The following is a 144,179-nucleotide window of genomic DNA, read 5'->3' as shown; positions in this document are numbered from 1 at the left end:
CCTAGAAATGCCAGGGAAACCTTACACATCGAGTCTCAACAGTAAGGCTGCCCAAACTAGACTCAAACAAGGAAAATACCAGCAGACACGCTAATGTGGAACAAAGGACTACAGGTAACTAAGGAGTGCTGAGTGGGAGAACTCAATGAGGTCATATATATATTTGGTACAGAATTTTATATTAACTGGGTACTAAATATATCAATTGATGGTTGTCCAACACTAAATGATCATTCCTAGAAAATCACAAACATATAAGTAACATTATACCTATGAGTAGGTTGTTGTATTCATATGTTCAGGAACACACACACCAGCAATTTTTTAAAAAGAGGCTACAAATTTGAGAGAGAGCAAGAGGGGATATATGAAAGGGCTTGAATAGAGAAAAAGGAAGGAGATAATTTAATTGTATTATAATCTCAACAAACGATGTGTATGTGTGTATTTTTTTGTTTGTTTTTTTCAAGACATTTCTCTATATAGCTCTGGCTGTCCTAGAGCTCTCTATAGGCCAGGCTGGCCTTGAACTCAGAGATCTACCTGCCTCTGCCTCCAGAGTACCAGGATTAAAGGCATGTTCTAGCACTGCTCAGCTCAAAAATTTTTTTCTAAAATAATTATTATAATATATATTATTAATATTATTTTCTAAAATATTATTTCTATTATATTATTTTCAAAATAGGGAAAGAACCCTCAAAACAATACTAGACTATGGTTTTTAAAAATAATTTGTTTTTATTTTATGTGCATTGTGATTTGCCTGCATGCATGTCTGTGAGAGGGTGGTAGATCTTGGAGTTATGGACTGGCCACATGTGGGTGCTGGGAATTGGATCCTGGTCCTCTGGAAGAGCAGTTAGTACTCTTAACCACTGACTGACTCATCTCTCCAGCCTCCTATACTATGATCTAATAGAACTGTGGAATCTCTCATTTCCTTTTCTGTCAGAGTCAAGAGTCTAGCTACCAGCTTAGGCTGGCTGTGAACTCTAAGCACCCTGCTCAGCTTCCCAGTCTTGCTTCTTTGATCTAAAACCAATCGCTCAAACCAAGCATAGTGGCACAAATCTTTAATCCCAGCACACAGAGGCAGAGGCAGGCAGATCTCTGTAAATTCCAGGACAGCTTGGCCTACATAGTTAAGTTCCAGGCAGCTAGAGCTACATAGTGAGACCCTATCTCCAGAAAAACAAACAAACAAACAAACAAACAAAATAATTCATTACATTTCTAAGTCAGACTATTCAGAAAGACTGTTAAATATGCTTCTATACTTTAATTTAGACTTAGATTTCTTAGTGTCTAATCCCTAAGTACTTAGTAAGTAAACAGTAATTTCTTATCTAAAAAAGGGCAGGGGAGAGACAACTCAAATTATTTTGGGGTATTATAACTTTGTTTTAAGAATTTGTTGGAACTGCTGGGCAGTGGTGGCGCATGTGGGAGGTGGAGGCAGGTGGATTTCTGAGTTCGAGGCCAGCCTGGTCTACAGAGTGAGTTCCAGGACAGCCAGAGCTATACAGAGAAACACACACATACAAAAACAAAAACAAATTTGTTGGAAATAGCAGAGTCCTGAAAACCCACATAGTGGTTGAAAGAATAATATGTAAAAATGTTTGACCCACAGAAAGACTCCAACCTTAAGAACAGTGAAGACATTCAGTTTCCCAACAACAAAGCATTTGGAGCAACTTACCACCTGGATAAGGAATTCCACTGGAAAGCCTCCTAACGTCTCCGTGTCAGAGCCAGAAACTTTACTTCTCCAAGGTGACTGCCCCAGTAAAGGATCGCCATCCTGAGAGTCAGAAGGAATCATCTAATCACTGACTGTGTCTTTAAAGGGAACGTTATGTTTAATAAAATTACATTAAAAACCAGTAATGAAGAAACTATTTTCAGAATTGGAGAAATTATTTGCTTATTTTAATATCTGTCAATCAGTTCAACATAATATTGGTAGCTCAAGTCCTGAAGTAGCTGTAATGTGTGCTACATGAGCACACAGTGTGTATACATTCCTGAAGGCGTGTCTATATTACTTACTGTAATTGGTGACTGGAGAGGAGGGGTATAATGTAACCGTGGGGGGGTCATAAAAAACCGAGAAGGCCGCTGTTTTTGTCCAAAGGCAGAGATTGGCATTGTCTCATGAGGCTCATTACTCTTTGAAAGAAGAGAATAATCCATAAAACTTAAGAGAATTTATAAGCATTATACATCAACTTAAAATATAGCAGTCCAGATTGCAGTTATAGTCTTAATTTTCTCTATTTATTTAGAAGTCTATAGGGTCTTTCACATTCGAGGCAAGCACTCATTGAGCTGTATCTCCAGCAGCTATTTATTTATTTATTTATTTATTTATTTATTTATTTATTTATTTATAGAGAGTGTAAGACTGGGGCGGTAACTCAGTGGTTTAGCGATCACTAACCCTGGATTCAATCCAAATCAAGGTACACTTACAAATGCGAGCGTGACCATGTACATGCACATTCATGAATGCACACATAATTTCCACATTACAGAATCAAGACTGATGGGCAACTCAGCAGGTTAATGTGTATTAGAACATTAAAAGACTTAGACTCTAGCCTTCATGTGATTCATAAACAAACAAAACCAAAACCCAGCTTTAGAGCTTTGAATAAGTTAATGACTACTGTGGCAATTTTATCATGCAAACAGTGAAGGTGTTGGGCTGCCCAGTGGGCACAGGCACCCGCACCACACCTGAAGACCTGAGGTCAGCTCTGAGGCGTCACTTGGTAGAAGAGAACTGACCACTTGTACTCTGACCTCCAAACAGGTGTTGTGATCTTCATGTGCGTGAGCATATCTAGGGTGCACACGCACACACACACACATGCACACGCACGAACATGGTGGTGCACACCTCTGATGCCAGCACTTGGGAGGCAGAGGCAGGCAGATCTCTGAGTCTGAGGCCAGCCTGGTCTACAAAGTGAGTTCCAGGACAGCCAGGGCTACACAGAGAAACTTTGTCTTAAAACCCCCCGCACCCCCAAAAGTAATTTTAAAAAGTGAAAGTACTGATTCTACATAAATTTGAGAATAAAACAGGAGAAAAATACTGAAGTCCAAGAGGTTACTTCCTATTTTAAATTGAGGGCTGACTATAACTAACCAGATGGCTAGGATGAAAATGTGTAGGGTCCAGATGATTTCATCAGAAACAATCCTTCTGTTCGCTCCAGCACTGCACAGCTGAAGCACAGGAAGGGAGGGACCCTAGCTTTGGAAATGAGACTTAAGGACAGCTCCTCTCCGGGATCTGAGTTTACAGGGATCTAGTTTACAGGGTTGGGAAATCCTAAGGATCTCTTCTTTGAATTGAAATCTTCTCTCATAAAAGACAATTTAAAGAAAATTGTAAAATAATTAAAAAGCATAAACTACAAATATACTATAAGACATCTTAGTTAAGTTTAGTAAAATATTACTCACAAGAACTTCATAGTCAGGAATGGTGTGAGTCCCAAGGCCTGTCCTATCGAAAGTTACTCTGTAAGTAGCATTAAGAGTGTCCACTGCATCTATCTGACCAGTAAACAGGCCATCGTGAATGCCACGTAACCGCGCTGGAAAGAGAAACAGGGGTTATATTTAGGACACACAAACACTTGTCAAATAAAACCATCCTCAGCAGACAGCTTAAACCCTAAAAAATACAGGGCTACTGTCTACTAGTTTTAACCTGACTATGTACTTTCTTTTAGGTTTAGAGAATTAATAGTTTAAATGAAAACAAAATTGAAGTGATGATTCTTTTTTTTTTTTTTTTTTTATTTTATTAATATATGTAAGTACACTGTAGCTGTCTTCAGACACTCCAGAAGAGGGAGTCAGATCTTGTTGCGGATGGTTGTGAGCCACCATGTGGTTGCTGGGATTTGAACTCTGGACCTTCGGAAGAGCAGTCGGGTGCTCTTACCCATTGAGCCATCTCACCAGCCCGAAGTGATGATTCTTAACTTGGCACATAAATGAAATCATATAGCTACCAAACAGACTAAAGAAAGGTAAGATTGCCATTTAGAGTATAAACTCCTAAAAAACTAGCAAAAAGCCTTTGGATATCATACTTTGAAAAAAAAAAAGATTTATTTATTATTATACATAAGTACACTGTAGCTATCTTCAGACGCACCAGAAGAGGGCGTCAGATCCCATTACAGGTGGTTGTGAGCCACCACGTGGTTGCTGGGATTTGAACTCAGGACCTTTGCAAGAGCAGCTGGTGCTCTTAACCACTGAGCCATCTTGCCAGCCCAACATCACACTTTTAAGCAACATATTAGAAGTAGTTTATTTTCAGCTTTAAACAGGTCTCATGTACATCCCAGGCTACAACACAGAGAAGCATAACCTTGACCTTCTGATCCTCCTGTCTGCGTTTGTATGTCACTATCTAACTCCAGTCTGAAGGGACAGCATATGTGAAAATCGTAAGAACAGGAGCACTGAAGTTAAAATTCCCAGTAAGCTACATTTCTAGCCCTTTTCTATTTTGAGGCAAGGTCCTGCAATGTAGATAGGCCATGCTGGCCTTAGCTTCCCGTGGAGCTGGGATAATGGGCCTTTGCCACTTTGCCTGACTGCTTTAGTTCATACTGTAGTAGATACTATTGAATTAATATATATATTTTAATGTACTTATTCTTATGTGTATGAGTGTTTGCCTACATGCATGCATGTGTGCTACATGCATGATCTGTGCCCTCATAGACTAGAAATGAGTATCAGATCCCCCTGGAACAGGTTGTGAGCCCCTGTGCAGGTGCTGGGAACCGACCCCAGAACCTCTGCAAAAGCTGCAAGTCCTCTGAACCTGAGCCATCGCTCAGGCCACTAATATTTCTTCCCTCTAGCGACTGCTGCAGAGGCAGTTATGCTTCCTAAGTGTAGAGTCGACGCCATCTGGGTTACATGAAGATACTCACAACTAAGCTTGTTTTTGCTTACCTGTAACTTTGGTTCCAATAACCAGGGGTAGAGGGATTTCATCGGGGAGATCTTTGAACTGTGAAACATCTGCAACTTTCCTTTGTTGTAACAGCCTGATTTTCTGCCGCTTCTGTTTTAAGGCTGATCTCTCTTCCTCAAAAAATGCAGAAGAACATCTAGAATAAATTACAAATATCATATAAACTAAGCCAGGCCAGGCTAACATTACACTACACACCTGTAATTCAAACACAAGTACTAGAAATACAGCAAATTATGTTGGAAGTGTACGATCAGATACATTTGAGGGGTCAGAGTGATGACTCAGCAGCTAAAGCACTCCCTGTGCAGGCAAGACTGGAGCTTGGGCCCTGGAACCTATGTAAATGCTAGACAGCCAGGGAAGCCTGCCTTTGATTGTAGCCTAAGAAGCCTGAGAGGGGCACCTACAGCAAACTAGGTGAGCTCTCAAGAATAAGGGACAGCTGGGTGTGGTGGTGGTGCCTTTAACTCGGGCATGCTGAGGCAGCAGGATCTATGTGAGCTCAAAGCCAGCCTGGTTTAAACTGAGTTCCAGAACAGCCAAAGCTACTACTGTTGTTCGAGACCCTGCCTCGAACAACAGTAACAAAGCCAGAATAAGGTCAGATGAGGAAGATGCCTCTCCATACCTCCACACATGCACAGATAGATTCATGGAGAAAAGATGAGCCCAGCTGCCAAGCCTGGGTTTAATCCCTACTGCGCACAGGTAGAAGGAACATTCAACCCCTAAGATGTTCTCTGATCTCCACACCCATACTCAAATAAGTGTAATAAAAAGACAAGACCTTTTTCAACGCGTATTGTATCTAAGCCATACCCCACAGCACAATGAGGACCACAGTTCACCAATTGTTCTTTACGTTGCTCCCGCTTTTATAACTCCACTATTCAAGCAACCACTAAGTTAATTCATTTTATAGGCTCTTTTCTGCCCTCTGTCTACAATAAGTTGCAGATGTTTTTGACATTTTTTTAAATTTAGGGCCACAAAAAAATCATTTTTATAAAGTAAAATTTATTAAGATTTCCTTTGATCCCTCCTAGTTCTAGAACCTACTAGAATTTAACATTTTCAACTCAATATCATACATTAGATGCTACCTAAAACTATGTTCTACATGGCATCTAAAACTCATCTTTCCTAGGAGTTTCACTGCTTCATTTTTAAAAATTGAACATGTGTATTCATGTTTTGTCTAATGTGTGTATATACACTACGTGCAGGCCTGACGCCTATGGAGGGCAGAAGAGGACATCGATTCCCTGGCACTGGAGCTACAGGTGGACACGAGCCAGCATGTAGGTGCTAGGAATGGAACTTGAGTCCTCTGTGAAAGCAGCAAGAACTCTTAATACTTGAGTCACCTCTCCAGCCCTACTGTTTTATTCTTAAAAAATTTTAAAACCTCCAATCCCTTTTCAATTTTTCTTTAGATTGTCGTTCGTAGTGCCAATCTCTATAATAAATCAACTCTCTATCTCCTCCATATAACTGGGAAGCATCTGCTAAATCCCTAGATAGATGTGATCTGTCTTTTTTCCTTCATTTATTTTTCCAACTACATGCCGTTGCCACACCATTTTAATTGTGGTTACTTAAGAACCTGTGTTCCGGCTCTTGCACTGTTACTGTTTATGTAACATGCACCACATGTGTGCCTGGTCCTCCAGAGGGCAGAAGGAGATATGAGCCCCTGAAAATGGAGTTACAGATGACTGTGAGCCACCATGTGGGTACTGGGAATCAAACTCAGGACCTCTGGCAGAGCAGCCGATGCTCTTGACTGCTGAACCACCTCTCCAACCCCATGTACTGTTAATCTTAGTGACTATTTTAATACTTTAGCTGATACCTGATAAAATTGTTCTTCATTTGTTTTTTCAGACTTTCTCTACTTGATTTCTCCCCTAGCAAATAAAAATTTGAGGGGAGGGGGATTGGAGAAGAGGAGTCAAGGTTATCACTATGTCATTTCTGCTGGCCTGGAACTCACTATATAATTCACGCTAGCCTTGAACTTAGAGGTACCAAGTCTTCCTTCTCCAGGTCACGTGGTCCCCATACGTGTTCACATGGACCACGTTTACTATGAAGTTCCTTCCTGACAGCTTTCCCTTCCCCTCCCTTTTTATACTCTAGCTAAATACAATTTCACCACTGACTCTTAAACATTTTTTTTACATTATTTATTTGAGTGTGTGTGCATGTCCAGAGGCAGCATTTTCACAGGTGTGCAAGTGAAAATCAGAGCACAGCTTGTAGAGGTCTCTTTGCTCCTTCCACCATCTGGGTCCCTGGGGCTGAAGTCAGGATTGGCAGCAAAGTCCTAACCTGCTGTACTGGCTAGTTTTGTGTCAACTTGACACAGCTGGAGTTACCACAGAGAAAGGAGCTTCAGTTGAGGAAATGCCTCCATGAGATCCAACTGTAAGGCATTTTCTCAATTAGTGATCAAGGGGGAAAGGCCCCTTGTGGGTGATGCCATCTCTGGGCTGGTAGTCTTGGTTCTATAAGAGAGCAGGTTGAACAAGCCAAGGGAAGCAAGCCAGTAAAGAACATCCCTCCATGGCCTCTGCATCAGCTCCTGCTTCCTGACCTGCTTGAGTTCCAGTCCTGACTTCCTTGGTGATGAACAGCAATGTGGAAGTGTGAGCTGAATCAACCCTTTCCTCCCCAACTTGCTTCTTGGTCATGATGTTTGTGTAGGAACAGAAACCCTTACTAAGACACCTGCTGAGCTATCTTCCAGGCCTGCACCAACTGAGTTTTTTTAAGTGTGCGTGTGTGTGTGTGTGTGTGTGTGTGTGTGTGTGTATATATATACACAAACACCATATATGTGTTGTGTCTAAGGAATCCAGAAGAGGAGGTGTCACATCCTCTGGAACTGGAATTATAGACTGCTGTAAGCTGCCATGTGTGCCCTGGGAACAAAATCTGGGTCTTTTTTAAGTGTTCTTCACCACTGAACCATCTCTCCAATCCTCAAATGACTTCTAAAGTTAGGGTATTTCTAAGTTTATTGTATTAATAATCTGTATTATAACTTGACTTCCTTAAGAAAAAAAAACATTTTTTTTTTTTTTGCAAAAGACTTCAAGCTATTGTCTATATGTATGAACTTCTTAAAGAATAAAAACATATGTTAAAGGGGGTGGGATGAGATAGTTCAGCAAGTAAAGTGGCTGGCCATCAGGTGAGTCTGAGCCCCGGGCTTTACATGGTGGAAGGAGATAACTGAAGCCAACTCCCATGTATTGTCACACAAAGTAAATAAATGTGAAAAATAAACACAAGACTTTATAACATTTTCCAAGACAATTAAAAATATTTTAGGGGGTTGACTAGGGAGTGTAGCTCAGTCAGTAGAGTTCCTGACCAGCAAGCACAAATTCCTGAATTTGACTTGTAGCGCTGAACTAATAAAATTGAGTACAGTATCTCATACCTGTAATCCCAACACTTAGAAGGCAGAGGCAGGATGGTGAGAAGTTCAAGATAACCTCTTGTTATACAAACCAGTTTGAGTATGAGGCCAGCCTGAGATACTTGAAACTGTGCCAGACAGACAGACAGACAGAATGAGTTGGTTGGGAGGGGAATGGACAGAAAGGACATAGGTAATTAAAAACAATAGCACAGGGACTAGAGAAATAAAATTTAAAAATATTAAAATAATAAATCCTTAAAACGATGTTAGAAATCTATAATCTGAAAAAAAAATGAAATTGTGTATTTTAGTCTAACAACACAAAGCACCTACATTACAGTTAACTAAAATATAATCAATTATTCTGAAGTTATATTTTGATACTAGTTCTTTGAAGATTTAAAAAGTCAAGTGAGGGGCTGGAGAGATGGCTCAGTGGTTAAGAGCACTGACTGCTCTTCCAGAGTTCCTGAGTTCAATTCCCAGCAACCACATGGTGGCTCACAACCATCTGTAATGGGATCTGATGCCCTCTTCTGGTGTGTCTGAAGACAGCTACAGTGTACTCATATACATAAAAGAAATAATTATTTAAAAAAAAATAAAATCAAGGTGAAGGGCATGTGGTAGAGGATATCTTCAATCCTAGCACTTGGGAGGCAGAGGCTGGTGGATCTCTGTATGTTCAAGGCCAGCCTAGTCTGTATAGTGAGTTCCAGGCAAGCCATACACAGTAAGATACACAGTAAGAATAGTCTTAAAACACACACACACACACACACACACACACACACACACACCCCAATATCACTAGTCAAGGCAGTAATGATACCATCAACTACCTGTTAACTTCAAACAAAACAAAACAAAACAAACTTACCTCCGAGGTTTTCCCATCAGTCTCCTGATTTTTCCCCATTCTACTCTTGTTAATTTTCTTGTTTTCAAATTAGGAAAGGATTCCTTTAGGCATACACAAAAGTCATTATCTCCTTCAAAAAGTGGCCTGAAAAACAGAATGGTTTTATGATTTTATTAATACTTAATGTATTACTAAATAAAGTAAAAAGTACACTTCCAAAGCTGGGCACAGTGATGCCTGCCTTAGTTCCAACCTTTAGGAAGAAGAGGCAGCAGAGCTAAACATCCAAGGCCAGCTTCGGCTACATTCCTATTTGTAGCCACATAGTAACAAAGCAAGTTAGAGATGAACCTGGATTACAAGAAACACTGTCCCAAAAAACAAAAACAAATTACACATTCTGATTTTTCACATCTTACTAATCACAATGTGTCAAACTTTCCCTTCTAAAACACAATCATACCTTGGTGAAATTCAAAGGGCTGAAAAAAGATACTTGGTATATGAAATACTTAAAATGCTAAATTACTCTGCAATCAGTCTAGGTTGGAGGTCCACCTGGGACTATCCTCTGGCTCTGGCATTACATCTGACAATATTAGCTACAAAGTATCTTTGCCCCAAAGGAAAAGCCATCACCAAGGAGTCGAGACTCCTCTTTGGGATTAACCAAGTTTTAGAACCCCTGAGAACTCTATAGAGGGTTGGTGACTCCCAAAATGATTCAATCACACTAAGACACTATGAAAATTCTCTTAAGACCATTAAAATTTTTTACTCATGAGTTTGAGGAATGAAAAGTCCAGTGTTAACAATGATACATAAAGTGACTGTCCATGAACTTCACAAACTTCTGAGCAAGCAACTGTTTACGGAGGATAGAAGGGAAGTACAGAAAAATAAACAACTAAGCACCACCAATAGCTAGCTCAGGAGAGAGATTAGAATCAGAGATGTTCTTCAGCCAATCTCTATGGGCCATTCAAGATTCCTGTAAAGTGTCTAAATACTAGCTGTAAATGAAAAGATGACACTCTGAAAAATAATTTGTCTATTTCTCTATATTTATAAAACAAATCTCACTTCCTGAGAGTAATTGTGCTTTGATTTAGGGTATCTTCATTCTATAGCAGTTGCTAGTTATAATACAGAAACTATGCTTTCATTTAAAACTTTTCAGAATGTGTAACTTCTTACAGGGGCAGGAAAAGGAGAGAGAAAACTGTAACAGAAATAGGAATTAATTAAACTGGAATAAGAAATAGAAAAATAAACGCTTGATTTGGTATGGTGGCATATACCTGTGTAGTCAGCTACTTGGGGGACTAGACAAGAGATCAGTTGAAGCCATGAAGGGAGGCAGAGGCAGGCAGATCTCCAGCCTGATCTACAGAGCTAGTTTCAGGCCAATCAGAGCTACTAAAAAAATAAAAATGAATAAATGAATAAATAAATAATAAAAAGGATCATTTGCACTGTTCTTGCACAGGGCCTGGGTTCAGCTCCCAGTCATGCAGCAGCTCATAACTGCCTATAACTCCAGTTCCAGGGGATCCTACAGCCTGGCTTCTGTGGGCACCTATACACATGTGGCATACATAAAGCCATGCAGATAGGCATACATATATGTAATAAATAAAAATAAATCTTTAATAAAAAAAAAGAGCCAGGAAACCTAGGGTAGAAAAAAGTCAATGTCTCCTGATGCTATGCTGCTATATTCATAAACTGGTGCCTAGCCCAATCATCAGAGAGACTTCCTCCAGCAGCTGATGGGAGCAGCTATGGAAACCTACAGCTAAACATGAGGTGGACAGATAGCCCAAGTTGGAGATCTCCATCAGGTCCCTCTCTTTGGAGCTTGGAGAACCCTGTGGAAGAGGGGGAGGAAGAACTGTGGAAACCAGAAGGGTGGAGAACACTAGAAGAATGCTGCCCACACAATCAAGCAAGCAGGGCTCAGAGGGGCTTACAGAGACTGAACGGACAATCATGGAGGCTCCATGGTCTGTGCTAGGTCGTCTGCATTTATTAGAGTTGTTAGCTTAAGATTTTTGTTGGACTCCTAATAGTAGGAGTGTGGGTACCTCTAACTCTTTTGCCTGCTCCTGAAACCCTTTTCTTCCTACTGGGGTTCCCTCGACCAGCCTTGCTATGAGGGTACGGGCCTAGTTTTATTGCAACTTGTTATGCTATGTTTGGCTGATATCCCTGGGAGGCCTGCTCTTTTCTGAAGGGAAATGGAGAAGAGTGGGAACTGAGAGGAGAGGAGGGAAGGGACACTGTGACTAGAATGAATTAAATGAGGGAAGAATAAAAATTTAAAAAGAGAGATTTACAGAAGAGGTGACAGCTTATAACATTTGAAAAAGTTAATTTTCATTTGGAGCCATACTGATGATACATCCAAGCACTGATACCTACTTGTCTATGTTTGAGTAGAACCACTCATATATGCACCACTTATGTGCTTTGGGAAGCTTGAGTAGGTTCCGTAATCGAAAACCAATCTTCTGTGATGCTTTCTTATCTGGTGTTGACATCGTTGCTGTAAATTTCTATATTAAAAAAATTGAAATATAGCATTAGATAAAAATGAACAATTACGCTGGGCGGTGGTGGCGCACGCACGACTTTAATCCCAGCACTTGGGAGGCAGAGGCAGGCGAATTTCTGAGTTCAAGGCCAGCCTGGTCTACAAATTGAGTTCCAGGACTGCCAGGGCTACACAGAGAAACCCTGTCTCGAAAAAACAAACAAAAAAAACCAAAATAAAACAAAAAAACCAACACAATAAAAAGAACAATTACAATACTGAATGCATGTATAAAGAGATAGGGCATATTTAAGTGCTCAAAAGACTCAATAACAGTCAACATGGAATTTGTTATCAAGCAAACCTCCCAATTAACAAAGTTAAAATCTCAGTCTGGCAATGTGGCTCAATGATGACATAAGTCCATAGGTCATGCATGGTGGAAAGAGAGCGCTGACTCTCACAAGTTGTACACACACACACATGCACACACACGAGCTAATACACACACTAATACAACACACTAAATTTATTTTTTTTAAAAAGCTAAAGCCTCAAGTTTTATACTCTAAACAGGAAGGGAACTACTTGCCTCCACTCTGAACTATAATATAATTTTAGTTTACATATACAGGAAAAAAAAAGACCCAAGTGATTTCTAGACTTTGGGGGGGGGGGTCACAAAAAAAAAAAAACAGTAAGGACTTTACGTGTTTGGGGTATAGTTCAGTGTTGGAGTGCCTGTCTGGGTTTTATTCCTACCAACAAACCAAACAACAAAAATCATCAAAACACTCTTGAAAAGATCAAGAGAACATATATGCACATGCAAGCACACAGCAGACCATATACAGTAGAAACAGAGAGCACTTTACTATATAGCAGTACTAGACAGTGTTTGCCTGCAATCCCAGCACCTGGGCAGAAGCAGGAGGACTGCTCAAGTTCAGTGCCAGCATGGTCTACACAGGCAGGAGAGGGAAGTAGAGAGGGCTCAAAAACTGCAAGACAGTTTTTAAAAAAAAGTCAGTGCAACACAGTAGAATTCACGGCAGGAATGCCAGGATGACTCAATTGGGAAGCTCATGATTATTAATAAAGCAAAGCAAGAAAGACATATGATTGCTTCCACTGATCATTCTGAGAGTGCATGAGTCAAGGTCAGACTGCACAACATAGTGAGGGTATGACACAGTGAAGATACCTGTCTACCAGAAGAATAAAACAAAACCTGGCTGGGCAGTGGTGGTGCACGACTTTAATCCCAGCACTTGGGAGGCAGAGGCAGGCGGATTTCTGAGTTCGAGGCCAGCCTGGTCTACAGAGTGAGTTCCAGAACAGCCAGGGCTACACACAAAACCCCACAACCCTTAACACAATAGAAAGAGATGACAAAATGACTCGTAGGGGAAAAACACCAAGAATTAAACAACAGAGCTAACTGGGCACTTAGAATAAATTCAAAGGCTTTGCATGTGTATTGGAGCACCCATGCTCAAAAGCATGGGAGCCAGAGGCAGGTGTCAGGCTCTTCCTTGAGTGCTCTCCACTTTTAGAGGCGGGGTCTCTCATTGAGCCCAGATCCCAGACTGGCTAACTGGCTGGCCAGGCACACACTGCCATACCCAGGCTTTCATGTAGGTGCTGGGGATACTCAAACTCAGGGACTCATGCTTACATGACAAGCACTCCACTGAGCCATTTCCCCACAGCCCCACGCCCCCATTAGAGTTTTCAATTTTAAGTCTAACTGTTATTAGAAAAGGGCCAGCAAAGTGGCTTCTAATGACAATTTTGGAACAAACAAACAAACACAGAAATACTATGTTTCATTTTAATCCCAGGCATGGATACAGGGCTACTTCAGACTGTCCATGGCAGCTGTCTATAATTTGCCTCATGCTCTGGTGGAGGCAGATTTTGCCAGCAGCAGATAATTTCTGTAATTGTGTGACATTTGAAATTTTGGGGACTTTTCAAAGGGTATATAAATGCTAGGGCCCTAAGAGGCAGGGTGGGTTGTTGATTGTTGTTGGAGAAGGGTGGAAGAAAGAACCTATAGAATAACCAATGTCAGCTACAATGGCCCACTGGGTAAAGAAACCTCTTGCTAAGCCTCACAACCTGAGTTCAATCCCTAGGACCCACACGGTGGAAGAAAAGAACCAATTCATTCAAGTTGTTCTCTGATCACCACACAGTCAGTATGGCAGGTGCACACACGCACTTATGCATGCACACACACATACACACAAACACAGATAGGTAGATGGAGAGGTCATGGGGATAGATAACTCTGGCTGTCCTGGCACTCACTATGGAGACCAGGCTGGCCTCCAACTCCAGAGGTCAGCCTACCTCTGCCTCCCAAGTCCTGGGATTAAAGGCATGAGCTGCTACACCTGGCAAGTTTGTTTTCCTCATAAAAATACCACAAACACACACATTTATAAAAAGGAAAAGAAAACTACAAAATAAATTATCTATTCCTATAGACACATAAAGTTCTGTTTTGAGCTGTTTCTGAGACAGGACCTTGCTATATGAGCCTGGGTGGCCTACAACTTCTGTATAGATCAGGCTGGCCTTGATCTCATTACAGTCCTTCTGCCTATATCTTTCCAAGTCATTGGGTAGCAGGCATGAAATGTATAAATGCGTTAATTTTCTTAACGTTTAAAGTTAACTTATTTGCTTATCATGTGTGGGAAAGGAAATGTATAGAACTCAGAAGTCAACTGAAGGGATCTGGTTCACCATGCCAGGTGACCCTAAGGACTGAACTCAGGGAGTCAGGCCTGGTGCCTTGCCTGCTTAGCAATCTCACTGGCTCCAACATGTAAAGTTTTAAAAGTATATTTAAAAAGATAATCAAACTAATCACAGGGTCTCCCTAACTGGGTGAGAAAAGGAGAATAGTGAATTAGGGTCAAAGTAGATTTTTCATCCTTTTGGTTTTTTTCCATTATAAACTTGTGTGTGAATGCACCTAACCCTTGAGAAACTTGAGGCCCCAGGGATGGGGAGGTCTGGCAGGGTATGGGGTGTGGAGACATTCTCTTGAAGACAGGGGAGAAGGAATGGGATACGGAACTATTAGATAGAGGGCAGAACGGGAAGGGGTAACAATTGGACCGTTAAAAGAAAAAAAAAGATTTATAATAAAACAAGACGTGTGCATGCGCGCGTGTGCACGTGAGAAAGAGAGAGACAGATAAAGAGTCTCAATATATAACTATGGCTAACCAAACTGCTAAATAGATGAGGCTCGTCTTGAACCCACAGAGATCTACTTGCCTTTCTTCCCCAAGTGCTAAAATTAAATTCATGCCACTGCACTGCTCTAATTCTTTATTTTAGAAAGCACGTGTATCTACAGACTAGCTGCAGAGACAGCAGAGAACTTCCAGACGCTCGTCCAGCTTTCCCCATGAGACCCTGTCAGGTACCCAGCAGGTATCTGTCAGAGTCACTACAGTGCCAGTGCTTGGTTTGGATTCACTTGTGTTTTTCACTCATGTCCTTTTCTGTTCTAGAATTTAAGATAAAACACTGTAGTTAGAAAGTTAACTTTTTTGTTGTTTTAAGAGAGAGGGAGAAGCCGGGTGTGGTGGCGCATGCCTTTAATCCCAGCACTCGGGAGGCAGAGGCAGGTGGATCTCTGAGTTCAAGGCCAGCCTGGTCTACAAAGTGAGTTCCAGGACAGCCAAGGCTATACAGAGAAACTCTGTCTCAAAAAAAAAAAAAAAAAAAAAGAGAGAGAGGGAGAAAATAACCTCTATAGCCCTAAGTAGCTTTGAACCTGTGGCAAGTTTCCTACTTCAGCCTCCCGAGTATTGGGAGCTCAGGGATCTGGGTGGCACCACACTAACCTTAGAAAATTAATTTTTTAACGTAAAACTAAAAATATTCTAGAGCTATTTATTTGTACTGTGCACGTGTGTATGATGTTTATGTCAGTTATGCTACATGTTTGGCGGTCAGAGGACAGTTTTCAGTAGTCAATTCTCTCCTTCCATGTGAGAGCCCAGGAGCTGAACTACTCAGCTCGCCAGGCTTGTGTGGCAGGTACATTTATCTGCTGAGCCACTCACTGGCCTGAAAATACTCTAATCATAAAAACTGCTGTTCCTTTCTGTTTTGTTTTTCCAGTGAGGTTTCTGTATAGTCATGTCTGTCCTGGAACTTGAGCTATAGACCAGGGTGGCCTTGAACTCAGAGATCTGACTGCCTCTACCTCCAGAGTGCTAGGATTAAAAGTGTGAGCCACCATGACCAGCTAGAGCTGTCACTTTCTATGGAGTTAGCTATACATATTTTTAAATAGACCAATGGGTCTCTGTATATGTATAATATATATCTGATAATATAAAGCATGTCTGATTATTGAAAGTATATCAAGATCTTTGATTGTGATATATTCAGACTGTTAGTGGAAATAAATTATTATAAATCTTACATACAGATTAAATAGAATGTTCCAAATTTTAAATGTAAATATTTTTGTTACATCAGTTATTCTTCTAAGGTTTATTCCAAAATCAGGAGAAATGTTCTAAACAAAAATGTTCTAATTTTGTAATGATGAACATATAACTATGCACATATTGCAAACCACTAATATATACACTTTGCTTTATGTTCTTATACTGCTGGGGATCCAACCTCGGGCCTTAGGCCGACTATGCAAGAGCCCTAAAACTAAGCTATGCCCCTAGCCCTTTAAAATGTAGACTTTAATTACGTAAATTGCATAGTATGTGGATTATGCATCAATAAAACTGATTTATTTAAGTAACAATTTTTTTTTAAAGAAAGCAAGACACTAGACACAGGCTGCCTACCATTTAAGTATCAGCCTTCATCTACTAGCTCTGTGACCTTGAGTAAGGTAATTTAACTTCTCCATATCTGTTCCTTCACCTGCAAAATGGGAGTAATATAATAGTAATCTATTTCATAAAGACTGTTGAAAGTTAAATCAAAGTAATACACATGAAATACCTAGGACAGCACCTGATACATAGTGAACAGTCAATAAATGTTAGATCTTTAATAATTTGCCAGCTGTGCATTGTGGTCTTTAAGTAAACATACAGACAAGCTGGGCTTGGTGACAGAAGGACTTGCCCGGATATACAATATCCTGGGTTCAGTTCTCAGCACCAGAAAACAAAGGCAAAAACCTGCCCATCAACACCAATAATGAAATCCAGACAGACTGAAATGAGGATTTAGAGGCTATGACTACACGGGGAAAGGAATACGCCCCATCACATAAATGACACTGATAAACTAGGGCTGTTCTGGGGCTGGAGTGATGGCTCAGCAGTTGAGAGCACTTGTTGCTCTTCTAAAGGACCCAAGTTCAATTCCCAGCACCCACATGGCAGTTCACAGCTGTCTATAACTCCAGTTCTGGGGGATCCAGACACATATGCAGGCAGAACACCCATGCACATAAAATAGTAAAACCAAAAACTAGAGCTGTTACAACTAAGGAAGAGAAACTTGGGCATAAGAATTGTTCACCTATCTGAGGATGTTTGTCCTGTGTTCTTTGTTTTAACTGCTCAGAAATAGAGACTGTAATCAGTCCTAGGAAATGTGCCTGGAAAGCAGGTATGGTGAGAGTTGGGTCAGGATGGCTCCAGTCATAAAGACTAAACTTGTTATATTTGCAACTCATTCAGACTATTATAGCAACACAGCCTAACAAATCATATTTAACTAGCGTTTAAAATCCATTTGACATTGTGTCCAACAACTACCAAATCAACACACTGCATTTTACTTTCAATGAAATCAGGGTTTACTGTGCTTCTCAGGTACTTGTGTACATTAGTTCTTGATGCTTTAAAAGTTCAGGATGCACGCTGTTCATTCCATGGACCATGGTATTTTACCATTATAATCATCTAAGAAAGTTGGTCATGGTGGTGCACACCTATAATCCTAGTACTTGGGAGTCTGAAGCAAGGAAGATCGAGTCCGAGGCCGGCCTGGACTAAATGATAAGCTCTCAGCCAACCAAACTCTGACCAAATCTCTGGTCTCAATACTCAGGAAATTTTTGATAGGGTAGACTGCAGATCACACCTCACTTGATAAATAAACCACCTCAACTTTAATTCACTGTATTGAAAAATCTTATACAATGCTTTAGGGAAAACAATAAACAGATAATAAAAAGTTATATCAAGTTATAAAGTTGGTATGAAAAAAACTACATAATTATTAAAGGTCATATTTTCTTATCTAACTTTCATTCCTTTATTACACGCCCACTGTGACTTTAAATTTTTAAGTTACATTTGTTTACTTTCTCTGTGTGTGTGTGTGTGTGTGTGTGTGTGTGTGTGTGTGTGTGTTGGCTAGAGGACAACCTGCAGGTGTCACTTCTCTTCTACCATTTGAGTTCCAGGTATAGAACTCAGGTTATCTGGATAAGCCAGACTGAGGTGGGGCAGCCTTTTATCCCAGCCTTTTATGCCTGAGGAGGCAGGGGCATCTGAGTTCAAGGTCAGCCTGGTCTACAGAGCTAGTTCCCATGGCAGTCAGGGATACACAGAGAAACCCTGTCTCGAAATAAATAAATAAATAGATAAATAAAGGATACATTCAACAAAAATAAAACAACTCAATGGTAGAGTACTTGCCTAGTATATATGGCACCATAGGTTTGATCCACAGAAACCTATAAATTAAACATTTATAGCACCTCTCCCCAGAAAACAATAAATTAAAAATACAAAGAAGAAAATCCTGTTTCATCCTGCACTGTCTCCTCTTCTGGGTAGTCTTCATTATACTTTATTTGGTAAAGTTAAATATTTCCCCTCACTTATTTCCACACAAAACTCAAAACTGAATACACATCACCAGGTCTATTTCATTTAACCTCTACTCCCTTTGTGCTTACAGAATCATGACTGGCTTCCTACCTAGTTTCATGTCAACCAACAAAACATTGAATTTTCTAAGTTAGTAAAAATAATTGCAGAGCAGCAATACTGACTTAAAGAATGCTGTTCAAAATGTAACAGAACGAGTATGAACTTCAGCACACGGCACAATCCCTCATATCCTTCACATGAGATAAACTTTAATACACACACCTGTGGGATCATTGCCACTCTCTGGTTTCTTTTAGGTGACTTTGTATTTATTTGTCTGTCATCTTCATCAGAAAAGAGTCGACTTCTTTTTGAATTTCTGAAAGGCTATAATAAAAAAAATTTTTTTTATTTAATGAGTGTTTCCCATTTTTGTCCATCTGGAAAACACAGCTAGATTATCAGCAATGTACAGGAGTGACAGAAAGCACACAAAACCAAATGTAAACACCTTGGAATTAGCAAAGTGATTAAACAGAGATTTCTGCAGTGATAATCAACGGAAAACTGCAACACTGGCAGCCTTGCATGGTGAAGATAGGAAAATATGTTCTGGAAATTCCAGTTTATATTATGTTGGTTAATATTAAGTGGCTATTACACGATGTCTACTCCAGAGGGCTGGGCTAGAAAGAACATTAAATCACTTGAGAAAAGTATGCCTAAACGACTTTAGTATTATACTAGATCTGATATCAAAGGTTACCAAATTTGTAACTGCACATAAAAAAATCCATGATATATATGAGATAACTGATATCTTTAGAACTAAAAAAACCTGTAGATATCAAAGGTATATAACCCTATCCCAGCACTCAGGAGTCAGTGGTAGAGGTAAGCATATCTCTTTGAGTTAGAGCCAATATGGTTTACATAGTAAGTTCCAGGCCTGTCAGGTCTACACAATGAGATTGTCTGTAAAAAAAAAAATCATGGGCTGGTGAGATGGCTCAGTGGGTAAGAGCACCCGACTGTTCTTCCGAAGGTCCAGAGTTCAAATCCCAGCAACCACATGGTGGCTCACAGCCATCTGTAAAAAGATCTGACGCCCTCTTCTGGAGTGTCTGAAGACAGCTACAGTGTACTTACATATAATAAATAAATAAATCTAAAAAAAAAAAAATCATAACAATAAAACATATGTGTGTCTGCATGTGCATTACGAATACTTCATGGTGACCAGATAATCTGGTTACAGATAATTTACCTAAATAAGATCAAATACTGCTCAATGACACATTAAAATGAAAATACCTACAGTTGTTTTTTTTTTTTTTTTTTTGTATGTGAATTTATCCACCACAAGCATACAGTTCAGCAAGGATTCTCTAGCACGCAGGAGCTCTCCTTACCATTTCTACAGCAGGGCCCGCATTCCTGCCTTTCCAAACAGGAGTTTTCTGTAAAGAACTGTACTTTTCATTCCATGTGTTAGATAAACTTCCCTCTGTAATGAATAATTAATACTGATAAAAAATTTAAGATTAGCTCACAAATTTTATATCAGGAACACTAACCCTTTAGTAGTAAACATATGAAATCTATATTAATGTGAAAAGTTACAATGTGACCGTAGTAATTCCAGTTTACTAGAAACAAACCAACACTATCTCAGGCCAGAGAGATGGCTTAGGGGAAAGGCACTTGCAGAGAAACCGATGAGCTGAGTCTAGTTCACTCCCTAGTAGCCACAGGGGAAGGAGACAAGTGACTCCTGAAAGCTGTCCCCTGGCCTCCATTAAGCACTCCAGAACACACATCCACACTCAGCAGCACACTCACACAACACATTTTCATTTCATCTCATTAATTTACTTGATATACATGGGTGTGTTGCTGCCTGTGCATCTGAGCACCGCATGACTGCCTGGCACCTGCAGAGGCCAGAAAAGGTGGTGGTGGTCAGATCCTCTGCAACAGGAGCTACAGGCGGTTGTTGAGCTGTCACGTGGGTACTGGGAACTGAACCTGGGTCCTCTGGAAGAGCACTTGGAGTGCTCTTGACCACTGAGCCATCTCTCCAGCCCCACACAATTACATCTTTAAAACATTAAAAACACAAAAACCACAAAAACTTCACTTATTCTTTTAATAAAATGATAGAGCAATGCATCTTAAATACTGCGTTTCTATACAGAACATACAGGTTTTTGTTTTGGATGTAGGTTTTTAGTAATTCTTCTATTCTGTTAAGAATGATTTCTTTTTTTTTTTTTTTTTTTAATTCTAACTGAAAGTAGGACAATGGAAAATAAAAACTAAAAACCTCTAATTCTGAATCTAGAGGACATTTCTTCTGTGTTTGCTTTCTGAGACATGACCTCACTGTTTCCCTGGGTGGCCTGGGATTCACTGTGGAACTCAGGCTGTCTTTGAACCTGGGGCGATCTTTCTGCAGCTCTGCTCCCAAGTGATGGGGTGTAGCACATGCTACACACCGAGCTGCTTAAAGGACATTTCTAAATGACCTTTGCTTCACTATGTGAAACACAACATAGGACAGTTAATATAGTATGGGTGGTGGTGTGCACACTCCTATAGCCCAGACTGACCTCAAATTCACATCAATGCCCTGCCTTAGCCTCCACAACAGCTGGGACTACAGGCGTGGGCCACTATGCTTAGCTGTTTCTCTTAATTCAAAGAAATGACTTTGGAGTTTTTCGAAAACCAAAAAAAATCCTATCAATTAAATGATTAGACATATGAAATACAGAATAAGTTTAAGTTTTGTAAAGAATCATGTTTAAATACAGACATATGTTTAAATGTAGATACAATAAAACAAGATTAGTATATACACACACACGATGGTTCTTATTTTTCTTATAATTTGCTTACCAGCATTCTCTAATTTTTTTCTCTAAGAAATGTTAGTTTGAGCAGGTGTGGTGGTATTCTGTAATTCTAACACTAGAAAGCCTGAGACAGGATTAGTAGTTCAAGGCAAACCTTGGCCACATAGGGATCTAAGGTCAATCTAGGTTACACAAGATTATGTCTCAAAAGCCAAAATACTTAAGAAGCCCACTATTGTGGTGCATTCTTGTCAATTTAGTACTTGGGAGGCAGAGGCAAGATTACCAAAGTTTGAGGCCTGTCTGGTCTATGTACTGAGTTTCAGGCCAGCCAGCACTACATAAGAGACCCTGTCTCAAAAACAAACCACAAACATCTAAGTTAGATGGAGGCTGAGGCAGGAACTTTCTTAGTTCCAGGCTGCTACCACTACCTCCTCCTTTTTTTAGAAATATCTCACTCTTAGAGTTCAGAGAACATGTGATATTCCTTTTTTCAATTACTTTTTTTTTACAGTCCAGTTGTTACTCACCCCCCACCTCCCCTCGAATTATGCAATATTCTTAAAAGATAATTCTTTTTAAAAAAAAAACCCAAAAAACCAGCAACACTGATGTAAGCTCAGCATAGGTTTCTTGACTGTTCAGTGTTTTTACAGCAACAATACTGAGCTGAGAGCGGAAGCAAGCACTCCACAGCTGAGCTCCACTCCAGTTCTGGTTAAGGTAGTCTTTAAATGAGGCACAGTGACTTTCAACAGGAAGCAGAGGCAGGTGGATCTCTCTGAGTTCTAGGCCAGTCTGGTCTACACAGTGAGTTGCAAGCCATCTCAAAAAATAAAAACAAAGGAAGATATACTTTCATTGATAATTTTAGAAAATTAAAATTTGAGAAATATTAAATTACTAGCAAATAAAGATGAATTTTCTTCTAAAAGCATATGAATTTAAAATTATCAGTGAAAAGTAAATACAAGATACAATGAGTTACAAATAACAGAAGAAAGAGAAAAAATATTCAAATTGTGATACATATCTAGAAAGGCATAATTCTTACCTTTTAAACTGACAAGGGCTTTTGCTGAAGAGCCTGAAAGTAAAAATAAAACAAATCAGCGAGGTATGGTGGTGCACGACATTACAGGTGGGGTCTCTGTGAGTTCCAGGCCACCCTGGTCTACATAGTAAGTTCCAGGCCAGTCAATGCTACACAGCGAGACCTTGTCTCAAAAAACAAAAAAACAAAAACCAACAAGCAAACTAATCCAAATCAATAAATATTTTCATAATCAAGGTTGGAGGAATAGAACTTGGCTTGGGTAGAAAGGTGCTCCATCCAGGTAGTCTGAGCAGCGTTGGGTCTGATAGGGTGGCTGGATATGCAAAGGAAGCGGCAGCAGCAGCAGCGGCGGCTCAAGTCTGTAGCTCAGCATGAGAGAGGCACATGCTGAGTCCCACTACAGCCGGCCCTGTCTGGGAAAGGAAAGGAATACACAGCCTGGTGATCAAGGAAGGACTGCAGAGGCCCGGCAGGCCTGTGGAGGTTGTGACAGCAGTTAGAAATTATTCTAAGAGACAAAAATGTAGGGAAAAAAAAAAAGAGCACAGTCAGATTGTCATTGTGCCTCTTCATCCAAAAGTACTCTAGCACTGGAGGGAAAGAGAAAGAAAACTCACTATTGGAACAAAAATCAGAAGAGGTAACAGAATAAACAGAAAATAAACATGATCAGAGACTGTCAGAGCTGAAAAGTTCCTTGAAAGTCCTGAATAGAGATATTTACAATGCTTAAAGATCTATTCAGGAAGCTGGACAGTGGTGTTGCACACCTTTAATCCCAGCACGTGGGAGGCAGAGGCAGGTAGATCTCTGATTTTGAGGCTAGCCTGGTCTACAGAGTGAGTTCCAGGACAGTCAGGGCCACACAGAAAACCTTGTCTTGAAAACAAACAAAAACAAACAAACAAAAAACATACAGGAAAATAGGTTCCTGAACACCCAAGGAGGGATAGCATAAATGTAGAGGGAGTCACTAGATAAAGCTCTTCATTGGATCTGTGGCAGGTAACCCACTGAGATACAGAGCTACAGGGTGGCTTGACAGCGAAGGGAAGTACAAGAGTGGGGGAAGTACAAGACTCAATAGGGAAAAGAATTTTTGAAGTCTAGTGTTCAAAGACCATAAAATCATGGGTAAGAGAATAGGGGGAGAAAGCCATAAGGGGTAAGGAGCACTTGCCTATTATGTTAAACCACTAGTAACACAAAATAAATAAAATTTCTACTAGAAAGCTTCAAATAAAATATAACCAAGAAATAGTAAGGTAGACTGGAAATATAGCCAAGATACCAAGGAAAATACAGTTCATTCCAGGAAAACGTGGGTATATACTAAGTGCTGTCTGCAGGGTAGTTCTTGCTCAGGCAACAGAGACCCCACAGCAATGTGCCAAAGTCCATGTTTTCCTGGAGCTTCTGCTCTAGTTAGGAGGGCAGGGAAACAAGTACGAGCCAGTGCTGACAACCTATGGAAAATGTGAACAGGATGACAATGGAGCATGAGAGGAAAGACACTCATGAATCCGCTTCTCTGAGCGGTCACTTGAAAAGGGTCTGAGAGAGGGGTGTAAGTTACAAGGGCACCCGTCTATTCCACAAAGGCCACGTGGCGCTCAGACCTTGCAGATTCTGATTTACTACCTTTAACTCCTTGCACCTTTTCTGGAGGCAGTACAGTGATCAGGAAGGATGACTCTGCAGCTAAAAATGTGCACTGTTCCTGCAGAAGAACCAAGTTCAATCCCCTCACCTATGTTGGGCAGCTCAGAACCATCTGTAACTCCAGCTCCAGGGGCATTTGAAGCCTCTGGCCTCTTCAAGCACCTACACTCACATGCATATACCATGGATATAATAATTAAAATAACTCTTTAAAAAGACAGCATAGGTTCTAGAACATCGAGGCTGGCTACTGTTTAGACCTTGGCTCTGCTACTTCCTTGCTATGTTATTTCCCACAAAGTACCTCGACTCCCTGTGCTGCTGCTTCTTCATGTGTGAAAGGAGAGTAAAGAGATATAAGCACAAATGCTTAGAACAGTATATACAACACATGGCTAATTTTCAGACGGGCTCACATTACATTAACTGACCAAATTACCCATCTGTTTAAACATATGAATTTACAGGCAGGTGAACATGGTTAAATTAGAATCCTGCTCTAACCAGTTCCACTTTGTCAACATTCAACCAGTATTTACTGACTGCTTGCTCTCCATAAGCACTGTTACAGCTGAGGTCCCCACCAAAGCCTCCAGCTCAGAGAGTTTGTATCCTAGTGGAAAGAGACGTACAACAAATAACTCCATGAGACAGTAATTATACCTCATGACAGTTACGACATAAACAGGAGTCAGGGAAGCTTCCAAGGAAACAACATCTGAAAAGAATTAGCCATGAAATCAAGAAGAAAAACCTCCCTCCCCCACCACAGGTGGAGTGTCACAACATGGAGACCAGGCAGAAGAAACCTAGCCAAAAAATAAAAGCCCTGAGAAATTAGTTCAAATTGAATTGTAACAGGGTTAATGGCATTGTGCTTGGGGGAGAGAGGTGTAGAGAGAGGAAAGCAGGGTTGTGCTTAGACTGGGAATGCAGGCGTGCTCCTAGTTCCTTCTGAATGACGGTGACAGGACTATCTGACTAAATGACTTCACGTAGGGAAAATTGATTTTGCTCAGGTTTTCAGAGGGTTCACTCACTTCATCATTGTATGGAAGGTATGGAAAAGCAGAACTGACAAGATGGCCAGGAAGAGGAGAAAAGGGAATACAGAAGATGCTAGGGTACCACAAAACTACCACGACCCCACTGACCTATTTTCTCCAGGGAGGCCCCACTCCCTACCTTCCACCACCTCCAACAATGCTATCGTATGACTATGAATCCACAAGAGAGGAATCCACTTATTAGGTCAGAACCTCATGACCTAAATGTTTTTGGAGGTATGTTCAAGGATACACCAGGTGTGCTTTGCTGATCTCCTAGGTATTTCTCAATGCAATCAAGCTATCAAAATTAACCATCACCACAGGCATGAGGAAAAACATAAGTGGCTCAGCTCTGGTGGGCTGCTGACCAACAACCGTGTGACTGCAGGTGAGACAGCCCTGAGAAGTCACAAGATTGTATGGAAAACTTCAAGAAGATGTGTACTCGTCAGAGGACAAAAAATAAGCAGAGACTCTTCCATTGGGGGCTAGAGAGAAGGCTCAGCAGTTCAGAGCACCTTTTGCTCTTGCAGAAGCCTGGAGTTTGGTTCCTAACACCCATGCTGGGTGGCCCACAAATGCCTGTAACTCCATCTCCAGAGGCATCAATGCCTCTGGCCTTTATATGTACCCTTCATACATGCACAGAACCACATGCAGACAGACACATAATACACATAATAGAACATACACATAATAGAAAAATAACAAAAATGTATTTTTAAAAAATCTCAACATGATATTCTAAAGAATAAGCAGAAGTTAACTGGAAGTGAGGGGAGGGGGACAGCCTAGAGAACAGCATATGCCTGTAGCACAGAGAATGAAAACAGTCCAATTAACTCAGAGAGAATGAGAGGAGAGGTACACAATAAACGGGGAAGTGGGAGTAGCCAGGAAACATGCTTGGGCCTTAGGAAAAAAAACCTTTAGCTACTAAAAAGTTTTAAACAGGGATGGCTGGGACCGATGGCACACACCTGCAATCCTAGCAATCAAGAAGCAGAGCAGAATTGCTGCGTGTTCAAGATCAGCATGGTCTACAATCTGAGAGTCTGGCTAGCCAGGGATAGACATGGAGACCCTGCCTTGAGGATTACAAGGTAAGAGGAGGAAGACGTTTCTGCTCTGAAAGGATCCCTTTGGCCCACTCTGGGAGGCAGTGGGTTACTAAAATGGTAACCACCTGGGCTAGGTGATTGTAAAAAGTAAGAATTGAGACACATCCAGAAGGTAAACTCCAGGACTTAGTGAATGTATAAATACGGGAAGTAGGAGGAAAGCAAAGATAACTAGGTTTCTGCTCCATCACACAGATACACAATGTAACTGTTCATTAAGACAGTGGTGGCACACGCCTTTAATCCCAGCACTCAGGAGGCAGAGGCAGGCGGATTTCTGAGTTCGAGGCCAGCCTGGTCTACAGAGTGAGTTCCAGGACAGCCAGGGCTACACAGAGAAACCCTGTCTCAAAAACAAAAAAAAGACTGGGACTCCTGGAACCTAGCACTGTGTGCTAGGGTGGAATTCTGAGATAAATTCTGAAATAATTCTTAAGTTTGATGATCCCTCTGCAACATCTAAGAGATGTAAAATAGCAAGAGTTCAAGAACAAGAGCTTAGAGCTAAGATTGTGCTCACGTAAAAATCATGTACTTACATCAACCGAAATGAAGATCAAATGTACGGAAAGCAAACGGGACTGTGCGTGAGTGAGTGCAGGCGTGCGTGAGTACATGCATGTGTATTTCTTTTTTTATACACCTAGTTACAGTAAATACTCAGGAAATGATAACTTTTATAATTGATGTTACAGGAGCTATTAGCTAATATACTACATAGCTCCCTTAACTAAACTGGGGGGAAAAATACAAAAAAATTAGTGTTTTTTCAAATCACACTGAAATTACTTTCTCTTTCCAAGATCATGCTCCATCTTATTAGTAATATTACTCCAAATTCAGTTCCATTTTAGTCAAATTTTTAAGTCTATTTGTGTCATTGCTAACAAATCAAAATTACAATTCTTGCTTTTGACAAACCGGTAGTTTAGCTAAAAAAAGACACACACACACCCTTCCCCAAGTCCCAGAGACATTGCATGGTAGTATCAACAATTAGGTTATACATAGTGTAACAGTGTAGCTAATATCTGAACCTCAATGTAAACCCTAAGTTTGTACAAAGAACAAGTAAGAAAATCCTTCTCCTAAAGGTATGCTCACAGACACATCTAGAGGTGTGCTTTGCTGATCTCCTAGGTATTTCTCAATGCAATCAAGCTATCAAAATTAACCATCACCACAGGCATGAGGAAAAGCCTAAGTGGCTCAGCTCTGGTGGGCTGCTGACCAACAACCGTGTGACTGCAGGTGAGACAGCCCTGAGAAGTCACAGAGCGTACCCATTACAGATGATGAAACATTTTACAGTACAGCCCAGGCTGGCCTCCAACTTAAGAGTTAGCCTTTTGTCTTAGCTCACATGTGTTAGGTTAACACACGTCACGGTGCCCAGCTTAAGAAAAAAAATCTCTTCAGATGGCAGGTAACATTCTACTTACTTGAATTATCTATATTTTCAAGCATCGTAAATATCAATCAACCATATTCTCCAAACAAGAACGATAAACTTAGGGATATTCTATAGATAATGCCTTATCAATACAGTAATCACTAGCTATTTAAATATAAGTCAAGATTAAATAGAAATAAAAGAGCAGCACCTGAGCCATCTAGTCACAGGTGACTACCGGTTGCTCACTGCACACTAGAAAAGTGACATCTCCATCCACCATCGAGAACGTTCTTTTGAGACTTAGCACTGGTCTAAATCAAAATTAAAACACAAACATTCTGAATACTGGCAACCTGAACTTCTGACTTAACAATATAAGAAATACACGATATCAAAGAAAACAGAATTAAGAGTTATCTCTCTTTTAAAGGCATATTTGCGTTGCCCACAGATACATCTTACAGAGTTCGAGTTTTTTCTTTGCTTTTGAAACGGGTTTCTCTGACCTGACTTCCTGTTGGGGCACACCAAATGGTTAAAAAACAAAACCACTACTTTATTTGTCATAAAAATGATACAATCGTTCTAAATACAGATTGCTCAGTTTGGAGGTTTGTTTGTTTGTTTGTTTTCCAAGACAGGATTTCTCTGTGTAGCCTTGGCTGTCCTGGAGCTTGGTATGTAGACTGGGTGGGCCTCGAACTCGGAGATCCACCTGCCTCTTCCTACCGAGTGCTGAGATTAAAGATGTGCGCCACCACACCTGCGAACCTTTCGTTGACCAAGGGCTACAAATACACACCACAGAGTACGTGTTGCTTCAAGACCATTTTGTAACTAAAATGCCTTTTAATAATGTGTGCAATATGAAAATTACAAAATTGTTCCCTTGTCCTTAGGTCGCAGAGTAGCTGGCTTTACTGTCTGCGGACAGGTGAACATCCGTCTCAGAGGTTGTGAGTATAGAAGGAGAAGTGAGGCAGTGAACAGGGGTGGGTGTCAGGCAGAATAACATACTTATATGGGCTGCGGTGCTCACATCCGTGTGTAATGCCCACCCCACAGTCTAGAGACACATCCACTCAGGAGGGAGACTGGGAATGGGGCTACCTCGGCACTGTATCCCGGCTGGATCATCTCCGGAAAGGTCCAGGGCCACCTGTAGTCCCAGGGGAAGGGGCCAAGCCTGTGTGACACGGAAGAAAACACTTCCAGGATGGACGCGGGGGGTCGGGGGGAGCGATCACAAGTGCCTGCAGAAGCAGGAGCCGTCAGAGGATCAGATCGGAGGCCCGGGGCACCAAGAGGGGCTGTGTCCCCGGTGCCCAGCCCGAGCCCTCCCGGCCCCCGGCCGGCGAGTTACATAACCGGGCGGGCGAGGAGGACGGCGCCCGCAACTGGGGGGCCGCTCTTCGCCCACCCCGGCCGGCGACAGCAGTCGCTCCGGGAGAGCAGCCGCCGACTCCGTCAGGACAGGCTGGACTCCCGGGCTTTCGGTTTCCGGCGCTGGCGCTCGCACAACCCCAGAAACAGACACACAAGACACCATAACAAAGGCGGCGACGCGGCGGCAGCGCCTGAGGAGGAAGGCCGGGGACTGCGGTGGGCTGGCGGCCATCCCACCTGCCCGGCAACCGGACTCGGCCGGTGCGACCCCGGGACGGGCAACCGGCGGGAAGGAGGGCTGCTCTGAGACGCTACTTACTCTCGTCAGGCAACTGGTCGAGCTCCGCCATCTTGAACGAGCCGCGCCGCTTTTTCAAAGGCTGCCCGCCCCGGTGCATTGTGGGGCGGAGACTGTCTGCGAGGGAGGTTCGAATGAGGAGCTCGCGGCCCGCGGCGCCTGCTCCCGCCAGGCCGTCCGGCTCCGCCCGAGCCCGGCGGGAGGGGGCCTCGGGGCCTCGCCCGCACCCCGGGCCGGGCCCGGAGGAGGACAGGGGACGCCTCGCCGAGAGGCCCGGTAGGGCCGAGCGCGGGGGGCGCGGCGCCAGCACCGATGCGCCCGCCCGCGCCGCCCCCCTCGCCTGCGCTCGCTCCCGGCGCGCGGCCCGCGCTGCGGCTGCGGGAACTGCAGGCCGGTTCCCGAGGGGAGCGGGACGCAGGCCCGGGCCGGTGGCGCGGCGGACGAGACCTGGGTTCCTGGTCGCTTGGCACGGAGGGGGCTCTGCCCAAAGTAACGTGGACTCGGCTCCCCAGATCGCGTTTCTCCGGCGCCCCGGCCCCTGCCCTTCCCCCCCACCGAGTGCCCGGGCCGCGGCGTCCGCTTCGCCTGCAGGTCACGGACGCGGGGTCCGGGCGGCCCGGGCCGGAACCTGAGCTGCGAGCGGCCGGGACGAGACCTTGAGAGGTCACCAAGTTGGTGTAGGCCGAGGGCTAGTGAACTGTCCTGCTTTCTTTCTCTAATGCGCTCCACCCGAGACCGGTAGTGAGCTGGGAGCCTCACAGTGACTAAGGATGCTTGGGGAAGACACAAGTGACACTAGCCAAGTGTAATGAAACTGGATGGGGATTCCTCCCTTGCTGAAAGAAGCCGGGAAAGATTTCACGGTTCCCATCTGTAACACTTTCTAGTATTTAAACCACGGTGGCTTTTCAACTACTATTTTTACAAGCGTGGTTGATCTCCGGGGTGGGTCTATTCTCCAGGGATTTATGAGGAGGGGGTAGTCGGCGAATGGAGAATTTAAAACAAAACAAAAACGAGTGGATGAGTGACTTCCACAAACTAAAAAGTTTAAAGATGGTTCAGTGAGGTGAGAGCAGATCTAGACAGGCCAGCCCAGGCTAAGTTGGGCTTGGTAAAAAGAATAAAGCGAGGTCTTAAGTAGTACGAAGGGCAGGCTTTCATTTCTTTTCTAGAACACATTCAAGAATGTGAGGCACAGGTTGGAGAAAGACAAGATGAGACTCTTGGGCGAGCAATAGAGTGGAAGACTTCAGGCTCAGGAAAAGGGCAGCAGGCTGTGAAAGTTAAGGGTGCAACTTGGGCTGCTACTTGTATCAGTCCCAGGCAAGCTTAATACTTGTGCTTCAACTTCTCCTCAGTAAAATGCAGGCAAAAATTCCACTCTTGCTTAATGAGTGGAAAGAACTTATAATGGCTCCTTGCAGCCAGCTGTTTGCTGCTACAGCCTCCAGTTTATAGACAGTAGGGAGTACCGCTGAATCTGGGGTGGAGGGAGGGGCAGGATGGAAAATCCACCTTTCGAGAGGTGAGGGGAAAGACTAGTGCGAGCAAGAGAAGCACATGGGTGCTGGCCCTTCTGGGCCCAGGGTAAGTGGGGGAGGAGGTGGGCGGGAAGTAAAACGTTGTAACAAAGTAACCTAGCCTTCTGAGAGAATCTAACCCCCCCTGAGCCTTCTGAACACATTCAGACCAGCCTGCCTCGTAACAGGAAACTGGTCCTGCTTGGGACTTGGGTGTCTTCATCAATTTGAAAATGAGATCGGGCATAATTTAACTCTCTGAGAATAAAAGAGCAGCAATCAACATGGAGGAAGCTGAGAGAGAAGAGAGAGGCAAGAATGGTGAAACCTAGTAGACAGGTGTTGTCAGATCAGAGCAAGTCAGATTTTACTCAGAGGCAGTTTTCATACATTTTTCACTACCTTGGTTTCTCTCTAATGTAACAGCATGTGTTAATCCATTTATGCTTCTGAGACAAGGTACCTTGTGACTTGCTTGGTAATTACTAAATGACAGACATTTATTATGGTTCTGGATTCTGGCAATGTCCGGTGGTTGTGATGAGGGCCGCTTTCTCCTTCCATGATGGGTATCTTGCTGTTATGTCTCCCGGGGTGAAGGATGCGTTCTCTTCCCGAGATGGAAGAGCATGAGTGTCCCTTCATACTGAGACCTGCTGCTGGGTAGAAGAGACAGACAGCTGAGCTGCCAGGAGGATGTGAATCCCATTTGGGAGGGTCAGAGCTTCTTAATACTGTTGCATGACAGATTAAACTTCAATATGAGTTTTGAAGGAGACACCGTGATTCTACCCATAGCAACAGAAACCATAGGATAAGTTTCCTTCATTTGTATATTCCAATTTAGGATGACACGATTTTGTAAGTTATCTTGTTTGCTTTAAAACACACTTTGGGCTTGGTGGTATACTCCTTTAATCCCAGTACCCCATGTTGTGTAGCTGTTTCCTGAAATAAAACCTTCCGTTTTGGAGGGAAATTTCTTTCTTTCTTTCTTTCTTTTTTCTCTTTCTTTCTTTCTTTCTTTCTTTCTTTCTTTCTTTCTTTCTTTCTTTCTTTCTTTCAAAAAAGGTTTATTTATTATGTGTAAGTACACTGTAGCTGTTTTCAGACACACCAGAAGAGGTCATCCATTCTCATTACAGGTGGTTGTGAGCCACCATGCGGTTGCTGGGATTTGAACTTGGGACCTTCAGAAGAGCACTGAATGCTTTTAACCACTGAGCCATCTCTCCAGACCCAGGAAATTTCTTAAGATGTTTTCAGGGAAGTGAAACAAGATACACTATGGGAAGGAGAAATACTGCAGGAAATCTCCTTAAGGAAACTAACAATTCAAAACCGTTTCAGGAAGTTCCTGAAACAGACTAGATTCATTAGACCCCTCTCTCCCCCAAGAGTATGTAAAGTGTAAGGACTTGTGAGAGTCACTTTCAGCTAAGCCCTGGTACCTGGAAGAAGCAGGGATAAGTCCAGGAGAAGCAGGCGAGCCAAAGCAGTGTGGAAGCAAAGACCTGCTGAACTGTAGAAGACACAGACACTGAGCTGCCAGGAAGAGGCTCAGACCAACTGAACCATTTGGAAAGGACTCAGCAACCTGTTGGGTTGCCTGCAGACTGCAGTCTGCTGTAGTTTCTAGCTTTCACAAGTTGTCACCCATGTGGGGGTCACCTTTAGTGATGCAGCTGTTTTTGAGTCATTTCAGCTCCTATAACCCAGGAACTTACTGGTTCACAAAGTTGGACTTTGGTGCTATCATGCTTTGGTCTGTAATTGATTCCCTGTTTGGGGTGAAAAGAGTTTGTTCACCCCCTCCCCAGGAAAGTCTGCCACACAATACTAGGTAGGTAAAGACAGGCAGATCTTTGTCAGTTTGAGTTCCAGGCCAGCCATGGCCACACAATGAGACTCTGTAAGAACACTAAGTCATTAAAAAACAAAATCACGGGCTGATGAGATGGCTCAGTGGGTAAGAGCACCCAACTGCTCTTTCAAAGGTCCTGAGTTCAAATCCCAGCAACAACATGGTGGCTCACAACCATCCATAACGAGATCTGACTCCCTCTTCTGGAGTGTCTGAAGACAGCTACAGTGTACTTACATATGATAAATATTTTTTTAAAAAAATCACCTAGATAAAGGTATTGTGATTCCCTGGCTTTTCTATTCTTAGAATCACAAAAACAAACATGAAGACACACACACACACCAATTTACCATAAAACTGACATGCTTGCTGCCAAACCTAATGACTTTAGTCTGATCCCTGGTACCCACATAGTGGAAAAGAGAAGTAACCACAACAAGTCCTCTGAAGGGCACAAAGTAAAATTTCATTTACCAAGTATACATGCATAGATTAACCGAGAACAAAAGGTACACGTGTTAATGGTGACTACCTCTAGATAGTAGCATAGTGAATGGTTTTTCTCTATAGCTGTATATGTAGCTTTTCAATAGATTTAGCTTTAGAATATAAACAAGCATGACAACATGGTGTATCTTAGCCAGGTGTGCTGGCATATACCTGTAATCCTAGCACTTGACAAGTATCAGAAGCTCAAGGCCCACCTTCGCAGTAAGTTTACAGTTAGCTAAGCCTCCTGAGCCCCTCTCCAGCAACAAAAGGGGCCAGGGCTAAGAGTAGATAGTGTTCTCAAGATAATCAGAGTCTCCCTGTATCCTTATCAATTCACAAATGTCTGTAACTACAGTTCCAAGGACATTGACACACTCTTGTGGCCTCAAAGGTGTCGGGACTCTTGCACTACCCTCACACATATGCTTAATTAAAAATCAACAACACTGGGTGTGGTGGTACACACCTTCCCAGTACTGGCAGGTAGGAAGCAGAGGCAGACAGATCTCTGAGTTTTAGGATAACCTGGTCTACATAATGAGACCCTGACTCAAAACAACAACAACAAAAACTAATTTATCTATGGAATGGAATCATCCAAAAAAGAAATAAAGAAATTTACTGATGAACACCACAATGTGGATGAACTTTTAAAACCTGCTCAACAAGCCGGGCGTGGTGGCGCACGCCTTTAATCCCAGCACTCAGGAGGCGGATTTCTGAGTTCAAGGCCAGCCTGGTCTACAAAGTGAGTTCCAGGACAGCCAGGGCTACACAGAGAAACCCTGTCTCATGGAAAAAACAAACAAACAAAAACCTGCTCATCGAAAGAAGCCTGTCTGAAAAGAACAAATTGTGTGATTCTATCCTTGGGAAATGTCCAGAGTTGTCAAATCTATAAAAAGAGAAGAGATTAGACGAGTCCGGCAGCTGGGAGGCTTGAGTGGGAAATGAGTAACCAGTCAAGGGTTCAGGATTTCTTTTGGGTGTGATGAAGGTTCTAAGACTGCAGTGGTGGCTGCATAGCTGCACCTCTGCTAAAACCATGTAGAAAACAACATGTGAATTACATATGTGTGAACTAGATGGTAATAAAACTGCTACAGGGAAAGCCCTGTTTTCCTATTTTGTTAATCAGCTTTCTGTCTCTCTAAACAAATCTCTAAAATAATCAACTTATAAAGGAAAAAGGCTCACAGGTTTGGAAGTTTTGGTCCATGATGGGGTGACCCCATGGCTTTGTATCTATGGTGAAACAGCACATAGATAGGAGGATGCTACAATAAGGCACTCATCTCAAGGCAGAAGAGAGAATGAGGTGGGGACTGAGACCCTACAAATCCCTTCTAGGACAAACCCCACCTTCCTAAGTTGTTGGAATTCTCAACCTTCCTAATGCTTCGACTCTTTAGTACAGTTCCTTGGGTTGTGACTCTCCAACCGTAAAATTATTTTCATCACTACTTCGTAACTAATTTCGTTACTGTTATGAATCATGATGTAAATATCTGTGTTTTCTGATGGTCTTAGGTGATCGTGTGAAAGGGCCATTCAGCCCTTGAGGGGTTGAGACCCACAGGTTGAGAACCTCTGCTATATTGCAGTCTTGAAGATCAAGCCTTTAACAAGTGGACCTTCCGGAAATATTTGAGATCCAGTGGAACAGACCTTTGTATCAAATTTCCTCTCTGAACCAAAGATAATAGGCCAAAGAGATGCTCTGCTGGGCCTTGTGTGTTGGCAGGCTGACATCAAACTGCTCCCTCTCCCACCTGTCTCCTCCATTAAACGTCTCAAAATTCTGAAAACCTTGCTACAGTGAGAAGCTGCTTTTCTCGCTGGACCCAAGCGGCTGCAGGAGAAGGAAACTGGGTCCCTAACAGATGTATTCTTTTTATGATTATGATTCCAAGAATGCTGGTAAGGTGACTCAGCAGGTAAATGAGGTTGTCAGGCCTCAAAACCTGATCACCGAAGTTCCATCCCTAGGACCCGTATGGTGGTGGACAGAACAACTCCCACAGGCTGTCCTCTTTTCTCTGTAGAGTGCTGTGGCACACAAGCACAGGTGCATGTTATTAATGCAGTCGATAAATTAATTAAAAAATGGCTCTAGGAGATCATCAGATATCTAAAGAAAGAAAGGGGGAGGGAGGGAGGGAGGAAGAGAGTGAGAAAGAGAGAATTCTATCTCCACAACTTACACCACAGCTCTCACCCCAGACATAAACACCAGCTCACACCACAACTCACACTCCAGTCATAAACTCCAGCTCCCGCCGGGCGTGGTGGCGCACGCCTTTAATCCCAGCACTCGGGAGGCAGAGGCAGGCGGATTTCTGAGTTCGAAGCCAGCCTGGTCTACAAAGTGAGCTCCAGGACAGCCAGGGCTATACAGAGAAACCCTGTCTTGAAAAACCAAAAAAAAAAAAAAAAAAAAAAAAAAAAAAAAAAACACCAAAAAACAAAAAAAAAACTCCAGCTCCCTCCTGCTCTTTCCTATGTCCTGCTTGTGCCCTAACTTGTTCCCAACTTGTGCCCTAACTAAGTGCTTTTTTCTATGACACTCCTTCTAAAACCATTATTCTTAGTAAAATTTACTGGTGCACCTTGGTTACTTATGGAACCTTTTATTTTCCCATCTTTGTAATGAAGCCAAGACAGGGAAGAATAACACTTCCTCAAAGGAATAACAGCAGCCTCTTTTCCCAGGATATCCCATGCTAGGTTACTCTATATGAGAGGGTCTAGAAGGACAGCCTCACCTCACACAGCAACTGAGTCAATTTCTAAACGCACTGAAGAGCGTCAGGGAAGAGAGCACACCAAGACAGGCACCCAAGGCAAAGTCTTCATCCAAACAAGACCGGACACTTCAACATGGTGGACTTGACCCCATCAAGGTGTTCCTGGATGCATATGTATGTATCTGTGGTGTGTATGGCTCATGTATTTGGACACTTGGCCCCTCACTTACTGCACCATTTTAGGAGACTGCAGAACCTTCAGGAGGTAAGATGGAGCTGGAAGAAGTGGGTTCATAGAGAATGGGTCTTTGTGCTTACATTTCTACCCCACTTCCGGCCCAGTCTTTCCCTCTGCTCCTTCTCCCCCAAGGTGTGAGGAGTCTTCAGCCACATCCTCCTTCTGCCATGACTGGCGAGAACTTTGCTATGCTTTCCCAGCCATTGATGGGCTGTACCCTCAATCCTTCCTCCCCAAGCTGCTTCTTATCCAATAGTGGTCATAACAAAGAAAAAAGTATCTTATAAAGAAACATGAACTGGATCGTCACTGACATGGTAGTGCAAGCCTTTAATCTCAGCACTCTGGAGGCAGAGGTGATAGGATCTCTAAGTTTGAGGCCAATCAGGTCTACAAAATAAGTTCCAGGATGGTCAGGGCTACATAGAGAGACCCTGTATCAAAAAGAAAGAAGAAAAAAGAGAGTCGGATAGTCATGGAGCCAGCAAGAAGGCTCAGCCTTTAAAGGTGCTTGCTGCCAATTCTGTCCTGGGACCCATTCAGAGGAAGAAGAGAACTGTCTCCCCAAGTTGTCCTACCTCCACATGTGTGCTATGGCATCTACACATGTACACATTCACAATATAAATAAATAAATAAATAAATAAATAAATAAATAAAATCTTTCTCTGTCTCTCTCTCTCTCCCTCCCCCTCTCTTGAGTGTTTCAAGACAGTGTTTCTCTGTGTAGCCTTGGCTGTCCTAGAGTTCACTCTGTAGACCAGGTGTCTTAGGGTTTCCATTGCTGTGAAGACACACTGTGAACAAAACAACTCTTATAAAGGAAAACATTTAATCAAGGCTGGCTTACAGTTTCAGAGGTTTAATCCATTATCATTATGTCGAGAAGCATGGTGGCATACAGGCAGACATGGTGCTGGAGAAGGAGCTGAGAGTTCTATATCTTGATCCAAAGGCAGCAAAAGGAGACTGTGTATCACACTGGATGTAGCTTAAACAAATATAAGACTCCAAAGCCTGTCTCCATAGTGACACACTTCCCCTAACAAGGTCACACTCCAACAAGGCCACACCTCCTAGTAATGCTACTCCTTATGGGTCAAGCATTCAAACATAGGAGTCTATGATAGCCATACCTATTCAGGTCACCACAGCAGGCTGGCCTCAAACTCAGAGATCCTCGTGCCTCTGCCTCCAAAGCACTGAGATTAAAGGAGTGTACCACTACCACCTAGCTATAGTTTCTCCTTCTCCTCCTCCTCCAGTTATTTTTATTTTATGTACATTGGTGTTTTGCCTGCATGTATGTCTGTCTGAGGGCATCAGATCCCCTGGAACTGGAGTTAGATAGTTTTGAGCTGCCATGTGGGAACTGAACCTGAGTCTTTGGGAAGAGCAATCACCACCCCTAACTGCCTAGCCATCACTGCAGCCTTACAGTCTCTTCTTAATCCTAGTATTTGAAGCAATTATCCAGTGATTGTCTGACATTGTTCATTGGAAACCTACTATAGGGCAGGTACTAGGGCTGTAAAATCCCAAGTGAAATAGCACCTTCCCTTCATAGCCCAATTGAGACAGACATACTCTATGGGCAATTATAGTATTGCTCTAGGCTGAGGACCAGATGCCATAGCAGCATACAATAGGTGATATGAGGGAAGAAAATTATTTCTCTGGGTCTGTGGTAGAGTGTGTGCTTGGCATGTACAAAATGGTAGTTTGAATCCTATCACCAGGGGGAAAAGAAATAACTTTTCTCAGGCCTCTCCGGGATCCTGGCTGAAGCTCCCTGGAACACAAGAGTCCCTTCTCTGAGAAAGACAGATTAATAACAAGAAAGAGAAATGTATTTACGTTTAATATAATACAGAAGTCTTCATAAGGAAATGAAGACCCAGGGAAACAGGTAGCCATGTAGATTTTAAGTGGGGTTTGATGGAGAAGAGGACCAACAGGAAAAAATAGGATTGGATTAAACAGTTATGACCTAATCATATTCTAAGTGGGGGATTCTCATAGCTGTTGTGTTCAGACTCCTGTTGGGGTCCCCTTGTCTTCAGAGATGAGAATACACCTTTCCTGTAGGGATAGGGAAACTCTTTCTAGAATAGAAGTCTTGTCATCAGCGTCAGGGTGAAGGGTTAGGAGAGGTGAGGAGGTTTCTGTGATGTTCTCAAATGCCAATGGTGTCCTATTTGGGGCATAACATGACCTGACGCCATTAGCAGCAGGGGAAGGACAGTAACACTCTCTAGAGACGTGGTCTGAACCTGAGTCACGAAGGACAAGTAGAAGGGACCAGGAGGAAACAAAGACGTTCCTGGCAGAGGGTGACATGCAAAGGCCCACATGTACACACACATGTATGTGTTCGTGCACACATGTGTGTGTGGAGGCCAGAGGGCCACCTCCAGCGTCCTTTCTTGGTAGGTGAAACCCACCTCGGTGTTTTTCTTTTCTTTTTGGGACAGAGTCTCTCAATGGCCTGTACCTCAATGATTAGGCAACCCTGATTGGCCACAAGCTCCAGGAATCCACTTGTCTCCGCCTCTCCAGCGCTGGGATCATAAGTGCCACCATGATCAGCTTTCTTCCTTTTTATAGTGGGTTCTGGGAATCGCACTCAGGTCCTCAGGCTTGTGAGGCAGTCACTTAATTGACTGAGCCAGGGTCTCATGTAGCACAGGCTTGGCCTTGAACACCTGGCACCCTTCCTTCCCCTCTACTCCCCAGGACTTGGATTAATGGGCACAAGTCACCACCTTGCCCAGCATGGGAGGCTGGCCTTTTAAAAAGCTTGTGCTGAAATGGATGTCCATAGCCGCGGAGGGTTCCAGCTGTGAGGGATGCATTTAGCTGCTAGCTTCCAGTTGCTGCCTACCTCCCAACCCCCTACCCTGGCCAAAACTACCGCAGTGTCCACTCCCTACCATGCTCTTCCGGGCTGCCTGGAGCCAGTATCTGGGCAGGCAGAGTGAATGGAACTAAGCCTGCCTCTCATGACAGTTGTGATAGGCAGTCTGTGTTCCAGGACATCTGTGTGCCATGACCTGGACTGGCTGCACACTCATCCATGGCTCTCTTGGCTATGGAATATATCAAATGATGCTCTGTGGCCACCACCCTGTGGACCGTGTGGGGTCAGGATGAATCTGCATTCTGGTATTGTTTAATACTTATTTCCTTAGTGAAGCCGGAGGTGGTCAATAACCAAGGGTTTTTCTATAGAGATGGAATATACCCACATACTCCATAGCTCAGCTAAGAGATACAAACAGGTGTTAAATATATGTCCTCAATGGTCCAAGACCTGGATCTACTGTGCACCCCGTGGAACCCAGTCACTGGGAGACTGAGGAACCTGTACTCGAGACCTCAGTCCCTTTACTACTGAGCCTCTGCTAGTGCCATGTTGTATCCTCCGCCTGTAATATATGACCCAGGGACTTAAACCAGTGACTTCCCTTAGCATAATACAAGGGGTAAGTAAGTTGTGATTGACAGCCTCAGCAGCCTGGTCAGGATTGACTTGGGAAGCACCTCATAGAGAGTGCCCTTGGCCCATCTTCCTCTTCCCTCTGCAGGCGTCAGGCCAGCTCTGTAGTCTGAGGTGTCTCTGCTCTGTCCTTTGAAAGTGCTGCCTCCACATGCCTGCACATCGTTTCCTTCCAGGTCTGCACCTCAGAGAAACCCAAACACATGGGATCAGGAATGTTGGAGACGTCGTCTATTTCAGCCTGAGATCTCCTTACGTGGCCAATAAAGATGTGGGGTACTGAGGATGCTTGGCACAGAGTGCCTGAGTACAGGGGTATCCTGGGAGAGGAAGGCATTGCAAAAGAGAGAAAGTGCCTGAAGGACAATGGAGGGGACTGGAAGGTTGGTTCACCAGTTAAGAGCACTCGTTACTCTTGCTTGGGTTTGATTCCCACCATCCACATGGAGGCTCAAGATTGTTAACTCTAGTCCCAGAAGATCCTACACCTTCTTCTGACCTCCATAGGCACCAGACAGGCACATGGTGCACAGACTTGCAAGACAGAGCGGTTATACATGTAAAAGCATATAATAAAACTCATAAATTAAGAACATAGCAGGGCCCAGTGGCACATGCCTTTTTCCAAGCACTAGAGTGTGTGTGTTAGGGGCTGATCCCTGAATTTGAGGAGAGCTTGGTTTACAGGACTATTCCAGGACAACACAGAAAAATCCTCTTTCTTGAAAAAAAAAAAAAACCCATACAATAAAATAAATACATGAAAGAACTGTGGAGTGGGCAGGCCACTCTGAGCAGCACCCATGCCTTGTTTAGCAACAAGGAATGTGCCTAAAAGTTGAGTGCACAGCCCAGATCTCTTTGCTCACTTATGACGAGCCCTTATTGATTCCATGAAGAGTGGTCCCTGCTGAGTAGCAGACTCAAGCCTGAGATCTAGAATCTGAGTAAGTAAGGCAAGCTTGCTATGTTGAGTCCTGCTTGAGGAGCCTCATACCTTGCATGAGAAGGAAGTGGGAAACCCTCCAGTAGATTCAGCTCTTAGAACTGGAGGTTAGAGTAATGGCTAACCTTTCCCTTGCAAAGAGGGCTACAGAGGCAGCTCTCTGACAAACAGCAGGGGTCTCCTTCAGGAACAACCTCTTCCTCTTCTCATGGCTACTAGACTGACGGCCAGGGTTACATCCCAGCACAACCTGCCTTGAAGATGTATTGGGCCTGATAAATAAGAGGTATTTTACCTTCATGCAGCTTCAAGAATACCATATAGCCTAGTGGTGTGCATATCTGTAATCTCAATTGAATGTGAGGCTACATAGAGATTTCCAGGATAGCCTAAGCTACAAAGGAAGATACCATCTGTCTTAGTTAGGGTTTTACTGCTGTGAACAGGCACCATGGCCAAGGCAACTCTTAAAAAGGACAACATTTAACTGGGGCTAGCTTCTAGGTTCAGAGGTTCAGTCCATTATCATCAAGGAGGGAGCATGACAGCATCCATGCAGGCATGGTGCAGGCAGAGCTGAGAGTTCAACATCTTCATCTGAAGGCTGCTAGGAGAAGACTGGGTTTCACTTAGGTAGGACAAGGGTCTTAAAGCCCAAGCCCACAGTGACACACCTACTCCAACAATGCCACACCCATTCAAACAAGGTCACACTTGCAGCAAATAGTGCCACTCCCTGGGCCGAGTATATATATATATATATATACCATCACACAATCTCAAAGCAAAACAAACAAAAAGAATTGGATTTTATGTTAAGTGAAGTAGTCTGGCACAAATATATAAATACCATTTGCTCTCATATGTAAAAACAAAAGGTTGGCCTCATAAAATAAAGAGAATAGCTGTCATCAAAGCCAAGGAAGGAAGGAAGGAAGCAGAGAAAGGGGGCTGGCTAGTGGGAACAGGGATGCTGTCTGATAGGAGGTATCTATGGTTGGTAACAATTGATCAGTAGTGGGAATCCTGAATATTCTTGAGATGGTTTAAATGAAAATGGCCCTCATAGGCTCATAATGTTTATGGTCTCCATCAGTAGAACTGCTTGGGGAGGATTAGGAGGTGGGGCCTTGTTGGAGGAAGTGATTCACAGGGGTAGTCTTTGAGGTATCCAAAGCCTCCCACCATCCCCTCTCTTGGCCTCCTGCTTGTCAATCAAGCCATAAGCTTCCAGCAGCTGACCAGTGCCATGCCTGCCTGCTTCTTACTGCCACACTCCTTACCATGAGGGCCTCCTCTCCCTCTAGAACGGTAAACTCCAAATGAGCCTTTCCTTCTATAAGCTGCCTTGGTCATGGGGTTTTATCATAGAAATGGAAAAGTTAACCAGACAATTCCTACCATAAAGGAATGATAATATCTGAGGTTACAGATATGCCAGTGAGTCTGATTTAGTCATTACACGTTATATGCATGTGTTGTCTGTCACAACATATCCTATAAACATTACCAATACTATAATTTGATTAAAAAGAAATTGACTTATAAGAGTTACCTAGGAGGGCTAAGGAGACCACTCAGCTGATAAAAATGATTCCCATTCAAGCACAAAAACCTGATTTCAGTCCCTAACACCCACATGTTCCTAGCTAGCACAATGGAGGTAGAGATAGGTGAATTCCTGGGTTCGCTGCTTAGCCCATGTAGCCCAGTTGCTGAACTCCAGGTCAGTGAGAGATCCTGTCTCAAAACACAAAGTGGAAAGTGTGTGAGGACCAACATTCTAGGCTGGCCTCTGCCACTACACAGGTGTACACACACACACACACACACACACACACACACACACACGCACTGGCAGGATCAGGAGAGGAGTACACTTGGGGCTAGATTTTCAGGACTGTTGATCAAGAAGACCAGAATATAAAACTGGATGAATTACCTGACACGAAATCTTTCCTTGGGGTATAGGATTCCATGCTAGGACCAGTAAGTATCTCAAGGGAATCCTCCACAAAGCCTGCAGCAAACCACAGCCAATGAATAAAATTGGAAACAAAATTTTCCAATGAGACAAGGTTTCACTTTGTTGCCCAGGTCAGCCTGGAAGTCAAGGCAGTCTTCCTGCTTCAGATTCCCAAGTGCTGAAGTCACAGATGTGAGCCACAATACCGGGCTAAGTGGAAATTCTAGAATTTCCTGTGCAGATGACAGAGGGAAGGGTAAAAAGACTTGGAGACGGGCGGGCTGTCGTGGACATTCTATGATGCCAGACTTTCTAAGGAAGAGGGTGTTAACTTGTTACCTAGGGAGGATCACAAAACATACTATTTGGACTCTACAGAAGTTCTCTGACTTCCACAATGTGTGTCATGGCATGAACCTGCCCTCCCAACAACAACAACAACAACAACAACAACAACAAATATTTTTGTGTCTGAGTTTTTGCCTGCATGTATGTCTGTGCACCAAGAGCATGCAGTGTTCACGGAAGCCAGAAGAGGGTGTGGGATCTCCCTAGAATTGGAGTTACAGGCAGTTGTCAACAGTCACGTGCTGGAAACTGAACCCAGATCCTCAGGAAAAGCTGCTGTGCTCTAAACTAATAAGCCATTTCGCTAGCCCCATACATTTTTAAGATTCATTTATTTTTACTTCATGTGCATTGGTGTTTTGTCTGCATGTATCTGCATGAAGGTGTGGGTGCTGGGAATTGAACCCAGGTCCTCTGGAAGAGCAGTCAGTGTTCTTAACCCTTGAGCCATCCCCCCTCTTTAAAAAAAAAAAACAAAACAAAACAGGATCTCATATTGTAGCTCTGTCCGGTTGGAAACATACTATGTGTACTGGGAATCACAGAGATCCACCTCCCTACTCCCACCTCCTTAAAGGCATGCACCACCCCATAATAGTATTTTTTAAGAGACATACCAGCTGCGCACATTGGTATCCCAGCACTCAGGAGGCAGAAGGTGATAGATCTCTGTGAGTTCAAGGCCAGCCTGATCTACACAATGAGATATAGGACAGACAGCCAGGGCTACACAGAGAAACTCTGTCTTGAAAAACAAAGAAACAAATAGAGAAAAGAAAAGGAGACAAACCATTTACTAAGGTCAGCAAGAATGTGATCTTGGGAAGACAGTGTCAAGGGACAATGCAGTAACGCTCGTCCGAGGGTAAAGGGGTGTGTGTGTGTGTGTGTGTGTATGTGTGTGTGTGTGTGTGTATGTGTATGTGTGTGTGCTCGTGCCATGGTCCATGAATGTACAGAAGCCAGGTGGCCTGCTTAAGATGTTTTTATGAGACAGGATCTCACTCACTATATAGCCCTGGCTGTCCTGGAACTTGAGATGTGCCTGCCTCTCAAGTGCTGGAATTAAAGACATGTACCACTAAGCCCGGTCACGGGGATTATTATTATTGTTTATTATTATTATTATTATTATTATTATTATTATTATTATTATTATTATTTTACATAAAACCCTACAGGCCTTTTGGGAAAGTCAGTGGAAACTGGCCCACAGAAACATTTTGAAACAGAAATGGTTAGCAGAATCAAATGTCTCTGGGGAGCAAAGCAGGAGCAGCCACAAGGCCGTTGTCACATCTGTCATCAAAGAGAGGAGGCACTGGAGGAGCAATAGGCTGAGGGCAGTCACCCCAATAAAAAGTCATGATCCCTTGTCCAGTTCTGGGAGCTGAGCCAGATTTCAGATCTGGAACTCACTCAAGAGCTAGCCAGGACCTGAGAAGGAAAGATTATGACATTGTGACAAGAGTGTACTGGAATGAGTCCTTGTTATTCCCCAGAGGGCCTCACTCAGAGCAAAGGGAAATGTAAGAGGTTTCAGGACCTATCACACACAGGGGCTGAGTTGACACTAATCGTCATAACCCTGGAGCCATCACAAGCACCCACAGGAGTTCTGCTGAGTGGTGTGGAGATGGAAGACAGTCAGTTGAATCTTGACCAAAGTCTGGTCCCCTGTGGAGCTGTTGACACGTTTGATGGTCACTTTCTGATTCCCAAAGGTGCGACTCAGCTGGAGTCAGTTCTGTTGAGGGCTTGTGGGTTAGAGTTCCCGTAAGAAGGTCAGAGGGCAAATGGAAGCCACTGAAACTTTTCCTTCATCCCCAGAGGACATTAAAGAAAAGGCAAGAGCTGAGTGTGGTGATAGGAGCCTATACCACCACTCAGGAGGCTGAGGCAGGAGACTAAAGCTTGGGAAGTCAGCCTGGGTTAGAGCCAAGAACAAGACCCTAAACAAGAAAAATAAGAAATGAAAAACAAAACCAAATCACATTCTCAGGGGAAGATGAGCACTGACATTAAGATCCACAAGTTGCCGGGCATGGTGGCGCACACCTTTAATCCCAGCACTCGGGAGACAGAGGCAGGTGGATTTCTGAGTTCAAGGCCAGCCTGGTCTACAAAGTGAGTTCCAGGACAGCCAGGGCTATACAGAGAAACCCTGTCTCGAAAAAAAAAAAAAAAAAAAGATCCACAAGTTGTCCTCTCAGACTCCATCTTTTGAAAGATTATTAGGCTAGCCAGGGATCCATCCATCCGTCTGTCCATCCATCCATCCATCCACTCATCTCTCTAGTGTGTATGTGCAGAGGTCAGATACAACCTACAGGAGTCTGTCCCCTCCTTCCACCATGTGAGGCCTGGGCCATATCAGCCTTATTGGCAAGTGCATTTACCCAGTGAGTTATCTTAGCAGCCCTATGTATTTATTTTTATTTATGTGTATGTGTGTAAGTGTATGTCGTGTGCGTGTGGGTACCCCAGGAGGCCAGAAGAGGGCTAAGTTACAAGCAGTGGGAAGCTACTTGACCTGGGTACTGAGACTAGGACTCAGGCCCTCTGGAAGAGCAGTGAATGCTCTTAGCTGCTGAGCCATCTCTCTAGCTTCTTAGACTTGATTTTTAAAGAAACCACTAGAAATTTAACACAAGTTTGTACGTAAGTTTCTTTCTCTCCCTCTTCCTTCCTTTCTTCTTTTCTTTCTTCCTCCTCTTCTTTCTCCCCTTTCCTCTCCTCTTCCTCTTTCTCCGTTTTTTTTTTTTGTTTGTTTTTGTTTTTGTTTTAAATTAAGACATGGTTTCTCTGTGGTATAGCCCTGGCTGTCCTGGAACTTCCTCTGTAGACCAGGCTGCCCTTGAACTCACAAAGATCCACTTGTCTCTCTCTACTGGGGAGCCATTACTACCCAGCTCACAAGTTTCTTACCACTTGTAAAATCATGCAGTCAGTCTCATATATCTCTGCTGGTTAGGTTGTTTTGTTTTGTTAATTTTAACTATCAGCTTAACACAACCAAGAATCACCTTGGACCATGGAGATGTCAGGATATTTTATCACAGCCACACTTTCAACAAATGAATCCAAATGGTTACTCTGCCATCTAAAGAGTGGAGCGGGACAAACGCTGGCTGCATGGGCAGTGAGTAAAAGAGCTAGTGGGAGTGCAGGTTTCTTGGAACTTATTAAAAACAGAGTTGGGGGGTGGGGAAGGGAGCTGGAGAGGTGGCTCAGCAAGTAAGAGCATGGACTGCTCTTCCAGAGGTCCTGAGTTCAATTCTCAGCAAACCACATGGTGGCTCACAACCATCTGTAATGGGATCTGATGCCCTCTTCTGGTGTGTCTGAAGACAGCTACAGTGTACTCACACACATACAATAAATAAAATCTTTTAAAAAAAATCTTGTTGCAGGATGGATTATAGATTAAAAGCACCAAGTTTTTCCAGAGGACTTGGGTTCAGTTCTCAGCATCCACACAGCAGCTCACAACCATCCATAACACGTATACAAAATATACATACACATAAGAAGATAAAAATGATTACATCTCTTTTATAAAATGAGGGCTGGAAACTCAGGCGAAAAGAATACTTGTTGCTCTTGCAGGTTTGGCATGGGTTTGATTCCCAGCCCCTACATAGTGCTTACAACCATCTGCAATTCCAGTCCCAGTGGATCCAGCACCCTCTTGTGGTCTCTCAGGGTACTGCAAGCACATAGTACACAACTACATTAAGTCAAAGCATCTATACACATAAAATAAATGAAACTGGAAAAAAAAAGTTTTAAAATGTGAGCTGGGTGTGTCACTTGGGAGGCTGAGCCAGGATGATCTCAAGTTCAAAGTCAGTCTTGGCTACTTGGCCAGATCTTGTTAAAAAATAAATCCGGGCGGTGTCACCACATGACTTTAATGTCAGTGCTTGGAAAGCAGAGGCAGGCCGATCTCTGTGAGTTTGACCATAGCCTGGTCTACAGAGTTAGTTCCAGGACAGCCAGAGCTACAGTACAAAGAAACCCTGTCTTGATAAGTCAAAACAAAACAAAAAAAAAGTAGAATACACCTTTAAATCCAGTGCTTTGAAGGCTCTGGGAGGATCTCTATGAGTTCAGATATGTGCATCCAGATATGTCCTCTGTCCCTATCTGATACACTTAATATTGTGTGCACTGTGTGTGCAGTGGGACTCTGGATCCTGCCCATGCTAGGCAAGTGCTCCATCACTGAGCTCCGCTCTGGCCCTTTCCGCGTGGTTTCTGGAGGGCACTTTAGCTGCCAGGGTTTGTAGGTTCATTGCGAGCTAAGAGTGGAAACCAAGCAAGTATGTGCTAACTTTTTGTGTAGTCACCAATTCTGCGAGAGATTCCGATGTGTGGTCATAATTGGGAAACACAGGCTTGAAGTCTGATTGCTCCCGAGTTGAGATGTTTGTGTGGCTGTCAGAAAAACACATGCGGTGAGGAGAGAGAGTGATTGTCAGGCTGGTGAAAAACAGTGTCTGTCTGTCCTGTCCACTCCACCAAAGGCAAAGCACTCATAGGTTCATTGATCGCTGCTCTCTTTCAACAAACACATTTGTGACTCAAGCCTTTAATCCCAGCACTCAGGAGGCAGAAGCAGAGACTCGTGGACTACTAAGTCTGAGTTCTGCAGAGCAAGTTCCGGGACAGCCAGGTCTACACAGAGAAACCTTGTCTCTGAAAATAAGTGTGTGTGGCTCCACAGTGTCCAGATAGGCATGAGAGGGGACAACAAAGCTTCAAAGATGGGACGAGTCAGGAAAAGCACACATCACGGCCAGGCCCAGGGCTTAACTAGGAGAGGCGGGGCAGGCCTGGGGCATAACTAAGGAGAGGCGCGGCAGATTTAATTTGCAGTGCACAAACTCATTAGCTGGACACAGAAGATGGAAGAATACAAAAATAGACAGGATTGTGCCTGTCAGAACACTGTGCCCTGAACAAAGGACAAAAGGAAGGCACAGAAACGCACAACTGCTCCTGATAGATTAAGGCCCACTGAAGAGGGAAGAAAGATTTGTTAATTGAGAAAATACCTCAATCAGACTGGCCCCTAGGCAAGTCTGTAGGGCATTTTCTTGATTAATGGTTGATGTAAGGATCTGACCCACCATGGGCAGTGCCACCCCTGGGCAGATGGATGAGATGACAAAGCCACAGGGAAGCCATGGGAGCAAGCCACCAAGTAGCACTCCTCCGTGGTCTCTACATCACTTCCTGCCTCAGCGGATGGTGACTAAAGGCAAACAAACTCTTTCGTTCCCGAGTTGCTTCTGGTCACAGAGTTTTACCACAGAAATAGGAACCTAGCTATGATAACTACACTATCACTTATCAGAAAAGAAAAATCAAATTGTTTCATTTTGGTGGTTATTTTCTAGACAAATGAATGAATTATAAATGCATATTAATATACTGGCACTCAGCACGGTGATGATCTTTGAGATTGTTTCTAAGCATATATTTTGAGAAATCATACAACTTTTTGGCCAGTGAGATGATTCATGGGTAAAGGCTCCTGCTGCCTATCCCACCTGACAACCTGAGTGACCCCAGAGAGCCACCTAATGGAGGCAATGACAACTTCATGTGTACACCCCACCCCCACAGACACAGACACACACAGAGGCACACACAGGCACACACACACAACTTCTACATGCTGTGGCACATGAATGTATACATTCAAATATAACTCAAGAACACTGTAAATCTAGGTTCCTCCCAGGATTTTAATAACCTCGGTTACAGTCTTCTCATAGCACTGCTGGCACACGTATTCTCAGCAAATGAGAGCAGCCCTATGCCTAGCCACTGGGCACACACAAGCGCCTCCTATAGCAGACTCAGAGCCGTTCAGTTCAGTGGCTCATTCATGCTCCCTGGTGAAGTTCTCCCAAGATGACAGCCCCATACGTTGTGTGGCTTCTCCTTCTGCATTTATTGTATTTCTGGCAAGTAGTTGTGACCCACAACGGCTGGCTTTAGAAAGAATACAGCTGCAGAGAGAAGAGATGCTGGATTTTAGCAGGGATGGAAGAAACTTTCCTGGAACATGGATGGGGGGTGGGGTGGGGTGGGGGATGTCCTCTAACTCCACGGAGGAAATCTTAAACATTTCTTTTGCCTCAGTGTGTCAGCCTGATGTCACTGTAACAGAGTACTGGATAAAGGACTTAAGAAGTACAGAGGATATTATTGGTTCATTGTTCAGAGGTTCAAATCCAAGGTCACATGGTCCTATTAGTTTGGGTTGCTGCAGAAGGTGGCAATGTCACAACAGGAGACAGGATCAGAGCACACTGCTCACAGCTCAAGCCAGAGCAGAAGAATCAGAGACCCTTTTAGGGGCATGTCCCTCAGTGGTCTAAAAACCGGCCATGGGGGTCCTATTTTTTTTAAGGGCTTCTTAAAAGATCACTTACTTATTTTAATTTTATGTGCATTGGTATTTGCCTGGATATATGTTTGTGTGAGTGTGTCTGATACCCTGGAACTGAAATTACAGACAGTTGTGAGCTGCCATGTGGGTGCTGAGAACTGGACCCAGGTCTTCTGGAAGAGCAGCCAGTGCTCTTAACAGCTGAACCATCTCTCCAGCCCCAAAGGCCCCACTTCTTTTTAAAAATGTATGTGTTTGAAGCTGGGCATGGTTTCACGTCAGTACTAGGGAGGCAGAGGCAGGCAGATCTCTGAGTCTGAGGCCACAGATTGAATTCTAGGACAGTCAGGGCTACACAGAGAAACCCAGTATGGGGAGGGTAGGTATGTGTTTGAGGGGTTTTTTGTTTTTTTTTTTGGTTTGTTTGTTTGTTTTTGCCTGTATGTATGTCTGTGCACCAGAAGAGGGCTTTGGATCCCCCTGGGTAGGCCCAACCTTTTAAAAACCCTGGCACTCCCCAATACCACCACCAGGTAGAACTGTTTGCAAGCACGTTTTGTGGCCGCCCAGAATCTGGGGAGAGAAAGAGCATGTGGGAAGGCAAGGTGAGAAAGCTGGGGCTGGATAGAACTGCTTGCTTGCTGCTTCTTACTGCTCTGAACGTGTCAGCTAGCAAGACACAGTTAATGTTCTGTTTAGGACTTGTGATGGTTTGTATGTGCTCAGCCCAGGGAGTAGCACTACTAGGTGTGGCCTTGTTGGAGGAAGTGTGTCACTGGGGGCGTGGGCTTGAATACCCTCACCCTAGCTGCCTAGATGCCAGTCTTCTGTTTGCCTTCCGAACAAGATGTTGAACTCTCAGCTCCTTCTGTGCCATGCCTGCCTGGGCACTGCCATGCTTCCGCCTTGATGATAATGGACTGACCCTCTGAACCTGTAAGCCAGCCTTAATTAAATGTTGTCCTCCTAAGAGTTGCCTTGGTCATGGTGTCTGTTCACAGCAGTAAAACCCTAAGGCAGTACTTATGGAAATAAAAGTATGGGGCTGTCGGGAGGTACATTTGGGAGCCAGGGATATAACTCAGTGAGCAGGGTACATAGCATGCATGCGTCCCAAGGTTCAGTCCCTAGCACTGAAAAAACAGGGCATGGTGGAGTGCAACTGCAGACACAGCCCCTGGGAGGTGAAGGCAGGAAGATCAGTGGTTTAAGGTAATTTTTGGCTACATAACAAGTTTGAGGCTAGTCTGAACTACATAAGACCCTGTCAAGAAACAAGAAGAAAAAGAGAAGCCTGAATGCTAGGCAAGCAGTCTACCATTGAACTATAGTCCTCGTCCCCTGGGAAGCCAAGTCTTGATGGGACCTGGGGAGGATTAGGAGGGAGGGGCAGCCGGGGTTTCCCACCTGTAGCCTTTCTTCAAATTCCCCAAACTCCCCAACAGTGCTTTAGCCTCCTCCATTTGTACCCTCAGTGAACCCCTGTGGATGATTTTGGCAACTTCTAGAGGGGGAGTAATTGTCACACAGCCTACGGCTCTGGCAGAAGATTCTGGCTTATAACAAACCACACTTTCTTTTCTAACAACAGACTCAGTGTCCTGTAAGGTGAGAGATCCAAGCAATGTCCACTTAACTAGTGCTTGGGTTCTGAGTGAAGAACTGCTTTGGCAAAAGTCTGTTCTAAACTCAGTGTTGTTGTTGTGTGTGTTTGCCTGTGTGGGTATGCACTCCTGTGTACATGGATGCATGTGTGTATGTGTGCATCCGTGCATGCATCTGTGGGTACGTCTGTGCGTGCATGTATATATCTGTGCAAGTGTGTGCGTATGTGTGCATGTGTGTGTGCATGTGTGTGTACATGTATGTGTGCATGTGTGTGAGCATGTATGTGTACATGTGCATGTATGTGTGTATGCATGTGTACATGTGTACACGTACAGAGTATGTGCTTGTGCATGTGTGCATGCATGTATACATGTATGCATGCATGTGTCATAGCTCATGGGTGGCAATAAGAAGACATCTTTCAAGAACCTGGTCTTTCCTTCCACTGAGGACTCCAGTCTGGAGTCTTTCTTTCTTTCTTTTTTTCTTTCTTGAGTCTAAGTCTCTCTACATCACCCTGGCTGTCCTGAAACTCACTATGTAGACTAGGATGACCTTAAACTCAGAGATCTGTCTGTCTTTGCCTCTCAAGTGATGGGATTAAAGGATGTGCAATCATGCCTGGCCAGATCTTGGTTCTTAATCTTAGGGCCAAGGGTCCCTGAGAACCTCAGGGAAGGAAAAGACCGTTCCTCTGAAAACTCCCATACTCGCTGAATTGATAATCTATTGACACGTAGAAACCGTCTAGAATTTAGCAACTCATTCTCTCAGTTTCTGTGGCTCAAGAAGTGAAGCAGTGCATTGGGTGACTCTGGCTCAGGGACTGAGGTCAAGGTGTCACCCAAGGTCATAGCCATCTAACAGTAGCTTTTGGCTCCTTAGGGGACATCGGCTGTGTCTAGAGACATCACTGATTATCACTAAGTGGATGGGTGTGCTATCGGCTTCCAGAGGGCAGAGGCAGGCAAAGCACTCAGCTTCTTACTGTGCACAGCACAGCTCCCTGTAACAGAACATTATGCAGCCTATGTGTCAACAGAGGCACTCGAATACCAAGCAAGGCCTTCAGTGTTGAGATCACAATGCGCTCTACCCTGTTACTACATATTGTGTAAAAATGGTGTTTTTTCAGGCTGTGCCTTATCCTAAGAGGATCCATTTTACAAGCAGCTGTGACTCCATTTTGGTGTGAAGAGAGATAACTCAGCACCTTGGCTCAGTCATCCACGACTCCAGTTCTGGGGGAATCTCAAGCCCTTTCATTTTCTTGGTGGGGGTGGAGAGTTCAGACTGGATTTCTCTGTGTAACCATGGCCGTCCTGGAACTTACTATATAGACTAGGCTGGCACTGAAACTCACAGAGATCCCCCAGCCTCTGCCTCCCGGGTGCTGGGATTAAAGGCATGGCCATCACTGCCCAGTCTGATGCCCTCTTCTGACCTTTGGTGACACCAGGGACACACGTAATGCATATACACACATGCAGGCAAAACATTCATACACATAAAATAAAATAGAAAAAGAAGTCTAAAGAGAATAAAAGAGGGCTGGCGAGATGGTCAGTGGTTAAGAGCGCCGACTGTTCTTCCGAAGGTCCAGAGTTCAAATCCCAGCAACCACATGGTGGCTCACAACCATCCGAACGAAGTCTGATGCCCTCTTCTGGAGTGTCTGAAGACAGCTACAGTGTACTTACATATAATAAATAAATAAATCTTAAAAAAAACACTTTCCAAAGAGAATAAAAGAGAGGGTCCAGACAGGGTAGAGTAGGGGCCTTGTCCCTGACACTATTGCAGAATGGGTGATAACAGTGCTTGTAAGCCGGGCGTGGTGGCGCACGCCTTTGATCCCAGCACTTGGGAGGCAGAGGCAGGCAGATTTCTGAGTTCGAGGCCAGTCTGTTCTACAAAATGAGTGCCAGGACAGCCAGGGCTACACAAAGAAACCCTGTCTCGAAAACAAAACAAAACAAAACAAAACAAAAACCAACCAACCAACCAAACAAACAAACCAAACAGTGCTTGTGGCAGGAAGGTGCTGTGGGAAATTAACAGTGAGGTCTGACCTCTACTCCAACCCTGAAATGTAGTGTAGGCAATTCAGAGGGAAAACCCTCAATGTATGTGTTATAACGCTGAGGAGAAGGCTTCCCCGGAGGAAGTGTTACAGTTCTGAGGGGAGAGGTTTCCCCTGTGTAAGTGTTACAGCTCCAAGAGGAAAGGTATCAAGGCCGTCAGGAGCCAAGGATTACCACATACTGAAAAGTCACGCCACACAACAAACCTCACTCAAGAGACTTATTAAGACGCAAGTGGGTGGAGTCCTCAGCTCAGGTGAGAAGCCACAGGGAACTGAGCGGGAGGCAGGGTTTATATAGGGTTTCTTGGGGGTGGAGTTTTCCAGGATGGAGATTTCCAGGGTGGGGATTGGATGAGATTTCAAGCCAAACCCAGGGATTGGTGGAATCTTGAGCTCAGCGATTGGTAGGGGTTGATAGGTTTTCAAACCTGGAAGTAGGCTTGGACCTTTTACCCCACAGGCATCACGCAGCATCCTGATGGAAAAGGCCAGGACTAGGTTGGCAAGGCGAGGTGCAGAGTCGTGCACCAGGCAAAGGTAAGTGAAGAGCATTTAACAATAGCCTAGAGAGAAGATCTGGGCTGTAAGTGAACCATCTTGGGCTCATGGAAGATGAAAGATTTGTAATGTGAACATGGTAGGCTAGGGACCTCCTGGACTTCCCCCTGCTCAGGCAGTCCTTTGAATACTGGAGAGGGTACTGAGCCAGCCTTTCTCTGAGCTGCCCCTGGAAGACTGAGGAGTCAGGCCCAGGCTTCCTTCCTCTTTTTTTTTTTTTTTTTTTTTCTTCTTCTTTCTGCTTTGAAAAGCAAGTAAATGAGTTTTCCTGCTAACTGTCCCAAAGAGCGGGCTGTAAAGTCAGACCAAGCGTGGGCACGGTGTTCCCTTCCAGAACCCAGGGCAGACCCCTTGCATGATTCTTCCACACTTAACCTTTCATCAGCCACAGGGCTCGCCGGCTCACGGGCTCCTCCAAGGAGTCCACCTCTGGCTAACTGGACTTTGCCCTGGAAGATAGAACTTCCCAGTCAGGAATGATACTCTCTTCTGCAAGTGATTTGGGCAGAAAAGTGTGCATCCCTTTGTCTTGACAACAGTGATTATACTAGACCAGGAACAAGGCGTGCCCAGTGCCCATAGAGACTAAGACCAGGTCTTAATAGCGTTCTCACGCCCGGCCAGGAAAGACGCAACAGACCAGAATCTTCTGCGGCAAAACTTTATTGCTTACATCTTTGGGAGCCAGGAGGGCAAGCGCCCAGCGCCCAGCCCCAAAAACGAAAGCCCCTTCTATATACATCTTTAGGAGCCAGAGCTCCGGCGCGCCAAAGTGCAGAGCGCGCTCTATTGTTTACATCTTTAGGCAGCGAGAGAGCGCAGGGCGCGCAGAGCCAGAGAGATGCCAGCGAGTAAGAGAATGGCGGAAAACCCCGTCCCCTTTAAGGAGGAGTTATTCTTCGCTTAGGACGCATCACTCCCTGATTGGCTGCAGCCCATGGCCGAGCTGACGTTCACGGGAAAGGTAGAGTACAAGTAGTCATAAAATACCCTTGGCACATGCGCAGATTATTTGTTTACCACTTAGAACACAGGATGTCAGCGCCATCTTGTGACGGCGAATGTGGGGGCGGCTCCCAACATCTCCCCCTTTCCTTTTAATAAGAGCAAATAGGCCACCCATATTAATGAGAGTGGAGATAGAGGTCAAATCCCCAGTGTGTAGGTAAAGGAGCCATGTACAGGATTAGCTCTTAGGCTCACAGGCTTTTACCCAGAGCAACCCTGACCTGCTCCCGTGTCGTTTTGCCTGGAGAGAAGGACACTTGGACACTCAACCTTTTTGAAAGATGACATGTCTCCCTAGAATAGGCTCATATATGCCGCAGAGCCTTTCTACTGCAGTGCTTAGCCGTGCAACTCTCTCGGGCTGCTGAAGCACACTCACTCTATCTCGTGCAATGAGACTAGCCTCGTGAGATGTAAGAGCTGAGTGGCCAGCGACCTATTGCCTAAGCATAGATAACCATATATCAGGGGGAGCACCATGTTCTAGAGCTGCAAGCGCCTGGGCAATAACCACCTTGTCTCTCCTAGTTTAGGCCTTAAGCTTACAGACCAACCAAAGAAGCAACACTAATCCACAGCAAAGTGTATCTCCAAATAATATCAATCCCACCCATTCTTTAAAGAAAGAAAATGCTGAGGAGATCCAATTGGGTAATCTTTTGGTCAGGGACAGGTCCAAGCGCGTGGAGTTGACCTGAAGTCTCAATTTCCGAAGGATCTGTTCAAATTTAGCCATCCAATTTTGTAACATATACTGAAAAAGACTTTTTGACAAATTAGCTGTCCTAGTAAATTTCTCATACTGAATGGAAGTAACACACAATCCCGGAAACTTTTGTTCACATCCCAGCTGAGTTATTTGTTATAATACATCTAGTTGTTTCTGGACAAGATCTATGAGTTGATTAACCAGCATGAGACCTCTCTGTATCTAGACATTAGTTGAGGCCTGTTTATCTATGACTGTAGTCACCGAGGCTGACAAAGTGTTAATGGTGTCAGTCGTCTGGACCTGTCCAGACAGAGCCAAGGCTGTCTGAATTAAGGCCAAACCCAGTTTCTAGTTAGTGGTAAAAAAGCAGGAGAATACTTGAGCATTATACATCACCGTCATTGGGAGTGGAAATGTCGACATTATCCCCCAACGCTGCTCTCTTTTTATTATTGACGCCCTGGACATCACCAAGACGAGGGACATTAGTATTCCCTTGGTCAGTCTGGATTTTTCGGGTGAGTCTTTCTGGTATCTAAAATGGGTTGTCTTCATTCTGTGGGAAAACACAGACCGCTCCCCTGGATCTTATCAAAATAGGATCCGGGCCATACCATTTATTATCAAGGACATTTTTCCATTTAACCATCTCATTGGGCCTATCTGGCTCTGAACAATGACGTTTAGCCGCAGTATGGCCATGAGCATCAATATTTAAAAAATTGAGTGTAAAGAGTGCCATAGACACAGACACTCTTGGTGCTCGGGGTAAAATCTCTTTAATTCCCCTCTTTTGCTTTATAAGATAGGCTTTGAGGGTGCGATGCGCACGCTCAACAATACCCTGTCCTTGAGGGTTGTATGGAAGTCCAGTCAGGTGGGTCACGTCCATCTGACGGCAGAACTGTTGAAATTTTTGAGACGTATAAGCTGGTCCATTATCAGTCTTAAGGAGTCTGGGTTTCCCCCAAGCACTCCATGCCTCAAGACAATGTTGAATCACATGTGAGGCTTTTTCTCCGGTTAACGGAGAGGCAAACATGATGCCAGAACATGTGTCAATGGACACATGGAGATATTGAAGTTTTCCAAAGGAAGAAACATGTGTAACATCCATTTGTCAGACCTGTAGAGGTCGAATACCGCGTGGGTTAATTCCCACATGAGGAACTGGCAAGAACTCACAGCAGCTTTGACATTGAGTAACAATGTCACGGGCTTCTTTTCTTGTCAAGGAGAAACGACTGCGTAATGTTTCAGCCGTCACATGAAAATTGTTATGAAAATTTCTTGCAGCCTCTACCGGGGATGATAGGGCAGCAGCCACCACTTTAGTGGCCTTATCTGCCAAATCATTTCTCAGAGCCATGGGGCCAGGTAGGCCTGAATGGGCTCTAACATGAGTAATATAAACAGGAAATCTTCTAGATAACAAAACTAATTGTATCTGCTGAAAAATATTGGCAACTCTACTGGAAGGCTTAATCACTTCAGCCACTTCTAAAAGATTTACTGCATTAACCACATAACAGGAATCTGACACAATATTAAGGGGTTCTAAAAAGGTTTTTAAAACTTCTAAAACCACTAAACATTCTACCACTTGAGGTGAATTTTCATTATATTGTTTGGATACCACTTTACCATTAGCCACATAGGCACCTATGCCAGTTTTTGATCCATCAGTATATACCACAATCCCATTTTTAAGTGGGTTTCTTCTAAACATGTAAATATTGATTTTTCTCAAAGGAGGAAATATGTGTGACATCCATTTGTCAGACCTGTAATGGCCTGACGCCACGAGGGTTTACCCCTACGTGAGTAGACAAAATTTGACAACAATCTAAAGGCATTATTAAGTAATCAGAATCATTTCTAGTAGAACCAATCTCTCTGGCAGCTCTAGGAATACCAGAGGAAGAAAAAACAGCCATGTAGGCTTGGCAAAATTATTAGTTGAGCTATTTTGTCCCCTTGTGATATAGAAAAGACAACTTGAGGACAAGAACAGAGAACCTGAAGTTCCCCTTTACAATCCTGATCTATAACTCCAGGGTGGACAATAAGACCTTGTAGGCTGCAAGAGCCTGCCTCTGTCATTATTGTTTAGTGGCTTCACCTGCTCGGGAGAGCGCCTTTCAGGCCCTAATAGCCTTTTTATCTGATTTAGAACTATTAAAAACTGGCTCCTTGAGCTCACCTAGTGATGAGTAGAGGCTCCTTCTCCTAGAAGCCTCCGCTGATTGATCTTTTTTCTTTTCTTTTTCCTTCTCCTTTCTTCTAATCTCTCCCCAGGTATTCTTACCTGACCTAAACTTTTTCTCGGGTTCAAGACCCGTGGAAAGGCCTGTATGCTTATTTTGTGTACCATATTTTTTCTTTGCTCCTACTCTCTCTCTCCGCTTTACTTCTGATAGATTGTCCTGAATTTCATCTAGAATCCGCCCTGCCTTAACCACTTGATAACATGTGAAAAGGAACAAAAGGGCTTCTAACACTAGAGAAAGTTCAAGGCCAAACATATCTTATAAAGCTATTTTCCACTTTACTTCTGATAGACTGTCTTGAATTTCCTTAGAAAGTTCAAGGCCAGGCGTACCTCGTAAAGCTATACTTACGGGTTACCGCCGTTCCCCAGCTGAAAAGTTCTGAATTTATGCAGTTGAATCCTTCTTAACAGTCTGCTTTACGGGAACCTTTATTACCGCGACCCGCAGTTCTGGTTCTGGAATGAGGGATCTTCTTTGCGCCGGTGAAACTCCCGTCCCGAGTTTCCTCCCGGGTTTTTTCTTCCCGGATTTTTTCTCGTCCCGGAATTTCTCGTCCCGGGTTTCGGCACCAATTCTTAATAGCGTTCTCACGCCCGGCCAGGAAAGACGCAACAGACCAGAATCTTCTGCGGCAAAACTTTATTGCTTACATCTTTGGGAGCCAGGAGGGCAAGCGCCCAGCGCCCAGCCCCAAAAACGAAAGCCCCTTCTATATACATCTTTAGGAGCCAGAGCTCCGGCGCGCCAAAGTGCAGAGCGCGCTCTATTGTTTACATCTTTAGGCAGCGAGAGAGCGCAGGGCGCGCAGAGCCAGAGAGATGCCAGCGAGTAAGAGAATGGCGGAAAACCCCGTCCCCTTTAAGGAGGAGTTATTCTTCGCTTAGGACGCATCACTCCCTGATTGGCTGCAGCCCATGGCCGAGCTGACGTTCACGGGAAAGGTAGAGTACAAGTAGTCATAAAATACCCTTGGCACATGCGCAGATTATTTGTTTACCACTTAGAACACAGGATGTCAGCGCCATCTTGTGACGGCGAATGTGGGGGCGGCTCCCAACAACCAGGAACAAGGCGTGCCCAGTGCCCTTAGAGACCGAGGACAGTGGGATCCTCTCAGGCAGAGTCCTACGCCTTTGATAGAGGCTCCAAGTTTTACTGAGGATGACTGCGGCTCACCAGGCTTGCCTCCTCAGCTCAGACCTGCCTGAGGAGACGTCTCCCACCACATTCTAGGGAACTCAGGACCAATGCTTCTCTGTAGTAACGGCACAGAAAGCACAACAGGATACTTGTCAGTTGCACAACTGAGATTTATTGTTTCATCAACAGCTTATCCAGGCTCGTTGTGGAAAAATACAAAAACCTAAAGAATGAGAATTACTCAGAAGGTGTGGGGAGGGGAGCTCAGGGAAGGAGTGTGTGCCTTGCACCCCCAAGGCTGTGGATCCTATCCCCACATCTAAAGAAGCGCCTTCCTGACCAGGCATGGTGGCACACACCTGCATCCCAGCATGCAGGGGGTCGGAGGCAGGTGGATCTCTCTGAGTTGAAGCCAACCTGGTCTACAGAGGGCTACACACAGAGAGAAACCTTGTCTCTAAAACAAACAAATAAACAAACAAACAAACGAGTAATTCTTTTTTAAAAAATCTCACAGAGATGAGATTCTGGCTTTACATTTTGAGGTTTTCTTTTCTCTTCTTTTCTTCTTCTTTTTTTATTTATTTATTTATTTATTTTTTTATTTTTCGAGACAGGGTTTCTCTGTGTAGCCCTGGCTGTCCTGGAACTCACTTTGTAGACCAGGCTGGCCTCGAACTCAGAAATCTGCCTGCCTCTGCCGCCCGAGTGCCTCCCGAGTGTATTTTAAAGGCGTGCGCCGCCACGCCCAGCCATTTTGAAGTTTTCTGTGTGTGCATGTATATTAACATTTTTCCTCACAGATCTATAACCTAGGCTAGCTTAGAATGCATACATACCCTTTCTGCCTCAACCTCCCCAGGGATTACTGAGGAGCCGGTTTTGTTGTTGTTTTTCTCCTACCGGGAATAACAATCAGGCGTCACCCATGCATGCTAGACAGGCACTCTACATTGAGCCACATCCCCAGTACCAAAGATTAGTTTTATTTATTTATTTAGGTTTTAAAAAATTATTTATTTATTTTATGTATATGCGTACACTGCAGCTATCTTCAGACACACCAGAAGAGTGCGTCGGATCCCATTACGGATGGTTGTGAGCCACCATGTGGTTGCTGGGATTTGAACTCAGGACCTCTGGAAGAGCAGTCAGTGCTGCTAACCACTGTGCCTGATTTGTTTTATTTTTAATATAAATATATATATTTTATATTATATAAATTATATATTAATAATATATAATAAATATATTATTATATATATAATTAAAATATATATGTATATGTATATGTATATATATATGTAGCATGGGATAGAGGGTGTGTGTACCTGTGAATACAGATGTTTGTAGAGTTCAGAAAATTTCTGGGGAGTTTGGAGCCATTGGTGTGGTTGCTGGAAACCAAATTCAGGTCCTCTGCAAAAGCAGTGCACACTCCTAACTACCGATAGATCTTTCCAGCCCAAGATAACTTAATTATCTATCTACTACCTATCATCCATCCATCCATCCATCCATCCATCCATCCATCCATCCGCGGTCTGTGTGTTAGGGTCCAGCTGTGGTTCCACATCCTGCATTTCCTCGCTCAGGCACTGCCGCACATCAGGCTGGAAGGATGAAGCTGAGTCTGGAATGGGTGGGGTCTGCAGGATCCTGGTCCAGCTGGGAGTGAGTTCAGGCTGGGTGTCCCTCCTAGGATTTTAGTGCTCTAGCTCTTCTAGACGATATTCAGTCAAATAGCTTGTGCTCAGACACTTTATTCAAGGGTGACCAAGGGCTACATGTGCACCTTGGAGACTGGGAAGGAGTTTTCAGTGTAAATGTAAAATCTCTGGCTGGAGTTTAAAGTCCTGTGAATGCCTCCTTTGTGAGGAGAGTCATTCCAGGAATCTCAGGTACTCACTGGGTGGGTTCTTATTGGGAAAGAGGAAGTTAAACTTGTAATCTGCCAAGGATGGTGTGACATTCCTCAGGTAGAGGATGTGGGGGTCAGGCGTCTCAGAATAGGCAGAGAAGTGGAAGCCCTGCTAAGAAAAGGGAGTCCTCCACTTTGCTCCAAGCTCAGAGGACATATCCTAATGTGGCAGACTGTGACCTTAAGTAGAGAGGTGCAACATTACCTGTCTGTCCATCTGTCCATCCATCCATCCACCCGCGCGCGCGAGTGTGTGTGTGTGTGTGTGTGTGTGCGTGCGTGTGTGTGTGTGTGTGTGTGTGTGTGTGTGTGTGTGTACAGGTAGGAGTCCATTCTCTCTTTCCACCTTGTGGATCCTGGGGCTCACCAGGTTTGTGAGTGAGCACCTTTACTCTTGAGCCATGTCACTGGTCTCAAAACGCCCTCTTTTTTTTTTTTTTTTTTTGAGACAGGTTAGCCTGGAACTCCTAGCAATCCTCTTGCCTCCACCTTCCATGTGCTAAGAGTCTACATGTATATCATCCTACCTAGCTCCAGATTTTTAATTTTTTTTGTTTTGTTTTTTGTTTTGTTGTTCGAGACAGGGTTTCTCTGTATAGCCCTGGCTGTCCTGGAACTCACTTTGTAGACCAGGCTGGCCTCGAACTCAGAAATCCGCCTGCCTCTGCCTCCCAAGTGCTGGGACTAAAGGCGTGCGCCACCACGCCCGGCTTATGATTTATTTTTATTAGTTTTAAGTATGTGTGCAGAGCTGGAGTTACAGGCAGTTGTGAGCCTTTTGATGTTGATGCTGGGAACCAAGCAAACAAGCATCCTTTCAAAGAACAGCACATTCTCTTAACTGCCAAGCCACTTCTCCGACCCCTCCCCAGACCCCAGCTTTTTTTTTTTTTTTTTTTTTTGAGAATAAGCTCTCTATATTTTAAAACTTTAATTTTAATCAAATCAATTTATGTAACAGCATGACAGGTAAGAGCAATGTTTGAAGAGTTAGGGCAACCTGGGCTATAAGGTTACTTCAAGGCCAGTCTGTGCACTAGGTGAGACTGTGCAACTTGGTAAGATTCTGTCTTGAGACAACAGCAACAAAGTGACTAGTGAGCTAGGGCTGGAGAGATGGCTGCTTAGTGGCTGCTCTTCCAGAGAACCTGGGCTGTGCTCAGCACCCACATGGTAGCTGACAACTGTAACTCCAATTCCAAGGCATCTGATGACCTCTTCTGGCATCCTTGAGTGCTTCACACAGACAGACAGACAGACAGACAGACAGACAGACACACCACACAAACACACAAGCAAAACACACACATAAAATAAAAATAAATCAATCTTTAAAAGGAGTTGGGGGTGTACCTCAGCAGTAGAACGTGTGAGACTCTAAATTGCCAGTGCTGCAAGCTAAGTAAAGATAAAACTTCAAACAATTGGAGACAGCTCAGGGGAGGGACTGCCGAGCCTGCCAGGCAGCCGCACAGGCTGAATGTCTGGGATAGAGGCTGAGAACAGCTCAGGGCTGCTGGCCAGGACTTTCCCAAGGCCGTGGACCCTTGTCACTGTGGTCACAGAAGTCATCTAAGTATTCACATCTATTAAATATGACAACAGCAGACCTGCCAAGATAAGCTCCACCTGTTAAGTATTCAGAGCTGCTCCGTGAAGCAGGCGCCATTTGCCATTCCCATTTTACAGATGAAGACTATGAAGCACAGAGCAGTCCAGCAGGCTGCCCATGGCTTCTCGAGTGGAAAAGCATCATGCATGTCCCTGCAGTCTGGCTCCTGTTCACGTCCCCAGACACACAGGGTCCCTGCACTTCCAACCACACGGGCAAGGATTAAACAGTTTGATACTATAACATAATGCCTGAGACAGGCAACTAGAGAAGAAGAAAAGTTTGATTTGGCTCTCCGGAAGGCTAAGCACCACCGTGGCAGCAACTCTTTCACCGCTTGCCTCGCTGCTGTAAAGAAATGGCAAAGCACAGCCCTAGTTTGATTTCTATTGCTTTGTCAAAACATTGACAAAAAGCAACCAGGAGGAAAAGGTTTATTTCAGCTTGAGGGAAGCCAAAGCACGAATGCAAGGCAGGAGCCTGAAGGCAGGAACCGAAGCAGAACCAGGGTGATGGAGTCTATCGGCTTGCCTCTCCATGGCTCACTCAGCCCAAATTCTCTCATCTAGGCTTGTCTTTCTGCATGCTGTTGCTGTGACGAGACACCATGACCATGACAACTCTTATAAAGGACAGCATTTAACTTGGGCTGCTCCACTTTAGAGGTTTAGTCCTTTCTTATCATGGCAGGGAGAATGGTGGTGTGTGTGCATGGTGCTGGAGAAATAGCCGAGATTTCTACATTCAGATCTGCAGGCAGCAGGATGAGAGACTCTGGCCTTGGAGTGGACTTCCTGAAACCTCAAAGCCCACCCCCAGTGACATACTTCCTCCCAACAAAGCCACATATCCTAATCTGTCAAACAGTTCCACTTCCAGGGAACCAAATATTCAAAGCTATGAGCCTATGGGGCCATTGTCATTCAAACTTCCACAGAGCTTTTCTGACCCTTAGAGGGAATGCCATCTCAAAGTGCACCGTAGGCTGGAGGCCAAGCCTTCTATACATGGCCTTTGGGGGCACAGATGAGACGCACAGCTCTCACTGTGAGTGGGTAGGGAGTCATGAGGGGTGGAGCAGAGGCCCAGCACAGGGCAAAGACACAGAATCACAGAGGAAACACAAGAGAGCAAGCGGGAGGCAGGAGCTTAGCTGTCCCAAGTGCCCAATATGACCTCTGCAGTCATGGAGGGCCGGCCAGGCCTGCAATTAGCACCAAGAGCTGCTGTTTAAACTATTCTGAGCAACAGCTTCTATTTCTGTGCTGGTTTACAGCTTTCTTCACAAAGTCGCAAAGAGTGGAGCAGCTAAGGGAGGCTTAGCAACGGCCTGCAGCTGTTAAGTCCTTGAGATCATGGATCCTGGGGATGTGGATGAGCACCGAGAATCCCCGTGGGAAGAGTTTGCATTCCTCAACTGCCTTCTCCCCAGAGCATGGCCACTCCCCACTTCTTGGTTTTTGCTGAGACAGTTACCTCCTCTAATCAGGTTGCAAATGTACTTTCTGTAAATGGAACACAGCATGTGGTCCCAACCTTGGCCAAGGAGAAGAGAGGTGTGTGTGGATTCGTGGGTCGCTTGCTGGATGGAGATGCTGGGAGCCTTGCAGCCATGATGGGAGGAACCCAGAAACCTCACTAACAGGTTCTGTAATAGTCTTCTTGACAGGGGGATCCTATGTGTGCCCTTAAGGCAGGTGTTGGGCTTTCTGATAGTAGCCAGAAAGTAGCTCAACTAACAGGTTGGTTCTCTAAACTCTATTCAGGAAGCCTAAGCACTCTGGTCTTACCTGACTGTCCCTTCTCGTCCTGAATTTCTCTTCATGTCCAATGTAAAGAAAAGCCAATAGCAGGTTGAGTCAAGATGGGGCTATTTCTTTACTGGAAGGGTTGGTCTGGTCCCATTAAACTTTGTCTTCTTATATTGTGGAGGGGTGTGCTATATAGCTACTTCCTTTGAACTGAAATAGTCCTTCATAGAGGCCCATAAGAATCAGGAAATGAAGGAAACCTTTAACACCTAGGAAATTCCTGAAGTCGGTCTGATTCACAAGGCCCACCCCCCCAAGGTTATAAGCAGCAATTTAGTGCTAAGAAGCCTTTCCTGTGAGGACCCACAGCCCGCAGGCTGGGTGGAGCTTCCGGGATGCAGCTTGCATGGGTTGTCATCCATGCTGAGAGTGGGCTTTTGGTAATGCAGCTGTCTTGACCCCTTTGTAACCTCTTATGCTACTGTAATGACCCAGAAACCCTCACAGGCTCACTAAGCTAGGCTTGGGTGGAGTTGTTTCATTGGTACCTTGTTAGTGCAGCCTGGGACAAATGGCCATTTGTTTACATCTCCCTAAGAAAAGTTACACTTCAGTGGGGTAGGATGGTTAATCTCATTTGTCAATGTGATTCGATAGGTCTAGAAGATTGGTTCTTAACCTTTCTAATGCCGTGACTCTAAAATACAGTTCCACATGTTGCAGTGACTCTCCAACCACAGAAAGTATCTTTGTTGCTATTTCATAACTGTAAGTTTTCTTTACTCACTATACATCACATATGTATATATGTATGTATATGATCACAGTCCCCCTCTCTCTCCTCTCTTCCCAGTCCCACCCATACAAATCCCTCCTCCCCTTGGGTCCCACCACATTCTAGGGCATCTAGTCTCAGCAGGACTAGGCACATCCTCTCCCACTGAGGCCCAACCGGGCAGTCCAGGTCAATAAGGGGACCCAATGGCAGGGAACAGAGACCCAGACAGCCCCTGCTCCACTTGTTAGGGGACCCACATGAAGATCAAGCTGCACATTTGCTACAACTGTGTAGGGGGTCTAGGTCCAGCTTCTGCAGGTTCACTGGTTGGTGGCCCAGGGTGCACTAGCCTTCACGGTCCCAGGTTAGTTGACTATGTGGGTCTTCTTGTGGTCATAAATGTAATTTTGCTACTGTTATGGGTGGCACTGTTCCCTGGGTTAGGATCCTCAACTGTATACAGTGCTGAGCTGAGCACAGCTATTCATTGTTCTTGATTGGAGATGCAATGTGACCAGCTGCTTATAGTTCCTGCTGCCTCAACAGACTGTACCCTAACCCTTCCTGGGGTTGCAGAGATGGTTCAGGTTGCTTCTGTAGGGGAACTAAGTTTGACTCACCCTCCCGCAAACACACTCTCCTTAAGTTGCTGATGTCAGGGTGCTAAGACAGGGGTAATAAGAAAAAAAAAATACTTGGAGAAACACAACTTCTCTAGAGTCTCAACTTCCAGACTCGCCAACTCCTTAAGTGCCATGAAGCACCACCTATGAGAGCTCCAATGTCTTCTGGAAAAGCAGTCCTCTGGAGCTTCAAGATGCAGCTCATCACCCAGAAGCTGCTCGGTGGATGGTTCAAGAAGCCAAGGTGGCTGGCTCCATTCTCATTTTATCCAGGAACATAAAGAGCAATAGGTATCCCTGGGACATTGGGGACACCAAGAAGGCAGCACCAATGGTCACCTGCCCATCAAACCACTCGGAGAAACAAAACCCTTTAAAATTAGGTTTCTGAAATTCCCAACAAATGCTAGAATCATAGAAATCACAATTCAAAACTTTGGTTACTGGTTGTAACCCAAAGTAGCACGCTGGCTTATTCAAATCTAGAAAGCCCAGCCTGGTCCCTGGGTGAGTAACAGCGCATGGCTAAAATTAGCCTGGCCATCTGCTGAGACAGCAGCTGCCTATTCTAAGCCCTTGAGAGCCTGCCTGGAAGTGGGGCTGGGCTTCCCAGGGAAAGAGCCAGAGAGGCCTATGGCCTCGTGGTCAAGGGGAGGACAGGTCAGACAGTTAAAGACTTAAAGGGAGCCAGGTTCATAGAGATTGGAAATGCAGTGCTGGATCCAGATTGTATTTCCTAGCTTCTTACATTCTCAGGATGTCAGATGGATAGTGGATCGGCTGATTTAGAAGACTGTCACACTGTGTTTGGGGACTCAGATGACCTATGGAGTTGAAGGCTGTCTATGGACCCCATCTCTCATTTCTGTCCCGAGAGTATTGTCCTTCAGAGTAAAGACTATTTAAACGATTAACAGTCACTCATCCCCAGAAAACCTCCTCCTGAAGTTTGCTGGACTTAAAATTGCAGTCAACGCCCCTATGTGACCGCCCCAGCCTTACCTCTGATTGGACACAAAGCCTTAGCTGGTCCTTTTGCCATTTTTCATAGCCCAGTTTGTACTTGATTTTTATACTCTCCCCCTTTCCTTTTACATGAATGAGTATTTTTGCCTGCCTGCAGAGGCCAGAAAAGCATGGCAGATCCCCTGGAACTGGAGTTATAAATGCTTGGGAGCCACTGTGCAGGTGCCAAGAACCAAACCTGGATCCTCTGCAGGAGCAAGTGCTTCTAACCACTGAGGCATCTTTTTATCTTTTTAGCCCTGCTTCCCACCCCAACTCCTTTTAACTGGTACTGTTAATAAAATCCTTGCATATGCCAAGTCCAATAAAATCACTCTCTCGGGTATTAGCACATTCATTGCTAAGTAATGGATCCCACCAAGACAGTCCATACATATTTACCACAGTGTCCTCTTACCCTTTCTTCAATATTTTAAAAACTTTGTGTGTGCTTGTGTACTCAATGTCAGGATCCAGAAGTCAACGTTAGATGCCCCCCCCCCCCCCCCGCCTTCACCAGAGTCCTTCACCGAGGCTAGTTTTCCATCCCCTTGTTCTCAGCCCCAAATCAGCTTTTTAAATTATTTTTATTATATGTAAGTACACTGTAGCTGTCTTCAGACATTCCAGAAGAGGGCGTCAGATCTCATTACGGATGGTTGTGAGCCACCATGTGGTTGCTGGGATTTGAACTCAGGACCTTTGGAAGAGCAGTCAATGCTCTTACCCGCTGAGCCATCTCGCCAGCCCCCCAAATCAGCTTTTCATGAGACGAGTGTCTCATAGTGTAGCCCAGGCTGGCCTCTACCTTCCGAGTGCTAGGACTCAGTAATGTAATAGCATGCTCTCATCAGTGTGCACTGTGTATACTGTGCTAGCCCTGGATCTCAGCTGGCCTAAACTCATTCCTGAAAGCCAGGCCCTGATGTTTACAGCAAGGTCAAGTTCCAGGCACATCACTCTACAGCAGCTTTGAAATGTGCTGTGTTTGTTGAAGGATTGGTCCTCACCTCCCTAAGAGGGCAACACTCGAGTACAGTCAGACCACACAGAATCCTGATGGCCAGCACAGTGCAGGAACTCAGTGCTTCTCAGACAATGCAACAGGACAGTCTGAACAGCCAAGGACGGGCTGAACAGACGCTGCCCGAGGGCTGCTTACTAGGTGGGCAGAGCATGGCACTCAGACCCTCAATTTTGGGGTAAGGTTGTTGTTAGGTCTGTGGACATGCCAGCATGGGCCGAAGCACTGGCTTTTCATTTATAGTGACTTCACTTTTGGTTGCTGTGCTAGTTTGAATGATAATGGCCTCATAAGTTCACAGGAGTGGCACTATTAAGAGGTGGCCTTGTGGGAGGAAGTGTGTCAGTACGGGGTGGACTTGGAGGTTTCAGAAGCCCCCGGCCCCTTCCTTTCAATCAAAATGTAAAACTCTCAGGTCCTTCTCCAGCATCATGGCTGCCTGCATAGCACCATGCTTTCTTCCATGAGAACAATGGACTAAACTACACTTAACTGCAAACCAGCCCCAATTCAATGTTTTTTCTAGTCGGTTTTGGTGGCACATATCTTTAATCCCTTAATCCCAGCACTTGGGAGGCAGAGGTAGACCATCTCTGAGTTCAATGCCAGCCTAGTTTAGAGTTAAGTTCTAGGACAGAGGGGACTACAAAGAGAAAAAAAAACTGAGAGGGGAGAGAGGAGAGAGGGAGAGAGGGAGAGAGGGAGGGAGGGAGAGAGGGGGAGAGAGAGAGAGAAGAGAAGAGAAGAGAAGAGAAGAGAAGAGAAGAGGGAGAGACGGAGAGAGAGAAGAGAGAGAGGAGAGAGAGAGAGGAGAGAGGGGAGAGAGACCTTCCCTTTGTAAGAGTGGCCATGGCCAGGCGTTTCTTCACTACAGTAGAAGCCCTAACAAAGACAGCTGTCATTCTCGGGGCAAGGCCTGAGATCCTCCCCCAGCCCAAGGTCTCTTTGTGTAGCCCTGGCTATCTTTGAACGCAAGAGATCCATTTGCCTCCTGAGTGCTGCTGGGATTAAAACAATGTGTCACAACCACTCGGCTAAGACTTAGATTTCTTAAACATGGAGAACAGTACCAAGTGAACATTGCAAGAAGCCACTGCTTAGAATAAAGTAGTCAGAAGTGGGAATATGGACTTTAGGAGTCACCTTGTTCAGTAAGCCCTGTGAGGTACTTGCTCTTCTCTGCTGGTACAAAGGCGATGGTAGTTGACGAGCCCTACTGACAGTTTTCATCTACAAGGGGCTGGAGACGTTCAACACTTAAGAAGAGCTTGACCACGTGCCCAGGCAGTCACACCCCTCATCAGAAGTCTCACTTCCTCATGTCCCCCAGTCTGACTGCGGCCACACACCGGATTCTACAGGACAGAGCCCTAGACCACAAATGAAATAGAACACTTCATTTTTCTTCTTTCCTGTCTTGAGTGAGTTCTGCTTTTTGTTCCTCCCACCAGAAATCAAACTACCACCAAAACAACCCCAAACTTGTGAGTCCTTGAGTTAGGGATGGTGGGAGTCGATCCTGCGCCTGTCAGTCCTGCACTCGTCTGTGGAAGGTCAGGAGGGGCCCTGACTTTCAGAGCTGAACGTAACAGTCAAGCCTGATTTTCGAATTCCAGCTAGCTCTAGATGGCCCGTGGTTTTAGGACAGTACAGTGCAGAGATTCCCAACCTGGGGTTGCAACCCTTTGGGGATTGAACAGCTCTTTTATAGGAGACCATGGAAAAACTATAGAGAATTACATTATGATTTCATAACAGCAGATAAACTACACTTCTGATCAGAAGCAACAAAAACAGTTTTATGCTTAGGGTCACCGCAACATGAGGAACTGCATTAAAAGGGGTGCAGCCTTAGGAAGGCTGAGAAGCACTCATATAGCTGAGTCCTCCTGCCTTGCCAAGCACTGGGAATCTGGAGATACACTTTTGGGACTCAATGCTATAGAAGCTCATACCTACAGGGCCTATGGAGACTCCTCACTGTGAAGATAACCATAGCCCTGTCAGAGGAGATGAGGCACACAACACGAGAGTAGATATCCATTTGCATTTTAATTGAGAACTATAGCCCTTTGGGTGGCTGTACTGATTACAGACGGTTCAATTTGGAAGACATAGAATCCCAAATGCAACTTTGAACTGACCACACTACAGGCTCAGTCGCCCCAGTTAGGGGTTTCAGGTAGTCCCTTCTTTTGGCTATCCCATGTCTATCACTGAAAACCAAGCAAAACAAAAGCTCAGCAGACTAAGAGGGGGACATACAAGATAAAAAAGAAAATCTATATAGTATGAAATTAACTTTTATTTTTAGCTCAAAATAAATGCTTAACATTTTGCCAAAATTAAAGCAAAGATGAACCCTTGAAAAAAGGGAGGAAGCACATTTTTCCTTCCCTGGGGAAGCCAGTAAGGCAGACATCGTGACTGTGACGTGGTGTTTCTTCCCTCAGGACTAGTCTAGGCAAACAACAAAATCCTCTCCCCAACTTTTGCTCTACTGCCAGCTGCTGTCTATGGAGCTGTGGCTGGTAGGACAAACCACAAACAACCGGCCTGCCCCAGTGCAGCATGGACAAGGGACTTGAAACCAGAGCCCTTTAACCTGTCTGTATAAAACCCTTCCTAAGGAGATTCGGTGAGGGGGCCACCCTTCGGCGGCAGCATGGCTGAGGTTTTGTGGTGTCTGGTGCAGAGGCACTAGGGAGAATTGCCCCCTAGGCCCTGGGTGCTGGGCACAGCCCACCCCTCGCACTTTACCACAGGGATGTCTTAAAATTGAACTTGAGTTTCAGCAGGTATTTGAGATTCACCTGAGCAATGTCGTAGACAATGTACCTGGGGAGGGCAGTTGTCAAGGAGCCAACAGTTGAGTCCCCAAGATCTCTTACCCAACATGCAATCTCCTGAAAGTAGGGAAGGCTAGTGCCCAGAGAGACAGGTTTATCCATACAGCAGGGAGTCAGACCTCAAGTTGACACAGGAGACCACCCAAGAGGCAAGTTGTCCTGGGATCTAAGAGCATGCATACCTGCTGGTACAGCTCCAGAGCACACAGCATAGCCAAGAAAGGATACTCATTATACAGCAGGCAGGTGTCGTTGACACCAGATGGGATCCCTGTTCCCAGTGGAACCTCTACACCCTCCAGGGTGATGCTGGCCGAAGGGTCAGGGGTGGTTTTTCCCAAACCTGTAAGATGGAAGAGTCAAGTTCTAGGTTTAACAGGGGATGTGTAACAAGGGCTGTGAAAATGTCCTGGGCATACATCCATTTTATACAGGGTTTGTGTTCACTTTAAACAATCTTCAGATGCAAGCACAGCTACTGTAAAGAAGGTTTTGAGGCAATGCTCTAACCCAGTGAAGTCACCGTGGCCCAGATGACGTTATACTGTGGCGAACACCCCAAGGAGGCCTTGATCATCATATGCTACCCATTCAATAAGTCCAGGGGCACCAGAGGTCGCTCTTGGCCCTGATACCACGGCTTAAAAGCTGAGGCTCCCAGTGCCCTGACTTGGTTCCTGGTATTCCACAGAACTCCCATGGTATTATGACACGGGAATCAAACAGTTTTGTTTTTAAATGAACCTCCACCCGAATCTGCCGTGTCAGGCTGGAGGGACAGTACCTTTGACACTGTGCTTGCCCTTGGGTAACTTGCTGATATGTGAAGCATGCTTGAGTTCATACCTATTCAAAAGAGGACAGTCTCAGAAGAGCCTCTGGTCACAGGGCTCCTAAACCAACACCTTCCTCAGCATCTTTACTGGTACATAAACTAAGTGCCCACAGAGCCCTGTTCACCCTGGCACCTCCCTCCCCAGCTCCTGGACACTTCAGAGCCCAGAGCATTCTTCTCAAGTACAAAGCCTACAACAGTACCATTCCTGTGGGGTTATTTTCAAAGAAAGGCCTGTCTGGAGCTGTGGCCAGCTGCCTGACAGTTCCTGTCTAGTCTACCCTATGGCCTACTTCATCTAGTTCTGGTCACAGCTCAAAGGATAGAGGTTGCCAGAGGATGAAGGAATAGGGTCTTCTCTTTGAATGACCTTCCTTCGTCCTGGCTCCTGTTTGGTTTTCATAGCTTCTCTAACTCTCCCCTGACTCCTCCCTCGAGCTGCCATCTACTACTGCACTTAAAAGCCAAGAAGACTTCTTCTAGTCCACTCTGCCCACCCTGGCCTCAGAGTCCAGGTACTCACATGTTTCCAAGGGCAACCTCTCCCAGCAGTATTAAGCCAATCGGGTCTCCCTGAGATGTGTGGCAGTAGTTTGCACTTTTGGACACCATGTCGGCAAAGTAGATCCCTTTCCCAAACATGTAGCCTGTCTGGAGAGTTGGAAGAAGGACAGCTGAAAACCTTCCAGCAGTGAATTCCCACAAGCACTTTGCCCAGCCAAGGCCCACAGCCATCACCTCGGAGAGGGACGGCTCCCTCTATGGAAGGCCAGTGCTTACAGGTGGGCTGGGGAAGTCACGTGAGAGCGGACTCTTTCTCTTTACCAGGAAGTTTCATAAGGCTAATGTGAGCGAGTTAATGATCACTACTTAGACCAAGCCAGGCACACATACACATCCAGCAGGCACTGATGTCACCACTCAGCCACACACCAGTACCTAGCGTGAATGAGAGCTATAGTCACCAAGCCCTTTTCTTTCTTCTCCACCTTAGAGGGCCCGTTTACTTGGTCCGTTCTGTGACCCAGCAGGCAACATCCTCTAGCCCTTGTCCTATTTTTTAATGGTGGAAATTTGGGAGCTCACGGTTGCTGCCAGCTGAGGAAAGGAAGAGGCATGCCTGGGCTCCAAAGCCTGTTCCCTCCTGAGAGGGCCTGCTGTAGGCTGGACTCTCAAAGCACCGGGAGACCACTGCAGGGACAAATCCTTCCACACCGCCCCAGAGAGGACAGCCACCTACCACAGGCGCTTCAGGTGGGGCTATCCGCAGACCCTGCGACAGGATGCCAGCAAAGTTGGTGGTCCTGGAGCCGTGCCACAGCAGCCTCCGGTTGTGAAGCTGCCTGAAGGGCTTGTAGCGCTGGCTCTCCCCCTCGCGCTCTATCTTGAAGATCTGGGCAGACGGTTGGCAAGAGAGAGACAGATACAGTTACTCAGGTTCACCCAAGAGATGAACAGACTCGGGAGCTTCCGATGCTGACCACCTGCCACAGGAACACTTTAGCTTTGCCACACCATCCACGGGCTGGGATGGGATGACAATGCACGTGTCCCAAGGCTCCACTTATAGAGACGAGCCATTACAGACACCGGGGCTGACGTGCAGCAGGTACACACCTAAGGAACCTCTTTTGTAGGTTGTTCTCACTATGTAGACCAGGCTAACTTGGAACTAAGTACGCAGCCCAGGCTAGCCTTGGTCTGTTAAGCCTCCTGAGTGCTGGGATAACAGACGTGTACCTCATCTGGCCTGAGGAATCATAAACTCCCGGTAATCATGTTTTCTGACAAATCTGGGGCACTCTAAGTACACAGAAAAAGCCACACAGCCAACTGTACAGCAGCGCTCACTCTCCTGCTCACGTCACTTCTGTTTACTAAAAGTAGAGCCAGGCAGTGGTGGCACAAGCCTTTAGTCCCCGGCATTCAGGCAGAGGAAGGCCAGCCTGCTGCACAGAGAGAGCTTCGAAACAGCCAGGAATACAGATCCTGTCTCAAAACAGCCAGGAATACAGATCCTGTCTCAAAACAGCCAGGAATACAGATATACAGGAATACAAAGAAAAAAGCAAAAGAAAACAGAAAGAAGAGCAAACGGCTCATCCTCCCTGAGCCCGGCGGGACAGGCAGGGCAAACGGCTCATCCTCCCTGAGCCCGGCGGGACAGGCAGGGCAGGGAGACCCGGCAGCACGGAAAAGGGAAGAGGATTCTTACATCGATCACTTCCAGGTCATAGGCGTTGTGCGTGGTAGCATGAGTGTTCTTCACGTACTTCCTGATGACCTCGGCCTCTTCAGAATCTCTGTCAACCACCTGGAAAACAGGCATGCGGAGTCAGGGCGGGGGACACCCAGAGAGGAAGGATACCGATGGACTGACCTAAGGGACACCAGGAGCAGCTCACACTGCCAGGGACTGACACTTGAAGGCCGAGGCCAGAGCCTGACTGTCACTTCTTTATCCGTTTGCACTGCTCGAGAAGAAGCTCAGAGCTCTTGCCTATACGCTAGACTATGAGTCAAGCTACAAACACCAGGTTCACCATTACTGAGGTGAAACTATTCTGACCAGGAGTCCAGCTCACCGACGGAACACAAGGTGACATGATACAACTTCCCTCTCCCTACGCAGTCCTAGGGATGGGCCAAAGGCCCTTTCACATGCCCAGCAAGTACTGCTCTACCACCAGCTATCTGAGGCCAGTCCCCCGTCCATGTGTGCCGCGGCTGGCTCAGTGCGTGCCCAACCATGTGACGTCAATGTAACCCACACAGAATAAGCTGAGCACGTGCAGGAGGCTGAGGGTGGCCTTTACACTGTCTTATTGCAAGTTTGGAAAAACCGAAGAATTCTGATTATCTGTGCTGTCTCTCGTAGTTAAAAACAGGAGCCTCCTCAACAAGAACCTTAGCTTTCCTGCTAAAAAGGTACATTTGGCATCATATCCTACTTGTGAGGCAGGCACACTTAGGAACAGCTTAGCTACCTGGGACTCCACTTGCTTGGCCCATGTAGGCACCCTGTTCTAACACTGGGAGCCTCACTTGTTCATTCTGCACACATTCTCCTCCATCCAATGCACCTAAAGCCTCTGTCTGCCGTGGGCACACCGACCTCCAAACAAGGCAGTAAGTTAAGAACCATAGGGGCTGGAGAGATGGCTCAGCGGTTAAGAACACTGGCTGCTCTTCCAGAGGTCCTGAGTTCAATTCCCAGCAACCACATGGTGGCTCACAACCATCTGCAATGGGATCTGATGCCCTCTTCTGGTGTGTGTCTGAAGACAGCTACAGTGTACTTATATAAAATAAGTAAATCTTAAAAAAAAAAAACAACATAAAATTTAGATAGATAATATTCTAGTTATGTCTGGGTATGAGTAGGAAGGCTGATCAAGCCTCAGTTGGTCTTGGGTAATAAAATAAAGTAAACTGTCCTTTAAGCAGACTTCTGTAGAGACTCCTGTGCTGTCTGGTTTTATGCCAACTTGACATAAGCTAGAGTCACTGGAGGGGGCCTTGATAAGACTGGGCTGTAGGCAAGCTTGTAGGGCATTTTCTTCATTACTGATTTATATGGGAGGGCACAGTCCATTTTGGGTAGGGCTACCCCTGAGATGTTAGTGGTCCTGGGTTCTATAAAACAGGCTGAGCAACCCGTTGGGAGCAAGCAGTAGGCAGCCTGCCTCCACGGCCTCTGCATCGGCTCTTGTTTCTAGGCTCCGACTCTGACCTCCTTCCACGATCAACTGTGATGTGGATGCATCTTTTCTTTCCCAAGTTCCTTTGGTCATGGTGTTTCAATGGTAAGTACTCTAAATTAGGATAAATCCTCTCTTCACTATTTTATGCCTATGGGAAATGAGGCGCCTCGAATGACTGAAATCACATGCACAGGGAGAAGAAATGCACAAGACTGCCAATTAAAACAGAGAATCACCCAACCTACACTACTTTTGCAAACCTTTATTTCAATCCTTTGACTAAGAGGCCAAGAATCTGGAAACACCTGGCCCAGACTTCAACCACCAGTAAAACCTGGACTGCCTGGCAGAAAACAGAGGCAGAAGATGGGGGTATGGGCTGATCTTGTGTGTCAACTTGACATAAGCTAGAGTCATTACAACAGAGAAGGGAGCCTCCCTTGAGGAAATGCCTCTGAGATCCAACTGTAAGGCGTTTTCTCAACTAGTGACTCAGGGGGAGGGCCCAGCCCATTGTGGGTGCTATCCCTGGGCTGGTGGTCCTAGGTTCTAAGAAAGCAGCTGAGCAAGCCATGAGAAGTAAGCAGGTAAGCAGCACCCCTCCATGGCCTCTGCATCAGCTCCTGCCTCTAGGATCCTGCCCTGTTTGAGTTCCTATCCTGACCTCCCCCAGTGATGGACTATAATCTGGAAGTCTAAGCCAAATAAACCCTTTCCTCTCCAATTTGCCTTTTGGTCTTGGTGTTTTGTTGCAGCAAGAGACCCAAGACAATGGGCACGCCAGACTCAAGCTCAGGCTGGGACAGAGGCACACACTTCAGGCAGGGCAATTTCCACCCCCCTGAGCCTTCAGCACAGCCCAGTTCAATTGTCTGCTTGTGCTCAAAATAAAAGGAACTTTTCAAAACTCAAGTCTCCACACCGACCTGAGGCACTCGCTAGCTCAGACTTTCCAGTGGGTCTCAAAGGCCACCAGAATCACCTGGATATGTGAGAACACAGACTCAAGGCCTAGTACACACTTAAGCTGTGAAGATGGCCTACCTGCACGTATAGGTTGGGGACGCTGCTCTAAGGTGAGCTACTGAATGCTACCCGGGAAGGGCAAGCTCTCACCTTAATGTCAGTTTTGAGTTTCTCGTAGTTGACGTCGATGGGATCCTTGCTGCTGTCGTCAGAGCCACCCCTGAGAAGACTATAGGCCACCTCGATGTCCAGGAGGTTGTCTAGCATCTCCACCTTGGCCTGGGGACAGAACACAGACCTGGGAGCTAAGTCCATAGGGAAGGAGACATCAAGCCCTGACAGGAGTACATGCAGAAAGTAGATGACACCCGACATCTTCCCTTAGGTGGGGGAAGAGCCTGTGCTGGCCAGACCCTGCCATCACCCCTCACTCAATGCTGGGCACTCACAGGCATTTTCCAGAATGCTAATGGGGCTCTGATGCCTGGGGAAGTGAAGAGAAGATGTCAGAACTCTTAAACATGAATGATAGGCAGGAACATAGATGCCACTAAGGATGCCACAAAGTGACCTACGCCAGGGATTCATGGGGACCTTTATGTGAGACAGAGAAATGGTCTTCTTGGCTAATGACAATTTCCTAGACTGACTTGGTAAAGCAAAGGAAAGAAAGGAAGAGTAGGAAAGATCCTACTCTTAACAAACATAGTAAGGAGGGCAGTTAGTCTCAGTAAGACCCAGTGCTGGCCCCACTCCACTGCCTATTACCTGCACGCTGTCTGCGTTGTTCAGGAGTGGGGGCTTCTTCATTCCAAAGTCATGGGGGATCAGAGTGTAGAAGCGATTGGAGAGATCTAGGATCTGGGATTCACTGCTGCCTTGAGACACTGCCTGGAAGGGAAGGGGACAGACAGAAGGACACAGGCCTAAAGCAGCTGCTGTCTATACAAGCAGGGTCATTAGAGTACCTTCTCACCAAGAGTCGTGGCACTGAGGCACGCAGGATCATGGCCATGTAACTGCTTATTATTTATTTATTTACACTAAGAACGATGCTATCATACACTTCATACAAAGAGCTACTGCAGAATCAATGGGGGGGGGGGGGCGCACTCATGGCTACTGCTGTAGAAGTCCTGATTTTTTTTGTTTGAAAATTGTTCACCTGGGCTTGGTGGCACACACCTTTAATCCCAGCACCCTGAGGCAGGCGGATCTGTGAGATGGAGGCCAGCCAGGTCTCCATAGTTCTAGGCCAGTGTGGGCTACACAGAGAGCCCCCATCTCAAACAGACAGACAACCAACGAAAACTGTCCACCATGCTGGGGAGCATCGCCCTGTTGCAGTGGCAAAGACAGTCCACGCCTGCTACCAAGGGCCAGGAGCCTGAGAGAGCTTGAGTCAGGAAGCGAACCATGTCGTGGAAGCAGGGACCTAGTTCCCTGCTCAGAGGCACAGGGTTCTCCAGCACCACCCAGGAAGCCTACTTTCCTGGGTGCTTCTCTCTTCTCAAAGAGGCTGCACCCCACCCTAGGGCTGGAGAGATACTAGAGAAAATTCTCCACCAAACTTAAATTTCTTTTTTTTTTTTTTTTTTAAAGATTTATTTATTTATTATATGTAAGTACACTGTAGCTGTCCTCAGACACTCCAGAAGAAGGCGCCAGATCTTGTTACGGATGGTTGTGAGCCACCATATGGTTGCTGGGAATTGAACTCATGACCTTCAGAAGAGCAGTCAGTGTTCTTAACCGCTGAGCCATCTCTCCAGCCCCAAACTTAAATTTCTAAGGAGTTTATTCCGTATCTGACACCTAAAATCATTACCATGTGTATTTTGATAACATTCTTTGAGCAATGAACTGGACCACGATATTTACTGAACTGAGAAAAAATCCAACTCCTCACAAACTACAGTTCAGTATTGTCATTGTTCCAAGTAGACACTGCTACTGCCTCTTGGTAGAGGAGAGGCCGGCCTGGCTGGAGACGCTTGCTTACCTGCTGGACCTCGCTGAGGATAGAGTAGGCGGCCTGGATCTGCCTTCTGCTCAGCTTCCCCAAGGGCATCTTCTGGAGGTCAATCTGCAGAGACAGGGGCATTCTGCACTGTGGCGACACAGCACTCTTCCCTCGTACCCTACCCTGTATGCTGTGTAACACCGGCCCAGTGCATTCAGCTTAGCACTCCTGAAGGAAGACTCAATGTAACTCCCCTAGGACAAGGCGATGGACTAAGTCTCCCGCTGTACTCTAGGGCAAGGACGGGGGAGGGTACCTTTGCTGCCATCCAGTTCAGAAACAAGACCTCAAATTTCCAAGTGCTGAATGTTATTTTCCAAGAACACACACCTGACTCCACACTGGCCTTTCAAACCAGCCACCCCAAAAGGCTGTACATTTGTTTAACAGCACTGCGAATAAGCACACTACTTCAGGATCTACTGCTAATCCGGGTCTTGAGCTTTGAAGAAGGCAGAGGCATGATCACTTTTTGTTAACAGTGATGAAGAGCTGACAGATCCACACTTGTAAACTGGATCGACTGTTCTTGAATGACATCTACTCCCTCCTGTGAGTGAACCGGCCCGTGCTGTCACTGAGTGCTTGAGGTGACACACATGCGTGCAAGTACCTCACTGCTCTAAGACTATGGCACTGGGCACAGCCACCAGAGCTGCTGGATTTGTAGAGCAGCCTGTAGTTTCTGGATTCCTGGACGGGGAGTAAGAGGCTGTGGCTGGCCAGGTATAGAGGACCCCTCCCCTCCCCCCCATCAATTGCTGGGAAGACTCAGGTGAGGGGATAAGAGCCTATGTCTTGCTTAGCCTGTTGTCCACACCATGCAGGCCCACTCAGGAGCAGCACCATTCCAATCAGCATCATCTCACCTCGTGTACGAGATGAGCGAGCCCTCTAACACAGCTACATCCAGCCTCAAGCTTTAAGAAAGAGAGCTGACTTGAGTTTGGCTAATTGACTGGAGCATGGATCAAGACAGCAGTGGTCACAGGAGTTTTATTGTTTAATTTTTATTGTTATTATTATTTTATGTCTATGACTGCTTTGCCTACCTGCATGCCTGTGTACCACTTGGGTACCTAGTACCTGTGGAAGCCAAAAGAGGGCTCTGGTTCTCTTGGAACTAAAAATACAGATGGTTGGAAGCCACCAAGTGGGTGCTGGAAATTAAACCAGGGCCTCTGGAAGAGCAGCTAGTGCTCTTATCTACTAAGCACTCTCTTCCACCCAGTTTTCTCTTTCTGCGAGTGATCGAAGGCTTGGACTTCCATCGGCATCAGCCAGCTGGTAAGTCTGAGCCCCAAAGAACCAGACCTACCCACCCTAACACAGAAATCAAAGTGGGAAAAAGCAATGGGGGCCAGGGCCCAGGGCCAGTCCTCCACAGTACACTGCATGTCCCACGACAGTGACTGGGCAAGCAGGAGCTGGGTGGGATGGAGGTTTGCAGCTGCATGGTCTTAGAAAGGAAAGGTAACACATGAGCTCAAAAGCTCAGTGTGTACCAACCACGCTCATGACGCTCAGCCAATGAGCAGCGAGAGCTGCCTCACTCAACACCCACCTCGTACTCCACCAAGGCCTTTTTCATGCTCTCCACGTCGAAGATCATCCCCACGAGCTCCTGCACTGGCTTCGGCAGCTTCGACTTGGTGCCAGGCTTCACCGTCAGCTTCTTTACTGCCTCTTCGTCCTTCAGGGAAGGGGGGAAAGAGGACAAGGATTGTGTCCAAGATTAGCTTCATGGGTTCTGCTTTTAAAATGTCTCACGTTGTGCCCCCTATGGGGAGTGTGGTCTTTGGAGAGAGTGTGTGTGGCATAATCCTGGCCATGAAGGCAGAAATGGGTGAGTACCACGTGTTACAGTTAATCTTGGGCAGTTTTATTTTCTATACCTTTCTCAAAAAAATTCTGAAACAAGTGCTTAGGAGGGTACTACCCTGTCCACCTCTAAGTCCAAGGGCTCAGTCGCCATTGTTTATTATTATAAACTTGTTTATTTTTTTGAAACAGGGTGTCACTCCGTAACTCAGGTGACCCTGAAATATACTATGAAGACCAGAGTGAGATCTGCTGCCTCTGCTCCCTGTGCACCAGGACTAATCGTGTGCCATCAAACTGACCTGACCTCTAAAGTCTAATTCTTAATGCAGAGCTCATAACACTCTACAACAGAAAAAAATCCTCTCTAAGGGATGCCAGACCCCAAAGGCGTGGAGTTAAAATCTGTACCCATTCATAAGTCTATTTTTACAAAACTAACATGTACACGCCCCTGGCTACGATTACTAACCCTACATAGATCTTCTTAAGATCTCTGTGGCCTTAAGCAATGATGTTTTACCAAGTATGGCGCACACACACACGCCTGCAAGTCCAGGTTTGGAGGCTGAAGCCAGATGACTGACTGTTAGTTTGACTTGCTAAACAGCAACCCTCCGGGTCCACCAAAACAAACATCTAGGCATAAAATGTCACCTAAGAGGTAACTCAATGCTGCCTCAGGGCCCACAGGGAGACTTTAGGATAGACAGGTGATCTATACCAGGGCAGAGCACATCAGCTCTCCCAACCCGCCATCATTTCCCTCAGTGCTGACGTGGATTCCACTGGAATCTTCTACAAGTTAAGCATTACAGTGAAGCCCCAGAGCAGCTTCAGAAACCACCTTTCCTTGGTATCTCAGAATCTCTACTGCCAGTGGGCGTGACAAAGCTTGTAACTGCACACCTGCAAGCCCAGCGCTCAGGAGGCTGAGAGTCCAAACCCAGCTTGAGCTCTCTCCACTCTGTTCTTAACTTATCCAAGTTTCATTCAAAGTCTTATGGTATAGTATACATTTTACAAAATGTTTTCTGTAGCTACTGAGATGTTCACGTGACTTCTACCCTTTGTTCTCGGGGCATATTGAAACGCCAACTACCTCAAGTTCTGTTTGTATTACCCTGAGCTTGGGGTACTTGTACCCTGCTTGACTGACTAGTTACGATTTTTATGTTAGAGATGGTGTTCAACGTACTCTTCTCACGATCTTGGGTGAAACTGGCCTCACGGCATGAGTTATGTTTTCTTCCAAGTTGGGGGGAAGAATTTGTTGCCCTAGTATTCTTTTTTTGGTTTCTCTGTGTAGCCCTGGCTGGCCTCAAACTCAGAAATCCGCCTGCCTCTGCCTCCCGAGTGCTGGGATTAAAGGCGTGTGCCACTTCTGCCCGGCGTCGCCCTGGTACTGTTAATTCTTCTCTAAACATGTGTCACTGTTCAGTGTCACCACCTGAGTCACCCCGTGGAGTTAAAGGGACAGATCTTGCTATGATTACCTGGCCATAGTCAATCTCCAGAGGGTAGAACTTCTTGGGATACTTTGTGAAGTTTTTCGAGTGCCAGGCATTCCCAGTCTTCTCTTCATACAGCTTCATGAAGTGCTCAACAGCGTCCTCTTTGGAGGGCATCTGCTCAAGTTTGTTACTGCCGATAACTGTGCCCACCCGGCCCCAGGACCGGAAGATCCAGTACCTGTAAAGGGACAGAGACCAGGGTGAGCTTCTGCTCTGTTAGGCCTTCCTCCGTAAGGGCAGCTTTAAAAGCGCACTCTCTCCCTCATGAGTTGGTTGAGAGGTGCTGCAGGTAGAACCTAGGGCCTTGAGCACACTAGGCAAGCGTTCTACAACTCTGAGAGGATGGCTAAACACACTGAAACTATCGCTATCATCCCAAAAAGCAGTGAATAGCATAGAACAATAAATGTGAAGCCAGGTGTGGTAGTGCACACCTTTAATCGAAACACTTGGGAAGCAATAATAAGTGGATCTCCAGGCCAGTTTGGCCCACAAAGGTTCCAGGAGAGCCAGGGTTACAAACAAAAAGAATAAAATGTAATCTTAACGTGTTCCATAATAAACCATGGGTTTGTTTTGTCTTTTGAATGGCTAAGAGAATAGCCTAGTAGGAGTGGTGAAGATACACTGTGATGGCTGAGCACAGCAACATAACCAACAGCCATAGTGGCTATTCCTTATGGGGAGACTTCAAATACTGGGTTTTTGTGAAGGTTCCTCTTGCTTCAGGCCCTGCAGTGGCCTGCCTTCCCAAGGCAGGCAGCACACACTCGGTCTGGAGGCCTGGGCTCACCTGCTCTCCTTGTCGTCCTCCAGAAGCTGCAGTTTGTAATAGGAGTTCGTCCCTTTCACAATGTCCACCAGGCCAAGTGTGGCGCTGAACACCTTCCCACCTTTCTCCAGGACGTGTGCAGAGTGTTCCAGACCTGCCCCAGAGGCAAAGCTCCTATAGTTTTCTCCCTTGAAGGGCTAGGGTGCAATAGAGGGTTCTGTGGGCCTACGTGTCCCCAGTAAGTTTCATGTCACACCACCTTTAGAGGTCCCCACTGACCCACATGCTTCCAGGACTGGCCTGCTCCCTTCTGGCTACACTGACTGGAGATATCTCCTAATCTCTTGGGGTGCACGGGGAGGCTCTGACCACTCACCAGAGTCAGGATCAACGGCTGCTCCTCCCTTCAGAGTTAATTTCATCCTCTTTTCAGATTTGTTGACACCTTGGAAGGAAAGGACAGAGGAACTTAAAGACTCAACCAAGACAAAGGCAGGAGAGTTTCCAGAGCCACGTGTCATGGCGCCGCACACCACCTGCTGCCGAGGGCCTGCTGCTTTGTGTCCGCTAACACTGAAGGACACTGCTCGCTGCAGCACTTAGGGACAGAACAAAAGTCACAGGCAGGTCAGTTGGGCCTCACCTTCCTCCTTGACAGCACCCTTGCTCTTCTTGGAGGGTGCAGCTGACTTCCCCTTGGGGGCCACCACTTCACCAGGCTCTGCCTTCACCTCAGCCCCCCACGAGGACAAGCTGTGGGCCGAGAGCAGCTCTTGGAGGCTTTTAGTGGAGGCAGACACGTCCTGGAGGAAGTCCTCACACACAACTCGAACGTTGGCCGCTTTCACTTCCTCCATCTTCTTACTCATCTTCTCCACCTCCTCTGTTTACAACCAGACAGGGAGAAAGGAAAACCCCAACGATAGACTGAACGCATCCTCACTACAGCCCGACAACGCCAATGACCCCATCACCACCAACTTCTCTCCCAAGCTATAGCTGAATCTCATCCCAGCAGTCACGCTCCAGCGCCTGGCTGCCCCTTGGGTATGCAAAGCCAAGGGAGGCTACCTTCTCTAAACCTTGAGTGTGGTATCAGGAGGCACACAACTGAAATGGACTCTTAGGCCCAGACCCCTAACACTCAGCAGGAAAGTCTATAACATAAATGCGGGCCTGGGCTCCATCACCAGACTACAAAGTAATTAATAACCTCCACCTACCTACAGAGGACCCAGGATACCCCATGGAGCACTGGGGAGCAGTGTAAGCTTACGGGACTGAGCCACTGTGAACACATATACTACAGTACAGATCCTAGCTTTACATCAGGCTACAGTGGTGAGTCTGACCCCTAGCTGTGCCACACCAACCTTCACCACATTTGAACCACTGAACTTACTTTTAGTGCTGATACACAAGGAGGCCTTGTTGGCAGATCCTGTCAACTTGCCTCCGAGTTTCTCAATCACAGCTTTTGCTTCGTCCTTGTTCTGGGAGAGCTTCCCAAGAGTCAGGATCTTCATGTTAGACAGGGGCTTGTCTGGGGTAAGAGATCAGAAGCAACAGGCTACGACCACTCAACTCTAACCCCAGGAAAGGATGAATGGAGGCAAGACAAAACAGCTGGCTTTAGGAGAAACCATAGAAGCCACAGAGCCTGGCCAGCCTTGGTCTTCACTCTTTTCTTTGGGAAAACTTTATGAAGACAGGCGCCAACAGGCAGCGGGGAAACAGAGGGCAGAACAGCAAATCAAGGACCCAACCCATGAGTTCTGCAACTGAGAAAACTGGGTAGGGCATAGGCCACACACAGAACAGGTGACCCAGGCTGGCTACCCGGGGACTGCTTGGGGGGGGGGGGGGCAGACTAGAAAGGCTGCATCTAGAGAGATGAGAGACCAGAAGGCTAGAAGAAGGTGGGTGGAGAGCTCTGAGTGCTTCACACTCTCCTCTCCTAACTCCTGAGTAAGAAAGCACAGTTCTTATTTGCAAATCAGACTTGTTGCTGACAAAGCTAAAAGGTTTGGTTAGCATGGCCACACTGAGCTAAGTTGTTCTAGGCAAAGGGTGGCCAGCCTTAATGTCAGGCTGGTGACAGCACTAACTGTCAGGTTGGTAAGGATGGGGTAAGGATGTTGGTAAGGATGAGTTGAAGGTAGAAACACAGCACTGGTTATAGCTAGGCCACAGGCCATTGCTTCGGATCTCCCAACTGGGAGATCTTGTCTGTTCTTTCTAGGGGGTGGATATTGAGGACATTACCTGTATTTCTCTTAAGGCTCTGTAGAGAACAAAATCACTGATTTGGGTATGAAGTGCAAACAAGGAGACCAGAAAGCAGATCCTACAGACCACCACGTGTGCAGCAACCCCCAGGCTTTAAGCAGCAGAGAGGACTTGGGGTAATGAGTTCACCATTATGGGCAGACTAGGTGCAGCTGGCCTAGTGCTCAGAAGCAGAACCTTGTCCTCTGCCCACTCCAGCACAGCCTCCACCTTTACAGCGGAGGAGTCTCCACGGGCCTGAAGGAGCAAGCGGCACTCTCCTTTCCAACGAGGCATTGACCTCACTGCTTCTGCGGCCTAGGTCATGCCTACCCATGACCAGGGTCTCCCTGGCTCTCGATGGTTGGCAGTACAGGGAGGACAATGGGCCTGGAGACTGGGGACCTGTTCCATGTTACACTGGTATATAACCTGAACTTGTCCCAAGGAATGTTAGCCCCACAGTACATGGATCACAGGACATCCTCCTCATTCTGCTATGTCCTTGCATGGCACCCCACCCATAATCCCTCCCGGAGCCATACCTGCTGGAGCAGAGGAGTTCACAGCTGTGGGTGCTGAGGTGACAGAGAGGGGCAGTGCCAGTGGTGCTGGGGCGCTGCTTTCTGGAGGGAATATTCGGTCCTGTTTTTTGACCTTTAACTTCTTGAGGTAGGATATTTCTCGGAATTCCTAAACAATGTTAAGTTTTAGTTTTAAAGACATTAGAGGTCTCTTAAAATAAACTTACAATAGATTAAGTGGGATTTGTCCTGTGAAATTAAATAATCTTTTAAAAATCCCTATAATTAAATAGGAAAGGCTTAAAGTTCCCAGGAAGAAAGCGTATATACTGTTGTTTTCACAGGGCTCATCCCTACATTTACATAATCCAGGTGCTACGGGTGACCTAGGTGAGAAACCTCACCCTTTAGGAATAAAATGCCAGCGAGGTGATCAGTTTGTGCTGCCAACCAAGGGATGGAGTTTGGCCCAGAGCCCACATGGTGGAAGAATCTCCCACAAGCTGTCCTCAGCCTCTACATGTGCCCCTCCTCAACTAAGGGTAATATTTTAAAACAAAATAAAAACCTTAGCTGACAACTTAGTGGGGGAAGCATCACTAGACCTAGGAGGCATACTGGGACCATCCTGTCCCCAAGTCACTTCTCTCAAGTGTCTATCATGTGCTATCAGGGGCTACCACATGGTTTAAAAAGCCCCCAAGAGTAGCACACTTAGGCCAGGGTTAGGGTAGGTGACAGACAAGTGCACACCTTTAATCTTACCACCTAGGAGGAAGAGGTAGGCAGATTTTTATAGGTTTGAGGCCAGCTTGGTCTACATAGTGAACTCTAAGACAGCTAGGACTACAAAGAGATAGAATGAACTATTATTAAACATCAAAATCCAAGGAACTACCCAGGTACAGGGGACCCTTACTACACGTTCCCCCAAGTAAAGGAAGCCAGCCCAACAGGCTGCACAGGACATTATAGAAGTGCTAGAAATAGGAAAACATGGAGCTGATGAAAAAAGATCAGTGGTTTCCAGAGGCTGGAAGTGGAAAGACAAAGAGAACATGGGAAGTCTTAGGGAACAGATGTTGTAAATGATGCTTTCCTGATGGGTACGTTCCATTCTATGTTTATCAGACCCTACAGACTGCACAACGCCAAGAGCGAGCCTTAATGTAACTTATGGGCTTTGGGTGATGTTGTGTCAGTGCAGGCTCATCAACTCCCAGGGTGCACCACTCTGATGCAGGGAATTTATGCTGCGGAGGGTATGCAGGATCCAAAACCAAGCAACAAAACACACCCAGTGACAGATCTTCACGTTTCCCAAAGGAGACAAGGCTAATAAGTCACTCACTCGTTAGGGAAGAGCCTGCTGTGAGCCCTCTTGCATTCACTGGGAATTAGTCATTATTATCATAATCATTAATTATTATCATAATTATTCTGAGACTTACAGTAGGCCTTGCCCTACGGAGGTTGGCCACTTGATGACGTCTGGTGAAGAGCAACCCCTGTGCTCGAGTCTCTACACAGAAGGGTAACTTTCCCAGCTGTGCCCACACTCAGTGAATGGTAAGCAAGGTGCCAGACACCTCAGACTTACCCTCACCAATGCCAGGTGGCATAAGCAGGTTAGATAGAGGATTTCTGCCCTCAAGAAAGCAGTCCTGTCTGAACTGAGTACAGCTAAGAGCCAGGAGGGGACAGCAAGCATCACCAGGCTGTAATGGATCTTGCAGCACCACCCCAAAAGACATAAGCAGGCAGGCTGCATCGATGGCTAATTCTGCTCAGTGTCATCTTACAACTGTCCTCACCAAAGGCAGTAACAGGCACACAATGCTATGTGAGGGAGGAAAGCAGACAGGCTGAGATTCTAAAGGTGAGAGAACAACAGGCAGGCTACAGAATGGCTATAGGCGGAGAAAGACTGGAAGGGAGGGTGGAATTACAGCAGTGAACAGAGAACTCTCTCCTCAGTACTGATATGAGAAAGGGTGAGAAACGCGCGGACTGTCACCTTGTGTGACATGCAGCATGGCCATGTCCAGAAGGTGGAGGGAGCCATGGTTTCCTGCTGACAGAGTCCAGGAAGCTCCCCACCTTACCTTTGGAGTTACCCATTCCTTTCGGCTAGGATTCTGTGTCTTGACCATGCACTTGGTCCAGGCAGTGACATCCCCAGTACAGTAATAAGCGTCGCTCTTAAAGACCAGCTGGCCTGAACACTCCTTGCAGGGCAGAAGGGCCCCAAACGCCATGCCGTCAGCAACTCTGTCCAAGATCTGAAGAAACATGCCAGAGACCAGGGCTCAGGAAAGGACAGTTACCAATGCAGATGGAGAAACTCTCACACAGGCTCTATCCCTGCAAAGAGGCTGTCTCTGGGCGCTACCTTAGCCCAGGTGCCAGGTGACAACACAGCCTGGGTTTTGTATGTTTTGAATCCTTATCTCCAAGTGAAGGGTCCTACCGCAAGCACTGCACCACACAAGTGGCCCAAGTAGGCACGGTGGGTTTAGCAGGCCTGGACATGTAGCAGCAGAGAGCAGCTCTCAGAAGAGTATGAACTAAATCCACGGCAAGGGCACCTGCCTACCTTGGTACTTCACCGGGTTCTAAACCAGGACAAACATGGCAATGTATGGTATGGCTGGGGTGGCCTACTGGCTGAAGGAGATGGTGACCATGATTGTTTTGAACAAAATCTCATTAAACATTGGATTTTCTCTGCTGCTCAGAGAGGCGGAGAAAGCACCTAGGAGACCACCCTCCTCAGCTGAGGACACCTCGCCATCTCAAAAACCCCTCACACTCAGTGTCCTGCCCTCTACTTCCGTACAGCCTTCTATCTGTCCTCTCGACTCCCTCTTACTGTTGTTTTCCTATGTTCACTTCCTGTCATCTGGCTGCTTGCCTACCTCTGACCTAAGGCTGACTTTACTTAATCCTACTTACAGTATACAGAAAGCTCCTGGATTAAAGGTGTTAGGGATGAGCCACACCACAACTAGAAACAGGTTTTTCCAAGCAAATGACATAATCTTGGAGGTGATCAAATATCCTGCAGCTCAGGATAAGCTCCACCGTCATGGAGCCTGGGTTTCCCTCCTGTGTGTCCCCACAGCAGGGGCACTCACCGCTGACTCTCCTGACGGCACCTGCTGCTGGTTGAAGATGAGCAGCTCCTTCAGGTCGTTGGTGGAACACGCTTTCTTCAGCTCGTCTTTGATATTCCAGATCAGCTCATTCTGAGCCTAAGGATGAGACCCCCAACTGAGATCAGTTCTTGTCAAAATCTTAACAGCTTTCTTAGCTTACATTTAAAAAGTTACATTCACTTATTAACGCGTGTACACTACTATGTTCCATAGGGCATGTTTAGAGATCCAAGAACGTGGGAGTTGATTGTCTCCTTCCACAATGCAAGGGCTTGATTTTATTGTTGCTGGTGTTCTGGGTTTTCTTTGGGAGGAGGGTCCTTTATTATGTAACTCACTATGTACATCAGGCTGACTGGCCTCTAACTCTGCCTCCCAAATGTTGGGATTAAAGATGTGTATTATGATACCCAGCCCCTAGTGTAGGCCTTGTAGATCAGGTCACTAGGGGTCAGTGAGGGGCTGCCTTGATCTTGGGGCCATCCCTGGGCACTGCGACATTACACAAAGAGGAGCGACTTCATTGCCATTGAGGCAGGGAGTGTGGGCCTCCTCCTTTTGGGATAATAAAAGGTCTGGGTTATACACTTTAGGAAGTCCAAGAGGTAACTTTTAGGGGGAGACTGGAGTAAGACAGAATCTCACTCAGGAACCCTGGCTGGCCTGACGTTCACTATGTAGCCCAGGCTACCCTCAAATTCATAGAAATTCTCTTGCCTCACTCAGTCTTTACTGGACTGTAAACGAGTTAATCAGGGCTAGCAAAATGGCTCAATGGGTAAAGCCACTTGCTACTGGCCTGATGACCTGAGTTTGACTCCATCATCCACATGGAGGCTTACAGCACCATCCCTAACTTGGCCCAGGTACCTGGATGCCCTTTTCTGACCTCTTCCAGCATCAGGCAAGCATGTGGTACATAAACATATACAGAGGTAAATAAAACACTCATTCACATAAAATTTGTATATATGATTGACTTACTTTGAAACCTCAACTCAGGTTACTAGACTAGGTAGACAGTGTTCTTCCTGGCCAGGCTCTACCGCCAGTGCCAGGCCCATCAGTGAGCCTTCCTTCTTCTGCATACCCTTGATGGGGCTGGGCTGGCTGTTTCTCCAAGGCTAGTATGACCAATTCCACCCTCAGGTTTACACCCCCCACACTCAGGCAAACCCCTGTACAATCAAAACAAAGCACAGAGAATCTCTTGTGCACTGTATGGCATCACCTGTCAATAGAAAAAGCTGTTGGCCTATTAGCTCAGGCAGGAATAGAAGGTGGGAGTTTCAGTGGGAGGAGAGGATGCTGGGATAGTTAGGTGCAGAAAGGGGATTAGCTGATGGAGATGGTCTGATGAACCTAAGAAGAGGTAACTAGCCATATGGCAGGACTTAGAATAAATGGGGTAATAAGATACAAAGTAGGGGAACTAGCTGAAGCTTTTGGCCTAGGCATTTATTCATAAGTAATCTAATCGCAGAATTGTTATTTTGGGAATTTGGATGAGGATGGAAAAGCCTACAATTACAATAAAGCCAGGCAATCCTCTCAGAATACATTTGCAAAGTATGAAGGAGACCACTTGTAAGTAAGACTGGATCCCTTATTGCATGGGTCCTGGTGTCACCCCCTCAGAAACCTGTTTCAAGAGACAGAAGTGACTGGAAATGCCTGGTCCCCATTATCTTTCCCAATACCCACTTGTAGATTTCCCTCACTTAAGCTCAAGCAGGTATATATGCGACCTCTTCTAGAACTGGGACTTTAAAATCTTGATTTCAATGTCTACAAAGTGCCTACTTTTTGCTGGTGTTATGTAGCATCTCATTCATTCTCACAACTATCTGCCAGGAGGTATGGCAGGGTGAGCCTCCACGCTCCTTGGGACAGCAGGCCAGGAGGGTTGAGCAGCAGGCTGCTCCTCCCAAGATGGAAAGGAGAGCGCTGGCCATACCGACACCAAGGAAAGACTTTAACTCCACTGACTGAGGCACCTACAAGCTCACTCCCTGCTTTCCACTCCCAGTGCTGGGCTCTCAATACCAACATCCTTATTACTACTCCCCATGGTAGGGCACACAGTGGGAGGCCAGAAGGTCTGTGAGCACAGGGCTCATGGAAATAGCAGACCTCTCTCTCTCTCAGTGATGAGTGTGCACTGGTCTCGGTGAGCAGGGTCGGCGGGCGGGCGTCTGTCACAGAGCCGAGGACTCACCTTGAGGGCCTTCTCCAGCTTACTACTATCCTTGTCCTTCCCTTTCTTAGATTTCTTTTTGGCCACTTCATCTGTTCCATCCACCTCGTCACCTTTTCTCTTTCTGAAAGAAATGCAGGACTTTATAAGAACCCACAAGACCGATGCTCAATGCAACCAGGTAACATGTCACTTTAGCCATTTTAGCTGCCCACCTGCCCTCTTAGGTACAAGTGCTACCTGCAGCCAGGCAGACAGGAGAGGCCACGCCCTTCAGGACCTTTTCTGCCAATAAGGAGGGGCCTGGAGTTCACCCTAGTGTCCAGGACGACCAGGACAGACCAAGGGCTCAGGTCACACTTCATGCTAAACCCCACATCTCTGGCGCAGAGTGACAGGGAATTGTGGAAAAGCCAAACACAACTGTAAGAACTGAGCCTGGAGTGAGACAGGGAGCTGCTCCCCAGATCTCCACGAGGCCTGAGTTCACCCTGGTACTTTCTAAAGCCACCTGCTAGGGACCAGCAGAACTTGTGGGACTATGGCGATAATGAGATCAGGCACAGAGCTGGGCATGTTCCACCTCTCCAGCATCACGTCATAAATAAAGACAGCCGGAGAATCCCAGCACCCTGTGCTGTGACAGTTCGAGGGCACCCTCACCCACTGGCCTGACTTGCTCACTTCACATTCCAAAGCCACCAGTGCTGCTCTATGAACCTGTGTTAGGACCACAAACAGTGCAAGAAGCTGCTTGGTGACAGTGGCATGGGTGTCGCTGATGAGCATGGTACAGTTCCACAAGGCTCAGCATGCTCATTAATAAGACTGAGACCCTTCCCATCCTAGATGCCGATTCCACATGTGGGCCCATCTGTTCTGATTCCAGGCCCTTCCCGCTGTTCATCTTTTTGTGAACAGTCATGATTCTCCCAGAGATGCAGACACAGAGACACCTCTGCTGCGTGACTAAGGCAACGTTAAAGGAACACAAATGCAGATCTTGGAAGCACAGCCATCACCAGAGCAAGGAAGCTTGGATGGCCACAAGGGTGGCCTTGTATGAGAAAGTGGCAGTCTGCTGTACTAACGCCTGGGTGCAGGAGTCGGGAGAGGTTCAGAAGCCCGGGAAGATGTCATGGTCGGCGAGCTGGTGGGTGGGTACTGGAGCAGCAGATGCCCTCTGCTCCTATAGCCTCAGAGCTCCTCTCTTTCTGATCATCATTATCAGAGGAATGGAATCCACAGGCTCCCCTAGAACTGTACATTCTAACCACATCCCACCTACCCTTCATTCTTGATGGCCGGGAGCTGCTTCTTCAGAGCTTCTTTGTCTTCTGCAGAGAGGAGGCTAAAGCCCTTGAGCTGACTGGCACTGTACTCAGGCCGGAAGCCCAGCTCGTCCCGCTTCTTGACAAAGCAAGTTGGATGGTACCAGCGGTCAATCATACCCAGCTGTGGCTTCTCTGGATCCACCATCTTCTTGGACAGGCGCATCTGGCCCTGTAGGGAAAATCATGAGGTATCTAGGGAATAACAAGGCAGGACAAGGACCAGCTAACCTAGGGCCTTGAGTCCAAACAAAGGCACATGAAGCCAGCTTGAAGCTCTCAAAACATTCTGAGTTTTACACCATCACAGACTGTGAGGTACCCTTAGGCCCCAGCACTCACACTCCATGAGACTGATACATGACCTGCTATGCTAATAAAGACCTTGCTTACACATCTTAAATGACTACCTACATACCTATACTTAGACAAGTAATGGTGAGTGCTACACAGTGAGTGCTAACACTTCCCCAGGGATGGGTTAAGATGCTGACACAGTATGCTGGACAGCAGTAGCACTGCACACTCTGTGATGGCTTTAGTGTGGCAACTTATCCCAATAGGGACTTTCTGTCCATCCTCACCCTCCTGTGGACTCTCTGGTTGCTATAATTAAGGTCCAATTACGTTGCAACAAGAAACAGGAGCTGGCTCTGGCCAATCTGCCAGGTGTACAATTCGCATGACTGACATTCCTGAAGTTTCTCACCTGTGAGGCAGCTGCAAAGAATTGGGCCAACAGGGGTCCTGACAATTCAGAAAAGCATACCTCAGGCTGACTAAACTCTAGAACACAGAGCAGCTGCTGCTCCCTCAGAGGCAAGAGGACCACAGTTTTGTCTCCAGTTTCTAATGGTGAAAGGTGAGAGGACATTTAGCAACTACACTTTTCTTAATTTCATGTCTGCTACATTTAGATCTTGAACCATTCTCAAAGGTCCTTCTAGTACCAGACTGTGGCGCTCTTTCTTGGGAGGTAGTAGAAGCAGGCCTATTTGATATTAAGACGTTGGTCTTCCTCTTTTATATCCCACAAACTAAACAGGCCTCCCTTGCCACGTGCTCCTGCCACATAGGATGCCATGACAGGTTCAAAGTAACAGGACTAAGAGATGGACCAGAACTGAGATGCCTGGAACCGTGAGCCAACATCAGCCTCCTCCTCCTCAGGTGGACCATCTCGGGCATCATATCATCTACCACACAGAAAACTGACTCACACTTCATAATACAATTAATGCTGAATGAATCATGGCAGCAGAGAAGGGAATGCTGGCAAGCACAGGCATCCCTCCTCCTACTGTTCCCAGCAACACAGCCAGTCATCCACTCCACCTGACAAGAACTGGTGGCAAGGGAGGCTGGTCTGTGACGTTTCTCTGATTAGACAGGAGAGTTGGAAGCAGGATAACCCACCAAACAATACCTGTCCCATGCCTGTCGACTTTGAGTAGAACTATGCTGAGTCTTCAAGGGCCCCTGTCCATAGGGGCCGCTAAGGAGAACAAGGGCCTGGGCCTGCCCAGAAGAGGAAACTGTCACCTCCCACCTTCAAGGCATTTCTGTGTTGCACTCCTTCCCCCCAAGACAAGCACCAGGGAAGTGCAGGCACCGGCACAAGCTGTACCTTCTCTATCTTCTCCAGGCAGCCCTTGCACATGCTCCTGTTGGACTTGGCGTACTCCGCTAAAAAGTCACCCAATGTCTTCTCCGCCTTGCCGCCACTTCCATCCTGGCCTTTGCCTGAAGAACCAAACACACGTCTCTGCTCAGCTCAGCAGCCTCATGCTGCAGTCCCCAAACGCCCAGCTTGTGTCTCCCTTCTCCCAGGACCCTTCCACAAGGACACTGTGTTTTGGGTAACCATAATCATCTCTACTGGCAACAACTGTGACCAATTTTTCTTTTAATTTCCACTGCACAGCCTAGGCCTACTTCAGTCTTTAAATTGTGTGTGTCTCTGAGTCTGTGTGGGTGTGTGTATATGAATGCAGGTGCCAGAAGATGGCATTAGATCTGACAGTTGGGAACTGGGAGTCAATCTCAGGTCTACCCTAACAAGTCAGTAAGCAGTGAACCATCTCTCTAGCCCCCACCTTACCTTTGGACAAGGGTCTCTTACTGAACCTAGAGATCACCAAATTAGCTCAAAGGCCGTCTAGTGAGCCCAGGGACCTGTCTGTCTCCACTGCACACACCTCAACCCTACAGCCATGCCAGGTTTTTGACCAGGGTATTGGGGATGCTTGCATGGTGTACTTTACACACTGAGTATCGCCCCAGCTGCTTACTAACATCTGTGGGGAATTACAAAGGACCCACAAAGGAGAAGGAAAGGAGTCATACTGTGTAGTGTTACAACTTCCTGAAGCCACAGTAACAGAACCATGGAACTGGAAGACAAAGTGAACCAAAGACACAGGCCCTGATGACGGTGTCAACTGGTTCAGACAAGAAAGTCAGATGGTTTAAATGACCAACGTCTCCCATGATCTTGGGCATGTGAGTTGGTCCCCAGATGGTCCTTTCTGGATAGGCTCAGGAAGGGAGTCTTGCTGAGGGAGGGTGCTGCTGAGAGTTTAAAGCCTTGTGCCAGTTTCCAGCTCACACTCTTGATTCTGGCACTGTGCCTCCCACTTGATGTCACATTTCTGTCGTGAGACTCTTGGGCCCAAATACATTCTTTCTTCTAGAAGTTGCTTGGTCATGGAGTTTTATCACAGCAATAGAGGTAGCTAATACAGAGACTTCTCCACAAATGCTGCTGTAACATCAGGAAAATCCCCCATTGTCTTCCTTACAGCTAACACAAGTTAACTTAAGCCCAGGTTCCATCCCTGGGACCCAGTGGGCGTCAGGAGAGAATCACCATGCATGGATGTAACCCCTTCCCACATATAAATAAATAAATGTGAAAATTTACAATTAAACTGAAAGGTGAGCCACAAACTGGGAGACAGTAGCAGCCACAATCCGTGTGTTTACGAAGGGTCCTTCAGAGGTAAAGCACTGAAAGTTCAGGAGTAAAGTCCACACTGGAATCACTACGGTGGGCTGGGGAGATGGCTAAGAGTGACTGTTACTCTTGTAGAGGATCCAGGTTCAATTCCCATACATGGCAGTTCACAGCATTCCAGAACTCTAGTCCTAGGGGACCAGAAGTCTTTTTCTGATTCCATGAGAACCAGGTACAAACATTTAGGCAAAACACTCATACACATAAAGTAAAATAAATCTGAAGTTTAAAAAGAGAAAAGAAACCACAACAAGCTACAAGCTGAGTGCCCCCTGGGTAAAGGCGTGGGAACAGAACTCTTCAGGAGTGCAGGATTTTGTTTTGACTTTTGAAGTAACTGCACATACACATAACCCATCCTGGAGACAGGATGGGCTGCAGGTCCACACATGAAACCCATCTGTCTCAGACACATTATCCACACAGCCTGAGGTTCTAGCCTGTCTATCATTAACTCCAACACTGCCATGAAATCAGGTGTGGAATTCTCTATCCACGGTGGCTTACAGCTCCACACTGAGTACTTCTGAGTTTTGGATGAAGGACACTCAAACTTTATCAATATTAGAAAGCTTGCTGGAGGGGCTGGAGAGATGGCTCAGTGGTTAAGAGCACCGACTGCTCTTCTGAAGGTCCTGAGTTCAAATCCCAGCAACCACATGGTGGCTTACAACCATCCGTAATGAGATCTGACGTCCTCTTCTGGTGCATCTGAAGACAGCTACAGTGTACTTACATATAATAATGAATAAATCTTTAAAAAAAAAAAAAAAAAAAAAAGAAAGCTTGCGGGAATGCAGTCAACTACCCAGAGTCACCAACAGAGGACAGGACAAGCAAATTGTGGTGCTTAAACAAAGAACACCCTTCCGTTCGGCCGCAGAGCAGGACCAAGGGCATCGCGCTGAATGAAGCAGCAGAGAAGAAAGCGCATAGATTTCCTTTTCTCCCTGAAACAAAACCCAGGCAACTCTAACCCACGAAGTTAGAAGTCAGAACAGAAGCCAGGGGTTGAAGGCGCACACCTGCAATTTCAGCACTCAGGAGGAATGCTGGCTCTGCAGTCTGTATTTATTTGTTTGGGGATGTGGTCTCCCTATATATCACTGGCTGTCCTTGAACTCACAGAGATCTGCCTGCCGAAGGTCTGTTTTTTGTTTGTTTTTAAGAAGGAAGGAAGGAGCTGGGCATGGTGGTGCACGCCTTTAATCCCAGCACTTTGGAGGCAGAGGCAGGCGGATTTCTGAGTTCGAGGCCAGCCTGGTCTACAAAGTGAGTTCCAGGACAGCCAGGGCTACACAGAGAAACCTTGTCTCGAAAAACCAAAAAACCAAACAAGAAGGAGGAAGGAATTGGCAGAGGTTTCCTCCTGGGTACCATCCGTGTACAGGACCTGGAAGTCATCAGTGGTAGGTACATCACCTACCCATCCACCCCCCCACCCACCCACCCACCCACCCATCCGTCTGTCTGTCCGTCCGTCCATCCATCCATCCATCCGTCCGTCCACCCACCCACCCATCCATCCATCCATCCACCCACCCATCCATCCATCCATCCATCCAAGCCCACAGAACACACACCATCAGCAAAGGACATCAATGTGAAAGAAAATGAGATTTTGTAACTTGTGATTCATGTGAAAGAGTTGTCTATGAGCCCTCGGTCTGAGGCCGAGAACAAAGCAGGACAAACAGGGCTATCTTGTCTGGGTCAACACCACCTGGCCGGAACCTCCCCTCTGTCTACTGCCCCTCGACGCCAAGTCATACATCAACTGGTTGCTATGTGAACAAGATAAGCCCCCAGCCCACAGGAACAAAGTTCTGATGCCCTTTTGCTGACATGTAATCTTTCTGTTAATGTTAGAATAAGCCAATAGTGTGTCGCTATGCTGAATTCCACACCCCTAAGCCCCTCACCCCATAAAAACCCCTAGCTTTACATCCGTTATCTCCTGTGTGGGATACATGTCGGTCCGGAGCTCTGTAATTAAACGTCCTCATGTATTTACATCAAGATGGTCGTCCGTTCGTGATTCTTGGGTGCATACCGAATCGGGAATTGAGTGGGGGTTTCCCCACTAGGTTCTATCAGACGCACTGGTGGGGGTGGGGTGGCTATGGGAGCGCTTTGCTCTCGTGTTTCTCTCAGTTTTCCTAAAGCACGTGCTATGCAAACCTGGCGATCTGAGTTCAATTCCTGGAGCCCGTGGGAGAGAGCCAACCCAGTAAAGCTGTCTTTAACCTCCACATGCATATTGTACCACACACGTGTGCATGCACTAACATACACACACATACACCCACAACTAATAAAATAAAAAATTAAAACCTATTAAAAAAAAAAATCCATGCAAGCTTAAAGTCTTCCTTTCCATCATCTGGAAGATAAGACACCAAACCTCACACAAGAGTCAACACGGCCCGAGGAGGAGCCACAGAAGCAACTCAGCAGATAGAGAGAGAGCGCTTGAACCCCTGGCCACACACCTGCCACGCCTCCAGCCTCGGCCGTCTTCTTGACCTTCTGCTGATCATCCCAGCGCAGCTCAGAGAAGCCATCCACCTCAACATCAGGCTGCCGGATGGAGTGGCCCACCTTCCAGAAGCAGGAGAAGTGGTACCAGTGTGGGACTTTCCCATCGAACATGGGTGACTAAGGAACATAAAGCAGAGGTGAGGGGTCGTTAGTCTCCATGCAGGCCACAATCCTGCCCCCAGCCCAGGCAGCAACAGAGGCTGCCTGATGCTCTCTCAGGTCACATGGTGACTGGCAAATGGATGAGAAACAGCTTCTGGCTTCTCATCCTGGGTATTTTCCTAAAAGCTAAAACTTATGGCTGGCCACCCCCAAATCCATCTCAGGATGACAGGGTAACCCCGGTTCCTTGTGTGTGCCACATTCTGACTTTACTGCACAGCCTGGTGTGACACACAGAATTCCTAAAGTGTCCCGTAGACCTGTTAGAAGAGCCAGGAAGCAGCACTTGAACTCAAGGGTCTGGATGGCCCAGAAATGGCTCTTAAGTACCTCTGTGGTTAAAAATAATAAGGAACGGGACCTAGATAATGAACCAGGCAGAGAAAATGTGTCAGCAGAGTGTCAGACACAGCAAGGCATACATGCACAGGTGCATAGAAGGAACGGCTTCTGCAAGGGGAACAAGGAGCCTGAGGCAGAGGCTTCCAGGCCTGGAGATAGGCTGAATACTGGCCTCAGGGAGGCACCTGATCCCCCAATGTGCCTGAGGTAAAGGCACTGGGCCACTTTTTTCGCCTATGAGGCTCTACACCCAGGGTTGCCTGTTTTAGAGATGGTGACAGCCTGAGATGAGGGAGACAACGACATTAACCCAGTTTCCTCTGGGAACACCGCAGCAACAGCAGCAGCAGCTCACAGATGGTGGCAACAATGGAGACACAGTGAGGCGAATGGGACAAGAATCTGATACTGAGTTCTCCCCCACCCCAACTTCAGAAGAGCTACTTGACACGAACTGCCTTCTGACCCACTGAGGTGAGTGCTCATTAGGGCTGCTTCAAAGGGCAGAGAGGGAAAACACATAAGCAGTATTGAAGAGATCCCCTGAAGCTTCAGGTTAGAGTCAGCCTCCTTTTAGTTACATTACAGTGCAAGGCAGAGTTGGCTAAGGAGACAGTTCAGTGGCTAAGTTGTTCCACTACAGGACCTGGGTTCTATTCCTAGCACCCAGAAGGTCGTTCACAACCATCTGTAACCCCAGTTTCAGAGGATCTGACATCTTCTGACCTCTCTTGGCACCAGGTAGGAGATGCACAGACAAACATGCAGGCAAGACACTCATTCAAAAACTTTAAAAAGCAAGGCAAGATCTGCCTAGGTGACCCAATAGGAATTATGTGCTCGGGCAGGCTCCTGAAAGGAAGACGCCCTGCTAGCCTCCTCAGGTGCCTCAAGGCCCCGCCCACTGCTGCCCTCAGGGCAGTTTTACTGAGACAGAATCTGTCCCCAGTCAGGCAGAGGAGGAAGGTGGGGGACCGGCAGCAAAGATGGCCCCTAGACCAGATAATAAATGGTGTTTTTGAGCGGACTCAGCTTCTGGCTCGAGACACTCCATCGGATCAGCAGCTTCAGATCCCCGACCCCTGTGGCAAATGGCTTATGCCGCCTGCCTCAGCCTATAGCTATGGCTCTACAAGAACAAACACCTACCACCCCCAGACTGGGTGCCCTAAACTGGGGACACCAAGAAGTACTCCCTAATGGTGCACTTGATACAAAACCAGCTCAGCTGGTAAGAGCACTGACTGCTCTTCCAAAGGTCCTGAGTTCAAATCCCAGCAACCACATGGTGGCTCACAACCATGTAATGAGATCTGACGTAATGAGATCTATAATGAGATCTGACGCCCTCTTCTGGAGTGTCTGAAGACAGCTACTGTGTACTTAAGTATAATGATAAATAAATCTTCGGGCCTGAGAGAGCAGGGTTGGCCAGCGCGAGCAGAGGTCCTAAATTCAATTCCCAACAACTAGATGAAGGCTCACAACTATCTGTACAGCTACGCTGTGTAGTCATATACATAAATAAATACATAAAAACAGAGAAGTCATACTCCATAAGAAAAACAAAGCCCTGACCATGCCAAGGCCTGGGGAGGACTGGTGGGAATGGCCGACATCCTAAGTTGTTTGTCTCTATCTAGGAGGCGTGAAATAGGCCAGGTACAGAATCCAGGACTTAGACCCAGCCTCCAACAACCACAAGGTTCACCATTTCCTTCCAGGTAAGGCAGGCTGAGAGCCCTGCCTGCAGGAAGAAGACGGCCCTGCTCAGAGAATGCGCAAATCCTCAGTTCCTTCAGGGTCATCCCTCTGCCTCCCAGTTAGGCAGCCTCACCCAGGGCTCGGAAATATCAGCTTATCGGATGCTCAGAGAACAGTCCTCTCATACAAATGTAAAAGAAGGTATTTAAATTCAAGCTCTACAACGACGGCCCTCCCAAGCTCTGGAGTAAAAGCCCAACTTTAAACTCAGATCTAAACTCCCAAGCTCCTCTAAGGAAGGAAGAGCACCGCTGTCACTCACAATAATAGTTTCTCTCACAGTCAAAAAAAAAAAAAAACAAAAAACCAGGAGGAGGGCCTTGAAGGTTAAGTTATTTAGGTCAGCCTCAGCCTACCCAGAATCCTCTTTTTCCTCTCTTCCTAGGCAGTATTGGGGGTCATCTTTCACAGAGCGGCTATTCTCTGGCTAGTACAGATGCCTAATAAAATCTGTAAAGTATGGAAGGGTCACTTCAAAGGCCAGGTGTAGTAGCACACGACTTTAATCTCATCACTGGGGAGGAAGAGGCGGGTGGATCTCTTTGAGTTCAAGGCCAGCAGGATGACAGTAAGCCAGGTCCCAAAAACCAAACAAAACCATTTGAAAGGCTGGGTGTGGCAGTAGAGGCAGGCCAGTAATTCTCAGCACTCCAGGATGGAGGCCAGAGCATCACAGACATCAGCCCTGAAATCTGGTCTCAAAACCAATCAACCTAATTCTGGGCATACCATTACCTTATACTTTACTAATATCCCTCTACTAGCTGTTACAATTGAGGAATCCCCAATCATAAAATAATATGAAAATATAAGCCGAAGACTATTTTGCTTTCCTGCTATATTCAAGACCGAGGGAATAATGGGTTTAATCTACAAACTGGCAAGGATGTAAATTTGCTTTCTCTTAAGCCCAGAGAGCTCTATTTATCTTCTCACAGGGAGGAGGGAACTGTGGGGTAAAGTTCAAAGACCTCAGTGGGAAATGGGGCTTTCAACTGTCCTTCAAATTCTAGCTATCTCCATCTTCCTGTCCCACTTCTGTGAATAAAAACTCTTAATCAAGCTCCCACACTTGACTGGGACATCTTGGGCTTCTCCTCCCCAGGGCATTCTGCCTAGCACTCAGTTCCATCAGATACAAGGCTTATCAATCCTTCCCATACCCCTTAACCTAGCAGGAGGAGCCCAGGACGGGTTCCCCATCCCGTCATAAATGCAAGCAACAAAGACGTCCCTAGCAGTTCCCGACATTTTTGTCACCAATGATAATTATAGACACTAACACCGTGCCTAGCTGCTTCTTAATAAATATGTATAGAATGTATGAGAACTGTGTCAAGCAAGAATGCTGAGCTAGGCAGTCTCTCCGAGGGCACCAAGATGACAGCTTCAGTTCTTCCCATAAGGAGAAATAATAGAAGCAGTGTGGTATCTTGGTACCCACTGGGTGAATGTCTTTTCCCCCTTCCCTCCCCCCCTTAAGAACTGAAGCCCCATTGAGGGCTAGCCTGCCTCTTCTAAAACACATTACTGCAGCTGGACAGCAAGGGAAATCAATTGCCTCGACCATTAGCAGCGTGAGCTTGGGTAACTGAGTGTTTGGGGGAGGTGGGAACAGGGCAGGTGAGAACCACACTAGCAAAGACGGGAAGGAATCTGCAAAACCAGAAGCCTAGGAGGCAGGAGCCACTGGAACGCCAGGACCCGTCATCCCACCACCTCCTGACCATCTCGGAAGCGTCAGTGAAGAGACCAGATAGCTGCAGAAAGCGCCGAGACCTCGGGAAGTTTGGAGAAAATGTTATTTCCAAGTAGAAATCAGGCCCAAAGCGAATGCACTGTAAAGAAATGGCACTGCTTTGCATAACTAAAATAGAAATACCGAGAGTGAGCGGATGTTGAAAGGATCATCAAAAATAGGCTTAAGGGGAAAAAAAAATCTTCTGTATTCATGGAGGACAATAATCTTCCGGGACAAGATAGGCCCAAATCAGAGCAGCTTTAAAGACCGCGCGCACACCCTCCACCCCGACGCCGAGAAGGCAGTGAAATAAACAAAAACTCTGCGACCATCCAGACCCAGCGAAGAGGCAGGCCCCTTGTCTTTACAAAGCCAGAGGCACTTACGCCAGATGCTCTTACTTCCCGGGCTTTTCTTGCAGGGTAAGCGCAATGTCCCGGAAGGGGTCGGCCCAATGGGCCTCAAGGACCTCCGCGGCAGCGCCGCGGGTCTTTCCCGCCCTTCTCTCCCGGTCCGGCTGAGCCGCAGGGCGGAGTGAGGCGGCCCCGAGCCCACACAGCCGCCCAGGCCGCGTCGCCCTGCGCCTCCGGCCCGGCCCCGTCGCACCTGCACCATGATGGCCATGCGGAGGGAGTCCTTGGGAATACTCTCGCTGCATTTCTTGCAAGAGGCGCGCCCGCTCTTCGCGTACTCCACTCGATAAAGCCTCTCCGAGGCCTCCGCCATCCTCCTTCTCGTGCTGCAGCGGCAGCCCGACGCCGCCGCTGGTGCGCTCCGCTAACGTGTCGGTTTCCCCCGCAAGCGTGCAGAGCCGCCTCCGCTCAGGATAGATTACTGATGCCTAGCGGCGGGACCGCCCCCCCAAGCTCGCGCGCGGAGGGCGGGGCCTCAGCTCATAGGGCGGGGCTTCAGCACGTGTCCTTGGGAGGTTGGGTCCCAGCGCGACTGCGCCTGTGCACGCTGGTCTCTGCCTCTGGGAAGGGGCCAGGGCGGGGACCCGGGGAATCTGACAGGCGCCACCCCTTTTGTCGGTTTGTCCCAGAAAGGCTTTTTGTTCGCCCAAATAATTCCACCTCACCCACTTGCATTTTTTTCTAGGTATGTCTAGAGCGAACCCTGCTGACCCTAAGTGTAGTATTCTGCTTTGCAGCCTCCACATTGCTGACACAGAAAACCAACTAAAGCCTGATTTTTCATTCTTAGTAAACTTAAATGCATAACTATAAATTCCAAGAGAATGAGCAGAACCCGTGACAGTTGGTAGTAGTTACAACAGATGTCGTGTGTTCTCATCCCCCATCTCCGCGCTAACACAGGACAGGGTGTCTCAGTGTTGCCCTGGCTGCCCTGAAACTTGTTCTGTAGATCAGGCTGGCCTTGAACTCACAGGGATCCATGTGCCTTTGCCTCCTGAGTGCTTGGGATTAAGGGCGTGTGACACCATCTCCGGCAACAGATATTTTCCTGGGGAGATCCCAAAATATTTTAGGTTATCGACAATTAAAGTTATAGGTATTGTTAAACTTGCTACTGTTAGATCTTGTTATTTAATGTAGCACTACAATCTTTAACATTATTGGTCTTTTTTTTTTTTTAATAATTATATGAGCGTGATGCAGGGTCTCACTATAAAGCCCTGGCTGGCCATGAAGATGAAGTCGGCTTCAAACTCACAGAGATCCACTTGCCTGTGTCCTAAAGTGTGGGTAAACTGCATGTCTGGCAGCAAACTGGCTGGTGAGCTGTGGCCTACTTGTCTATGAATCATTCCTGATTGAGCAGGTATGAACTGGCTCTAGGTATCTGCTTTGTGCTTCCTCTGTTGCTGCTCTTTTTCTAACCCTGCCCTCCCTTGTTGAGACCCTCTCGTGGCAGAGAGAGACAGGACACATGGCTGTTCCCTAACCTAGTCCAGGGAGTGGGGTCCTTCCACTTTGCCTTGTAACTGATCCCGTGGGTAACCACCCCAGCAAATTCTCCTTTGCTGCAGAGGGTCTAAACCAGGCAGGCTAGCCTATCTCAGACTTAAAAAACAGAAAATCTCCCAGACCAAATTACAATGTGTGAATTGCAGGCATGTTTTGCCTGTATAAATATTTATATATCATGTGTGTTTGGTGTTTGCTGAGTCCAGAAGACGTTTTCATATCTCCTGACTGGAGGAAGTTACAGATGGTTGTGAGCTGCCATGCAGGAACTGGGACTCGAACCCAAGTCCTCTGAAAGAGTAACCAGTACTTTTAACCTCTGAGCCATCTCTCCATACTCTCCCCCTTGCAATAAACAAACAAACAAACAAAAAAAAAAAAAACAGGCCGGACGTGGTGGCCTTTAATCCCAGCCCTCCGGAGGCAGAGGCAGGTGGATTTCTGAGTTCAAGGCCAGCCTGATCTACAGAGTGAGTTCCAGGACAGCCAGGGCTACACAGAGAAACCCTGTCTGGAAAACAAAACAAAACAAAACAAAACAAAAACAACTTAGGAACCGTTGCATTTACTTGGAAGTCTTCAGAATGTCCACAAACAGCTGCAGCTTGCCCACTACAAAGACATGTGCAGTGAAGAGCACACGTCCGTCATTTGTCCACTCATCTTTAGTCTGTCTGCAGAAATGCAGGATTTAATGTGATAGCTACTTCAAGCCATTGCTGCCTTGACTTCCCCACCATGATGGACTAAGAGTAAAATAAACCCTTTCTCCATGACTCACTTTCGCCATGTCATTGTATCATGGCGATGAGGAAGGAAGCCAAGACAGCTTAAAATGTTTTTTTTTCTAAATTCCATATTATAAATATGTACACTCAGACAGACAGACAGACATGCACACACCTATATGTTTCGGACATAGAGTCTCATGGAACCCAGACTTATCTTTATCTTGCTATATAGCCAAGGTTGGCCTTGAAATCATTGCCTGCCTCTGTTGTCCCAAGTACTGGGATTACAGTGTATGCTGCTATGCTTAGCTCTTAATATTATTAAGGAAAATCCATTTTGTTTATGTATATGTGTGTGTGGGGATATGTACCCCGTATGTGGTTGTGCCCTCAGAGGCTAAAAGAGGGTATCAGAACTTCCGAAACTGATGTGACAGGGGGTTGTGAGTTACCCATCATGGGTACTGAGAAGCAAACGTGAGCCTTCTGTAAAAGCAATATTTCTATCTGGAAGCCATCTCTTGAGCCCCTACTATTATTATTATTTTAAACATACTTTTGGATTGCCAATAAGAATGAATATATATATTCCTTTTCTTCTCTTTCCTTCTTTTCTTTCTTTCGTCCCGGCTCAGTGACTCGCTTGCTTCACCACATGTGTAGCTGGGACGCAGGCGGACACAGCTGCCCCAGCAACACTGACTTTCTTGTATACTTCACCAATCTTTTCCACGTCCTCTGTGGATTTCCTGTGCTACTTTTGCCGGAAAGACTTCCCCACGCCATTTGTTAAATTTCATAGCTTCACAAAAGATTTACTTATTTTTATCTTGCCTGCATGTATATGTACATATGTATACTGTGTGCACACTCATAGAGGCCAGAAGAGAGCACTGGTTGGAGCCTCTGAAACTGGAGTTACAGACAGGATGAGCCTCTGTGTGGGTACTGTGAACCAAACCTGGGTTCTCTGGACAAGAAAACTCCCAGTAGCCCTTAACCTCTGAGCTATATTGCTAGCCTCCAGTTTGTGTGTGTGTGTGTGTGTGTGTGTGTGTGTGTGTGTGTGGGCGCGCGCGCGCGCGCGAGCGTTTTAATGACATAGACTTGTCTTACTTATTTCCCTTGTTTGCTCTTAACTTGTGAATGCTCTCTCTTTCCTATAGTTTAAGGCCCAAGGCTGAGATTAGACATAGAAAGTTCTATGATGAAGGAAAAAGGAGCCTGGGCCAGTGGATTAGCGAGGCTGTGGCGTGGAGGCAGCTCTGTGTTGCTTTGCTGGCTGCCTCCACCATACATGCCTTTTCTACGCCTCTTCTTTCCACCGATGTCAGATAAGAAGTGTGTTGTTATTTCTTTTTCTTGCATTTCTGGGGATGGAGCCCAGGACTAGGCAAATCTTACTGCTGGGCCCAACAGCCTTACTGTCTTTACAAATTTTTTACATTTATTATGGAGTGTGTGTGTGTGTGTGTGTGTGTGTGTGTGTGTGTGCGCGCATGCGCATAGGGGCTAGAAGACAATTTGTGGGAGCTGGTTTACGCCTTTCATGTGGGTCCTGGGATTGAACTCAGATCCTCACGCTTGGCTATAAGTGCCTGAACTTGCTGAGTCATCTCACCACCTAGCCTTACAGGTACATAATATGTGAATTATCTTGTAGTCTTAACCCTTAGCCTAGGACCTGGCATATGGTGGCTATTCAATGAAAATGTACTGAATGAACAAATGATGCATATGTAAATAAATATGTACAAAGAAGGTGGGTGGTTTTATTTTTCTTTAAAAAAAATATCAGGACAGATGCCCAAGGATATACTGAAGAGTTGGGAGCATTGTGTGATGCCATTGTTGGCTAGTTAATTCCATTTATCCCAGGCAGGCAGAGCCCAGTCATGTTTCAAGGGCTCTACCCACGTGGAGCAGTATCTGCTGAGCACATTTCTCACAGAGCAAATAAACCCAGTTATTTTAAAACACAAGGCCAACATCATGGAACTCACAATTGCCTCTGAAAATTATGTTCCCTGCTAAGCCTACGCAGTTGTCCTGGCTGCTGCTTTTCTGTCAAGAGTGGAGCTTGGTTGTGTGGGAAGAGCCATCGCAGGGAGAAGGAACTGGGCCCACAGCCCATCTGAAGGCTGACGGAGAGCCCCTGGACACAGTGAATCCTTCCTTTGTCCCTCTGGTGATGGCAATGCAAGGGGAGGTGTGCGTCCTCCTAGCTAGTCCGAGAACCTTCAGCATTGCTCAGTGCCGGCATGGACCTTATAAAAAGAAGATCATCTTGATTTTTGAAAAACATGCATACGGGAGGGTAGGAAAGTCAACTGCAGATAGACACAACTGTTAGTTGATTCTGTTTGTCCCGGGCAGGTGGAAAATAGGAAAGAAAACTATCCCAGTTAAAGAGGGAAAATAGTCTCACCAAACCAAAGTTACTACAGCCCAGTTGGGAAGCCTCATGCTTAGGAAGCCAGGTTCCTTTGTCAGTAGTTACAGAAGTCTAATCAGAGTGTAGATTTCTTAACTGTATTTGCACACAGGCGCTTTTCAATTGCGGTGATTTATTTTTCAATAACACTTCCTTTAAAAAAAATAGCTTCAAAAATTCTGTCATTCTCCTTTCCATATAATTTCCAAGGGCAGAAAATTTCAACTAGAAATGAATAAACACGTGTAATTTCACTTTTTTTTTTAAGATTTGATTTTTTTCAATTACAGTTGAGTCTTACTGCAGCATGATTTATTTGACATATTGAGAAATAACTGAGGCAGATCTTGTTCCCTGGAAGAACAATTACATGCAGTGAGATCCTCAGGATTTTAAAACAGGGAGGGATTGTAGAGGCATGGGCGGGGGAGACGCTAGAAAGCAGAAGTTTCCTGTTTTCTGAAGGTCGGTTGCCCAGCTGGGGCAGCCTGGAATGAGTGTAGAGTGGCCCAAGGTGTCCTCCATGCCTCCATGGTGACGTGATTCATTGATGAGCTGTGGTCAGTGTTCTCAGAGGCCCATTCTGCAGCACCTAGGTGAGGGGGTCGGCTGGGGCATAGACCTCAGTAGTGGTCAGCAAGCCCTGAAATTACTCATACGTGGGAAGCTGGGTCAACTCAAGCCAAGCTAGGTCATCCGACTGTCCCAGAGATGGTACCCGAAGGACCAGGCTCCTCTCCAGGGTATTTAGGGAACCTGACCCATGAGGACCTTTCTAGAAAAGCCTTGAGTTAAAAACTCAAGGCATGGCTAGCTGTGGTGGTGCATGCCTTTGATCCCAGCCCTCAGGAGCCAGAGACAGGCGAATCTCTGAGTTTGAGGCCAGCCTGGTTTACAGAGTGAGTTCCAGGACAGCCAGGGCTACACAGAGAAACTCTGTCTTGAAAAAACCAACCCCCTACCCCCACCAAGAAAAGAACTTAAGGCCAGAGCTTGACACTTGCCACAGCCCAGCCTAAACGACATGTGTTTCCTTTCACCAGGTGTTAGATCCTTCTTTATAGTAATCCCCTGTGTATCTGGCTTTTCTGTTTGTCTTAGTCCGTTCAGGCAGCTATAACGAAATTCCACAGACTCAATGGCTTACAAACAACAGCAGTTTGTTCTTCACAGTCCATAAGCTGGGGAGTCCAAGATCAGGGTATCGGGAGAGGTGGCATCTGCCTCCTCACAATGGATGTGTTTTCCATCATAGCTCCTCGTGGCAGAAGGGACAAGGAAACCTCGGGGCCTCTGTGTATGTTGTACTTGCATGCGAGTTTGCATATATGTGGTGTATGCATGTGGGTATGGAGGGCATCAAGTGTTCTGAGCAGACACCACCTTGTTCCTTTGAGACGGTTTCTCATTGAGCCTGGAGCTAGGCTGACAGCCAGCAAGCTCCATCCTCTTCTCTGCCCCCTGCCCTGACAGCGATGGGGTTACAGGCTCATGTGGCTAAGCCCTATTTCTTCTTCTTCTTCTTCTTCTTCTTCTTCTTCTTCTTCTTCTTCTTCTTCTTCTTCTTCTTCTTCTTCTTCTCCACATGGGAACTGGGGCTTTGAACTTGGGTCCTTGAGCTTATACAGCGACTGCTCTTACTGAGCCACCCCCCACCCGCCACCCCCCAGCCCCTGGGGCCTCTTTTATAAGGGCACCAGTCACCTCTCAAAGGCCTCACATTCAAATACCTTCAGAATTCTGCAAGTGGAGCAAGACAGATGGCTCCGTGGTCAAGGGCTCTTGCTGTCCTTCCAGAGGGACCCAAGTTCAGCTCCTAGTGGCATGGCTAGGTGGCTTACAACAGCCTGAAACTCCAGTTCCAGGCGATCCAACACTTTCTTCCGGTGTCTGTGGGTATCCACATGCACACGTGCGTACATGTGTGTACACGCACACACATATGTACACATAAATAATGACGATGATGAAAATAGGATTGAACAAGTAAATTCGGAGGGATCATAAACATTTAGCCCATTGACCCTCCTAGCCTGTGAGAGCCTTTAGGACAGTGACAATGTCTTCTCATCCTTCAGTTCCAGCACTCAGCACAATGTTTGCACAAAAAGAATTCCATAGGCTGGAGAGATGGCTCAGTGGTTAAGAGCACTGTCTGTTCTTCCAGAGGTCCTGAGTTCAAATCCCAGCAACCACATGGTGGCTCACAACCATCTGTAATGGGATCTGTTGCCCTCTTCTGGTGTGTCTGAAGACAGTGACAGTGTACTCACATACACAAAATAGATTTATTTTGGAAGAACAGCCGGTGCTCTTAACCGCTGAGCCATCTCTCCAGCCCCAATAAATAAATCTTAAAAACAAATAAACAAACAAACAATTCCATAAAGGTTTGCAGCTTACATGAGCAATGGCAGTGGCCTCGTTATAGGTCCAACTCCAGAGCGGTACAGCCTTGTCAGCCATTGCCTAGTAAAGCGAAACCTATCCATGATTACGTTTGTAGGTGTGCTCTAGGAAAACTTGTGCTTGAGTAATGGGGAGGCAAGAAGATTACAAAGGTGTTTGTAGATTTTTTATAGTAGCACCCAGTGGAACTAATATAAATACTCACAAAAGGTAAAATAAATACATACATTACAGTGCACTCGCCCAACAAGAGTTCCAACGCAAGCTGGGCGTGGTGGCACACGCCTTTAATCTCAGGAGGCAGAGGCAGGTAGATTTCTGAGTTCGAGGCCAGCCTGGTCTACAGAGTGAGTTCCAGAACAGCCAGGGCTACACAGAGAAACCCTGTCTCGAAAAACCAAAAAAAAAAAAAAAAAAAAAAAAAAAAAGGAGTACGTATCAATCCACACAGACCTCAAAAACAGCGCTAAGTGAAAAACCATATCCGAGTTACTAAATTCCTTTAGCGTGTGTAGGTGCATTTGTACAAAATCCAAAGCCAAGAAAAAAATAGGATCAAATACCGCTTAAGTTGCTTACCTACACCACACTCCTTAAAGAAAGTAAAAAATGTGGCCATGCAATATTGTGAAAATATCTCTTACATGCTAAGAGAATTCAACTTTTGCTGATCTCACAGCCAAAGTTAACAGTACACCTTAAAATCATTTAAGATTTAATGCTGCTCTCCTACAGTGGGCTCAGCCTGTTTGTTTAACCTATCTTTAAAGAAAACAGTGTAACAACTAATCTTACTTGTCCTGGTCTGGCCCCCCTCCAGTAATCAACTTTTACAACCTAAGCTAATTGCACAGCTCTAATCACACTCTTCCGCTCTCTGACCCAGATCACTCCTGGGTTATCTGCTGAAAGCAGCAAACGCAGAAGTTGGAAGCAGCTGCCTAAAAGCTTGAAAGCCACCATTTATGGATATTGGTTGTTGAACAGTGATGTTGGAATGCTATTTGTTGTCTGGGTCATTTGGGACTACTTGGAACCAGTGACTTAATCCCTTAAAAAACTCTGTTAACGACTTTTGTAAACTATCTCATTCCTTCCCCATGCAAAGCTTTTTATGCTGTTCAGTAAATACAGAGAGACAGATCCATGGAGTTCACACAACAAACCAACACAGAGACTCACACAGTCACAGAGACAGTCAGACAGATACACAGGGACACACAGACACATAGACACACACATGAAGCTCACACAGCAGACCAACACAGTGACACACAGAGACAGAAGAACAGATACGCATGCACACACAGACAGACACATGCAGCTCACACAGCACACCAACACAGAGACACAGATGGACAGATACACAGGGATATACAGACACACTCAACTCACATAGCAGACCAATACAGAGACACACACAGTCACAGAGACAGGTGGACAGATACACAGGGGGACACACACACACAGAGATTCATAAGACAAAGCTTCAGGCAGGTACAAATGCAGACTCACACAACAGAGAAACAGAGGACAGAAGACACAGGGACCATGAAGTAGAAAATTCAAAATCTGGACGCACTCTTGGTTAAAAAATTCCGAGGGGAAACTGGTTCTCTCTCTTAATGAGACTTTATCTATGCATTATTAGAGACCCAGGGCTAATCACTAATGTATATAATCTGTGCAAAAGTGTTGACATTTTAAATAGTTATTTTAGGGGGCTACGTGAAGTAAAATGGAGGCAGAAAACACGAGGGACTTCAATTTTTTTTTCAGCTAGAAGACGAATGTATGATTATTTGGATTCTTTTGAAAGGTTATATATAATATATACATTCCTGTATTTCACCACAAAAAAATCTCAAATAGCATCAACAACGTGAAGCCCAGGTGATGTTCTCTCGAGCACTTCTGACAGGAGTCTGGCTTCAGAGGTTGAAAGCGGCAACTGAGAGCTCACAGCTGACTGTACAGGGAATGAAACGATCTGATGGGTGGTTTTGACAGTGCTCCCTATCTATCTCACTGTGCCTGTCTGTGAAGTGCTGTCCAGACTGAAGGAGCGGGCAAACGAGGACCAGCCAAAGGTGGTGTCCCTAGTCTCCTGACAGGCTCATTCTTCCATCACGCAGTCCATCCTGACAACAACATTACAGGGAGAATGGCTGAAAAATCCTCCTCCCATCTCACCAATGCACTGAGCCCGGTGAACACAACACATCTGTTAACAGATGTTTTCTACAGGTCCTTGTTAAATACCAAGGGCAGTGCCCTTGTCTCTGGGGAACCCAGAGCCAGCCCCTCAGCAAGTCCAGAATATAGTTTCTGTTAGAAGGGGCCAGTGAAATGAGTCAGCAGGTAAAGGTGCCGTGCAAACCTGACCACCCGAGCTCAGGTCTCTGGACCCACGTAAAAAGGCCAACTGTGGCAGCATCTGTAATCCTAACGCTTCTTCCTCCTGGGAATGAGATGGCAGGAAACTTAATCACTTGGAAGCTCAGCAGGACAGGTATCCTGGAGAACACAGCAAAAGCAAGAGAGATTCGTGCTTAACACGATACAAGGAGATAACTGGCTCCTAAAAGCTGTTCTCTCAATACCACACACGTGTCGAGGCATGTACATGCCTGCACCCATAATACACCATAATCCCCTGTCTTAGGCAGGATTTTATTGCTGCGAAGAGACACCATAACCATGGCAACTCTAAATAAAAGAAAATATTTAATTGATGCTGGCTTACTGTTGTAGCTTCTCAAAAGACCCTCACTTACAAAGACCACAGAGACCGCCATTGTTACAAAATGCATGAGGATTTTACCTATCCAACATGTTGGGGAACCCCCTCTCAGCACACAGGCTGGAGGAGAGACCCAGAACAAAGAAAGAACACACTTTGTATAGCTTTGTAACCAGGGTAGTTTGGCTTATTTTAATTGGTGTAGCCAATAACCTTTTTAGACATTGGTTGGTTTGTATAGGGTGACTCTCATTTTGTCTGTCCTTGAGGTTTTAACTGTGAGGAGGGGCAGGGGAATTGTAAATCTTGTTTTGGAAGTTTAGTAATTTTGACTGTTAAAACAGTGTTTCTGTATTTGTTTAGTCAGCCAGCTTTTTTTTTTTTTTTAAATCTGGCTCTATACTTGGCCTGCTAGTACAGTTTCAAAAGTCCTTTTGAAGGGGGAAGGTACTGGGTAGTCTTGAATTTATTTTGGATATTACATGTATGGGCCAAAGGTTAAGAACAGAAAACAGGATAAGGAGGGGTAGTGAGTAGGGCTAGGTAGGGACCCTTGCATCAATGCTCAAGGGTCTGAGCATGATCCAGGTGCATGCAGATCAGATCTCTGACTGGAACTGCTAAAATGTCTTTGGGGTACCCGGCTCATCTGCTGTCACCAGTTGTGATCAGACTTTTCTTTGTACCATTTGCAAGCCTTTTAACTTAGCATACAGATCATTATTATAACAACATATGGGTTTCAACACATCATTTAAGACAGTGATGGGCATGGGAGCCCCATAAAGGATCTCAAAAAAAGTAAGACTGAATTAAGAGGGAATATTTCTAGTTTTAAATAGGGCAAGGGGAAGGCACACTACTTAGTCTGTGCTAGTAGCCATGGTTAATTTTGTCAAGGTTTCTTTTAGAGTTCTATGAATCCTTTCTACCTGTCCTGAGCTCTGAGGTCTGTACACACAATGTAATTTTTATTTGACCTCTAAATACTTGGTCATGCCCTGACTTACCTGGGCAACAAAGGCAGGGCCATTATTTGACCTTATTGGTTTTGGCATTCCAAATCTTGGAAGAATTTTTTTCAATAATCCTTTTGATGACTATCTGAGCAGTCTTATTTTTACAGGGAAAAGCTTTTATCCATTTCAAGAACGTTTACAAAAGCCAGAAGGTAAATATATATATATATATATATATATGTCTTATTCAGGGTTTCTATTCCTGCACAAACATCATGACCAAGAAGCAGTTGGGGAGGAAAGGGTTTATTCAGCTTACATTTCCACATTGCTGTTCATCACTAAAGGAAGGTGGGACTGGAACTCAAGCAGGTCAAAAAGCAGGAGCTGATGCAGAGGCCATGGAGGGATGTTCTTTTCTGGCTTGCTTCCCCTGGCTTACTCAGCCTGCTCTCTTATAGAACCAAGACTACCAGCCCAGAGATGGCACCACCCACAAGGGGCCCTCCCCCCTTGATCACTAATTGAGAAAATGCCTTACAGCTGGATCTCGTGGAGGCATTTCCTCAACTGAAGCTCCTTTCTCTGTGATAACTCCAGACTGTGTCAAGTTGACACAAAACTAGCCAGTACTATACACACACACATATATATATATATATTCCCCCCCCCCCCAGTAAAGTCTACTTCCCAGTAGACTCTAGGTCTTTTTGGCAGGGCACACACTTGTGCATCACCTGCTCTATAAGGTGTTTTAAACCTGGTACATGGTACTTAGTCTTGGAGAATGTCTGGATGAGCTTGCTTATCCCTAAATGAGTCTACTGGTGCATCTGTTTGATCATAGCCTCTACTTGTCTTTGTGGCAGGATTTTCCCCACCCTGGAGGTGTCCCCCTAAGTCCTCTGCTGTGTAGGCAAACTCGGGCTCCGTTGCCAGGAGCACCAGCAGGGCCATGGCTGTAACTGCTTTGCTTCTCAGTCTATCATGTTGTTGTCCCTTGGTATCATGGTATCTGTCTTCTGGTGACTAGGACAGTGGATGATGTTTACCTTGGCAGGGTCATGGAGGGCTTCAGTAGAGCCAGTACTACTTCTTTGTTCTTAATTCCTTTTCCTCCCGACGTCAGTAGACTCCTCTGTTGATATATGGCCTCATGGACATGGGCTGTGGCAAAAGCGTACCTGCTATCCGTGTAGATGTTGAGTCTTTTTCTTTTTCTTAATTTCAAGGCCTTAGTGTGGGCGATCAGTTCTGTCTTTTGAGCCGATGTGTTCTCTGGCAGGGCCAGTGTCCAGCGATCTATCACAGCTACTGGTCTTTCAGATCCTCACGCCAGTCTTGTATGGGAGCAGGGTAGCTGAGTTCAGACTTGTGGGGGACAAAAATGACTCTATCAGAGTTGAGCAACAGAGTCTGGTAATGACTCATCCATCAGGGCTGATCCATATTTTCTAGGGTGTGCACCAAGTTTTGTCCCAGAGTCAATTTATCTACATCCTTGACAAGTAACGTTATAGCAGACAAGCAGGCCATCCTGTAGCCACAGGGTTTAATTTTTATAGATAAGTATGCCACAGGTCCTTTCCAGGGCCTCAATCTCCGAGTAAGCACCCCTTTTGGCAATACCTTTGTTCTCAGTCACATCTGGGAGGCCTAAAGCTGGAGCCGACATTAGGGCAGTCTTAATGGCATCAAAGGTCTGTTGTTCTTTATTTTTTTCATACGAAGGGCTGTTTATCTCTTTAATTTAGCAAATTCTGGAATCCACAGTCTGTAAAGGCCTGCAGTGCCCAGGAGTTTTTAACTTGTCTTGAACTGGTTGGTGGGTGTATTATATGAACATTTTTTTTAGCTGTAGAGAGCCACCATTGCCCCTCTTCTTCTTCTTGTTGGGGGCAGTCTCTCATCCACTGTCTTTTTTCTTTACAGTAAACACATTGACCTTTAGCCAAAGGCTCTCTGCAGCTGCCCAGCTACAATCTATCTTACTAGCCTCTCTAGCTTTCCTGACTATTGTGGCCAATAATTTATATAAGTTTCTCTCTTGTCTCTTATCCCTTTTTAATTTCTTGGCTTCCTTTTTTGTTTGTTTGTTTACCATTTTTAAGTGCTAGCATTATCAGCATGTACCACTTTGCTAGGTTCTAGTCTTTGTTATGTGTTTCATTACAAGCATGTTAGACCACTACATATTGTTTTTCATAACAGACAACCTTGAAGCAACATGAAAAAGCAGGTTACAGACAAACAAAACTTCATTATTCACATGTTACACATGTATCATTAAAATGTTCACAACACTGTATTTGGGGGTAAAGAACCACAGGTAAATAGCCTGATGTGAATGAAAAACAAAATAGTCTGTAACTCCTTGGAAAGTTTGTGAAGAGCCATCATCGTATTTTTAGACATGACCCACATTTACAGCAAGGCATGACCAGGTGGGAGGAAAAAGAGGCTGTAGTCTCAGGGGAACATATGAATTAAATAATATCTTGATAGAACACAAACTAGTGATGCCTAAATATCAAGTTACCAGAGAACTTGCTCATCACTCACCATGTACTTAGTTACCATAAACACCTTCTGAACAACACCAAATCTACACACATTTCACATAAGCAAGCTATACATGCCATTGGTAGCTGAACATTTTTCAGTGTTTATCTGTCTGTCATACATATACCTTCTTTGGTGAAGTGTCTAGTCAAGTCTTTTGCTCATTTTTAAACAATTTTTATTGTTGGGTTTTGGGAGTTTTTTTATACAAATCTTTTATCAGGTCGATGTATGAAGTCATGAAATGTGATATGCTGCTAAACCCAGAACTCAGGAGTGGGAGGCAGGAGGACCAGGAGCTCAAGGTCATTGAACTATATAGGGAGTCTGAAGCCAATCTGGGTTAGACTCTTTTAAAATAAACAAACCATAGCAAAACCAAAATGAGCAACAAGTCAGACACATGATTTAAAAATGTCTTTTTCCAATCTCTGTCCTGTCAACTGGAAACCAACAGAATGACAGTGTAGCTTTAATGAGTAACACTCTATTTGTCATCTTACCATTTGAACTGTTAAGGACAAAACTCTTGTTTTAAATGTAAGCACTAGTCACTCCACAGGACCTTTGACTACCAGATGGAGTCTTAAGGTACATGGCATATGGCCCGTGATAACAGTCATAAAAAGAGATAAGCCACTGATTTTCATTAAAGATCATATACACAAATTAGTGTTCCAGGGAAGGAAACTTCAAAATATTTCATTGGTCTCAGGAAATAAAAAGCGAGCAATATTATTAATAGTAGACACACTTTTATCTAATTAATATTACTTGGCTAGAAATCATTTACGATGTGACAAGAAGGATGCTGGATATATGTTTAGGGTATTTCAAAACATGCACTGTAGGACTGTATTTGGCATCTACGCGAGAGAGGAACACTGGTGCCACTGCTGCAAAAGAGGGCTAGGGAACCCTTGTTGACTAGCAAAGCCTGTGAGATTACGTGTGATATGAAACTATGTTCAGCAAGACAACAGAAATGAAAATCATAAGTCATCACATACTAGCAAGGCATTATTGCTTTTTTTCTTTTCTTTTACTAGCCTTGTGGCTCCAGAGTATGTCTCTCCAGAGATAATTTTAATTTGGCAGAAAACTCTGTCAGCAATCAGCAAGGTCAAAGCAGTTTGTAGTTTTCCTCCGAATTCAGATTGAAGCAGGGAAGTTTTTTCAAGGACTGTTATTTCTGGCAGCTGTGGTCTTGAATTTATTTACACTGACAGAGAAAAGGAAAATTCTTTATTTGTAGTCTCAGGCATTAATCTCTTAAGGCTTGGTGTCCACCTTCTGCAGGAATGGGCCTCTCATCTCAGAACTCTCTCTGATCTCCTTTATCTCTAGTCTTACTTTTCCTCACTGTTAATCTCTTTGTCACTGTCATCTATCTCTCCTGAGTCTGTAGAAGCTTTGCTCTTTTTGCAGTCTTAACTCACTTTTTTCCAGACCTCTATCTGTGCACATCTGTCTTTCTCATCTTCTCTTTCTTTCTTTCTTTCTTTTTTTTTTTTTTTTTTTTTTTTTTTTTTTTTTTTTTGTTGTTGTTGTTGTTGTTTTGTTTTGAGACAGGGTTTCTCTGTGTAGCCTTGGCTGTCCTGGAACTCACTCTGTAAAACAGGCGGCCTCTAACTCAGAAATCCTCCTGTCTCTGCCTCCCAAGTGCTGGGATTAAAGGTGTCCGCCACCACTGCCCGGCTTCCTTTTTTAAAAAAAAAAAAACTCTTGTTTTTACCTGTTACCTTGGTCAGATCGGCACGCTGCTGGGCCTTGTGGCCTTTTGCAAAACTCACCTCCGCTCCCTGCCCCCCCCCCCCCAAGCCACACAGCCCTGAAGGTGAAGGGAGCAGGGAGCGCAAGGGGGATGGGAATAGGGGCCCATCGGGGAGCTAGCTGCACTCCCAGGAGCTGAACATCAGATTGGTGGCCCCTGAAAGCCAACCCCAAAGCTGGGCTCCGGGCCCGCGGCCACTCTTTCAGCCTCCTCCATGTCCCTTTCAGCAGTCTCAACATCCAGGGCCACGGCCCAACAGTTACAATAATAAAAGGGGAGTCGTCAGTCTAAGTCCAAACACATAGAGACACGGAAAACACACACAGAAACGGTCCAGATAAAGTGTTACAATAATACCACAAAAACAAAACCAATCCAAACACAGACACAAACAGAAACCTTCCTCCAGGTGACCACCACAGAATCAAAACCAAATTAGACTTTACGATTACTTCCCAGCCCAGATGGAGATAGACCTTTTTTGGGTCCTTGTCCTAGCAGGGAGACCAGAGCATCCTCTGAGTCTCTTGGTCCGTGATGTTCTGGCAAGTCGGCCTGTCACTGTGATCATCCAGATGGGCTCCTCTCCACGAGAAGGCCCCCCAGAAAGCCAGAAACCAGAACCTGAGCAAACCAGAATCAGGGGTCACACAAGTGGACAGACAGACAGACAGACAGGGATCCCACTTTACCTCTGATGCATTGTGTCTGTGTCCCCCTTGAGGAAGGTGTTCCTGGCCAATGCACCAAATGTTGTAGCTTGTCAAAAGACCCTCACTCACAAAGACCACAGAGACTGCCATCATTGAAAAATGCATGAGGATTTTACCTATCCAACGCAGGCTGGAGGAGAGACCCAGAACAAAAAAAGAACACACTTTTTATACCTTTGTAAGGGCTGGATATAGGCACCAGGGTAGTTTGGCCTTTTTTTTGGGGGGGGGTTGGTTTTTTGAGACAGAGTTTCTCTGTATAGCCCTGGCTGTCCTGAGACTCACTCTGTAGACCAGTCTGGCCTCGAACTCAGAAATCCGCCCGCCTCTGCCTCCCAAATGCCACCACACCGGGCTAGTTTGGCTTATTTTAATTGGTGTAGCCAATAACCTTTTTAGACATTGTTTGGTTTGTATAGGGTGACTCTCATTTTGTTTGTCTTTGAGGTTTTTAGTGTGAGGTGGGGCAGGGGAATTGTTAATCTTGTTTTGGAGGCTTAGTAATTTTGACTGTTAAAATTATGTTTTTATATTTGTTTAGTCAGCCAGCTTTTTAAAAATCTGGCTCTGTGCTTGGCCTGCTAGTACAGTTTCAAAAGTCTTTTTGAAGGGGGAAGGTACTGGGTAGTCTTGAATTTATTTGGATATTACCATTACGTCTTTTAGACTTGACTGTGGTGGTGACAATGGCCATTCCACAGGGAGGCCAGCTGACCCGTGCTGGGAAAGAGCATCCCCTTGATGGACTCACCACGTTTTAGGTTCTGGTCCTTGATTTAGTCTTATAACCCAGATTTGTACACATATTCAGAGAGAAGCAGTTGGGAACCAATTGGGACAATGATATGTAAATCATGATGCGAGTTTCTTATTTTACTATGGGAAATACCAAAGTTTGGTAGACTCAGAACTACAATCTATGGGCCCAGCTGTGTTGTCCCTTTGGGAAAGTGACTGAAGTCAACTGAGGGTCTGAAGGGACAGATTCGGGTGTTAGAGCTTAGGCTTGCAATAGCTCCAGGATGTCAAAGGGTTCTATCTTGGTGCTTCTGGGAATTGCATGGCAAATTTTCTGGGAAGCTGCAACATACAGACTACTTATCCCAGACAGGGAGCCCATGTCAGACCAAAGTACTGATACCACCGAAGTCCAGCCTGGACACTAATGAGTTTTATTGCGGTTACTTACAAGAATATGTATGGGTAAGGGGTTACAGGAGCAGAAGTGACTCACAGAAGCTGCGTCACTAAGGCCCACCCCCGCAGAGGTGACAACTCACAAGCAATGGGAACCTGGAGCTTACTGCACAGCCTACAGGCAAATCAACATGTTGAAGAGAGTCCTTGCAGGTGCCTCAGTTGGTCTAAAACTTCTTCCAGGCAGGGCTGCTGGTTTCTGCTGCTTCCAGGCAGCTGGTCTGGTATCAGAGTTTTCTTTGCTTTGTCTGAGAAGGGGCTCTCAGCTTTTGTTGCTTATTTTGACAGGGAGGGGCCTGGTAGATCCACACAGTTTCAGGAACTTCCTGAAGCTATTTTGAGTTGTTTACCTTCCTGCTTAAAGAGCTTCCCCACTGGGATGGCATGCTTCAATCTCCCAGGAAACTGTTACACAACAGAGGTGGTGAGACCTTCAAGAAGTAGGGCCAAGGGGCTGGAGAGGTGGCTCAGTGGTTAAGAGCACTGACTGCTCTTCTGAAGGTCCTGAGTCCAAATCCCAGCAACCACATGGTGGCTCACAGTCATCTGTAATGAGATCTGATCCTGATCCCACTTCTGCAGTGTTGGAAGACAGCTACAGTGTACTTAAGATAAGATATAATAATAAATAAATCTTAAAAAAAAAGTAGGGCCAAGTTGGAGGTCTTAGGTTATGTAGTCATGCTCTTTTTTTTTTAATATTTATTTATTTATTATATGTAAGTACACTGTAGCTGTCCTCAGACACTCCAGAAGAGGGCGTCAGATCTTGTTACAGATGGTTGAGATGGTTGTGAGCCACCATGTGGTTGCTGGGATTTGAACTCCAGACCTTCGGAAGAACAGTCGGGTGCTCTTACCCACTGAGCCATCTCACCAGCCCTGTAGTCACGCTCTTGAAGGGACATGCCATTCAAGGGATAGCAGGACTTGCTCTTCTTTCACATCCTTGCTGTGATCCATGTAATCTCTACCATGAAGCTTCTACCTCACCACAGGCCCAAAAGTTGCAGGGGCAACCGACAGCTGATTAGCAGCCTCGAGCCTGCATCCAGGGTGCTGATGAAAGGCTGTTGGAGGTAAGGCAGCATTCAGCATCATACTATCTGCCCTTCCCTATGTCTGGCTCCTGAAGCAGGCTTTGACACACTGATCTTGTAATGAAGTCAAGTCAAAATTCTCCTAAAATATGGCTAAACAAGCCATCTTTGAAACTAGGAAGATTGACTTGGAGCCTTCCGAGATCTTTCCGTAGCCTGGAAATAAATTACCCTAATGTCCACTAGATGGTGTCCAATGTACACCCACAGTCCCCCCTCACGCTGCTCTGGAAAGGCACCAGAGATCCTGAGATCCTGACAGGACGGCTGGTGAAGGAAACCCATGCAGTGTGACCCACCTGGCTTGGTTACTGAGCTTTGTTTTCTGGTAGCTGGAGAAGAAGGGAGAGAGCTGCTGGGCTGCAGGCAGAGAGAGGTTCGTGGAGGTGTCCTAGAGAGAGGTGACCTGGGCCAGGACTGGGCAGTGGATTGAGGGGGAGGGAAGACTTAGGGGTCAGAAGGACAGGAACTGAGGGGCAGGTCCGTCACAGCCCTCTTTGAACGTGGTTGTTTCAATCTTTCTTTTTCTCTCTCCTTTACAGGTTGTAAGCTATAGGAGCGCAGAGATGGGGTTGTACTCCCACAGATGCTTTTCAGGACCACACGGAATAGATCCGCAATGTATTTATGATGATAACGAGTCACAGAGTTCAATGGTTAATGTTCATTACTTTGTCTGGATTTGGAATTGCTAGGGAACATCCTGAGGTTCTTGAGTCAGGTTTCTCTGTGTAGCCTTGGCTGTCCTGGCCACATATTTTGTAGACCAGGCTGGCCTTGAACTTATATAGAACCACCAGCCTCTGCCTCCCAAATACTGGGATTAAATGCGTGTGCCACCACCACCTGGCTCCTTCTTTCCTTCTTCTCTCCATCTTTTCATTCCATCCACCTACCCATTCATTCCTTTGTTTGTTTGGATCTGGTCCAACAACCCTTCACCTCTACAGGCTCCAGCTAACTTGACTCTACAGCAGCACCTAGCAGAACTCCAAACCTGGTTGGTTACCTGGTCTCCCATGGAAATTCCCTTCACATTCTTAGCAGCATCCCACTGCTGCCTCTAAGTTTGGCCTCTCTGAAACTCTGTCAACTCATTGTAGCCATTCTTTAACCTACACGTCTGTCCGTCTGTTGACTGTCTGATGTGTCATGTGTGTTCTGAGGGTTTATATTAGTTACGATGGGAACAAAAGAACCTGTCCTTCCCTTGGCTGCATAGCAAGGAGAGAGAGCTACTTGGCAAATTGCTGCCAACAACACTTCCATAGCTGGTGAGTTTATTATGACACTGTGGGAAGACACAAATGTATTCATCTATGTTCCCAACACAGTGAAATCGTGACATATGGCTGCAGGATTGAAGTGTGCCTCCTCTCCAGCCTCCTTCATTCACTCTGCATCCATCATCCCTCAGGGATGTACATCTGTGTGTGTACATCCATGGTGCTGGTCCCCATGCACAGACCCCTGTCTGTCTGCCAGGATATCCAAGCCATTCCGGCCCCTAGCTGTCCTCGCAAGGTTGGCAGCTGTTTTGCTCACCTCACACAAATTCCTGGGCTCATGGCTGTGCACCACAGCAGTCCTCAGTCTTCTCAACACCCGGTCACTTGCACCAGAGCTCCTAGTGGCCAGAGGTGTGGCATCTCAGCTCTCTGTGTTCTGTCTATCAGTGTCTAGGAGTGATGTGTTTATAAAAAGACAGAGAGGAGGAATGTTTTGTGGATGTGTAGTCAGGTGTGGGGGAGGGGGTGCCATGCTAAGGTATCCCTTCTCCCTGAGGGACCAGCCACACGACCACAGTGTAGTATAGAATAGAGTTTATTGAGGGTATAGGGAGGGGAGTTAAGAGGGTGGTAGAGGCAGAGAAAGGGGGAGGGAGAGAGAGAGAAGTAGAGGAGTAGAGGCTGGCCATGAGCACTGGCGGCAGGGGGAAGGGGGAGAAAGTGGGAGCAGGAAGGCAAGATCAAGATGGGGGACATGCAGCCCCTTTTACCTTGAGTCAGGCACACCTGGCTGTTGCCAGGTAACTGTGGGGCGGAGCTTAGACAAAATGCTAACAGGGAGCTCCCGAGTTTGTGGAACCCAGGCCACAATGGCAGGTGGAGGGCCCTGGGCAAGACTTTTTGTTCCTTCTGTTTCTTCCCCCAACAAAAAGCACAAAAGCACCATTGTATTTTATCCAGTTCAACAACCACTCCGTGAGGGAATCTGTTTACAGGTCATTGCCCTAGGCTCTGGCTTGCCTGGGGTATAAGATACTCTTCCAGCTGAGAACCTCATTGCAATTTGCAGTGGTGCCTAGTTCCCTGTAGAGAGAGGCTGAGGTATGCTCAAGGGACACTCAGAGAGATGAAGGGCGGTGAAAGACTCCGAGAGCTCCAGGAAGCCTCAGCTCAGAGGCCACCTTCCTGCGGATTACCTCCGAGCTCTTTGGTAGACCCAGGGCTGATTAACAGCAGTAGCAGGCTTTTAGTTTCCTATGCGCCATATAAAGAGACCGACTCCAGGCTCACCCTCTGTGCGCAGTGAGAGCTTGGCACCCTGTAGGTCTCCATCTCCTCTTCTGAGAGAACACAGTAGGCACTCTGCTTTTGCCTGTGAAATGACTAGGAGCTGCTATTCTTGCAGGGTCTTTGTGATCAGGGAGGACTTGAAGAGCTAGGATCATGGAGGTGACACTGGGAAAGCAAGTGGTAAAGACACCAGCCTGTGGAGGTGTCCCTCACTCTGGGTCCTCTGTGGGACATCTAAGCAGCAGCCCACACCCACCCCAGAATTCTAGTTTTGCACGAAGACTCTTCTTTAGGACCAAGCCCCCTTACCCAGGGCTTCCACCACAGTGTCCGGATATTTGTGTGGGCTTGAAGGGAGATGTGGTCACCTCACAGTCCTTTCTCTCCCTCTCCCTGTAGGTCTGCCGCTGAACCTGTTGTTTGTAGTCCTGAGTGAGCTCTAGAACCATCAGGGGAGCTGTTTAGAAGTACCGGGCTTTATGTAATTGGCCAGAATGCAGGGGTCAGAGGCAGCCTCATTTCTCCAGCTTCTCTGATGATAGTTGCAGCCCTGTCTGTAACAGAACTTCCTGCCCCCCCCCCCCCCCCCACCTCCCGCTGCAGCCAGCATTCTGCTTGCTTTGATCTGCTCCAAGCCGGCCCGCACCAGCCTTTCTTTCGGGCGGGGCTCCTGCGCTTCTCCCTGTCCCTCCGCTCTTTGGTGTCTCACGTCTCTGAGCCCTCTCAGTACTGACTTTATACACGTCCCAGCAGACTGCTGCCGTGTGAATTACAGAGAGCAGAGCCATAGAGACTGCGCCTGGGAAACAAATTAAAACACTCAATCATTCAGCCAAGACAGGGAACAGGGGTAGAAAGACACTCAGCCCCTAGAGAGGGGCCAGGGAGGGATCCGGAGAAGGGAAGAAGTGGCTGGATCACAAGATGATATTTATGAAAAAAAGTCGCTGAGGCAGACTGAGGAGGAAGAGGAGGAATAAAGGGCGCACAGTAGGGGGCATCTGACAAAGGGTCCTAGTGATGGTTACTATGGATTGTCAATCGATAGGATCTAGAATCACCCCGGAGACAAATCTCTGGGCACCCGTATGAGGGAGTTTCTAGATCAGGTTAATTAACAGCCAGGCTGAAATGAAGGGAGAAAGCAGGCCCTTCTCTGCTTCCTGACTGTGGACACAAAGTAACCAGCTGCTTCGGCACCTGGGACTAAACCTTCCCTGCCAAGATGGACTTCATCCCTTAGAATTCAGTGAAAGTAACCCCTCTCACTTCAGAGGAGGTCTCACCATATAGCCCTGGCTGATCTGGAACTCACTATATAGGCCAGCCAGACCTCAAATCCAGAGAGCTACCTGCTTCTCCCTCTTAAATTCTGGGATTAAAGGCGTTTGCCGCCACGCCCTGAAGACTCTCCTTTTTATGTAGCTATTGTCAGGGAGTTGGTTGAAGGGATGAGGCAGATAACAATACAGTCCAATCTGATGAGGACCACCTCTGAGGAGGGGTAGGACAGAAGACACCTAGCAAGGAAGGTCCAGTATGCCCACTGTTTGTGCCAACTGGGTATGTGTGATATTAGCCAGATAGCAGTGGAGTGTTGGGTCCTGGGGAGATGGCTCAGCAACCAAAGTGCTGTGTGAATGTGAAGCTTGGAGTTCAGACTCCCAGACCGCATGCAAATGTTGAGTGGGTGGGACAGCTGCCTGTAACTCCAACCTCAGAAACTTAGGATGAGATTCTCTCAAGCAAATTGGCTAGTGAGAATGGTCTAAGAGTCACCCCACAAACCACATGAACACCGATCTCATTCAGACAGGGACAGTGTTGTGATCATAAAAAGAGAAAGGGCTATTACGATATGTTCTGGCGAGGTGTGGGGGGATGGGGTGCCTCAGTGGGCCCATACCAAGGCATTTCTTCCCCCTGAGAGACCAGACCCACACTGGTATAGTATAGAATAGAGTTTATTCAGGGCATGGGGAGGGGAGTTAAGAGGGTAGCAGAGGTGGAGAAAGGCAGGGGGAGGCGGCCATGTGGAGAGAGGGGGGAAGGGAATGTGGAGAGAGGGGGAGCAAGGGGACAAGAGGCAAGGGAGAGAAGCAGGAGTAAGAGAGGAGGGGACAAGCAGCCCCTTTTATAGGCCAGGCCTACCTGGCTGTTGCCAAGTAACAGTGGGGTGGGGCATACCTGGCTGTTGCCAGGTATCTGTCGGGGTGGAGTCCATACAACACCAGCAGATGGTGTATTGAATGCACACCCTAAGATTGATCTATTAGGGCTGTAGCTCAGATCTCGGGGGCTGAGGCTATGACTCTAAACATTTTTTCTATGTCAGTTTATAAAGGTTAAAACCACAAAACCACAATGAGCTCATACCCAGGTGCTGGAACGAGTGCTGCCTGACTCAAGTATTTTAGGCATAACAGTTCATGTTGACCTTTAATTTGATGGGCCCTACATGAAGCTTATAGTTGTGGAATTTCTTAATATTAACAAACTTCATAATATACATAACATAACAGGGTATGGGGTCACATGACCCTGCTCTGAGTCAAGTTATTCTTCTGCATCAGTGACTGGCAACAGTATGAAATAGCTGGCAGTTATGGGACAAAATGGCTGCAGCCATGCTAGGGGGTTTCAGCAAGACTCGCCATATTGGTGAGCTCTGGGTTTGACTGTCAGAAATGTTACCTTCCTGGCTGTAGCTCTTTGGGGCCTGACTGCCCAGTGTTCCTTCCCTGAAGAGCTAGACTCTTGCCCTCCACCCCCTACCTCCTACCCCTGGACCTCCCATCTATAGTCAAGGGCTCCTCAGGGCTCACCAATCAAATTTTCATTTCTTTTTCTATTTTTCCTTTTTCTTTGTTTTTTTTGTTTTTCCCTTTTTCTTTTCTTTTCTTTTCTTTTTCTTCTTTCTCTCTTTCTCTTTTTCTCTCTCTCTCTCTCTTTCTTTCTCTCTCTCTTTCTTTCTTTCTTTCTTTCTTTTTTTTTTTTTTAAGACAGAGTTTCTTTGCATAGCCCAGACTGTCCTGGTACTCGATCTATAGACCAGGCTAAGCTCGAACTCACAGAGATCATTCTGCTTTTGCCTCCTAAGTGCTGGGATTAAAGGAGCGTGCACCACCACCCAGCTCAACTTTACTTTTATACAGCGCTAAGTGGTACCCCATGAGCACCCCCAGCTCTGAGCAGAGGACTGGGACCGGAGCACAAAGATTCAACATCTTATCTGGTGAGCCAAGTGCACCTGCTGGGGGTTCAATGCATGTACTCGATGTCTTAGTTACTTTCCTGTTTCAGTGAGAAAATACCATGACCAAAAGAAAGCATTTACTTGGGCCTATGGTTTTGACGGGTTAGAGTCCATAAAGGTAGAGCGATGGCATGGTGGCAGGAACAGCTGAGAGCTCAGGTCTCACAAGCAGGAGCTGGAGAGAGCTAACAACACCAAGAATGGCTAGAGGCTTTGGAAGCCTCAAAGCCAGCCCCCAGTGACATACTTCCTCCAGCAAGGCCACACTTCTTAGTCTTCTCCAAACAGCCACCAAAACTAGAGACTAAGTATTCAAACCTATGAGCCTAGAGCCTTAGAGTAAGTACCTGGAAACTACCTGGGAGCTGCCACGAAGAAAATCAGCTACTGGTCGTAGATCTGTTCAGCGGAGCTCTGTCTGCAGAGGTTCTCTGATCACGTGGTAGGAGGACCTAGTTAGGAGTCCCGGCAGTGAGCAAGGCTTTGGGGGATGGTGGGTTGGTTAGCAGGTACCCTGGGCCTTTCCCACTGTCTAGGCAGTCAGATGCTCACATTGTTTTGGGCTGAGACAAATATTACCACCACATCTCAAGGCCAGCTTGGTTTAAGGGTATGACAATGGACCCATTATCTCGCTCTCACGTTTGTTCTCGCTCTCGCGCACTCTTGCTTTGCTCTCTCCCTCTCTGGCTCTCGCTTGCTTGGTGGAGGAATTTCTGTGAAATTCCTAGTAGCTCAGTTACTTGGTTACATAACCTATATATTGCTTCTCTCATTGCTTTAATACATATTTGACTAAAGTGACTTAAGGAAGGGAGGGTTTACTTAGGTTCATGGTTCGAGGGTACAGTCCCGTCACGGTGGGGAAAGTGGGGAAGGTTGGTGGTTGTGTTGCAGCTAAAGTGACGAATGGGAAGGAGAGGGACACTTAATCATCTTATTTCCCCCTTTCCTTTCAGTTTGTTTGTTTGTTTGTTTTCGAGACAGGGTTTCTCTGTGTAGCCCTGGCTGTCCTGGAACTCACTCTGTAGACCAGGCTGGCCTCGAACTCAGAAATCTGCCTGCCTCTGCCTCCCGAGTGCTGGGATTAAAGACGTGCACCACCACCGCCTGGCTCCATTCAGTTTGAGATCCCAGTCCTTTGGATGGTGTCACCTATAGTTAGGTTAAATTGTCTGTCCTTAGCCCTCTTTGGAAATTCTCTCACACGTGCCCCAAGATATGACTCCTAGGTGCTTCTAAAGCTAGTCAAATTGACAATAGAGATTGATCATTGTGACATGGTTAAAATTTCATTTTGTATATACATATACATTTGAGTTTGGGTTGGCTATGAAGTTGAATCACCACTCAGACTGAGCCATATTTATGAGTATTTTTTTTTTAAACATGTGAAAGTAAAAGAGACAAGTCCAGGGCTGGGGAGAAGGCTCAGCAGTTAAGAGCACTGGCTGCCCTTCCTGTGGACCAGGGCTTGATTCCCAGCACCCACATGGAGACTCACAACTGCCTGTAACTCCAGTTCTGGCAACTCCTATGCGCTCTTCTGGCCTCTTTGGGCACCAGGCATGCACAGCACACACAGTCATACATGCAGGAAAAAACTCAAACTTAAATTAAAAAATATTTAAACAGCTGGGCGGTGGTGGTGCATGTCTTTAATCCCAGCACTCGGGAGGCAGAGACAGGCAGATTTCTGAGTTCGAGGCCAGCCTGGTCTACAAAGTGAGTTCCAGGAGAGCCAGGGCTATACAGAGAAACCCTGTCTCGAAAAACAAAACAAAACAAACAAATAAACAAAATTTTAAACATCCACTCCACCTCCCGCAAAAAGTATCACCCTAGACAGGAAGCCATTGGAGAGAACTCTTTTTTTGTGTTTTGTTTTTTTGTTTTTGTTTTTGTTTTTGGAGACAGGGTTTCTCTGTGTAGCCCTGGCTGTCCTGGAACTCACTCTGTAGACCAGGCTGGCCTCAGACTTGAAGAGAACTCTTTAAAAGTATGATAGGGATACTGAAGTATATGTATCTCTCCCCAAGTGATGGCTTCCAGCAGGTGTGCAGGAGGGGAAGAACTCAGCTCTATTTAAGGAGAGGCCACTGAGAGTCTGACCACGGTTCAGTGAATGTATAGATAAGACACAATTTTTTTAAAAAAAGAGAAATAAGTCCAATTGTAAATAGACAAGAGGGGTCTATTAACATGCCTGGGTAAGGAGCTATTTGTCATTTACTTGTTTATATTTATTTTGGTGTGTGTGCATGTACATGTGTGCACAGATGTGTGGAGGCTAGAGGCTGAATTTTCTTGTCTTTTTTTTTTTTTTTTTTTGATCATTGTTTATCTTTATATGAGACAGGATCTCTCACTGAGCCTGGAGCTCACTAATCCAGTCATGCTGCCTGCCCAGTGAGCTTGAGAGACCCCTGGAGCCAATCTCCCCAGCAGCAGAGTTATAGATCTGTGCCATTGCCCCCAGCTTCTATAACTCAGGTCCTTACACTTACACCGCAGCAGCTACTCTAATGACTGAATCATCACCCTAGCTTCCTGGTTAAGAATTTAGAGTTGGGCTGACAAGACGGCTCAATGGGTAAAGGCTCTTGCTATTAAGAGATGACTTGAGTTTGATCCCTGGGGCCCACACTGTGGAAGGAGAGAACTGACTCCCCACACAGTGTCCTCTGACCTCTGTGTGTGTACATGATGAGCCCCCACCCCAATAAATGAAATGTTAAAACAGTAATGCTGCCTTAAAGTTCTAGACGTTCACATGTTCACATGGTGTCCCGTAGGCTACAGTGGGATCGCCCTCTGTTGTGTTTTGAATGCCTTCCCCGAGGCGCATATACTTGGTGGGGCCTTGGTGGCTGGATGAGAGGTTTTGGGGAGGCTCTTGAATGGTGACGATTCTGGCCTAATTAACCAATCTCTTGGTGGATTCATAATGTGGAAGTATAATTAGGAGGTATTAAAAAGTAGGAAGACAGAACTAGTTGGAGGAAGTGAGCCACTGAGGGAGTGCCTTAGAAAGATATATCTTGTCCCTTTTCCTGTTTCTGCTTCTCTGCCATGAGCTAAGCTGCTCCACTTCATTATAAATCCTACCAGGACGTTCTGCCTCACTCTGAGCCCAGAAGCTAAGAGCCCAGTAACCCTGAACTAAAACCCCGAAACCATGAGCCGCAACAATCTTTTCTTCCTTGTAAGTCATTTTCTCCGGTATCTGTTGTAGCAACGGAATGCCTGACTAAAACACTCCCGATCTGGGCAGCAGACTCCAGCCTGTGTGGAATCGGAGGCCCAGAGACTATGGGAAGAGCCTGTCTTCTCTCAGGCAGAGACTGTCAATTTCCAATTAGCTGGAGGCTTGGCAGGCAGCTCTGGGCTCCAGACTACACATATTAATGAAGGCTGAGTCCCTGCTGGAGACAGCATTGAACGAGGAGAGAAGTCAAATTAGGTTCTCCTCATGGAAGGACATTAGTCTTTGGTTGGGAGCCGTTGGCTTATGTCTGGTGGGGATGGACATCTCTTCTGGTTTGCTGAGTGTATGAACATCCTCCTCTGGGCTGTGGTACTTGGATGGAGCTGAAACTTAAGACTTCTGCATGTCCTTTTAGCGGAGGCAAGCGGGAGCTCTGACAGAGATGGGAGCTTTGTTATACATTGGACTTGGGGCAGGAAGCAGGGTTCCAGAGGGTCCTTAGGAGTGAGTGAGTTTGGGGCTTCTGTTCCTGCCTACACAAAGTGAGAGGACAGGGAAGAGCTTGTCCTTTGGATGGTAAATGCAACCCAGACTTTACAATGGGGAGCTGACCAAGGCGCAGACTGAACCGAGCCTGTTTGCAGTAACAGGAAGAAGGGGAAACCAGAGACATCAGCTCTCTATTTAGAAAGCAGTCTGGTTGTTATGTGCCCTAGAGGGGCTCTCCAGGAAGTCCCCAGGGAGAATCTGTTGTCAGAGACAAAGCCCTAGAGAGTAGCAGCTTCCTTTGGTCAGCCCTAGCCTGTCAAAAGCAGGCAGGTTTTCATAAAACCCAAGGAGACATTTGCTGAGGAGAATTGAAGTGTTTCTCTGGGGAGCCACATGCTTGTACTTTCTTGGCAGCCTCCTTGTGCTTCTTGGGGCTCTGAGGCACCTGCAGCCTAGGCTGGGAGCCCTTCAAGGAAATTCCCTGGAGGAAACCATCTTGGTGGGGACCTCAGATGGGCACCCCCCCTTTAAAAGTGAAACATTCTAACAAAATGTAATACAAAAATACACTAAATTGATCCTTTGATACTTATATGATAGATTATAACCTCAAAGTATGAGCCAGAATCAACCTTTTCTCCCTAAGCTGCTTTTGTCAGGGTATTTATTATAGCAACAGGGATGTAATAAGCAGGACTGTTGGGCCTTTAGGCTGTTTCCAGAATTTTGCTGTATTGCAATGGAAAACCTTGTACATAATTTGTTTTTTGCATGTGAACACTATTCCTGTAGCATACATTCCAGAAATGTAATTGCTAAGTCAGTGGAACACATAGTTCCAGATTTGATTGATTTGGGAAATTGTCTTCTATAAACAACCTGCTTTTATTACCACAAGCAAAATTACAAGCAGCAAGAGCGCTGTTTCCCTTGCTTACCAACAGGCTATGTGACCAAGTGTTTAGAATTCTGTCATTCTGATAGGTAAAGAGTATTTCAGTGTGGTTTAATTTATTTTTTAAACAAAGCTAGTGTGTGTGTGTATGTGTATGTGTGTGTGTGTATGTGTGTGTGTGTCTGTCTGTCTGCACATTGTGTGTATAGATGCACACATCATGTCAAGGCAAAAGAAGGACATGAGGTGACTTGTTCTATTGTTTGCTGCCTTACCCTGGAGACTGGGTCTCTCTTGACCCTGCCACTCACTGCTGGCTGGTGAACTCCTGGGATCTGTCTGTCTCTGTCCTCAACACTGGCATTATATGCACTTATGATCATGCCTGGATTTTTTTAAGGTTTATTTTTATTTACTTATGTGTATTTATGTGTGTTTGTGTGGATATATGTCACATGTGTGTGGATTCCTGCAGAGGTCAGAAGAATACATTGAAGCCCCTGGATCTAGAGCTACATAATTAAGGCTCACCTGACATGGAGATGGGAACCAGAGTTGGACCCTCTGGAAGAGGGCTGAGGCTTCTTTGTAGTCTCCCATGTCCAGCTTTTTTTTTTTTAAAGGCATGCACCACCACTGCCCAGATCTTTTTCTTTTGTTTTCTTTTCTTTCTTTCTTTCTTTCTTTCTTTCTTTCTTTCTTTCTTTCTTTCTTTCTTTCTTTCTCTCTTTCTTCCTTCCTTCCTTCCTTTCTTTCCTTTCTTTCCTTTCTTTCCTTTCTTTCCTTTCTTTCCTTTCTTTCCTTTCTTTCCTTTCTTTCTTATTTATTTATTATATGTAAGTACACTGTAGCTGTCTTCAGACACACCAGAAGAGGGCATCAGATTTCATTATGGATGGTTGTGAGCCACCATGTGGTTGCTGGGATTTGAACTCAGGACCTTTGGAAGAGCAGTCGGCGCTCTTAACCGCTGAGCCATCTCACCAGCCCCCATCATGTCCAGCTTTTTAAAAACATGGTGTCCTACTTAGCTTTAGTTATCAACTTGACATATCTAGAAAGACAGAATCTCAGTTGAGGAGCTGCCTCTGTCAGACTGGCCTGTGGGCATCTCGGAAGGGGCATTTTCGTAATCACTAATCGATATAAGAGGGCCCAGTTCACTGTGAGCACTGCCATTCCTGGGTCCTGAGCTGTGTAAGGAAGGAGGCAGGGTGAACCAGTAAGCAGCGTTCCTCCATGGTCTCTGTTTTAGTTCCTGCCTCCAGGTTCTAGTTTTAGATTCCTGCCTTGACTTCCCTCAGTGTTGGATCATGATGTAGGTGGTAAGTCAAACATTTTCTTCCTCTGATCCTTTTATCAAAGCATTGGGAAACAAACTAGGACACTTGTTTTGAGGATTCGAACTTAGGTCCTCATGCTTATGCTACAGGGGCCCTCACCCACAGAGCCATCTCCCCAGCCTCGAACTATCATTGTTCCACAATAAGAAAGTGTACACACTTGTATTAGTCAGGGTTCTCTAGAGTCACAGAACTTATGGGTAGTCTCTATATAGTAAGGGAATTTATTGATGACTTACAGTCTGAGGCCAATTCCCAACAATGGTTCAGTAGTAGCTGTGAATAGAAGTCCAAGGATCTAGCTAGCAGTTACTCAGTCTCACACAGCAAGCAGGCAAAGAAACAAGAGCGAGACTCCCTTTTTTCCACCACACCTTTAATCCGGGATGACCTTGAACTCAGAGATTTAATCTTCTGGAATCCATAGCCACTATGCCTCAAGATCTCCATACCAAGATCCAGATCAGAAACTTCTATCTCCAAGCCTCCAGATAAGGGTCACTGGTGAGCCTTCCAATTCTGGATTGTAGTTCATTCCAAATATAGTCAAGTGAACAACCAGAAATAGCTACTACAATGCCTAACTGTGTAAGTTTAAGAGTTGATAAATGTAGGTTCCCGTATGACCACCCCAATCAAGACATAGAACATTTCCACCTCCCAATGCTATGGTTTGAATGTGGTCTGTCCACCTCTGAGCTGGAGTTTAATCCCCATTGTGCCATATGAGAAGGTGGAAACTTCATACCACTTAGAGCTAATACCTTTGTGACAGGGTTAAGATTAGATGAGGTTCCCAGGTTGGAACCTCTGTGACTGAATATACGTGGTTTTAAGAGAAGTAGAGATACTAGAAAGCTTTCTCTTTCTTTTTCTCTCTCTCTCTCCCTCCTCCTCCTATCTCTCTCCTTCTCTCCCCCTTTACACCTTGCTGTATTTGGGGGAATTCTGCCTTCAAGAAGCCCATCCACCATCAGATACGACCTATAGACCTTTGGCCAGGACCAGGAGGCAAAATGAACCTCCTTTCTTTATAACTTCCCCATCCCATGGCAGTATGTTGTTAGCCAAGTGAAAGAGACTAAGGCATCCTCGAAAGTTTTGCCTATGTCCTTATGCAGCTAAGGCCCTCCCTGCCCTGTCCAAGGAGAGCACTGAGAGATCTCCATAATTAGAAATTAGTTTTGCCCACTCTGCTATGTCACAGGAATGGAATCACACAGTCACACTCTTTCACGACTAACCTCTCTGTTTCTGAGATCCACCCGTGTGACCTGCACACGATGCTGGATGCTGTATCAGTAATCTACTCCGTTTTATTGCCCAGAGGAGTTCCCCTGAATGAAAACCTTACTTTTTGGGTTTGACCCTATCCAAAGGAAACAAGGCAAAAGTTTTTGGGGGGATTTAACATTTTTATTAGGTTGAATCTTACCCAAAAATATGATCTGGAATTCCTTCTGTCCCTGCCACCCTTTGTGACCTGCGCTGTGCTGCAGGGCTCTGCCTAGTGCTCATACAGGCATTCCCAGCCACCTTATGGGTAGGATTAGATCTGTTTTCCCAATTTCATTTGCTTGGATTGGGAGGAAAGGCATTGAGTGTTATATAACTTTTCTAGGAACATATGGACACATTGCTACTCATCCAAGATAGATGTCCACTCCACTGGTGTCCAGCTTGGAGAAGCCATTAGTTTGTTGGGCTTTCTGCAGGAGTATGGGTGAGCTGTATCTTACAAGAGCCTGGATGAATGAATCATTGGTGGCCACCTCACCACAAGGCCCATCTCAGCATGAGGGCAACTCTCTACATGACTAGCAGACAGACTGGCTCTCAGAGACCCTTCCCTCCCTAGCAATCGCTCACTGCTTGAGGAGAGAAGCCTCATGAGTCTTGTAAAGTTTTGAACTTAGTGTCTATGAGTTTCTGGGACATAGGCACTTCCCTCTTTCCTCCAGGAGGGATTGTATCAATTAGGAGGAAAATTTTATACAAATATGTATACTTCTTGGTTAAAATAAGAAATTGTGAGCCTTAAAAAAAAAAGGATGGGGAATAAAAGACCTTGAAAACCAAAACCAAAACCAAAGAGTTTGCTCCCCTTTGACAGGCTGAGTTCTGGTGGCCTCAGAAAAAGGATGAGGCCATTGGTGGATCTGGCTCAGGTCCGACTGGGGCACTTGAGAGCTGGCTAAGGACTTGTTGACTGTTAGCTTCTGTGGGAGTCTACACTAGCCAGAGGGTATTTCCAGGACCACTTCATCTGCACTGTCTACCTGTGGCAAAGGCCTTTGCCTGGGGAATGAAGAATCTGCACAGTTGCTCCCTCTCCCACGCTTGATGACCCGCCCCCACCCCTGCTTAGCCAAACCTGTCTCCTGTGAGGGCAAGAGGTCATGGGCAGGGGACTACAGCAGACTCGGCTCTGGCATCCACTTGTACTGTCTGTGTATTCCTATAATATAGAGATGAAGTGACCCCCACAGGCTTATATGTGAACAGTAGTTTTCATCTGGTGATGTCATTTTGGGAGACAGCATCTTTAGGAGATGGAGGAAGTGGGCTCCTGAGGGGGTGGCCTTGCAAGTACATGGCCCTGTTTCCTGTCCAAGCTTTCTGTTTCCTGACTACCCGCGTGATAAAGAGCTCTCTCTTGCGTGTCATGCCACAGCAATGAGCCACTTCTGTCTCCGTGTCTTCTTAGCTCTGGTGGACTGTGGAGCCTGTCCCCTGTGGGAACCAATGACATTACCTGTTGAGTGTCAATCATCAGGAAGGTTTTCCTAGCCAGAGTGTTGTGCAGTGTGGCCTGCAGGGAGAAGACAGGCATTAGTGATATGACAGCCCCTCAGGGTGGAATCCTTAACCTGTATGTCTGCTGGCCTTTCTGGGAACTCACAGCTCACAGCCACCTCTCTTTAAAGGCTGGAAAGCACATCTTCTCTTCCCTAGGCAAAATGTAACAGAAGAATCTGAGGGGAGCCTCTGGCTGCACATTATGCAAAGTCTTTCATTTAATGCATCTGAGAGATGAAATCCAAGCTTCTTTCTAAAATTGGCTTCTATACATTGTCGTATCAGCTGTTTTACCCAATCTGTTCCCCTGTTTTATTCCTGTTTTGGTTATTGAAATATTTTAAAGGTATTTTTCTGGAGGGGTAAAAATACTTGTATCTTATCATTTTTCATTTCGAAGAAAGGTTGTAACAGTTTTTTTTCTTTTTAATTTATTATTCTATTTTATATGCGTGGGTATTTTGCCGGCATGTCTGTCTGTGCACCTTGTTCCTGGCTAGTACCTGTCGAAACCCAAAGAGGGTCTCAGATTCCTGGGGAATTGAGTTACAGATGGTTGTGTGTGCCACGTGGGTGCTGAAATCAAACCTTTTAGATCCTCTACCGAGCCATCTCTCTAGTGCCCCCTCCACACCCCAATTTTAGCAGCTTTAATTGGAAAAGATTTGATGGGGGAGGTAGATGGATTCTGGGTAATCTTGGGACTGGCTTTTAGAATAATAACATTTAATTTTTTCTTTTACATTTATTTGTGTGTGTGTGTGTGTGTGTGTGTGTGTGTGTGTGTGTGTGTGAGATAATTTGAGGAATCCACTTTTTGTTTCCACCCTGTGGGTCCTGGGAATCAAACATTCATCCCGTTAGCTCTGACAGCACGTATCTGTGCCGAATCATCTTGTCAAGGAATAACCCCATCCTCTCTCTCTAGCAGGCTGACTCTGCTACCTTCTCACATTGGAGTGTGCTGTAATCCCATCCTCTCTCTCTAGCATGCTGACATGCGACCTTCTCACACACTGGAGTGTGCTGTCTGACGTGAAGCTCATCGCCACTTCCCACCCTCACGTTTACCAGCTCACCTTTCTTCCTTTGCCCTTTCTCCTGGGTTTAGAGAAGCTTTTTGAAGGGAAGAAATGAACTTACAAGCTCATTCATGGTTTCATTGCTGGGATCTCTGTTCCCTCCCTATATTTAGAATCCAGCTGAATAACTTTGTTTAAGAAGATGAGTGCCTTATGTTTTGCCCCAGGACAGCAAGCCGAGCCTGCCTGTCTCTTCAGATGTCCGCGGATGAGGATGGTCAGTCAGGTGGCCGGCGGCTGCAAGTAACAAAAGCAGAGTTCAAACTACTTAAGTAGTAAAGATAGCTCCAGCTCTGTTCACTGAAGCTCTGAGTTGGGGTGAAGGCACAGAGGCCATGCACAGAGCCTGTCTCAGTTAGCTCTTCTCCTGGCGATGGCTTTATCATTAAGCTTGAGCAAGATGGTCCAGCCATATCATAATAATGATGTCATAATTGATGGTTATATAAATACATAGTCAAAAAATTACAGAAAAATAAAGACATCGTAATTGATAGTTCACAGGAGGAAAGTGAACCCAGGCTGATGTCCCAGGAGACACAATAGTCTATTGATTTTGAGGAACACAATACTTGAACTAAATCAAAATTCTGTCAAGAAGGAAGGCAGAGAGATGGGTGTTGGGGGAGCAAGGAGCAACATCCACTAGAGATGGGTTCCTTGATGTAAAGTAACAGCTCTTCTTTAAGGGAAATAAGGAAAGCGTTTATTCTGAGTCAAATATGAGTGGCCATGGCCTGGGAGCATGGATTCAAATTACCTCTAAATGACATCACTGATTGCCAAGAGGTTACATGAACTTTCCTAGGCACAGAACAAAGTCCTAAGTCAATAGGCTAACCAATTAACTCACACTAATCCATCAGTGTGAGTTCCTGGCAGGCACATCTGGGAGTGCAGGATACAATTTCTGCTATAGGTTTCAGGTACTGTCTAAACTCCATTCTGGGCTTTAGGGTGGTTACAGGCTGGAGGTCTGTGGTGCTTGGTGATTCATCCCCGTAAGTTTTATCTAGACAGGTCTGACATGTGAGGTCAGGGGCAGAGGTTGAGTAAATGACTTTTGAAAGGGACTAAAAGGGAAGGGAGGCAACATTTGGGATGTAAATAAGTAAGATGATTAATTAATAATAAAAAAGAAAGGGATTAAAGATACCCAACTGATCCACAGACTCCATCTCTCTGCAGCCACATTTTCTTTATGCAGACAGAGCTCTTCGGAGTGGTTTGGTTCATAGGTTCTAGATTCTAGTGGCTGTCTTCTGAGTCATGTTGAAATCAACCTAAACGATGAAAGCAATTTGAATACATACACGAGGATGTGGGAATTATCTGTTGTGCAAGCATGTAAGGATTTCTTCCCATATTTTTCTTCTCTTTTGTGGAACAAAGTCTTTTGTAGTCCAGACTGACCTGGACTGTATAAGTCAGTCCATTGCTAAGGATGATCCAGAGCTCATAATTCTCCTGCCTTTACCTGTCAAGTGCTAGGATTATATGCACTCACTCACTCACTCACTCACTCACTCACTCACTCACTCAGATTCTCACTTTGCAGCACAAGCCGGCCTCAAACTCCCAATCCTCTGGTGCCACGGGCTGGCTCAGTTGGTCCCTCAACCCTTGGGAGAAATCAAGGTCCTGGGACTCACGTGGACAAGGAATCAGTGAGTGACAAACAGACACAAACACAAGAGAGTGTTGGATCTGAATGTAATTTCTCAAAGCAAGCATCAGACTTATAATACAGAAGGAAACTAAGAAGTTAGGTGATACATTAGTCAAGGTACATTGAGGTTATCTGATACATAATGACTCTTTACACAAAACAGAGGAATGCATACATAAAAGCTAACAGGAACCAGGCAGTGTTTACAACTGAGATACAGTCAGCTCTATCTAAAGTCAGCTATTCTTAGGAGCCAGATGAGAGGGCTATACACCCAGGTGCAATTCTAGTCTGTGGGACTGTGATAGGCAGCCTATTTTGGTTGAATGGGGCTTGCTCTGGCAACCCAGTAGAGATCTCTACAAGGGATGGGAAAGTGAGCCATGTTCTCAGAATCAGGTGCCTGAAACCACAGAGCCCCCCAACTCCATAATTCTGTGACTACCAGTCACTCAGACAATGTCCCAAGCTTTTGGCAATAGACTCCACCTCCACAGACTACAGCTAGGTATGCTCCTCCCCACAGTTACCTGGCAACAGTAAGATAGCCCAGTGCACTATAAGAGGGGCTGCTTGGCCTTTCTTCACTCTCTTTAAGCTTTTACCTTTCTTACTCTTTTTTTAGCCCTCCTCTCCCCCCTCCCCCTACTTGGACATGGCCAGCCTCTCTTCCTCTTTCTGCCTTCTCTCCTTCCCCCTGCCTTTCTACAATAAATCTCTAAAACCATAGACTGGGATGGGCTTTCTCTTAACAAGCCTCATCTAACCTCCCACCAGAAGGCCATCCTGTGCTCCAGACACTGTACGGTCCAAGGATTCTCACCCGTGTGGGAACCATCAAGTGCCCTCTAGCCCTGCCCCCTCCTCCCTTCGGCCCTGGGGCTCAGTTCTGCCCCAGGGCCCCCATTCTGTTCTCAGCTCCTCTGCGGTATTCAGCATGGGATGCCGGAAGCTGGGAACCTGGTGCCACCGCCCGCCAAGCTTGGATCAGTGACTTCACACAGCCAGACACCCACCCGGGTCACGTGGGAAGCATGCAGGCAGTCCTCCCATGTCTGCCTGCCCAGAGCACGGGAACTCTGGTGGGACTCGGGTTTTCTGCTATTCCCTTTCCCCGCACCTACGCCCCGCCCTAGTCTACTGTATAACCCACCACCAGGGGTCCCTTAGTAAACACCTAATTATGCTATTCCTTTGGGCCTAGTGAAAAACATACCCCAGGGAAGTTCCATTCTGTTAACCTTTTCATGAATAATACAATACTCTAGTCCCTCCTTAAACCACAACCCACCTTCTTTCTACTATTATGTAATGTAGTCTGCCTTACGTGAGGGTAATGAGAATTCTAAGTTTACTTTGTTGAACTAGCCCTGTGATTTCTAGCTCCTATCTAGTAAACTGCAATGCCTGATTTCTTTCTCTATCTCTCTGAAGGCACTCCGTCTGAATAAGTAACATTCTTATGAAATTTCAAGCCCAGGGTCGGCTCAACGACTGCCTAGAATATCAAGACACTGGTGAAGGCCAGGAAGCAATGTTCAATCTAACTTAGCTAACTGTCAAATCATTCCTTGGGGGCACCTATAATAAAACAATGCCGAAGGTAAGCATGCAGAACCCTTTACCACTATCACAAGGACCAATCTGGACCACAGCCATGTTATGGGACACCAAAGACTCCAGGTGACCAGTTTCCGTGAAACTTTTTGCCTCAGGACTGCGGCCAAGCTTTTGGACTTGTCATGCAGACTTCCCTGGAGTGGGTGTGGCATTCTGAACCATACTTTCTCGGTTTTTTGAATGCTGGAATCATGGGTTGTGCCACTATACCCATTTAATAAGGATTTCTGAAGCCTGTGGCTGTCCGTTGGAAAGGGCGCTGTGACCTGCAGAACCAACCACTGCACTTCTGCACTTGAGTCATCTGCCCATGTTAGTTCTGTGAAAACAAGCCACGCAACTATCCGGGACCATGTGTCTCATCTTAAATTTCTCCAATTTACCTTAATTAAGTTTCCTCGGTAGATTTTCTTATGAAGAAGATAATGTTCAGGCTGTCTAAAGTCTAGTCTTCATATCAATTAAATATTAAATGTCATCTCTCTCATTCTAAGTGAATAACTAGTTATTCAGCTTCCTCAAGCAACTTCTTCAACATTTTGGTGAAATCAGTTTGCCAAGACCTGGTCAGTCCTTGTGAGCTGAGGACATTTGGGTTCCTCACGTCGAGAAACTAGACAGACCTAGGAGATAAAATATATCAGCACACCCAGATCTGTAAAAAAAAATCCATGTCGGATGCTGACTGCAAATGTAACCCATGGTGTGAAGTTTCAATGACCACAACAAAGCGATCTGCTAAGAGGCCTTTTTCTAAAAACTGCTTTTCTTTGACCTGATGTACAACCTGGCTTACTAAGGTATCAGTCGGTGGGGTTGAGGGATAGATAGTAAGAGGCATTTTAGTATTGTCCAGGTACACATTATTGTATGTTGTTTTTTGTTGTTATGATAGATTGCCAGATGCAAACAATTTAAACAAATTTAATTTAAACTAAAACTAAAATAAATTTTGGGTCATATTTTCCGAAGGCTCGGTTTGTGATCGGCCTCCTGGTTCTGTGTCTCTGAGCCTGGAGTGAGGCAGAACCTCAGGGCAGTGAGAGTTTGCGTCAGAAACAGTTCATACCATGGCAGAAAGGAAAGGGGGAGGTGGGCGGCGGAGAGAGAGTGAGCAAGTGAATGAGGGGTTTGGGGAAGAAGAGCAAGCTCCTAAGGACCCATTTCCAGTGACCTAGTCTCCTGCAAGGGCTCATCTCAGGTTGCTACAGTCATTCAAAATAACACCACTAGTTAGGGACCAAGCCTCAAACCAGAGGCTGTGGAGAACAGTTTGTATAAAAAAACCCTAATAAGGTTTCAAAGGAGCGTGGTTAGAGCTGTAGCTGTGGGTGGAGCTCAGTTCTGTGACCAGGCCCCACTGCAATTAGCTTGACCGCCTTGTGAGGGCACCTGGAGATTCAGTGGCCAGTCACTGTCCCCAAAGAGGGTTTATTCATCACTCCTGTGCGGATGCCGTGAAGAAGCAGGAAGCACACAGCATGAACACATGCTACTATATTATTAGAACTTCTGGGTTTGACAGAAAAAAAAAATTGTTTTGTAAATAGAAATTCAATTTGCTTATATAACAGAGCTGCTGTCACTTTAGGTTCAGCTAGACCCAGTGGCTCAACAAAGGTCCCCAGGGTGTCTCTTTTTCTGCACAACCCGGCTCACTGCTGCTTATACATAGGCATATGTTCCCCCTCCCCCAACTCCCAACCCCCAGCCCCTTGACAGCTCCAGGGGAAGGAGAGCAAGTCTGATTTAGTATTTAAAAATCCCAAAGACAGCTCTGATTGGCAGCAGTTAGTGACATGCCCTTCCTGAAATCACTTGGGTAGGAAGATAAGGGTCACTGATGGGCTCATTCGTTTTGTCCAGAATTATGGGCATATTCTGCTGTTACCACCAAGTTGTTTTGCATCCCTGTGCAGATGCTTGCAGGAGATGCCATTATAGGTAGGCAGGGAGACAGGTAGGCAGGGAGACAGGTAGGCAGGGAGACATGGTTCTTGTCTTCCAGGTGTGTATAAGCATTGATTGGGGGGGAAGCTGGTTAGGGTGTGACTTCATTGCTCAGTCAAAGAGGCTTGTTGGAAATGGGGGTGTTTGAGAATGGAGACATGGGATCAAGGCCTTAGATTTTGGCTGTTCTAAGAGAGACCGCACAAGAGATCGTGGAGCAGATGTATGGATTATGACTCCGTACCAATCAAGAGCCTGGTCTGCACCATGTGACTTACATCAGTGTATTATGGTGGCCTAATTTGTGTATCTGTCAAACCCATAACCAGGTGGGTAGAGATGACAGAGCCAGCAGGGACAGTGATCTCCTGCGGGCTCTGTATTTTGCATATAAGCCATCGCAGCAATACTCCTATGGACACCAAAGTCAGAAAGGGAGTTCCCCAACACGGCCAGAAATAGGACCAACTTTGCAAGCCCCCAGCAAGAATGTGGCATCTTTGTGCTACATTGACTACACCAACCCCGAAGCCTCTGGATTAGCTCTGACCAGTATCTTCTCATTGGACACCAAATGAGTCTGAGCTGTTAGCTTTGGGGAGAGCACCAGATTGCTTACAAGGTGACTAAATGCATCCAGATGCCTACAGGTGAAGGCTCTGTTGGCCTTTAACCCAGATCCTAAGGGAATACATGTACTCGTATTATTTGTATATGCTATTACTATTGTGTGTGTATGTGTGTGTGTGTTTGCACATGTGTGTGGATGATGATAGTGGTAGTGTGTGTGTGTGTGTGTGTGTGTGTGTGTGTGTGTGTGTTAGATGTTCTGGAGCTACAGTTAGGTAGTTGTGAGCCATCTTACATGAATGGTGGGAAATGACCTGGGGGTTCCGTGGAAGAGCAGCTCTTATTTTCAAAGCTATTACCTTCAGCTCCTGTGAGCATGCTCTTAGGAAAATGATTGCTAGGATAAATCTTTGTTATGTTGGACAACCTAATAATAGATAAATAATTTGCAGTGTCTAAGCTAGTGACTGTAGTGGGGTCCCTGGAGGTTGGCCTACACTAGATCCACCAGGCTTTTCTTTCTCAGTTGGGGCTCCAGGCTACCGTGCACTGTGACCAATGAGAGGAGGGAGGCTCTTTGAAGCAAGCTACAAGAGAGAACAAAGGTGGAATCAGCAGGGCTCATCCTAAGTGCCAGCATGGAGCCAGAGCCGCCCTCCCTGGGAGCCATCAGCACAAAGCCCAGGGGCTTTGCCAAGTACCACTGGGAGCTGAAGACATAGTTCTTATTCCCACATTTGCTCCTGTTCAAGTAGCTGATATAGGTTTGTAGCTCCCACAGTTTTGTTTTTAAAGTTCATTTTAGATTCATTTTATGTGCACGAGTGTTTTTCCTGCAAGTATGCATTTGTACCAAGTGCACGCCTCATGGGCCATTGTATTCCCTGGAACTGGAGTTATGGATAACTGTGAGCTACTGTTGGGTACTGGGAACTGAACCCTGGTTCTCTGTAAGAGCAACTGGTGCCCTTAACTGCTGAGCCATCTCTCCAGCCCCTATTCCCACTGATTTCATTATTTTTCCTGCAGAAGTTGTTTTCCACAGACAGATGCATTTAGAACATCTACCACTGTTTGCCTTCAAGTCAAGGTTTGAAACAGGGAGAAAGGTTGTCATTTCAGATCCCTGGGCGCTGGAGCACTCAGGGTAAAGGGCTGGGCCACAGTCACAGAGCCTCTGGAGGCTGAATTATATCTACAAGCCACCCAAAGCTCATTACTGTCATAACTGGGGAGGGGATGGCGGAAGGGAGGAAGGAATAGAATCATACATTTTACAGAAACATTTACTAGCCGTAGGTTTCTAGATAACAGGAAATAGTGTTTACTTTGCTCATGCATTTTCCCTGGGGACTCTGGCTGCACTTCCCTGTCCTGTCCCTCAGCTACACATTTGACAGGAAGAGGTCTAAGGCTTTAGCTTGCAACACTGCTTTCTCCCTTTCTGCTCTTCCCAGGATTAGGATCTTTTGTAGAGGCTGGCACTCTTTGGGGCCTGTTAGCTGGCTATTTTGTTTCCCTCATTAGCTTCTAAGCTTGAAGAGTGTATACCATTATAACTGTAGCATTATAACTGAGAATGCCCACAGCTACCTCTCAGAGCAGTTTGCACCCATTTTAGGAGTCCAACTGGGTCTCTTGGAAGCCCCCCCTAAAGGTCCCACTGTCAACCTTTTGACAGCTCTTGGAGGTCTGGAGGTTGGGGGAGGCAACCCAGGAGACTGTGTTATTTGAGACAAGGGCAGAGTCTTTCCTAGAATTTTCCAGTGCAGCCCAGGGCCTCTGGCTAAGTGATGTTAGCCTAACAAACTAGATAGATGCTTTTTCTAGTGCCATGAAATCCTCAGATAGGTGTTGGGCTCACTCCATATTTGTCCCAGACCCTGGTCTGGGGAGGGGAACAAGGCAGTGCTGCCCATCTGTCTGTCCATCCATCCATCCATCCATCCATCCATCCATCCATCCATCCATCCATCCATCTCTCCCCACTCACTCATCCATCCACCTGCCTGTCTATCCATCTGTACTGGCTAGTTTTGTGTCAACTTGACACAGCTGGAGTTATCACAGAGAAAGGAGCTTCAGTCGGGGAAATGCCTCCACGAGATCCAGCTGTAAGGCATTTTCTCAATTAGTGATCAAGGGGAAAGGCTCCTTGTGGGTGGGACCATCTCTGGGCTGGTAGTCTTGGTTCTATAAGAGAGCAGGCTGAGCAAGCCAGGGGAAGCAAGCCAGTAAGGAACATCCCTCCATGGCCTCTGCATTAGCTCCTGCTTTCTAACCTGCTTGAGTTCCAGTCCTGATTTCCTTGGTGATGAACAACAGTATGGAAGTGTGAGCCGAATAAGCCCTTTTGTCCCCAACTTGCTTCTTGGTCATGATGTTTGTGCAGGAATAGAAACCCTGACTAAGACACCATCTATCCATCCATGCCCCCCACCCCCACCCCCTTCTCCCCAGTATTGGAACACTGAGGAGACCTGCCCAGGCCCAGACCTTACTCTCACGTCAGCTAAAGGGTTAAGGAAAGTCAAGCAGGTTCAAAGAGTAGGAGTGAGGGAAATCCGCAGAGGGGTTCTGCAAGCACATTTTAGGAGCAGTTGGAAGGAGATAATGAGGCTGTATTTGCCTGGTGCAAGTGAGATTTTGCTCAGCGATTACTAAAAGGTCTTTCAGGTATCATAAGGCACTGGAGACAAAACCTGCTTTCCCCAGGGTGTGAGGAGGGCCAGGAATTGAAGGTAAGTGAGGAATAAATGAAAATGACTGTCTTAAAGTCTGCACAGGAGTATGCTAATTGTATGTAAACCAGATGCAAATGAAGCTGAGACCTCGTTTTTACTCCTGCTCTGTGGCCCCGAATGTGATAGGTGATATTATGATTGTTTTTTTTCATCCACAGTTTCTGCTTCATAATTCTGAAGGACCTTGTCTGAATATGGTTTGATAACACTTTGCTTGGGAAAGGTCCAACCCCGCATGATGGAGCTAGGGGTGCTGTAGAGAGGAGATGCTGGGCTTTCCAGTGCTGCTCAGTCTGTTAGCAATTA

At 45.9% G+C, this 144,179-nt stretch overlaps 2 protein-coding genes, 1 long non-coding RNA gene and 1 other non-coding gene across 9 annotated transcripts in view; 1 reads left to right on the top strand and 3 right to left on the bottom strand.

Moving 5' to 3' along the window:
- Lin9 (lin-9 homolog (C. elegans)) overlaps positions 1-29,789 on the bottom strand; it is a 49,538-nt gene extending 19,749 nt beyond the window's left edge. Inside the window, exons 1-11 of one of the 4 annotated variants that reach the window (XM_006496988.3) lie at positions 29,542-29,628; positions 28,947-29,022; positions 22,606-22,638; positions 20,103-20,197; positions 18,973-19,077; positions 11,743-11,876; positions 9,337-9,462; positions 4,999-5,156; positions 3,481-3,614; positions 2,056-2,175; positions 1,706-1,807 (exon numbers count right to left, since the gene is read on the bottom strand). In XM_006496988.3, coding sequence (XP_006497051.1) covers positions 1,706-1,807; positions 2,056-2,175; positions 3,481-3,614; positions 4,999-5,156; positions 9,337-9,462; positions 11,743-11,876; positions 18,973-19,077; positions 20,103-20,105 — 882 coding nt within the window. In that variant the 5' untranslated portion in view covers positions 20,106-20,197; positions 22,606-22,638; positions 28,947-29,022; positions 29,542-29,628. Of the gene's footprint in view, positions 1-1,705; positions 1,808-2,055; positions 2,176-3,480; positions 3,615-4,998; positions 5,157-9,336; positions 9,463-11,742; positions 11,877-18,972; positions 19,078-20,102; positions 20,198-22,605; positions 22,639-28,946; positions 29,090-29,541 lie in introns of all 4 variants that reach the window. The other 3 variants (XM_006496987.1, NR_120498.1, NM_001103182.2) reach the window with 3 other exon arrangements.
- A 40,150-nt stretch (positions 29,790-69,939) lies between these two features.
- On the bottom strand, positions 69,940-102,048 carry Parp1 (poly (ADP-ribose) polymerase family, member 1). The gene is made up of 23 exons (NM_007415.3): positions 101,786-102,048; positions 97,122-97,287; positions 93,241-93,356; positions 91,571-91,785; positions 90,304-90,406; positions 88,065-88,181; positions 87,033-87,209; positions 84,949-85,096; positions 83,538-83,678; positions 82,779-83,018; positions 82,512-82,580; positions 82,157-82,289; positions 81,346-81,541; positions 79,593-79,721; positions 78,008-78,091; positions 76,774-76,896; positions 76,156-76,284; positions 73,551-73,649; positions 72,576-72,728; positions 71,859-71,986; positions 71,285-71,346; positions 70,729-70,843; positions 69,940-70,489 (listed from the first exon to the last, which is right to left on the bottom strand). The coding sequence occupies exons 1-23, from the start codon at positions 101,903-101,905 to the stop codon at positions 70,408-70,410; spliced, it is 3,045 nt and encodes a 1,014-aa protein (NP_031441.2). The 5' UTR covers positions 101,906-102,048; the 3' UTR covers positions 69,940-70,407.
- Positions 83,672-83,738, bottom strand: Mir6904 (microRNA 6904). The gene has a single exon (NR_105869.1). It is a non-coding gene; the product is annotated as a microRNA 6904 (primary transcript).
- Gm31986 lies at positions 102,040-139,514 on the top strand. 3 transcript variants are annotated; one of them, XR_001779573.2, is made up of 4 exons: positions 102,040-102,961; positions 119,628-119,708; positions 120,272-120,385; positions 138,424-139,514. It is a non-coding gene; the product is annotated as a predicted gene, 31986 (long non-coding RNA). The 3 variants fall into 3 exon arrangements; XR_865778.3 differs by lacking the exon at positions 138,424-139,514 and having other exon boundaries at positions 102,040-102,277; positions 102,789-102,961; positions 120,272-120,549; XR_001779572.2 differs by lacking the exon at positions 138,424-139,514 and having other exon boundaries at positions 120,272-120,549.
- The last annotated feature ends 4,665 nt before the right edge of the window (positions 139,515-144,179 follow it).

Source organism: Mus musculus, chromosome 1 (assembly GCF_000001635.26).
Source record: "Mus musculus strain C57BL/6J chromosome 1, GRCm38.p6 C57BL/6J".
Classification (NCBI taxonomy): Eukaryota; Metazoa; Chordata; class Mammalia; order Rodentia; family Muridae; genus Mus; species Mus musculus.
Note: the sequence above shows the minus strand (reverse complement) of the source record. Positions and strands in the feature narration are given on the sequence as shown.

Bases quoted from the DNA above. Each gene is read 5' to 3' on its own strand.
- Parp1 (NM_007415.3), bottom strand. From the start codon at position 101,905: ATGGCGGAGGCCTCGGAGAGGCTTTATCGAGTGGAGTACGCGAAGAGC. The intron at 79,722-81,345 runs GTAATCATAGCA...CCTTCCCTGAAG, and splicing joins TGGAGATTGACTATGGCCAG to GACGAAGAGGCAGTAAAGAA. The intron at 70,490-70,728 runs GTATCCTTTCTT...TGCCCTCCCCAG, and splicing joins ACCTGCCTGCTGTATAATGA to GTACATTGTCTACGACATTG.